The sequence below is a fragment of the Haliotis rufescens genome, unplaced genomic scaffold (assembly GCF_023055435.1).
Source record: "Haliotis rufescens isolate VD_foot unplaced genomic scaffold, xgHalRufe1.0.p SCAF_21, whole genome shotgun sequence".
Classification (NCBI taxonomy): Eukaryota; Metazoa; Mollusca; class Gastropoda; order Lepetellida; family Haliotidae; genus Haliotis; species Haliotis rufescens.
In genome coordinates this window covers 1,088,340-1,232,518 of record NW_025963902.1, presented here as the reverse complement: position 1 = coordinate 1,232,518, position 144,179 = coordinate 1,088,340, and the positions used below count along the sequence as shown (strand labels likewise).

Genomic DNA, 144,179 nt, shown 5'->3' with positions numbered 1-144,179 from the left:
TTTCCGCTGGTTTTGTTTCTGACAGAGAGAGAGTAGCAATAGTCAGAACAAACAGCTATAAATAAATTTCCCCTAGTATTTGCAAGCACAGTCTCAATTCTAACGTAGACACCAGGCGGTGGAATGATTTTTTATAATTTCCCTTACACTGATATTAATTGTCATATTTTGTAAGAAACGGATTCAAATGTTAAAATAATCTACTTTATGTTACTACCCCTACAATCACCATAATCCTTATGACTCAACAACAACAACAATAATAATGATCATAACCATAATCATAATAATCATAATCATCATCAAATTATTCCTTCTCGCAAGTACACCCGGCATACATAATACCATGCATCACACGAGCGTTATTCTATGACCCAGAAACACTTCACAATAATTACGAATCAACAAAAAATGTAAAAGAAGTTATACATTTGCTCAAATGAATTAAATATGAATTGTTATAATCAATAACATAATAAATCGCATGCCCTTACAGTTTGATTAGGTCCCGCCACTGGTCTAACGTGAACTTCATGTCCAGCTCCACCTGAACCACGCCGTTGGCCTCATCCATGAACTCGAACTGCGCACCTGCAAAGACATGGGAGGGAGTGATCGTGAGCTCAATACAGCACAGGGGCACGAGTGGCCCAGTCGCTCAAGGCGTCGCAATTCGCTGTACAGAGTTGCCTCCCTTTGGCATGCCAGAATACTATGATCGTGGGTTCGAATCCCGGTTCGCCCCGACTTATATGATGAACTCATGGAAGATTGAGCCTTGCCTCATAAGAATGCATTGGTGGTTGAGTAGGGCCGACACCTCTTTGAACAGTATTTCAGTTATGTTAAGGCGTGCCGAACGAGCAAGGATGTGGTGCTGACAAACCAGGATATACAATCTTGGATTCGAACACAGGGCCATACGTTTCTGGCACGCCTAGGGACCAGATTCTTCACAGCAAATTCCGATGGGCATAGATGAATGGACACCCTGAGCCCTGATACCTCCCGTGTTGGGTCGATCCAAACTAAAGCAGAGTAAACTAAATTCTGGAAGCCCCACGTGTGCTTAAATGTGTACCTGGAGTCATTTGTATATATTATCTACTTATTCAAATATACACTAAACTACGTTTATAACGAACTGACGGATATAGCGAACGTATTTTTTTTGTCCCGACCTTTTGCTGTACATATGCTGTATATGCTTATAACGAACGACGGTTATAACGAACTAAAATAAGTGGTCCCTTTGAGTTCGTTATAACCGTAGTTTACTGTATATACAGTGAAACCTCACCAAATCGGAAACCCTGCATTACGGACGAGTATTGCTTGATCCATGCATACAGCACCTGAGTGGTTTTGCAAAGTAGTCCTCATTAATTATTCAGAACTCGGGACCATGTTAAGAGGAAAACTATAGATAAGCGGGGTTCCACTGTGGTGAATCCCTATCTGAGATTTAGACACTATGATGTTGACAGGGTGAGAGTAGGGTAATCATTCGGGTCTACAAACTGGACAAACATTTTGGACTCTATAATACTACAACAGCGACCTTTCGGTACAGATCCTATCACCGTTTAATATAGAAGTTCTTATCCATAATGTATTGTGTCTAATTTGTCAGCTGTCAACTTCCAAGCATCTTCCCGAGGCAAGGGAAATAACTGACTGTAAAAGTCCAGTTTCCACCCTTGCCGGACCAGGCTGGAATTACATTTTGGCTAGACTAACGAGTCTATGCGTAGTCCAATCAAAATCGCGTAACGAACTAGACATCCGGTTCTTAAACAACATGGCTTTCGGTCGACTGAAAGATTTGCCAACTGGGGGTCGATAGATATTTGGAAATCTGTTCATGTTTTTAATCAAGGTGTTCACGTAGTTTGATGCACTTCGCGAGGTAAGACCCGCTTTATTACAATAAAGATCTTGATTATTGATCAGATCGTCTTCACTGGGCGCCGTCATTTTGTTTGAAGCAATTTAATAGATATGAGAAGCGGAATCTGATCAATTAATAAGAGGTACATAGAAGGGACATTGTGAAATTAGATTTCTTACTTGAATTAGCTGCGTTTTGAATAATCTGATCCATGGTCAAGGATGACACGCTGCTCAGAATCTGGAAAAGACAATGGTCAGAATGTAAACACAAATAAGTATTCAGGTTGTCATCTATCTGACAACGCTGGACAACGCTGAACACAGATTCGGGGGTGGGGGGCATCTATGCCACGTCCCCTCACGCTCCCATCCCACCATCACTCCACCCTCCCCTTTATGACAAAAGACCCGTGAAGATTCGGGATAGAATAGATTTCAACAACCCATGCTTGCCGTAAAAGGCGACTATGCTTGTCGTAACGGGATCGGGTGGTCAGACTCGCTGACTTGGTTGATGCATGTCATCGTATCCCAATTGTGTGGGTCGATGTTAATGGTGTCAATCACTGGATTGTCGGGTCCAGACTCGATTATTTACAGACCGCCATCATATAGCTGGAATATTGCTGAGTGCGGCGTTAAGCAACAAACAAACAAACAAACAAACTTTATGACAAAAAAAGATAGAACCATAATTGTATAGCAGCGTATATTGCTATTTACAAAATAATTAGTGTAAGTACTGTGATATACAGGGGAAATGTCATGTGTCGAGTGAAGTATCACGTTTTTTTCATCGAGTTACGGGGATACGAAAATATCTTCTTCCCCTCGCCAGTTGTTGTTACGAGTCATCCAAACAACAAGTACACTCTTCAAAAAAAAAACCTATTTTAGTATGACGCGGCCGCGGATAGAACCCCGGACCTTCCTGCAGTGAAATATCACTTTCCTGAAAATATATTGTACATATAAACAATTTCTACATTAGTGAAACTAATCTCACCTGTATAAATGAAATGACGGCGAGAAAAGAGGCAAACTTTGTAGACGCCATGTTGAATATCACCATCACAAATCTAGTCTGGTAAGAATCGTTGTCCCTGGTGTTATATATAATACTGCTACTCGTTTCCTGTCTTCTGTCCGGTTAACTGAAGTGCAATGTGTCATCTGAACATATCGTGCCCCCTGACCAACCCTTGGGTGACAATTCACTTCCTTATTGGTCACGTGTACGGACGTACTTCCAAATATGGAAATTATTAAACACTGTGTGAACACACGACACCATTAAACTTTCATGACGAAATGTCAGTTGTGAGAACAGCGACAAACGTGCCAGTGACTAGGCACAATTAGGTGATGATTTTGCTTCAAAGAGTAAATCTGTAACCTAAACGAGAGCAGTCGTGACCTGAACAACTTGGATGGTGTGGTTACTTCATCACGATAACGAACGAGGTGACCTTCGGGAAGATGACATGCATGATTTAAGTGAAATGAGACGAGGAAGAACGTGTGACTGAAGTCGTGCAAAAAAGGTGTTAATGAATAAAATCAAACTGTTTATATTTCGCGAAAAGACCCTAAGCCGCAGAGGTCAACATGCATAGGTCTGAGAATTGATGTCCCGACTTTCCTCGATAAAATCTTCACCATTCATATCTCCAAGGTTAGAAGACACTGTGAAAGGCGTCAGCAACGCCTCTTTCAGACCCCGGTTTTAGATATCTTCGAAGTGAGAAAGTGAGTGATAGTGATCATGAGTGAGTGAATGAGTGAGTGATCATGAGTGAGAGAGTGAGTATGGTTTCATGGGCGGAAACAGAAGGGGGGTGGGCCCCCCCCCCCCCCCCCCCCCCCCTTTTATTTCGAAAAAAATCTTTATTTCTGTATAAATTACCATCAAAGACAATAAATAGATCTTAATTGTGCATAAACACCCCCCCTCCCCAGCCACCCCCACCCCCCCCCCCCTCCCATCCCCTCGATTATTTACAGACCGCTGTCTAATAGCTGTAATATTGCTGAGTCCGGCGTTAAACAACAAACAAACATAAAGCTTGGGTATTTCCTGGGTTTTCTAGTCAATAAATACATTTGCAGTTTATTTAACACGTTAAAGGACCTTCTCACACAGTGTTACGTTAAAAAAGGTTTATAATATTATTTCAATGATGATAAAAAAAACATTCCCCTATTTGTCCAGTTCACCGATCATCAATTCCGACACAATCGCCTGTAGACAAAGGCGACGCCATATTGGTATGTGACCGCCTCCGTGGTCTAGTGGTAGAGCGTCCGCCCGGAGAGCTGAAGGTCCAGGGTTCGATCCCCGGCCGCGTCATACCAAAAGACGTTAAAAGATGGTACTAGTTGTTATCCTGTCTGGCGCTCGGCATTAAGGGGCTAAAACAAGGACTGGTCGGCTCGGAGTCAGTATACTATGTCTGAGTGGTGTATTCATGTTAAACTGCGGCATGGTATCTCAGTGAGCTAGCACTATAAATCGGCATCAGCCCCGACTAGTACAAGCAGCCACACAAACACACACACGTACATGCACGTCGCTATATAAGTGCAGTAATCTTGGACGCGACGTTAAACCCCATTTACACCATATTTGTATGTAAACGAGGCAACCCTTCAGGAAATGATATACACAAAGACATATCCCATGTTGCTAAATAAATGTAAAATGAATAAATATTGGATTTATTCTGATTAAATGTTCAGTAGTGACAACACCCCGATATTCGTTATAATACATCCGCGTGGATAATGCTGTGAAACATGACACAAACATGTTGAACAAACAATAACAAAATGCCATGAAAAGAGGGTTCCTCATAACAAGCGTTTATCAAAGGTAAGCATGTATGATCAGTGTTCACAAATAGGAGCTAAACCTGCCGTGTTTTGAAACTTGATGTTGTCCCTCGGTTCCAAATTAAAATAAAACACAGTTAGTTTATCTCTATGTCTACCATGACTGCAAGAGTGCTTTGAAAACGGTGCTCTCTTACGCACTTAGCGATATTACAGCAATATGACGGCGGTCTGTAAATAATCGAGTCTGGACCACACAATCTAGTGATTGATATCATGAGCATGCTAGAACGTCATAGCCTATCGTCGCCAAAGACATACGGTATAGCCTGTATAAGACACTCAGCTGTCTATGAATTTGACCCGGCGTGTATTAGAGGTCTGGCTTGTATTAGAGACCCAGCGTGTAATAGAGGAAATATCCATACGTTTTACAATTCCTATGGGTGATTGATTGGCTGCCATTTTTTATGAATCGGCATATAGGCTTTAGATGTATTCATACGCACGTTTTGTGTGTGAAAAGGCTTAATATACTTAATAGAAGTTTCCAAGCAAAAATGAAACCTGTATTTTACCAATCAAAATCAAGCAAGCTTCAATGTCTCGGTAGAATATACGGGGGCGTGTTCCTGCCATCCCTCCCATAAGAAACCTTTTGGCACAGACGCACACGTTTCTCGCCCTTAGCAACCATCCAGGTCAGAGACCGCCTCCGTGGTCCAGTGGTAGAGCGTCCGCCCGGAGAGCGGAAGGGTGGGGTTCGATCCCCGGCCGCGTCATACCAAAAGACGTTAAAAGATGGTACTTGTTGTTACCCTGTCTGGCGCTCGGCATTAAGGGTCTAAAACAAGGACTGGGCGGCTCGGAGTCAGTATACTGTGTCTGAATCGGGTACTCATGTTAAACTGCGGCATGGTATCTCAGTGAGCTAGCACTATAAATCGGCATCAGTCCGGACTAGTACAAGCAGCCACACACACACACGTGCATGCTCGTCGCTATAAAAGTGCAATAATCTTGGACGATTTTCTTGAAATTTATTTCGGGCGTGTAGACCAATATCTGATTGGTCCACCATGTTGGCCGACACACACGCGACACCATCATGGCATACTGTTCAGTGACTTGTGTATGCTTGCCCTTGGTATTGCCTTCCATTCCGCCTGAAGAGCTACCTCTGGGCCACGTTGGCGGGTGCTAGGTATCTGGTGTACACTCTATGCCCGAGAAAATCCCACATATGCTCTCTTGGGGACACGTCAAGGGACCAGTCCAAAGTCCATGTGTCCTTTCGTCGTGGAATAATCCACGAAGACCTGGGAACGATGTGGTTTGGAATTGTCATCCTGCTATTCAAAAATTTTAACGATACTTTCAGCGAATGGCCGCAACATTTTGTCACCACACCGCTGGCAGGTGAAATGTCCCTTCACAATAACTAAATCAGGTCTCCTTCAGTGTGTGATACCGTCCCATACCATGACACTACCGCCCCTATACCGATCATGCTCGCCGCTACGTCGCCAACAATGTTTTCTGCCATCCTTGAATCGGAGGCAAAACTTTGTATCGTCTGTAAAAAAGGTGTAAAATGATTGACGCATCGCCCGTACCTTGCGTTGCCTGGCCCATTCAATCTTTGCCCACCCGTGAAGATCAGGGTCAGAAAAGGTTTTCAGGAACCCATGCTTGCCGTAAAAAGCTACTACGCTTGTCGTAAGAGGCGACTAATGGGATCGGGTGGTCCGACTCGTTGACTTGGTTGATGCACGTCATCTTATCCCAATTGCGTGGATCGATGCTCATGATGTCAATCACTGGACTATCTTATCCAGACTCGATTATTTACAGACCGCCATCATATAGCTGGAGTGAGTGAGTATGGTTTTACGCCGCTTTTAGCAATATTCCAGCAATATCACGGCGGGGGACACCAGAAATGGGCTTCACACATTGTACCCATGTCGGGAATTGAACCCGGGTCTTCGGCATGACGAGCGAATGCTTTAACCACTAGACTACCCGACCGCCCCTCATATAGCTGGAATATTGCTGAGTGTGGCGTATTTATTGATAACAGGAACAGATATGAATCTGTTGCGAAGTAAGAGTGATGTAATGAGACGGCTTTGTCTTGGTGTCGTTTTTAGGCACGCCACGTCTCATTGCTTTATGGGCGGTCGGGTAGCTTAGTGGTTAAAGCGTTCGCTCGTCACGCTGAAGACCCGGGTTCGATTCCCGACATGGGTACAATGTGTGAAGCCCATTTCTGGTGCGCCCGCCGTGATATTGCTGGAATATTGCTAAAAGCGGCGTAAAACCATACTCACTCACTCATTGCTTTATTTGTTTCTCTGTTGTTTATTTTAATGTTAATATTGTACGAGTAAGTCCTGGTAGTATATATGTAATGCAAGTGCATGTGTACCTGATCTTATCCATAGTTGTCTTTTTGCCTAATGATATGCACTTTATTGAAACATGTTTTCATATATAATGTTTTAAATTCTGAACGTTTTAACTTTAAACGTGTATAAATTCAAAACATATTTCAACTTTTTAAAAGTTTAAACATGTTCAAACATGTTTTGACTTTTTTATATTCTGAACTAATTATGGATATGTTGCGTATAGGTGGTGTTTAGACTGTGAGGTGATAGTTCATTTCATGTATAGACCTAAATGCGTTTAGATACAACACATTTTTTACAGTGTGGAGCTTCACTTCACCTCGTTTTATACCGTATACATACATTCTGTACAGGGGCGTCGGGGAGCCTTGTGGTTAAAGTGTTCGCTCGTCACGCCGAAGGGACGGGTTCGATTCCCCACATGGGTACAATGTGTGAAGCCCATTTCTGGTGTCCCCTGCCGTGATATTGCTGGAATATTGCTAAAAGCGGCGTAAAACCATTCTCACTCACTCATATTCGGTACATGGAATTCATCCTCCACACGAGATACGTCAAGATCAAAGTAAACTGAGGAGAAAAAGAAACTATACCTCTCAGCTGATTTTATCATATGTTTGATTATAACTTTAAAATATCTTAAGTTAGAGATTTTATATCCAAAACAATGAACTGTGCTGACGTTTAGTCAGCACTCAAAGAATACTACTACATGGTTTATGTTTTAAGATTTTATTTAATTAAAAACTTTAAAAAAATTAAAACATGGATTCGCCTAATAAGCAACTGTTGATGGATATTTTAGAAATCAATAAAGTACTTTTTTCGGCTCAAATTTACAACATTTCAAACATGGAAGGGTTAAGTGGATTCAAATTCATTTCTTATCCCAGTCTTCATTGAAACAATTTATTTGAACAAAATATTACCAAGCCATAGATCACCTTACACAAGCTGTTGCAGGAATGGGTCGTGGTTAAACAGACATAATCAAATGCAACATCATTCATTTACGCAAAAGAACATCTCTGTATACTTCCCATTGCCCCTCAGTTAAGATACAGAGCCTGTCAGCGTAGGTGATATGACTAACTGATTGGCCAAGAGTACGTCAAGTGGTTAGTAATACCTCCTGCATCCGTCAATACTAACGTAGAAGGTCTAAGAGGTCAGAAAGGTTGTGAATCACTTCCGGCAGGAGGAACTGGCCTCATTGTCGTATAGACCCGGACAGAGGCAGGCACTTGGACAGTTCGCATGCATTTAGGTTGTTCATTCCTGTTCTGGCAATACTGTGTGATGTTTGACAGTGTTGCAGCTTGACAGGGTTCCATTCCCGACATGGGTACAATGTGTGAAGCCCATTTCTGGTGTCCCCCGCCGTGATACTGCTGGTATATTGCTAAAACCGTACTCATTCACTTCTACAACTTCTTCTACAACAACAACTACTTCTTCAACTACTACTACTAGTAGTACTACTTCTACCACATACTACTACTTAATACTACTATTATTCTTTCTACTACTACTACTTCTATTACTACGTCTGCTACATACTACCTTTACAACTACTACTACTACTACTACTACTGCTACTACTACTACTACTACGTCTGCTAATACTACCTCTACTACTACTTCTACTACTACAACTACTACTACTACTACTGCTACTACTACTTCTACTTCTACTACTACTACTACTGCTACTACTACTACTACAGCTGCTACATACTACCTCTACAACTACTACTACTACTACTACAACTACTACTACTACTGCTGCTACTACTACTACTACTACTACGTCTGCTACATACTACCTCTACTACTACTACTACTACTACTACTACTACTACTACGTCTGCTACATACTACCTCTACTACTACTACTACTACAACTACTACCACTACTACTACTACTACTGCTACTACTACTACTACTACGTCTGCTACATACTACCTCTACTACTACTACTACTACTACTTCTATTACTACGTCTGCTACATACTACCTCTACTACTACTACTACCACTACTACCACTACTACTACTACTACTGCTACTACTACTACTACTACGTCTGCTACATACTACCTCTACTACTACTACTACTACTTCTATTACTACGTCTGCTACATACTACCTCTACTACTACTACTACCACTACTACTACTACTACTACTGCTCGTGAGAGCAGCCGTCGTCGTGAGTGTTATGCTTCTTATCCAGCTGGGTAATGATGTCAACCTAAACCCAGGCCCCGGCCCAGAAGATACAGGTGCAAGTAGAGTGACGAGACAAACCCCCAAACCTCCAAACTCCGAACCCAGTAACAGTGAACTTCTGAAAGAAATTCGAGGTATGAGAAAGGATATGAGTGACAATTTCTTAACACTGTCTAACCGGATAAATTGCATTGAACAGGATTTCCAAGCGATGGCTAATGATAATTCTGCCCTAAAAGTACAAGTTTTATACTTGACACGTAAAATAAATAACATGGAGAGCCAAAGTAAAAGAAATAACATTATTTTTTATAATGTGGAAGAAACTACGAGAGAAACTTATGACCAAACTGAAGAAAAAATAAATGAAATTATTATAAACAAATTGAAACCTTCTGATGAAAATGTAGGAGTGCTTTCAGCAAGAAGACTGACGACTAAAACCCCGGGACCCAGACTAGTCCTCGTGACGTTCACACACCCAAAACACAAATCTCAGGTGATGGGTTCTTCCCGAAATCTGAAAGGTAGTAAGATACATATCTCCCATGACTTCACGGAGGAAGACCGCAAGGTCAGAAATAAACTGAAACCCTTTATGAATGAGGCTCGACAGAACAATAAATTCTCTATGCTGAGATACACCAAACTCCAAATTGACGACGACCTCTTCAAGCTGGACGATACAGACTCGTCTAAACTTCAACTCGTGAAACACATCAAACGTCGCCCTCCTCTGTCCAGCTCTGCTTACTGTGGAGATGAAGACTCACTTTCTGAACAATAGCAGACTGGCCAAGGCCCTTCCGACAATGTGTTCCTTCATGTGCTGGAATATAGAGGGTCTGAAATCAAAACTAAATGTGCCATCATTAAAGCAATACATTGCCAAATTTCATATCGTTGGCCTCGTGGAAACCTGGGCTGACGAGACAGATGTATTTGTGTTTAATGCCTATTCTCAATTCCGGAAATTGAGGCGTAAACATCGTAAGGCTATCAGGAATTCTGGAGGACTTCTGTATCTGGTGAGTGATGACATAAGTGAATTTTGCTCTGATTCCAAACTGATTCCGAAAATATCCTATGGCTTAAATTCCAACATGTTGTGAAACCTCATTCCTTGCACTCATATATTACTCTCCACCCAACTCTAGTGTTTACCCTCTTGAAAATATCTTTGACACCCTTGATAATGATACAAGCAATTTAAAAACTGATTCTCCAGATTGTCATATCTATATTATGGGAGACTTCAATGCCCGGACAGGTTGTGCTCATGATTATATTGAAAACGGTGACACTACCCACTTGCCCATAGATAAAGATGTACACTATGTGGAGGATAGTAATTTCATACCACGACACTCTCAAGATAACGTCTTAAATAAAAGAGGACAACACCTACTTGATTTCTGTAAAACTACAGGTCTCAGAATCTGTAATGGTCGTGTTGGTGGGGATGGTGGGGTGGGCAATCATACTTGCTTTGCTAACAATGGTCAAAGTGTTATTGACTATGTACTGACATTTGAAACCTCGTTCCCGATGATATCATCTTTTCAAATCGGAGATCAAGTTGATTCCACTCACCTACCAATTACATTTTCTCTCAAAGTAACAACTTCATCAAGTGTCAATTCCCGTGATCTTTTATCAACAAGGACCATATACAAATGGAAAGATGAAAATCAATCGACGTATGTTGACAACTGGAATAACCAATCGACAGAGATACATTCAGCATTCGACGATGCAGTAGCCTGTAACAAGGTAAACAGTGCAACTGATTTGTTTACAAACATGTTATCAAAATGTGCCAGCCATTGTGAAATTAATCCGTCCACATCAATCAACTGTCAATCAAACAAGAGACGTAACTGGTTTGATCCTGACTGTGAAAGTGCACGTGCTAATGCGCGGCGATGGCTTCGTGCATTTCATGTCTCCGGTAGCCAAGTGGACAGACTGCAATATACATCGGCTTGGCGAGAGTACAAAGACTTGTGCTCATACAAAGCTCGTTGCTACCAGAATAACTTTGCCAATAATTTGGTAAATTATTTGAATAATAATGACAATAAGAGATTTTGGCGTACTTTGCAAAACAAATCGTTTGTGATTTCAAAAGACATTACATCTTATGAATGGATGAGTTATTTTGAATTTGTATTTCATGGAAACCGTGAATGTAAAGATTTTATTGAATTTTATAAATCTGTTGATGATTTTGTGAACTCTATTTCAGCTGAAGTGATTGATAGAACTGTTAATATAGAAAGTGAGCTAGATGAAGTTATCAGTATAAACGAGTTGTTATCAGCACTAGGCAGTATGAAGCCAGGTAAAGCACCAGGTCTCTCAGGTATATCAGTCGAGTTCTTTCAGAACGCTCCACCGGTTTGTCTGAACATGCTGTTGGATTTATTTAATCTAGTTTTGTCAACTGGTATATTCCCCGATCAGTGGTCCTTTGGGTATTATTCTTCCAATCTTAAAGAAGGGTAGTTTACATGACCCCAAAAACTAGACGTAGCTGGTAAGATTTTTGCAAAAATTCTCTGTAACAGGTTGAATAACTGGGCGATTCAGGAAAATTGTATCGTTGGAGAACAATCTGGCTTCAGAAAGGGTTTTCAGACCACGGATAACATCTTTGTTGTTGAGACATTGATCAGTAAATATCTTTCCTACAAAAAAGGTCGACTATACTGTGCGTTCATCGATCTAAAAGGGGCATTTGATTCTGTGTATAGAAATGGTTTATTTTTCAAACTATGGAAGGGTGGTATCAAGGGACGAGTATTTAGAGTTCTTAAAAATATGTATATTATATACTATATAATATAAACATTTTTATTCTCATTTTTTATTAATGACATTGTCGAGGAGTTGGAGTGTGACGCTCATGGTGTTACCTTACATACTCTAGAACTGTTCATCTTGTTGTTCGCCGATGACATTATTTTAATGGACGTGTAAATGGAAACTTACTATTAATACTGATAAAAGTAAAGTTGTCATTTTTAGAAATGGCGGAAAACTTTGAAAACAGGAAAAATTTAAGATAGGTAATGATGATGTCACCACAGTATCGAATTATAAGTATCTCGGTGTCCAGTTATCCTCTTCTGGCTCGTGGAGTTTAATTCAGAAGACATTAGCCCAGCAAGCTTGGAAGGTGATGATTCAAATCCTCCAGTCTAGACTAGGTAAATTCTCATATCTGCCACCAGATGTCTGTTTCAAAATTTCGATGTAAAAGTTTTACCAATTTTGACATATGCATCGGAAGTTTGGGGATTCCATGCATCCCCTGACATTGAAAATGTGCACAGTAAATTCTGTAAATTGACTTTGGGTTTGAGTAGAAACACACCAAATAGCTTTGTAAAATCTGTCTTGATGAGAAACTCCGTCAAAGTGTCACATTATTTAAAAATTATAAAATTTTGGCTTCGAATATTGATACAAGATAATAATTTGATTTTGAAAAAAACGTATAGTTTTCAATATAAAAGGGCAGAGAATGGCAACGCTTACTGGGCACTCGAGGTTAAATCATTGCTGTTTTCTTACGGATTTGCAGAGGTATGGCTACAACAGGGTGTTAGTAGATCTGACTTATTCTTACATCAGTTTAGGCAAAGGGGCGTAGACATTGAAAATCAAGTGCTGCACAATAATTGTGAATCTTGTTCTAAGCTTGAATTGTTCTCTGCAGCAAGGGATAAATTTTCATATAATAACTGGATTCGATTAATTGATGTAACATTATTTCGAATTAATATCTTGAATTTTCTTGGATCCAATCATCGTCTTATGGTTGAAACAGGCAGATACCATAATATACCAAGACATGAACGTTTCTGTCTCTTCTGTGTTGTAAGTGCTATCGAAGATGAGTTCCACTTTTGTATGGTGTGTCCGTTCTATCTTGATCTGCGGTCTAATCTCATACCCAACTATTATTACATGTTTCCAAGTCGGGAGAAAATGTCCTTATTATTCAGCTCGACTAATCAAAGTATTTGTAACAATTTAGCAAAATATGTATTTCTTGCTGGTAAGAAACGCAATTCCATTTTCAAGGGAATACCTGTGTCATATAATTAACTCCAATAGTAACAGTTTGAATACTGCATTGTAAATCTTATAATTCAGCGCTCTGTCATATTTGTATGCCATCATACTCTGCACGTGTATAATGGGCCGGTGGCCTAATTACCTGAATAAAAGCATCACTACTACTACTACAACATACTTCATACTACTCTTACTTCTGCTTCTACTAATTTTTTCTTCTACAACGACTTCTACAACAACAACTACTACGCCGCGATCCGCTGTGCAGAGTTGCGTCCCTTGGGCACGCCAGAAACCTATGATTGTGGGTTCGACTCCCGGTTCGCCCCGATTCTGTTTCTAGATTTGTCAGCACCAAACCCGTGCCCGAAGTGATAAACGTCTGAGACCTGCACCACTTCGGGTTTCCTCCCACATTAAGCTGACACACCGCGATATAACTGGAATGCTGTTAAGAGTGGCGTTAAACCCAACTCACTCACTCTACTACAACTACTACTACTTCTACTTCTACAAAAACAACTACTACTGCTACTACTTCTACTACTTACTACTACTGCTACTGCTACTGCTACACCTACTTCTACAACTACTACTACTACTACTGCTACTACTGCTACTACTACTACTACTGCTTCTACTACTAGTACTACTACTGCTACTTCTACTACTAGTACTACTACTACTACTACGACAGTGAGTACTTCTACGACAACTACATTGCGTACTGCTACGTCTACTACATCAATAAGTACTACTTCTACTACATGCTACTATTACTTCTACAACCACTACTTCTACTACCACTACTACTACATACTACTTCTACAACTACTACTACTACTTCTTCTTCTACTACTACTACTTCAACTACTTACTACTTCTAGTACTACATACTACCGCTACTACTGCTACTACTGCTACTACTACTACTACTACTTCTACTACTACTACTACTACTACTACTACTACTACTACTACTACTACTACTACTACTACTACGACAGTGAGTACTTCTACGACTACTACATTGAGTACTGTTACGTCTTCTACATCAATAAGTACTACTTTATCTACTGCTATCACGTCCGTCGTATAGCTGGAATATACGAGTGTCGCGTTCGACAACAAACAACATAACATGCCAGCTGATTTGGTTGAACGCGTGTCATCGTCATCGTACCTTGACGGCTTGGAATCACTGGCTTGTCTGGTCCAGACTAAACAAAGACTGATGAACGGCTGAAACCTTTGATGCGAGGCATGAACGCGGGGCAACTCTTTGTTCGTCAGATTATATGTACAATAAAATAATTTTACGTAGTTAAAACCTTTTACAAATTAAAGCAATTTTAAAGATAGAAATTGCAAAGCAACCTATAGCGAAGCCACCAGCAGGATCGGTTGCAATACCAGTGCTTCGGGACTTTACCCTAAACAGACTGATATGGCTGAAATAATTTATGTCAGAAATGTTACCTTGTTTCATTACGACAACACGTGGGCCATCTGACTGCATTTCGTAACGTTATGACAAACAAACGTGCCAATTCACAGATCATAGTAGCTTCCATTTGATAAAGGACAAGTATAATTGCAGGGGTGCACCGATGGAAAGGCAACAAGGAACGGATGCATCAACACGGTGGCAACTCTGTCAGTCAAATTAGATTTACAATAAAATAGTTCCCCTATAAAATTTAATCAAAATATTCAAACGAATTATTTAGAAATTTGTCAAAGAAAACCTAAGCCAAAGCGACAGTACACTGAAAGGATGTCGTATAAATACCAGTATTAAATACTTACAGAGGCTGTTAATGGAAAATTAAGGGAATAAATATTAGAGGTTTTAAACAACATATTCTAAACAATATATTCTGGTTTATGAAACATGCATGATATTCCTACACATTTCTTTCAGTTAAAGGGCGGTCGGGTAGCCTAGCTGTTAAAGCGTTCGCTCGTCACGCCGAAGACCCGGTTCGTTTCCCCACATGGGTACAATGTGTGAAGCCCATTTCTGGTGTCCCCCGCCGTGATATTGCTGGAATATTGCTAAAAGCGGTGTAAAACAATACTCAAATACTCACTCACTCTTTAGTTAAATACCAACTATACGTAAGCTGTATTTTATATCAAGCATATATATGTATTTTGTATTCAGCCAGATGTCTTTACTTGACTACATAATCAAGACTCGACCAGGGCAACCTGTCGTTCATACTGTTAACAACGATCCTAGCCATCGGGGTACGACGGTACACAATCAACCTGTTCACCGAGTCTGACCACCCCACCCAGAACGGGAAGCAAAGGCTACTTGGGAATCCTCACTGAGCTTGAATATTAAACTGCTCTTACTTTGTTGTGTGTAACAATACACAATTTTTACATATTTTACAAAAAGTTTTAACCCGCAACCCTTGATGTAAAATGTTTACATAAAGAGTAATTTTTGTAAAGGTTTGTAATAGAGGTTCGAAAACAGGAATTAGCAAGCACTGCTGTAACGCCTGTATTGAACACTGAGACACGGGTACGGTAAGAGTTATCCTTCTTGTTTGAACTCGATCTCGTGTTCATAGGCCCATATGCAAACCTTCGAGAGGGGCACGACTTGTCCCGGATGGACGGAGTTGGTCACGAATAAGTCACGAATGTCATGGATTATACCGGAAACAGACGAGGTGGGGGAAGCAATCTGGCATAATTAGTGGGGGAAGCAATCTGGCATAATTAGTGGGGCAAGCAATCTGGCATAATTAGTAGGGGAAGCAATCTGGCATAATTACTGGGGGAAGCAATCTGGCATAATTAGTAGGGGAAGCAATCTGGCATAGTTAGTGGGGGAAGCTATCTGGCATAATTAGTAGGGGAAGCAATCTGGCATAATTAGTGAGGGAAGCAATCTGGCATAATTAGTGGGGGAAGCAATCTGGCATAATTAGTAGGGGAAGCAATCTGGTAAAATTAGTAGGAGAAGCAATCTGGCATAATTAGTAGGGGAAGCAATCTGGTAAAATTAGTAGGGGAAGCAATCTGGTAAAATTAGTAGCAGAAGCAATCTGGCATAATTAGTGGGGGAAGCTATCCGGCATAATTAGTAGGGGAAGCAATCTGGTAAAATTAGTAGGGGAAGCAATCTGGTAAAATTAGTAGGGGAAGCAATCTGGCATAATTAGTGGGGGAAGCAATCTGGCATAATTAGTAGGGGAAGCAATCTGGCATAATTAGTGGGGGAAGCAATCTGGCATAATTAGTAGGGGAAGCAATCTGGTAAAATTAGTAGGGGAAGCAATCTGGCATAATTAGTAAGGGAAGCAATCTGGCATAATTACTGGGGGGAGCAATCTGGTAAATTTGGGAGGGGAAGCAATTTGGTATAACTAATATCCGATGTCATATCAAGAAATTCAAATAATCCAGGTGCAAAAAAGTGTACACCCTTTACCGCGGTATAGTAAAGACACTTTCGTTATACACCACGTGGTTGCTATCTCTATAACATACCTTGTCTCTCAGATCTGTGACTTGCATAAACTGTTCCGCCTTGGTGTAAGCATGTCGGGCTGACAGATATAGCTGTAAGATATCCTCCCGTGCATCTAGGTTAAAGTTCCTCGCACAGCGTTGACCTGGACATGCTACCCACAAGACATTTTTTATATTATCCTATTATGTTTTACATTTATATACCACACTTATCCAGTGGATAATCTTCTCGAATGCGGTTTATTTGTTCCCGACCAGTGGATCCCTTTCAGACCCAGTTATCATTATCAACTCCCAGGGGAGTATACAACCCATGGGCACTAGAGGGTTTTTTACACCCACTCCAAATGTCGGGTACCCATTTCCTTCTGGGTAAAAAGAGGCACATTTCAGCTTTGTCACTTGCTCAGGGTGGCACAACACGTTTTGACACCTGTGTTCCGGGTATTTGGACGTATTCGTGGTTCCATCGGAGGAGTGGGGTCTTTTGGAATGCACGGGGTGAATGTACTGTACACTAGGTGTTGCACTTACAACATTAATGTACACGTATTTACTTTGTATGGGCTTCTGGGTTGATGTTGTGTTGATTTCATGTACTTAAGGAAGTACTTTCTTATGTTAGAGGTGTTGAATACTTTGATGTTTGTTATGCATGTAAAACATGTGAAGAAAAGGGAAAAGAAAAGTATGTTTATGTTGCGTTGCATGGGTTCGACTCGAACCAGTGTTGCGTGCATGTTGACATTCACGACGTCATTAATTAACAGTCAATTAGAGTTATGGTTCTTTGTGAGTAAGCGCGATAACCGTACTTGCGTGGTGGGCATAATGACGGTTTCTTTGCTGATAAAGGGGAAAATTTGTAAGTTACAGCTGATGTAAATCATTATTGATGATGACTCATTACAGTTAGCGTTCATTCATATATGTATGTAGCAGATAAATACGCCTTTTTCGGCGCTGTATGGACAGGAAGTTTATTTTATCATGCTTGGGTCTTCACTGCTTCAGACTTGAATAAACAAGAACCATTCAAGACCCCTTCGATTTGTTCCTTTACCTCGCCACTAGGGGTAGTGACAACACTGTAAAGACCTGTAAACATTGCTGATTCAGACCGCTTGTCTACTCAGCCAAGACTGTACCAGTCCACGCCAGCAGCCCTCGAAACAAACAGGGCTGTGTCTCACCAGTGACATTGATTGGGGCGCTTCCTTCGTTGCTATGTAGTCGCCAGGGCTTGTGTTATATGTGTGTAAATAAATTAGTGAGTGAGTTGGATTTAACGCCGCTTTTAACATTATTCCAGTTATACCACGGCGTGTCAGCATAATGTGGATGGAAAGGCCGAAGTGATGCAGGTCTCAGACGTTTACCACTTCGGTGAAACACACGAGCACGGGTATGGTGCCGACAAACCTAAAAACAAAATCGCGGCGAACCGGGATTCGAACCCACAATCATAGGTTTCTGGCGTGCCCAAGGGACGCAACTCTGCACAGCGAATCGCGGCGCCTTAGACGACTGGGCCACCCGTGCCCCCTAATAAACATAGAATTAACACTGTAGGATTTTAAGGGTTAACTGGACACGGACGTCAAGTCGAAAAGGTTGACAAGCAACGAGTATTGATTTCCTTACAGATGTGTAGTGTACCCCTAAACAAGCTTGGAATACTTATTGATAGTGTGAGAGATTGGGTTTGACGCCGCTTTGAATTCTGTTTCAGTTCACAGCACCTGAAACAGTCTTAGTATGTAGGAAAGCTCAATAACGCAGGTCGTAGACGCTTAACTATCAAACCTTTTGTAAACATATCTGGGACTCGAACTCTTGACTCGCGTCGCCGTTTTATCTGTATGGACCCCCAACGCCTGCGCAGTTAACTGGGTGACTGTCTAAACGCAACAGTCAGCGTGAACCAGTATGACCAACGATGGGTCAAAGTGACATAAAAGTACATGAACTTTCATATGTAGGTAATCTACACTGTGTAGGAACGTGATTAGGTAAGTAGCGAAGTCACGAGAGAAGGACATTTCAAGCGTCCATCATAACAAGTACTGATCAACATGGAAAGTCAGCAGTAAGTAAATATTCTCCTCAAATAAGCTTCATCCTTCGTCGCTATTGCAGTGTTTTTAATTAGTTGACACCATACGCGACGATGTCGTAAGAGGCGACCAACGGGATCGGGTGGTCAGGCTCGCTGACTTGGTTGATGCATGTCATCAATCCCAATTGCGTGGATCGATGCTAATGATATCAATCACTGGATTGTCTGGTCCAGACTCGATTATTTACAAGCCGCCGTCGTATAGCTGGAATATGCCAAGTGCGGCGCCAAACAACCAACCAACCAACCAACCAACCAACCTCTCGGCTTAATACGTCAGTTGCACGGAACGTACGGGATTGAGGTACGCTTGGATGAAACTAGGCAAAGCGAGATAAGTGTTACATTGACACTGGCTCACAGATTGAATCCTTCTTGCCAAGTACGTCCTCAAACAAATTACCATTTCAACTACTCTTTTAATACTGTAAAACGGACCCGTGAAGATCCGGGTTAGAATAGGTCTTCAGCAACCTATATGCTTGTGGTAAGAGGAGACTAACGGGATCGGGTGGTCAGGCTCGCTGACTTGGTTGATGCATGTCATCAATCCCATTTAACGGGATCGGGTGGTCAGGCTCGCTGACTTGGTTGATGCAGATCATCGTATCCAAGTTGCGTGGATCGATGCTCATATCACTGAATTGTGTGGTCCAGACACGATTATTCACAGACTGCCGCAATACAGCTATATAACAAAAATGTGTGTGTGTGTGTGTGTGTGTGTGTGTGTGTGTGTGTGTGTGTGTGTGTGTGTGTGTGTGCATGATGTCTGAATGTAGGGGAAAAGCCTCTGACCTGTTGCGCTGTCTGAATGTGTGTTTTAACTCTGACCTGCTGTGCAGTCTGAATGTGGGGTATAGCCTCTGCCCTGCTGCACTGTCTGAATGTGGGTTATAGCCTCTGACCTGTTGCGCTGTCTGAATGTGGGATATGGTCTCTGATCTGCTGCGCTGTCTGAATGTGGGGTATAGCCTCTGATCTGCTGCGCTGTCTGAATGTGAGGTATAGCCTCTGCCCTGCTGCACTGTCTGAATGTGGGTTATAGCCTCTGATCTGCTGCGCTATCTGAATCATGGTTTTAACTCTCTGAACTGCTGCGCTGTCTGAATGTGAGGTATAGCCTCTGATCTGCTGCGCTGTCTGAATGTGGGTTTTAACTCTCTGACCTGCTGCGCAGTCTGAATGTGGGAAATGGCCTCTGACCTGCTGCGCTGTCTGAATGTGGGTTATAGGCTCTGACCCGCTGCACTGTCTGAATGTGGGTTATAGCCTCTGATCTGCTGCGCTATCTGAATCATGGTTTTAACTCTCTGAACTGCTGCGCTGTCTGAATGTGAGGTATAGCCTCTGACCTGCTGCACTGTCTGAATGTGGGTTTTAACTCTCTGAACTGTTGCGCTGTCTGAATGTGGGTTTTAACTCTGAACTGCTGTGCTGTCTGAATGTGGGGTATAGCCTCTGACCTGCCGCGCTGTCTGAATGTGGGTTATAGCCTCTGATCTTCTGCGCTGTCTGAATGTTGGTTTTAACTCTCTGACCTGCTGCGCTGTCTGAATGTGGGTTATGATCTCTGACCTGCCCTAAATCCCTCACTCATTCATTCTTCACAGAACTCACGAGATTCTGGACTACCGGAATGAAAATGGTCATGGGTGGTCCTTCTACAAACATGACGGCGTCCTCCTGCATATTCACACTACCCCTGAAGCTCATATGGAAATAATCCGAAATGTTCAGAAGTTCGAGCTGAGGGACGATGACGTCATGATAGTGGCATATCCCAAATGTGGTAAGAACTCGAGATAGACGATTTACTCAATAAATGATTTTAAAATGAATAATATGATTTCTAGAGTGTGAGTGAATGTTTTTATACGCCGCAGTAAGCATGTGGCTCAGTATGGGGCTAAACACCCAAGCACCCAGCAACTCTCACATCTCACACACATGATGCTGTCTATTCCGATCTCTCCAGGTACCCACTGGTTGTGGGAAATCGTCACCATGCTCAGGGCCGGTAACTCTGAGTACAACAAGAAGGCGAAGGAGATCGCCATGTTGGAGGCGCCGAAGTTTCAGCGGGCTGATGAACTTCCCTCCCCGCGGGTTCTGAACTCGCATCTTTACTTCCGTCATCTGCCGGAGAAACTGGTGGAGAAGAGGATTAAAACCATCCTCATCATGCGAAATCCAAAAGATGTCAGCGTATCTCACTATCATCATGTCAGCGGACACAAAAAGGTGTTTATGTATGACGGGACGTATTCAGAATTTCTGGATCTGTTTCTTGAAGGAAAAGGTGAGTGAAATGTTCAATGGTCATATCAAGCCTCATGATTTTAACAAAGGCTGATAGTGTAATATGGTTATTACCATGCATGTATATGTTTATAATAATCCAACGGCAGAAATGTTTTTTTATATTTATTTAATTTCAAATCAACAATTAATATGATACGTTTACTAACGTTTCTTCAGCTATTCAACCAAATACAGTTCACGGTGGCCCAGTCGTTTAAGGTTCCGCAATTGGCATGGCATGCCAGAAACCTATTATCATGGATTCGAATCCCGGTTCCAATTACGTTTCTAGCTGTGTCAGCACTATGCCCTGGCTCGTGAGTTTGACAAAGATGGTAAACGTCTGGGACATGAATGTCTTCAGGCTTTCCTCCCACATTAAGGCAACACGCCGTGTAGTCTGCCTCCCAGTCCCTGAACCATTTTATATCCCTTTCGCCCATCACTTACTCTTATGCTTTAACTCAAAACAAAGCAAGTCTAGATTTGTCCCCAGGTTCATCTAGGTTCCCTTTCTGAGTTTTCATTTTTCTTCGCTGGAGACACTGTAGCATAGAGGCCTTTTTCTTTCCGTTGTATGGCCAGGTTATCAGGGGTTATACGGTAATATTGTCATGCATGACTGATTTAACGAATACATGTCAAATCACTTTGACTGTTTTTGTCTGAGCTGCTGACCTGCTGCGCCGTCTAAATGTGGGCTATGGTCTCTGACCTGCTGCGCTGTCTGAATACGGGTTATGGTCTCTGACCTGCTGCGCTGTCTGAATGTGGGCTATGGTCTCTGGCCTGCTGCGCTGTCTGAATGTGGGCTATGGTCTCTGGCCTGCTGCGCCGTCTGAATGTGGGTTATGGTCTCTGACCTGCTGCGCCGTCTGGATGTGGGTTATGGTCTCTGACCTGCTGCGCCGTCTGGATGTGGGTTATGGTCTCTGACCTGCTGCGCCGTCTGAATGTGGGTTATAGTCTCTGACCTGCTGCGCCGTCTGAATGTGGGCTATGGTCTCTGACCTGCTGCGCCGTCTGAATGTGGGCTATGGTCTCTGACCTGCTGCGCCGTCTGAATGTGGGCTATGGTCTCTGACCTGCTGCGCCGTCTAAATGTGGGTTATGGTCTCTGACCTGCTGCGCTGTCCGAATGTGGGTTATGGTCTCTGACCTGCTGCACTGTCTGAATGTGGGTTATGGTCTCTGACCTGCTGCGCTGTCTGAATGTGGGTTATGGTCTCTGACCTGCTGCGTTGTCTGAATGTGGGCTATGGTTTCTGACCTGCTGCGCTGTCTGAATGTGGGTTATGGTTTCTGACCTGCTGCGCCATCTGAATGTGGGTTATGGTCTCTGACCTGCTGCACTGTCTGAGTGTGGGTTATGGTCTCTGACCTGCTGCGCCGTCTGAATGTGGGTTATGGTCTCTGACCTGCTGCACTATCTGAGTGTGGGTTATGGTCTCTGACCTGCTGCGCTGTCTGAGTGTGGGTTATGGTTTCTGACCTGCTGCGCCGTCTGAATGTGGGTTATGGTCTCTGACCTGCTGCGCTGTCTGAATGTGGGTTATGGTCTCTGACCTGCTGCGCCGTCTGGATGTGGGTTATGGTCTCTGACCTGCTGCGCCGTCTGAATGTGGGTTATGGTCTCTGACCTGCTGCGCTGTCTGAATGTGGGCTATGGTCTCTGACCTGCTGCGCCGTCTGAATGTGGGCTTTGGTCTCTGACCTGCTGCACTGTCTGAGTGTGGGTTATGGTTTCTGACCTGCTGCGCCGTCTGAATGTGGGTTATGGTCTCTGGCCTACTGCGCTGTCTGAATGTGGGCTATGGTCTCTGACCTGCTGCGCCGTCTGAATGTGGGCTTTGGTCTCTGACCTGCTGCGCCGTCTGAATGTGGGTTATAGTCTCTGACCTGCTGCGCCGTCTGAATGTGGGCTTTGGTCTCTGACCTGCTGCGCCGTCTGAATGTGGGCTATGGTCTCTGACCTGCTGCGCCGTCTGAATGTGGGCTTTGGTCTCTGACCTGCTGCGCCGTCTGAATGTGGGTTATAGTCTCTGACCTGCTGCGCCGTCTGAATGTGGGTTATGGTCTCTGACCTGCTGCGCCGTCTGAATGTGGGCTTTGGTCTCTGACCTGCTGCGCCGTCTGAATGTGGGCTATAGGCTCTGACCTGCTGCGCCGTATGAATATGGGTTTAAAATCTCTGACCTGCTGCGCTGTCTGAATGTGGGTAACAGGATCTGACCTGCTGCGCTGTCTGAGTGTGGGTAACAGGATCTGACCTGCTGCGCTGAGTGTGAAGACTCTAATGAGACGCACTCTGTGAATGTGGGTTAATATTAAATGCTCCGATGTGCTGCTCCTTGAATGTGGATTAAGATTTACCTATATGTTGCTTAAAAAAATACATAAAGTTCTGCCCTGTTTCATCGCTACTTCAGTAGGCGCTGGCCTTCCTGTAGACATATGCTTACATATAAATATATGTTTATGGTGTTTCATTTAATTACTTCCAATGTTTCAGTTCCCGGTGGTGGTTATGCAGACTACGTGAAGGATTGGCAGCAAGTGAAACAGGACAACCCGGACTTGCCTTTCCTAACCTTGTTTTATGAAAACTTGAAAGAGGTTTGTATTTCTTTGATCTAAGACCTGTGTCGAAAGGAGGTCATGGTCTGCTAAGTATACAGTTAGAAGATTTGTCTGAACACTTGAAAATTCAAACTTCACTCTGCTCATTCCTGTGTACTGTGAAGTCGCTCCAAGGGGACGTCATGTCCTTGCCATCTGCTGTAATATAGTTATTGATATGGGGCATGTGATGTCGCCTGATGGTTTTCTTTTTAGGATCCTGTTAAAAACATCAAAACGGTTGCCGAGTTCATCGGAGAGTCAGTCACTGATGAACTCTGTGAGCAAATAGCGGAAGCGTGCAGCTTTAAGAAGCTGAAGGTTGCAGCCACGGAGGTGAAGGAGGAATTACCAAATAGCAATCGGTCCGAAGACTGGAAGGAAGGACACGAAGGAATGTACAGAAAAGGTGAGATGATTCTTAGGTTTGCCATTGTCTTCTTCATTTGAATCGTAAATCACATGACCACACGGGTTAGAGTAGGCCCCAAGTGTTATATTGCTTGTTGTGAAGACACACGACAGGTTAGAGTTGGCCCCAAGTATTATATTGCTTGTTGTGAGGACACACGCGGGTTAGAGTTGGCCCCAAGTATTATATTGCTTCTTGTGAGGACACACGCGCGTTATAGTTGGTCCCAAGTATTATATTGCTTGTTGTGATGACACACACGGGTTAGAGTAGGTCCCAAGTATTATATTGCTTGTCTTGTTGTGAGGACACACACGGGTTAGAGTAGGTCCCAAGTATTATATTGCTTGTTGTGAGGACACGACAGGTTAGAGTAGACGCGAAGTATTATATTGCTTGTTTTGATGACACACGCGGGTTAGAGTAGGTCCCAAGTATTATATTGCTTGTTTTGATGACACACGCGGGTAAGAGTAGGTCCCAAGTATTATATTGCTTGTTTTGATGACACACGCGGGTTAGAGTAAGTCCCAAGTATTATATTGCTTGTTGTGAGGACACGACAGGTTAGAGTTGGCCCAAAGTATCATATTGCTTGTTGTGTGACACACGCGGGTTAGAGTTGGTCCCAAGTATTATATTGCTTGTTGTGAGGACACGACAGGTTAGAGTTGGCCCAAAGTATCATATTGATTGTTGTGTGACACACGCGGGTTAGAGTTGGTCCCAAGTATTATATTGCTTGTTGTGAGGACACGACAGGTTAGAGTTGGCCCAAAGTATCATATTGCTTGTTGTGAGGACACACGCGGGTTAGAGTAGGCCCCAAGTATTATATTGCTTCTTGTGAGGACACACACAGGTTAGAGTAAGTCCCAAGTATTATATTGCTTCTTGTGAGGACACGACAGGTTAGAGTAGGTCCCAAGTATTATATTGATTGTTTTGAGGACACGACAGGTAAGAGTTGGCCCCAAGTATTATATTGCTTCTTGTGAGGACACGACAGGTTAGAGTAGGTCCCAAGTATTATATTGATTGTTTTGAGGACACGACAGGTTAGAGTTGGCCCCAAGTATTATATTGATTGGTGTGAGGACACGACAGGTTTAGAGTTGGCCCCAAGTATTATATTGCTTGTTGTGAGGACACACACGGGTAAGAGTAGGTCCCAAGTATTATATTGCTTGTTGTGAGGACACACACGGGTAAGAGTAGGTCCCAAGTATTATATTGCTTGTTGTGAGGACACACACGGGTAAGAGTAGGTCCCAAGTATTATATTGCTTGTTTTGATGACACACGCCGGTTAGAGTAGGTCCCAAGTATTATATTGATTGTTGTGAGGACACGACACGTTAGAGTAGGTCCCAAGTATTATATTGCTTCTTGTGAGGACACACGCGGGTAAGAGTAGGTCCCAAGTATTATATTGCTTGTTTTGATGACACACGCGGGTTAGAGTAGGTCCCAAGTATTATATTGATTGTTGTGAGGACACGACAGGTTAGAGTTGGTCCCAAGTATTATATTGCTTCTTGTGAGGACACACGCGGGTTAGAGTTGGTCCCAAGTATTATATTGCTTCTTGTGAGGACACGACAGGTTAGAGTAGGTCCCAAGTATTATATTGCTTGTTGTGAGGACACGACAGGTTAGAGTAGGTCCCAAGTATTATATTGATTGTTTTGAGGACACGACAGGTTAGAGTTGGCCCCAAGTATTATATTGATTGTTTTGAGGACACGACAGGTTAGAGTTGGCCCCAAGTATTATTTTGATTGTTGTGAGGACACGACAGGTTAGAGTTGGTCCCAAGTATTATATTGCTTGTTGTGAGGACACACACGGGTAAGAGTAGGTCCCAAGTATTATATTGCTTGTTTTGATGACACACGCCGGTTAGAGTAGGTCCCAAGTATTATATTGATTCTTGTGAGGACACGACACGTTAGAGTAGGTCCCAAGTATTATATTGCTTGTTGTGAGGACACACGCGGGTAAGAGTAGGTCCCAAGTATTATATTGCTTGTTTTGATGACACACGCGGGTTAGAGTAGGTCCCAAGTATTATATTGATTGTTGTGAGGACACGACAGGTTAGAGTTGGTCCCAAGTATTATATTGCTTGTTGAGAGGATACACACGGGTAAGAGTAGGTCCCAAGCATTATATTGCTTGTTTTGATGACACACGCGGGTTAGAGTAGGTCCCAAGTATTATATTGATTGTTGTGAGGACACACGCGGGTTAGAGTAGGCCCCAAGTATTATATTGCTTCTTGTGAGGACACACACGGGTGAGAGTTAGTCCCAAGTATTATATTGCTTGTTGTGAGGACACGACAGGTTAGAGTTGGCCCCAAGTATTATATTGATTGTTGTGAGGACACGACAGGTTAGAGTAGGTCCCAAGTATTATATTGATTGTTGTGAGGACACGACAGGTTAGAGTAGGTCTCAAGTATTATATTGATTGTTGTGAGGACACGACAGGTTACAGTTGGCCCCAAGTATTATATTGCTTCTTGTGAGGACACGACAGGTTAGAGTAGGTCCCAAGTATTATATTGATTGGTGTGAGGACACGACAGGTTAGAGTACGTCCCAAGTATTATATTGCTTGTTGTGAGGACACACATGGGTTAGAGTAGGTCCCAAGTATTATATTGCTTGTTGTGAGGACACGACAGGTTAGAGTTGGCCCCAAGTATTATACTGCTTCTTGTGAGGACAAACACGGGTTAGAGTAGGTCCCAAGTATTATATTGATTTTTGTGAGGACAAACACGGGTTAGAGTTGGTCCCAAGTATTATATTGCTTGTTGTGAGGACACGACATGTTAGAGTTGGTCCCAAGTATTATTTTGATTGTTGTGAGGACACGACAGGTTAGAGTTGGTCCCAAGTATTATATTACTTGTTGTGAGGACACACACGGGTAAGAGTAGGTCCCAAGTATTATATTGCTTGTTTTGATGACACACGCCGGTTAGAGTAGGTCCCAAGTATTATATTGATTCTTGTGAGGACACGACACGTTAGAGTAGATCCCAAGTATTATATTGCTTGTTGTGAGGACACACGCGGGTAAGAGTAGGTCCCAAGTATTATATTGCTTGTTTTGATGACACACGCGGGTTAGAGTAGGTCCCAAGTATTATATTGATTGTTGTGAGGACACGACAGGTTAGAGTTGGTCCCAAGTATTATATTGCTTCTTGTGAGGACACACGCGGGTTAGAGTTGGTCCCAAGTATTATATTGCTTGTTGTGAGGACACGACAGGTTAGAGTTGGTCCCAAGTATTATATTGCTTGTTGAGAGGACACACACGGGTAAGAGTAGGTCCCAAGTATTATATTGCTTGTTTTGATGACACACGCGGGTTAGAGTAGGTCCCAAGTATTATATTGATTGTTGTGAGGACACGACAGGTTAGAGTTGGTCCCAAGTATTATATTGCTTGTTGTGAGGACACACGCGGGTTAGAGTTGGTCCCAAGTATTATATTGCTTGTTGTGAGGACACGACAGGTAAGAGTTGGCCCAAAGTATCATATTGCTTGTGGTGAGGACACACGCGGGTTAGAGTAGGCCCCAAGTATTATATTGCTTCTTGTGAGGACACACACGGGTGAGAGTTAGTCCCAAGTATTATATTGCTTGTTGTGAGGACACGACAGGTTAGAGTTGGCCCCAAGTATTATATTGATTGTTGTGAGGACACGACAGGTTAGAGTAGGTCCCAAGTATTATATTGATTGTTGTGAGGACACGACAGGTTAGAGTAGGTCTCAAGTATTATATTGATTGTTGTGAGGACACGACAGGTTACAGTTGGCCCCAAGTATTATATTGCTTCTTGTGAGGACACGACAGGTTTGAGTAGGTCCCAAGTATTATATTGATTGGTGTGAGGACACGACAGGTTAGAGTACGTCCCAAGTATTATATTGCTTGTTGTGAGGACACACATGGGTTAGAGTAGGTCCCAAGTATTATATTGCTTGTTGTGAGGACACGACAGGTTAGAGTTGGCCCCAAGTATTATACTGCTTCTTGTGAGGACAAACACGGGTTAGAGTAGGTCCCAAGTATTATATTGATTTTTGTGAGGACACGACAGGTTAGAGTTGGCCCCAAGTATTATATTGCTTGTTGTGAGGACACGACAGGTTAGAGTTGGTCCCAAGTATTATATTGCTTGTTGTGAGGACACGACAGGTTTAGAGTTGGTCCCAAGTATTATATTGATTGGTGTGAGGACACGACAGGTTAGAGTTGGTCCCAAGTTTTATATTGCTTGTTGTGAGGACACACATGGGTTAGAGTAGGCCCCAAGTATTATATTGCTTGTTGTCATGACACGACAGGTTAGAGTTGGTCCAAAGTATTATATTGATTGTTGTGAGGGCACCACAGGTTAGAGTAAGTCCCAAATATTATACTGCTTGTTGTGAGGACACGACAGGTTAGAGAAGGTCCCAAGTATTATATTGCTTGGTGTAATGACACACGCGGTTTAGAGTTGGTCCCAAGTATTATATTGCTTCTTGTGAGGACACACGCGGGTTATAGTTGGTCCCAAGTATTATATTGCTTGTTGTGATGACACACACGGGTTAGAGTAGGTCCCAAGTATTATATTGATTGTTGTGAGGACACGACAGGTTAGAGTTGGTCCCAAGTATTATATTGATTGTTGTGAGGACACTACAGGTTAGAGTAGGTCCCAAGTATTATATTGATTGTTTTGAGGACACGACAGGTAAGAGTTGGTCCCAAGTATTATATTGATTGTTGTGAGGACACGACAGGTTAGAGTTGGCCCCAAGTATTATACTGCTTGTTGTGATGACACGACAGGTTAGAGTAGGTCCCAAGTATTATATTGATTGGTGTGATGACACACGCGGGTTAGAGTTGGTCCCAAGTATTATATTGCTTCTTGTGAGGACACACGCGGGTTATAGTTGGTCCCAAGTATTATATTGCTTGTTGTGATGACACACACGGGTTAGAGTAGGTCCCAAGTATTATATTGATTGTTGTGAGGACACGAGAGGTTAGAGTTGGCCCCAAGTATTATATTGCTTGTTTTGAGGACACGACAGGTTAGAGTAGGTCCCAAGTATTTTATTGATTGTTTTGAGGACCCGGCAGGTTAGAGTAGGTCCCAATTATTATATTACTTGTTGAGAGGACACACATGGGTCAGAATGGGTCCCAAGTATTATATATATCTTGTTGAGAGGACACACATGGGTCAGAGTAGGTCCTTAGTGTATAACTTATTTACGACCTGGTCATGTATTGCTTACTAAGGAAGTTAATCCTGTATTACTTACTAATGAACTTAATCCTCTATTACTTACTAATGAAGTTAATCCTGTATTACTTACTTAGGAAGTTAATCTTGTATTACTTTCTAAGGAAGTTAATCCTCCATTACTTACTTAGGAAGTTAATCCTGCATTACTTACTTAAGAAGTTAATCCTGTATTACTTACTGAGGAAGTTAATCCCGTATTTCTTACTAATGAACTTAATACTCTATTACTTACTGATGAACTTAATCCTGTATTATTTACTAAGGAAGTTAATCCCGTATTACTTACTAATGAACTTAATACTCTTTTACAAACTAATGAACTTTATCCTGTATTATTTACTTAGGAAGTTAATCCTGTATTACTTAATTAGGAAGTTTATCCTGTATTACATACTTAGGAAGTTAATCCTGTATTACATACTTAGGAAGTTAATCCTGTATTACTTACTTAGGAAGTTAACCCAGTATTACTTACTTAGGAAGTTTATCCTGTATTACTTACTTAGGAAGTTAATCCTGTATTACTTACTTAGGAAGTTAATCCTGTATTACTTACTGAGGAAGTTAATCCCGTATTTCTTACTAATGAACTTAATACTCTATTACTTACTAATAAACTTAATCCTGTATTATTTACTAAGGAAGTTCATCCCGTATTACTTACTAATGAACTTAATACTCTATTACTTACTAAAGGAACTTAATCCTGTATTATTTACTTAGGAAGTTAATCCTGTATTACTTACTTAGGAAGTTTATCCTGTATTACATACTTAGGAAGTTAATCCTGTATTACATACTTAGGAAGTTAATCCTGTATTACTTACTGAGGAAGTTTATCCTGTATTACATACTTAGGAAGTTAATCCTGTATTACTTACTGAGGAAGTTAATCCTGTATTACTTACTTAGGAAGTTAATCCTGTATTACTTACTGAGGAAGTTTATCCTGTATTACTTACTTAGGAAGTTAATCCTGTATTACTTACTTAGGAAGTTAATCCTGTATTACTTACTTAGGAAGTTAATCCTGTATTACTAGTGTAAAGGCTGGATATTTTGCCCAGGTTCCTTACACCAGTTACTTAAATATCTTGCCAATTTACTAATTTTAGAATAGGGTTTTGGGGTTCACGGCACTGTTCTCATGGGTCCCATAGCAACAGCTCTTAGCCAATAGCCTGGGGCTATTTGTTCACATGACAGGGGCCAGTGCCACCGTCGGACCCCTAAACTCTTTCTGCCTGCACTGCCTGGAAACCAACAACGCCAGATAGCCCTGTTCATTTTGTTTTAGGTAAGAGCCCCAGTTTCTCTTTCTGGCAACTTTAGGTCTATTGTATGCAATTATGGTATGGTCCAGTGCATAGTTATAACATTTACAGGACTAAGAATGTGTTGCATTTATTTTCATAAAGTCAAGCAAAATTCAAAACAAGTGTTTGGCCATTGTCCAAGTCATTCTTGCTGTGCCAAACTGGCAAACGTCGCTCATCTTTGACTGTCCAAAGTAGCACTCAATGGCAATAATGAATGACATTTATTTGTTGCATTATTTTCTCGTTTGAAAATAGCTTTAGTAAGATACCTTTTGTGTTTGGAAGTAATTTTGCTAATTAGATCGCCCAGTCAAAATTGAAAACTAGCTCATTGCTTAATTCAAAGTTACAGTTATTCCAAATTCTTTCGTCTGATAAATGCACTTGTTGCTGACAACAACAGATCTCTGTTGCAAGTTTATTTTAAATTAAAAAATGGCTATCACTGGTCATCGTTTCCCAAGCCATGTGATCAGTTAAAAAACCCTGGTGTCATCTGGAAGTAATTAGTGGCTGACCCCTCACTGACAACGCTTGACCTTTGCGCTGGGCAGCACACATTATCTTCGGCTATCCTCGGCACTCTCCGGCTCTCCTCCGGTTGCATCACAAAATGGCCGCACCGGATGTAAACAAGGCATGGCTCCGTCGTCTGCTTCATGTTTACCTTAACACAGTTTGGCCTACTATTCAGTAATGTCATCCTATCCTAATGTCTGTGAAGTAATAGTAACACGTACCAGTGAATATATATGGCATAAATTATCAGGCAATTCGAGATTAGTGTTCATTCCAAGCTTTGGCTATTTCCGGCAGATGGTAACTTTCTTGTTCTCTTGGCGTCTTGCGGTACGCAATCCTACATGATGACAACAGGCTTAACATTACCAACTTCTAAATATGAAAATACCCAGTTTATTAAATACCAAGCCTGTCCTATTAAATATGTAGTATTTCTACATTGTCGGATGGGTGTTGTAAAGTAATTTCACTGCGTTTTCCCACTTGATGTGATAGTGAAGTCACCTTGTATTCAATAATAATATAATGTATTATATTATATGGCCAACAATTTGCCTGCAATTTGAGTAATATATATTACGTAATATCCATTTATTACATTCCTTTTTAATACATTTGCATAAATTGGGCATTCATTCTGGGTAGCCTCACGTGGCTTACCTACGGGGTGTATTGACATACTGTTGGAGCTAGCCCCATATGGACTGGTACGATCATCCAACAGGCAGTCATATCCCACCCCTCTTAGCCACCTTTCTAGTACAGGCCAGGTGTCCTGTCGTGGTTATTAGTATTGCGTGTTTAAACCGGTTTTATATACATGCACATCATATGCCAAATGCGCTGGGATAAATATTCCCTCATTTTGGGTTTAAATGTATGTTTCCAAAATTTCCATTGGCCGCTGTTAAAGTGACTTTCACCTCACGTCAGGTGGGATCTTATATGTATCCTATATGGTAGAAAGGATGTGATGATTATATTGGGGGATTATTAGTTAATCTCATTTCTGTGAACAATCATTGTCGTTGTGTATTTATTTATGCACATATGCTTTTTTTGTATCAATAATGCGTTTGCATAGTCCTTAACAGTATCGTTTTCTCCTATAAGTATTATCATCACATCCCGAATATCAGTTGGATTGTTGTTGATTCTTTTAAATATATTTCATAAGCTCTTTCTGCCTGCACTGCCTGGACACCAACATCGCCAGATAGCCCTGCTCATTTTGTTTTAGGTGTTTTCCAGACTGTGCGGCCAGGACTTGCACCCTGTAACTTTCTGACACTTTATTACACTATTATTACTGTCTTTTTATGTTGTGTCATATTTGACTGGAGTATTTCGCGCAGTAAGCACACTCGCCCACCCCTTATCCGTAAGACGAAATTGTTACAAAACTGTGGTGATTTCACAGGTCTTACACTTATCCTGTATTACTTACTAAGGAAGTTAATCCTGTATTACTTACTAAGGAAGTTAATCCTGTTGTACTTACTAAGGAAGTTAATCCTGTATTACTTACTCAGGAAGTTAATCCTGTATTACTTACTTAGGAAGTTAATCCTGTATTACTTACTCAGGAAGTGAATCCTGTATTACTTACTAAGGAAGTTAATCCTGTATTACTTACTTATGAACTTAATCCTGTATAACTTACTTAGGAAGTTAATCCTGTATTACTTACTAAGGAAGTTAATCCTGTATTACTTACTTAGGATCTTAATCCTGCATTACTTACTCAGGAAGTTCATCCTGTATTACTTACTCAGGAAGTTAATCCTGTATTACTTACTCAGGAAGTTAATCCTGTATTACTTACTCAGGAAGTTAATCCTGTATTACTTACTAAGGAAGTTAGTCCTGTATTACTTACTCAGGAAGTTAATCCTGAATTACTTACTTAGGAAGTTAATCCTGTATTACTTACTAAGGAAGTTAATCCTGTATTACTTACTAATTAAGTTAATCCTGTATTACTTACTAATTAGGTTAATCCTGTATTACTTATTAAGGAAGTTAATCCTGTATGTCTTACTCAGGAAGTTAATCCTGAATTACTTACTTAGGAAGTAAATCCTGTATTACTTACTAAGGAAGTAAATCCTGTATCACTTACTAATTAAGTTAATCCTGTCTTACTTACTAAGGAAGTTAATCCTGTATTACTTACTTAGGAAGTTTATCCTGTATTACTTACTAAGGAAGTAAATCCTGTATTGCTTACTAATGAACTTAATCCTGTATTACTTACTAATGAACTTAATCCTGTATTACTTACTAATGAACTTAATCCTGTTTTACTTACTAATTAAGTTAATCCTGTATTACTTACTTAGGAAGTTAATCCTGTATTACTTACTAATGACGTTAATCCTGAGTTACTTATTCAGGAATTAAGTCCTGTATTACTTACTTAGGAAGTTAATCCTGTATTACTTACTAAGGAATTAAATCCTGTATTACTTACTTAGGAAGTTAATCCTGCATTACTTAATAAGGAAGTAAATCCTGTGTTACTTACTTAGGAAGTTAATCCTGTATTACTTACTAATGACGTTAATCCTGTATTACTTATTCAGGAAGTTAATCCTGTATTACTAACTAAGGAAGTTAATCCTGTATTACTTACTAAGGGAGTTAATCCTGTATTACTCACTTAGAAAGTAAATCCTGCATTACTTACTTAGGAAGTTAATCCTGTATTACATACTAAGGAAGTTAATCCTGTTGTACTTACTAAGGAAGTTAATCCTGTATTACTTACTAAGGAACTTAATCCTGTATTACTTACTAAGGAACTTAATCCTGTTGTACTTACTTAGGAAGTTTATCCTGTATTACTTACTTAAGTACTTGTGGATTCATGTGTTATTGTTTCAGGTGAAGTCGGGGATTGGAAGAACTGGATAACAGTTGCTAAAAACGAAAGATTCGATGACGTCATAGACCGAAAGTTTGAAGGAACAGGCATTGTGTTCACATATGAATAGCTGACGGATTATAAGTATATGTTGACGAGAATACTGAATGCCAAATATCATTAATATTCGTCATTCCAATATCTATGAATATTCACTAAGTATGTATTTTGCACGACCACCAGAGCTTACCAGATGAAACAGTACCAAGCTAGGCGTACCTGATGCTGACGTGGCAATCGGGCGTACCTTTGTACGGATGAAAGATTTCCGCTTGCGGATTCGGGAACCAATTTCCCACCAATAACGTTCTGTAAATGGTGCCGTCGGGTGCAGCATGCGGAGTTAGCTGTCGCCCTTTTGAAACTGTCCGGCATATCCTACCGTACAGTAACCCCTGACGCGGGGGCACTAAATAGATTCGACGTCATGACGTTCATTAATTGCTTCAGGCCAACGTCGGTGCGAGTACGACCACGCAACTGCCCCCCCCCCCCCCCCCCCCCCCAATGGAACTCTCAAAGGCAGTAATAGACGTGACAAAACGCCTCGTACTTCCGCTACAATGCAGTTTAATGGAGACGAGAGCGGCGCAAATACGCCTATTTTACCCTCCCCAAAATTCGACCTTTTGGGACGAGTTTCAGTGGACCGGGACGCACATTCAATTCAAATAGTTAACGATCAGTCCGGTCGAATCGGGAACCCAAATATATATTTAAAAAAAAGGAATTAAAAAAAAGACAAAACGATAGTCAAAATAGTCTAATTGCGACTAAAGTAATCGTTCAAGGGGAGTTACATGTAACTGGAGGGGGACCATCAAGATGTTACAATCCACTTATATTGTTCCGTTAATTGTTTTAGAAATTATTATAGTAGAAATGTTGTTATTACATACGAAGTGATATTCGTACTAGAAGTGTTTGTTACAGGTAACTTGCTTTTATTTGTATTGGAAGTGTCGTGTTACTTAGGAATTGATAATATTTGTAGTAAGAAGTGTTACTACATATGAATTGATTTTAGTTGAACTAGAAGAGTTTCGTTACAGGTGAATTGATATATTTGTATTAGAAGTGTTTATTTACTGTTATTATAGAAGTAGTATCTATAGTTGTAATTACATTAAGCATAACATATGTGTCGATGTGGTGATGTAACATCTCGTTATGAGAATGATATCAATGTTACAATAAAATTAATTACCTCCTTGGTGGGGCGGTCGGGTAGCCTAGTGGTTAAAGCGTTCGCTCGTCACGCCGAAGACCCGGGTTCGATTCCCGACATGGGTACAATGTGTGAAGCCCATTTCTGGTGACCCCCGCCGTGATATTGCTGGAATATTGCTAAAAGCGGCGTAAAACCATACTCACTCACTCACCTTCTTGATTAGTCGTTTCGGTTTAGGCATTGAACATGTTAACGTTGTTGTTAAACCGATGTGGAGATATTAATGTTCCACATATATTGAAATTGTATGTATAATGTATATTGAACAATGACTCTGTGAATCTGTCCACGGTCAACCAGCCTATGGTCACGATGGTTATCAACCAAAGCATTCCAGATTCAAAAAGTGAACCAACCTGGATCCCCACGACTTGAGAGTGTGAGGACACTCTTCGCCAGAACGGGGGTCGTATTATAGGCATGAAAGAGCAATACATATTTAGATAATAAAAGGGAAGTTAAATCAATAAGTCATAAAGTGAAGAAGGAATGTATACCAGATATTATAACAAGAATTGGCACCATCTTAGAGTGTGAGGACACTCTTCGCCAGAACGAGGGTCGTATTATAGGCATGAAAGAGCAATACATATTTAGATAATAAAAGGGAAGTTAAATCAATAAGTCATAAAGTTAAGAAGGAATGTATACCAGATATTATATCAAGAATTGGCACCATCTTAGAGTGTGGGGACACACTCTTCGCCAGAACGGGGGGTCGCATTATAGGCATAAAAGTACAGAAATTAACAACTAGTTAAAGTAATTAACAATTCATTAAGACACCTACGTGATTGTGTAAAAAGGTCAAGAAGAGGAGTTGAAACCAGTAAGATATGAACATAACACATTGATATATATATAGGAGACGGGCAACTCTGATAGTTGAAGACTACGGGGAACATACTTGGACACGAATAACCAGGGGTGAGGGTATAGTAGGTGGAGGGTTATACATTAATGAAAGACGATTAACCAGATGGGAAGTAGATAAAAAATGGAACGGAGATGTTAGGGACCTGAGACGTATATGGTATTGGGTGGGGGGGCGGTAGTTCCAATTCCAAAAGGGTGAGAAACATCATAACAAGTCCGAATATGGTGCTGGTTATTAGATAAGAGTGGGTTAGAATGATCTAGTGTAGGGGGAAAAGGTGGTTGACCAATGATAGATGGAAAGATGAGTAGAGCTGTGACGTAGGTACCGGTTTAAAAAGGGGCAAACGCCCCAAATCGAGAAAACGGCTAGGAGCTGCTGGGGAGACTACATCTGGACTGGTGCCGGTCGGCTTGTTGTCACGATCTTTCGAACCAGAAACCAAGCTTAGGCACCAGCATTTCGACTGAGACTGGAACTTTGCGGCCGAAGTCTCGTATTTAAGTGACAACTAGAGTGGGTTGACCGGCAACACAAAGTTGGAATAAAAGCTGTTAAACGAAGATCACTCTTTGTGCTTGTTGGAGGAACTACGGTAATAGGTCCAAGGTCCTCGAGTGCTGACATTGTACCTCTCGCCCATCCCAGACAGTCAGCACCAAGAACGAGGGGATTACCGTAGTTCAGAAGAAGAGGTACGCGACTTGCTATAACCTGGTAATTAACAACAATTACCGCCGGTCTTTAAGGCGCTAAAATTACCTTGGACACAAGTATGTACAACAAAACATGTTCGTGAATAATTTTGTATTTTTTAATCTCGCTTTATATATGTCCAAAAACTGTCTGTGCCATGCGACGATTTCATTGCTAATAAATTAATCTTTATGGTCTCTCCTGGTGTCATTATTTCCGTGTTATGTTTGACTTCCGCCGTTCCCTTGTAGATTCAATGTTTGTCCCGTACAATGTGGTGAGGTGAAATGGGGTTTAACGTCGCGTCCAACATTATTGCACTTATATAGCGACGTGCATGCACGTGTGTGTCTAGCTGCTTGTACTAGTCCGGACTGATGCCGAGATTATAGTGCTAGCACACTGAGATACCATGACGCAGTTTAACATTAATACCCACTCAGACACAGTGTACTCACTCCGAGCTTGTTTTAGCCGAGCGCCATACAGGGTAACAACAAGTACCATCTTTTAACGTCTTTTGGTATGACGCGGCCAGGAATTGAACCCCTTCCGCTCTCCGGGCAGATGCTCTACCATTAGACCACGTCTGACCCGTATAAACAATCGTCATGGAGGACTAAGGTGTTTCACCAACAATCCTAGTGGCCCAAGGCCAGTTCGCTTGCCCCTCCCCCCGGGGGGTTATTATGTGTGAATCCCATTTCGGTTGTCCTTCACCTTGGTGTTTCCGGTATACTTCTAAAACCAAACTCACTCACTCAGTCACTCATTTGAACAGTATTTCAGTCACCTTATAAACCTATTCATTGGGATCTCTATTGAGTAAGATACTTCTTTCTATAGGCATTCAAACCTATTGTGAGGTTTTACTTTCCAGTCGGGCTAAATCTCATAAACAGGGACGTTGTAATGTTTGGATTTTATATAATATCCCAGGGATTTTATAGGATATTCATGTCATATTTGCTATAAAATCTCAGGGATTTTATTAATGTAACTTCCGTTCAGATTGTAACATGTAATGACATGTAAAATCAAATGACAAATGTTTTGTTTATATTCCAGAGGATCGAACTTGCAACCTTCATATCTGTAGCCCAGTGAGTGTAGCACGAGGCTACAGATAAGCCTCCCTGGTTTTTAGAATGTCCTTTTCAAGATCCGTACGCCAGCAATAGATATTTTACGAGCGTTTCCTAAGGTTCATGGAAAGTATGTTCTAAAGATAAAAATGTTGATAAAATGTTGTTTTAAGTTTCTTTTTTCGGTTTATAAGTATGGAAAAACACTTTCCCTCGGTTTTGGTAGACAGAGCATGCCCTGGGGGTCGGGAAAAACTCTCCCCAGGGCATGCTCTGTCTACCAAAACCTCGTGAGCGTGTTTTCTCCAATACGTAATGTGTCAGACCCACGAGGACCATCTCCCCGAGGCAAGGGAGTTAACTGACTATAAAAGTCCAGTTTCCACCGTTGCCGACCTAAGCTGGAAGTTCAAGGCTCGAAAGTCGCGCCACCAGTGGCTATTACGAGTTATGTCCCTTCTATGTTCCTCCTACTGACCAGTCAGATTCCATCTCTCATATCACAGACGGGCGGCGCCCAGTCAAGACGATCTGCTCGATAATCAAGATCTATATTGTTATAAAACGGGTCTTATCCCGCGACGTTCATCAAATCGCGTGAGCACCTTGATTAAAAGCATGAAAGAATTTACAAAATTTCTGTCGATGCCCAGTTGGTGGAACACATGCTTTGCAAATCCTGCAGTCGACCGAAATCTGCACGTTGAAATTCCTGTTGTAAACGGACCGGATGTCTCGTTCGTTATGCGATTTTGATTGGACTATGCATAAACTCGTTAGTCTTGACATATATGTAACTCGATAATTGCAGCCAAGTTCGAGGGCGGAGACTGGACTTTATAGTCAGTTAACTCCCTTGCCTCGGGAAGATGTGGAAACTGGACTTTAAGATGACGAGGACAGGTATGGTGCTGACAAACCAATGGTTTTAACAAGCATGAAATACACATTTCCCCCGCCAATATGACATGTCCGGTTGTGTGCAATGGTATAAGCCCTCCGGAAACGAGCACTACCGCCACTTTAACTCTAAGTCAAAGTCGTTTCAATACATTTTTCAAAAATCACAAACTTTTAAAATGCACCAGTTCACCATTATACCTATCTATGTGCCAAGTTTGATTAAGATAACTCTCATGGTTATTTAGTTTGTTTGTTTGTTGTTTTTTGTTGTTTAACGCCACCCTCAGCAATATTCCAGCTATATGACGGCGGTCTGTAAATAATCGAGTCTGGACCAGACAATCCAGTGATTGACATCATAAGCATCGATCCACGCAATTGGGATACAAGGACATGTATCAACCAAGTCAGCGAGCCTGACCACCCGATCCCGTTAGTCGCCTCTTCCGACAAACACAGTCCCCTCTTACGGCAAGCATGGGTTGCTGAAGACCTATTTTACCCCAGATCTTCACGGATCGGTTATTTTGTTCTGCTCCGGAAACGGACAGCACCCATTCCTATATCCCCTTCCACCGTGGCGGGGGATAATAATGCGACACCTGGGATTTCAAAAGAAAATCAGACTTGATTCTGCTGAAAGTGGACGATGTTTTATTATTTTAAAAGTAGCATTTATGTGTATTGACTTCTATCATAGAAGGTTATGCTTTCATCATTACATGCACTGGCTAGGTTTTCTATACAGTGCACCTGATCAAATATGTGAATGGTTATAGCTGACATTCGCTGGACTATTTTTTTTCTAATCCATAAAATTAGAGGTCTGCCAAATATAATAAAGTCCGATGATGTTATATGATATGTTCTAGTTCACCATCGCTTTGTGGCGCCAATCGGCCGAAACAAAAAAAATTGTTGTGGTTTTACTGCGAGGAATACTGTGATAAATGACTGCAAAACTCCATTCTGTCGACATTATTTTTATCATCACATTTTACGCGTGCCAGTTACAGAGATTTCTTGAACAACAGAACACGAACAGGTTGCCATGGGAACTCCGACTTTGCACGAGCTGTTGGCAAGCTTTGTTGGTACTGCAACCGAACATCCTGGCTGGAAGAAGCCGGTCGTACAACCCAACACACACATCCTGAAAAAAACAACATGGTTTCATAATAATAGTACATTTGTATAGCGCTGTTTCCAAGCTGAACACCATACCGCGGGTTTTATTCTCAGCTCCCTGGTGAGTATACAACCCCTGCTGTCTATGAGGCGGTCGAAGGTTAACAGCTACATTCTAACTCATCCTACCGGGTACCCATTCACTGTTGGGTGAGGCATAGAACAGAGGCATATTATGAACAGGTCATTTACCCAAGGAGGCTCCACATGTATTATATGTGCTTCAGTGTGGGGCAGTACCGAAGGCCTTGAATCTCCCCGGAGCCAAGCTGCCAGACACGGTAACCCACCCAGTGACTCTCCGCAACCAACGTGGATTAACTACACCTCAATTGTAACATGTACGCTGTGCATAGGACCACGTGCCACCACTGGTTTGGGATATATTAATGTATTTTCGACCCGTGAAGATCCAGGGTAGAATAGATCTTCAGCAACCCATGCTTGCCATAAAAGGCGACTATGCTTGTCGTAAGGGGCGAGTAACGGGATCGGGTGGTCAGGCTCGCTGATTTGGTTGATGCATGTGATCGTATCCCAACTGCATGGATCGTTGCTCATGATGTCAATCACTTAATTGTCTGGTCCAGGCTCGATTATTTACAGACCGCCGTTATATAGCTGTAATATTGCTGAGAGCGGCGTTAAACAACAAATAAATAAATAAATAAATAGTGTATTTTCTTGGGACATAACGAATACAGTAAGTGGCAAATACTATTCGTGTGACGAATATGAGATAACGAATAGAATATACATTCATTGATTGGGTATTTTACGCAACCGGTTGAAGGAGAACAACATCCGGCCCCGACATCCAGCGATACGCCCATTTATTCCACGTCACCGTCAGGTGCGCCTATCTCGGTGTAGACAACATCTGAAGTTCAGAAGACAAGACTGGGACAGTATACTGTTCACAGATGAGTCCAGGTTTCATCTGGACAGCTCTGGTGATCGTGCAAGGGTCTACGCGCGTCCAGGAGAACGTTTTAGTGACGCTTGCGTTACTCCACGTCGTCAGTTTTGGGGGTGCAAGTGTAACTGTGTGGGCTGGAACACAACTCAACATTGTAAATGGCAATTTGAATGGCGTTCGCTACAGGGACGAAATCATTCGAGATCATGTTCTACCTTTTGTGCAAATGCAGGGACGTAACGTCACGTTGCAGCAGGATATTTACGCCCACATTGTGTACGTGTTGTAACAGAATTTGTGAGGCCGCATAACATTGCGGTACTGCCATGGCCGGATGTTTCTTCAGACCTTCACCCCTAAAAACGTCTTAGATGAGATGGATCGACGCCTACGACAGGACCAGAACCAGCCGGCAACGCTAGCTTAGTTTGGCCAATCATGTGTTGAGATTTGAAACAACAACACCGAGGTGTTTCAATGCGCAGCCGCTACCCTGCTTTATCAAGGCAAAATGGTGGTGACACCCGACATTGGCATTTGTAATTGAGTTCAGTTGTTACACAACCAATCTTTTAGGGCGTATCGCTCTGTCTCCTTTTACTAGATATGGGTTTTGTCAATGAATGTATTATGATAAAACATTGATGAGACGAATGACCAACTATTTTGTTGTTGTTTTTCAATAACATAACATTAGATCACTTTAATGGAGCACAGTATCTTTCCGTTAGAACATGTTACCTCGGGAGACATATAGAGCTTGCGAACATGATTCTTGGAGCGAGGTAAGCAGTAATGGTAAATGTCAAACTTACCTTACCAGGGGGACACACAGTGGTCTGAAGGCGACAACTTTCACTCACAGAAGCGCAAGCAAAACAATTCAGAGCAGCTGGAAATATAGACATAAATTATGCACATGAGAAGTATGTTTAAATGTGGACCAGGCAATCCAGTGATTGACATCTTGAGCATCAATTTACACACGGAATACGATGACATGCATCAATCAAATCAGCGAGTCTGACCACCCCGTCCCGTCAGTCGCCGCTTACGACAAGCATGGATTGCTGAAGATCAAACCCAACCGGATCTAGTGGTAGAACGTCCACCTGGAGAGTGGAAGGTCCAGGGTTCGATCCCCGGCCGCGTCATACCAAAAGACGTTAAAAGATGGTACCTGTTGTTACCCTGTCTGGCGCTCGGTATTAAGGGGCTAAAACAAGGACTGGTCGGCTCGGAGTCAGTATGGAGTCATGTTAAACTGCGGCATGGTATCTCAGTGTGCCAGCACTATGAAGTACAAGCAGCCACGCACACACAAACGTACATGCACGTCGCTATATAAGTGCAATAATCTTGGACGCGACGTTAAACCCAATCTCCCCTCACCTCTAATATACTATATGATAATTACCATTTAATATTGTATTATTTGAAGTTTACACGATAGACGGCTTTTCCATTGGAGTGAGTGAGTATGGTTTAACGCCGCTTTTAGCAATATTCCAGCAATATCACGGCAGGGGACACCAGAAATAGGCTTAACACATTGTACCCATGTCGGGAATCGAACCCGGGTCTTTGGCGTGACGAGCGAACGCTTTAACCACCAGGCTACCCGACCGCCCTTTTCGATTGGAAGAGAGACCGATCACATGACAGCGAAACTGACGTATGAACGACACAATTTGACGTTTATACGTTTCTTACGAGACTGTGTTCTTGTAATGACGTACATACTGACGAACTACTTCAACATTCCTGGGCCGCCTCCGTGGTCTAGTGGTAGAGCGTCCGCCTGGAGAGCGGAAGGTCCGGGGTTCGATCCCCGGCCGCGTCATACCAAAAGACGTTAAAAGATGGTACTTGTTGTTACCCTGTCTGGCGTTCGACATTAAGGGGCTAAAACAAGGACTGGTCGGCTCGGAGTCAGTATACTGTGTCTGAGTGGGGTATTCATGTTCAACTGCGGCATGGTATCTCAGTGAGCTAGCACTATAAATCGGCATCAGTACAAGCAGCCACACACACACACACACACACACGTGCATGCACGTCGCTATATAAGTGCAATAATCTTGGACGCGACGTTAAACCCAATTTCACCTCACCTCACCTCACCTCACCTCACCTCAACATTCCTGGGGAAAACCGTGGGAAGCCCCCAGCACGAATAAATACAGAAGCATTGTTTCTCATCATTTGGAGCCATTCATCTTGAACTCAGCGTTTTAGCATACATTGAGAAGCGTCAGAGAGTTTGGCTGCATGATCGTCCACGAATATCCTCGCCACGACCCATCCTTCTGAACAAAACGGAGAAGTGCACATCCAATATCGTAGTATCGACTCGATCCGCGTCTAGACTGACAGTGACAGTCTACAGCAATCTATGAATTTACCTTAGCATTTATTTGACACATCTTTATAGTCACCTTTCAATGATCGGCCAATTAATCAGTGATGATCAACACATGTAACCGCCACAACTTCACTAACAACTTCGGAAATCTCTCCCGTCATGTTGAATGGCTGTCAGTGTAAACATGAAGTCACTCGTATGAAGCGCTACATCCCTCGAGGTATACAATAGTGATATAAAAAATCATAAGAATTGACTTTGACTTATTCTTAAATATACTATCTATCATGCCATATCATATACCATTGAATTTGCCATCTCATATCCCATTTAATATATCATTTAATAAACCACATAATATACCATATCTATAATATTAAAGAGATCATCTAATATACCATTTGATATAATATCTAATCTACCATTTAATTTACCATCTCATAAAGTATTTAACGTACCATTTAATATGACATCTAATATACCGTTTAATATGCCATCTAATACACCATTTAATATATCATCTTATATACCATCTAATATACTAGATGATATACCATTTAAAGGAGACAATCTGAATCAATCTAAAATACTATCATTATGTAGACATGTGTTAGCGTTACAAAGCCTTTCAACACACTCTCCGCCAACACCCGGTATTAACTCACTCACTCACTCCACAGGATAAAACGTTTCCGTTAATTCATGACATCTTTCTGGTTTTCATGTAAAATCCCCGGTAAGTTAGCAAGCAATAGAAAAGTTAAATACTTACTTCCAGTATGTAAACTACATACAAACACAAACACAAGCGTGAGTCCATTGTTCATCACGGGTTTTTACAGGCAGCGACTTCAAAAAAGAACTGTGTCAATACGTGGTGTGCAGGACTGAATGACCTTGATCTGCGTGCGCAGATGTCAGCAGTGATGTTTTGGTGTCTGCTAACAACCTGGATCATTTAAACATGATCACGCCACAAGTGGAGGTGAGGTGAGGTGAAATGGGGTTTAACGTCGCGTCCAAGATTATAGCACTTATATAGCGACGTGCATGTACGTGTGTGTGTTCGTGTGGCTGCTTGTACTAGTCCGGACTGATGCCGATTTATAGTGCTAGCTCACTGAGATACCATGCCGCAGTTTAACATGAATACCCCACTCAGCCACAGTGTACTGACTCCGAGCCGACCAGTCCTTGTTTTAGCCCCTTAATGCTGAGCGCCAGACAGGGTGACAACAAGTTCCATCTTTTAACGTCTTTTGGTATGACGCGGCCGGGGATCGAGCCCCGGACTTTCCGCTCTCCAGGCGGACGCTCTTCCACTAGTCCCTATGGCGGGTATCCTATGACGTATATCCCTATGATGGTGATCACCGTCTGTCTAACTTCATGAGAAAGTCCAACTGAAATTCCTTCGGAAACTAATGGCAGTTACATTAGTTACGAGCCGTGAAGATCCGGGGTAGAAAAGGTCTTCAGCAACCCATGCTTGCCGTAAAAGGCAACTATGCTTGTCGTAAAAGGCAGTTACATTAGTTACGACCTGTGAAGATCCGGGGTAGAAAAGGTCTTCAGCAACCCATGCTTGCCGTAAAAGGCGACTGTGCTTGTCGTAAAAGGCAGTTACATTAGTTACGACCCGTGGACATCTCGGGTAGAATAGGTCTTCAGCAACCCATGCTTGTCGTAAAAGGCAGTTACATTAGTTACGACCCGTGAAGATCCGGGGTAGAATAGGTCTTCAGCAACCCATGCTTGCCGTAAAAGGGAACTATGCTTGTCGTAAAAGGCAGTTACATTAGTTACGACCCGTGAAGATCCGGGGTAGAATAGGTCTTCAGCAACCCATGCTTGTTGTAAAAGGCGACTAACGGGATCGGGTGCTCAGGCTCGCTGACTTGGTTGATCGATGACCAATTGCGTGGATCGATGCTCATAATATCAATCACTGGATTGTCTGGTCTAGACTCGATTATTTACAGACCGCCGTCATATAGCTGGAATATTGCTGAGTGCGGCGCTAAACAACAAACCAACCAACATTAGTTACAGTGGTCGATTTGGCAGAACGGCGCTTCCATATATGAGGTAGGTAAGCGTAACATAAAGTTAAAAAAACAACAACATCCAAGCACTGAATTAATTTTTTGTCCGAATAGAAAACCTTGACTAACTTGACCAACATACACTAGTCTGACCTTGCGTGGTGTATATACAACATACCACATCTGTCAGTGTCGAAAAAGCAGGTGACCCTCATTGGTCGCTTCAACTATGTCGGAAAGTATGACAAGTATATTTCAACACAGTCTTCCCAGGGTTACTGGCGATTAACCTAGTACATGTACCTCTGCCACAAACGAGCGTACTGTGATTATTCGTCACATCTTACATTCCATTTAAAACATTATATTTTTTATCGTCCTGAGGAGGCACGTGGTCACAAATCAGGAATCCAGAGTCCTTGGATGGGTGACCCCGTTTCGGCAGCTTGGCTCCTGATGTTTCTAGGGCTTCGGTCCTGTCCCACACTGAAGCACATGTAACACATGGTGTCTCCTTGGGAGAGTGACTTCGTTCGAAATGTGACTCTCTTCACCCGGTAGTACATGGGTACCCGGTAGGATGAGATGGCAATGTGGTTGTTAACCTTGTGTGGTATACTCGCCAGGGAGCTGATAAATGTACATAGCACACTGATCCATTGACTGGGTAATAATAGCGCTTTGAGCATGCCCCTGTGCAGTGTTTAAAACTCAGCAGAGTAAACTGAGAGCCAGCACATTTCAAAAACTGCAGGTCCAGCCGAAACACTGTAGGTCCAATTATTCTAGCTGAAGCAAGGCGACATACTCTTGCAACATAGATTACAAAACCCATCCAGTTACCCAGAAGTTTTACTGCTGTCACTCCGGGGTGATAAATGAGCCTACACTTATCAAGGAAATTATCAGCGTGTAAAACATCTTTCCTATAGCTACTACATGTCATACATCATTTGAAAGATCTAATCCGATAGTTTATAAATATGAATGTTATGTTTATCACGTTATTCAAATAATACATTAATAACATTAATAAGTTCGTTTCAAAATAAACATTCATGCTAACACATTCACAAACGTCCAGTAAGCGAAAATGTATGGCGATTTTCGGCAATTTTAAGATTTTATAATAGAGCTATCAATTAACTAATTTCGTTTTTATTTTTATTGTTGAAGTCATCGGAAAATGATGATAAAAAGAATTTTAAGTACGATCTATCGTCACATTTTCCCCAATAATAACGGCTTTCCGCTCAGTGACATGAGAAAATACCTGGGAATACCTCCGTTCTCGAAGCTTTGAATAAATAACGCGTGCGAAAATTCGTTCTATGTTTGGTATCGTCAAAACCATCTGAACATCAATAATATTACAGTTACTTCGCCAGGAGTTTATTCGTAGTAGTAACATGCGATTTTATTGGATATAAATTGGTTCCTAATGGCGCATTTGTCGTAATCTAATATGAGGATCGTGATTTGTCAAAATCAAGCACATGACATAAAGCAGCCAATCAAATTACTCCGTGGACGCTCGGCTACGACCTGTGAATATAATTTTGCATTTAACATCGTTTCCAAGCCTTAAATTCGAGATGTCATTTGACTTACATAACACGATCGCACGAAAAGGTGGCATTACTAACTTAGGTATTAGTTTGGCATGTTTTAGAAATATGTTTGTTGATTTTGTTTATTACTCTATTTAATTTATTTTACGATTTACTTGAAATGTCTTTAACATGTTCGATGCGGACGTATTGTCGAAGCATTGACATTTTGAATAACATTGCAGGAAATATTTAATAATTTTTAATCTTTTAACATATGACAAATTGAAATGAAATACGTAGTTTCTGGCTTTGTGAAAAATTACAGATTTAATGAATGAACGACATGACAGGTAGGTTCATGAACTATATATCATTTTGACGTGCCTACGGTGTGGTCGGTACACAGGCCTGCGATCTTGAAAGAGTTAACGCGTGGAGTACTTTGTAGCTGGACCTTGTGTCCCCAACTACCCATCTAAACCCATGTAGGTAGTATCCTCTCAATCTAAACCCATGTACGAAATATCCTCTAGCCCCATATCGGTAGTAAGCCTAACCCCATATAGGTAGTATCCTCTAGCCCCATATAGGGGCGGTCGGGTAGCCTAGTGGTTAAAGCGTTCGCTCGTCATGCCGAAATCCCGGGTTCGATTCCCGACATGGGTACAATGTGTGAAGCCCATTTCTGGTGTCCCCCGCCGTGATATTGGTGGAATATTGCTAAAAGCGGCGCAAAAACCTTACTCACTCACTCACTCACTCTAACCCCATATAGGTAGTATCCTCTAACCCCATATAGGTAGTATCCTCTAACCCCATATAGGTAGTATCCTCTAACCCCACATAGGTAGTACCCTCTAACCCCATATAGGTAGTATCCTCTCAACCCATATAGGTAGTATCATCTAACTCCATATAGGTAGTATCCTCTAACTCCATATAGGTAGTATCCTCTAACCCCACATAGGTAGTATCCTCTAACCCCATATAGGTAGTATCCTCTAACCCCACATAGGTAGTACCCTCTAACCCCATATAGGTAGTATCCTCTAACCCAACATAGGTAGTATCCTCTAACCCCATATAGTTAGTATCCTCTAACGCCACATAGGTAGTACCCTCTAACCCCATATAGGTAGTATCCTCTCAACCCATATAGGTAGTATCCTCTAACCCCATATAGGTAGTATCCTCTATCCCCATGTGGTAGTATCCTCTAACCCCATATAGGTAGTATCCTCTAACAATATATAGGTAGTATCCTCTAACCCCATATAGGTAGTATCCTCTCAACCCATATAGGTAGTATCATCTAACTCCATATAGGTAGTATCCTCTAACTCCATATAGGTAGTATCCTCTAACCCCACATAGGTAGTACCATCTTACTCCATATAGGTAGTATCCTCTAACCCCATATAGGTATTATCCTCTAACCCCATATAGGTAGTATCCTCTAACCCAACATAGGTAGTATCCTCTAACCCCATATAGTTAGTAACCTCTAACGCCACATAGGTAGTACCCTCTAACCCCATATAGGTAGTATCCTCTCAATCCATATAGGTAGTATCCTCTAACCCCATATAGGTAGTATCCTCTATCCCCATGTGGTAGTATCCTCTAACCCCATATAGGTAGTATCCTCTAACAATATATAGGTAGTATCCTCTAACCCCATATAGGTAGTATCCTCTAACTGTATATAGGTAGTATCCTCTAACCCCATATAGGTAGTACCCTCTCAACCCATATAGGTAGTATCCTCTAACTCCATATAGGTAGTATCCTCTCAACCCATATAGGTAGTATGCTCTAACCCCATATAGGTAGTGTCCATAAACTCCATATAGGTAGTATCCTCTAACCCCATATAGGTAGTACCCTCTAACCCCATATAGGTTGTATCCTCTCAACCCATATAGGTAGTATCCTCTAACCCCATATAGGTAGTATCCTCTATCCCCATGTAGTAGTATCCTCTAACCCCATATAGGTAGTATCCTCTAACCCCATATAGGTAGTATTCTCTAACCCCATATAGGTAGTATCCTCTAACCCCATATAGGTAGTATCCTCTAACCCCATATAGGTAGTATTCTCTAACCCCATATAGGTAGTTTCCTCTAACCCCATATAGGTAGTATCCTCTAACCCCATATAGGTAGTACCATCTGTAACAATCAAATATTTTAAAATATGTACAGCGTTTCGGGATATTATAACAAATAAGTTCAAGTTGAAGAGGTTGACAAGCAACGAGTATTGATTTCTTTACAAATGTGTAGTGTACCCCTAAACAAGCTTGGAATACTTATTGATAGTGTGAGAGAGTGGGTTTGACGCCGCTTTGAATTCTGTTTCAGTTCACAGCACACGAAACAGTCTTAGTATGTAGGAAAGCTCAATAACGCAGGTCGTAGACGCTTAACTATCAAACCTTTTGTAAACATATCTGGGACTCGAACTCTTGACTGGCGTCGCCGTTTTATCTGTATGGACCCCCAACGCCAGCGCAGTTAACTGGGTGACTGTCTTAACGCAACAGTCAGCGTGAACCAGTATGACCAACGATGGGTCAAAGTGACATAAAAGTACATGTACTTTCATATGTAGGTAATCTACACTGTGTAGGAACGTGATCAGGTAAGTAGCGAAGTCACGAGAGAAGGACATTTCAAGCGTCCATCATAACAAGTACTGATTAACATGGAAAGTCAGCAGTAAGTAAATATTCTCCTCAAATAAGCTTCATCCTTCTTCGCTATTGCAGTGTTTTTAATTAGTTGACACCATACGCGACGATGTCGTGAGAGGCGACTAACGGGATCGGGTGGTCAGGCTCGCTGACTTGGTTGGTGCATGTCATCAATCCCAATTGCGTGGATCGATGCTCATGATATCAATCACTGGATTGTCTGGTCCAGACTCGATTATTTACAAGCCGACGTCGTATAGCTGGAATATGGCTGAGTGCGGCGCTAAACAACAACCACCTAACCAACCAACCAACCGACCTCTCGGCTTAATACGTCAGTTGCACGGAACGTACGGGATTGAGGTACACTTGGATGAAACTAGGCAAAGCGAGATAAGTGTTACATCGACACTGGCTCACAGATTGAATCCTTCTTGCCAAGTACGTCCTCAAACAAATTACCATTTCAACTACTCTTTCAATACTGTAAGACGGACCCGTGAAGATCCGGGTTAGAATAGGTCTTCAGCAACCTATATGCTTGTGGTAAGAGGCGACTAACGGGATCGGGTGGTCAGGCTCGCTGACTTGGTTGATGCAGATCATCGTATCCAAGTTGCGTGGATCGATGCTCATGATATTAATCACTGAATTGTGTGGTCCAGACACGATTATTCACAGACTGCCGCCACACAGCTGTATAACAAAAATGTGTGTGTGTGTGTGTGTGTGTGTGTGTGTTTGTGTGTGTGTGTGTGTGTGTGTGTGTGTGTGTGTGTGTGTGTGTGTGTGTGTGTGTGTGCGTGATGTCTAAACGTGGGTTTTAACTCTGACCTGCTGCGCTGTCTGAATGTGGGGTATAGCCTCTGACCTGCTGCGCTGTTTGAATGTGGGTTTAAACTCTTGAGGAAGACAATCTGGCATAATTAGTAGAAGAAGCAATCTGGCATAATTAGTGGGGGAAGCAATCTGGCATAATTACTGGGGGAAGCAATCTGGCATAATTACTGGGGGAAGCAATCTGGCATAATTACTGGGGGAAGCAATCTGGCATAATTAGTGGGGGAAGCAATCTGGTAAAATTAGGAAGGTAAGCAATCTGGTATAATTAGTAGGGGAAGCAATCTGGCATAATTAGTGGCGGGGGGGAGCTATCTGGCATAATTAGTAGGGGAGGCAATCTGGCATAATTAGTAGGGGAAGCAATCTGGCATAATTACTGGGGGAACCAATCTGGTAAAATTAGTAGGGGAAGCAATCTGGCATAATTAGTAGGGGAAGCAATCTGGTAAAATTAGGAGGGGAAGCAATCAGGTAAAATTAGTTGGGGAAGCAATTTGGTATAACTAATATCCGATATCATATCAAGAAATTTAAATAACCGCAACTCAAGGTGCAAAAAAGTGTACACCCTTTGCCGCGGTATAGTAAGATTAAAGACACTTTCGTTATACACCACGTGATTGTTATCTCTATAATAACCTTGTCTCTCAGATCTGTGACTTGCATAAACTGTCCAGCCTTGGTGTGAGCGTGTCGGGCTGACAGATATAGCTGTAAGATATCCTCCCGTGCATCTAGGTTAAAGTTCCTCGCACAGCGTTGACCTGGACATGCTACCCACAAGACATTTTTTATATTATCCTATTATGTTTTACATTTATATACCACACTTATCCAGTGGATAATCTTCTCGAATGCGGTTTATTTGTTCCCGACCAGTGGATCCCTTTCAGACCCAGTTATCATTATCAACTCCCAGGGGAGTATACAACCCATGGGGGCTAGAGGGTTTTTACACCCACTCCAAATGTCGGGTACCCATTTCCTTCTGGGTAAAAAGAGGCACATTTCAGCTTTGTCACTTGCTCAGGGTGGCACAACACGTTTTGACACCTGTATTCCGGGTATTTGGACGTATTCGTGGTTCCATCGGAGGAGTGGGGTCTTTTGGAATGCACGGAGTGAATGTACTGTACACTAGGTGTTGCACTTACAACATTAATGTACACGTATTTACTTTGTATGGGCTTCTGGGTTGATGCTGTGTTGATTTCATGTACTTAAGGAAGTACTTTCTTATGTTAGAGGTGTTGAATACTTTGATGTATGTTATGCATGTAAAACATGTGAAGAAAAGAGAAAAGAAAAGTATGTTTATGTTGCGTTGCATGGGTGCGACTCGAACCAGTGTTGCGTGCATGTTGACATTCACGACGTCATTAATGAACAGTCAATTAGAGTTATGGTTCTTTGTGAGTAAGCGCGATAACCGTACTTGCGTGGTGGGCATAATGACGGTTTCTTTGCTGATAAAGGGGAAAATTTGTAAGTTACAGCTGATGTAAATCATTATTGATAATGACTCATTACAGTTAGCGTTCATTCATATATGTATGTAGCAGATAAATACGCCTTTTTCGGCGCTGTATGGACAGGAAGTTTATTTTATCATGCTTGGGTCTTCACTGCTTCAGACTTGAATAAACAAGAACCATTCAAGACCCCTTCGATTTGTTCCTTTACCTCGCCACTAGGGGTAGTGACAACACTGTAAAGACCTGTAAACATTGCTGATTCAGACCGCTTGTCTACTCAGCCAAGACTGTACCAGTCCACGCCAGCAGCCCTCGAAACAAACAGGGCTGTGTCTCACCAGTGACATTGATTGGGGCGCTTCCTTCGTTGCTGTGTAGTCGCCAGGGCTTGTGTTATATGTGTGTAAATAAATTAGTGAGTGAGTTGGATTTAACGCCACTTTTAACATTATTCCAGTTATACCACGGCGTGTCAGCATAATGTGGAAGGAAAGGCCGAAGTGATGCAGGTCTCAGACGTTTACCACTTCGGTGAAACACACGAGCACGGGTATGGTGCCGACAAACCTAAAAACAAAATCGCGGCGAACCGGGATTCGAACCCACAATCATAGGTTTCTGGCGTGCCCAAGGGACGCAACTCTGCACAGCGAATCGCGGCGCCTTAGACGACTGGGCCACCCGTGCCCCCTAATAAAAATAGAATTAACACTGTAGGATTTTAAGAGTTAACTGGACACGGACGTCAAGTTGAAGAGGTTGACAAGCAACGAGTATTGATTTCCTTACAGATGTGTAGTGTACCCCTAAACAAGCTTGGAATACTTATTGATAGTGTGAGAGAGTGGGTTTGACGCCGCTTTGAATTCTGTTTCAGTTCACAGCACCTGAAACAGTCTTAGTATGTAGGAAAGCTCAATAACGCAGGTCGTAGACGCTTAACTATCAAACCTTTTGTAAACATATCTGGGACTCGAACTCTTGACTCGCGTCGCTGTTTTATCTGTATGGACCCCCAACGCCTGCGCAGTTAACTGGGTGACTGTCTAAACGCAACAGTCAGCGTGAACCAGTATGACCAACGATGGGTCAAAGTGACATAAAAGTACATGAACTTTCATATGTAGGTAATCTACACTGTGTAGGAACGTGATTAGGTAAGTACCGAAGTCACGAGAGAAGGACATTTCAAGCGTCCATCATAACAAGTACTGATCAACATGGAAAGTCAGCAGTAAGTAAATATTCTCCTCAAATAAGCTTCATCCTTCGTCGCTGTTGCAGTGTTTTTAATTAGTTGACACCATACGCGACGATGTCGTAAGAGGCGACCAACGGGATCGGGTGGTCAGGCTCGCTGACTTGGTTGATGCATGTCATCAATCCCAATTGCGTGGATCGATGCTAATGATATCAATCACTGGATTGTCTGGTCCAGACTCGATTATTTACAAGCCGCCGTCGTATAGCTGGAATATGGCTGAGTGCGGCGCTAAACACGTACGGGATTGAGGTACGCTTGGATGAAACTAGGCAAAGCGAGATAAGTGTTACATTGACACTGGCTCACAGATTGAATCCTTCTTGCCAAGTACGTCCTCAAACAAATTACCATTTCAACTACTCTTTCAATACTGTAAGACGGACCCGTGAAGATCCGGGTTAGAATAGGTCTTCAGCAACCTATATGCTTGTGGTAAGAGGCGACTAACGGGATCGGGTGGTCAGGCACGCTGACTTGGTTGATGCAGATCATCGTATCCAAGTTGCGTGGATCGATGCTCATATCACTGAATTGTGTGGTCCAGACACGATTATTCACAGACTGCCGCCACACAGCTGTATAACAAAAATGTGTGTGTGTGTGTGTGTGTGTGTGTGTGTGTGTGTGTGTGTGTGTGTGTGTGTGTGTGTGTGTGTGTGTGTGTGTGTGTGTGTGTGTGTGTGCATGATGTCTAAACGTTGGTTTTAACTCTGACCTGCTGCGCTGTCTGAATCTGGGGTATAGCCTCTGACCTGCTGCACTGTCTGAATGTGGGTTTAAACTCTTTAGGGAGGCAATCTGGCATAATTAGTAGGGGAAGCAATCTGGCATAATTAGTGGGGGAAGCAATCTGGCATAATTAGTGGGGGAAGCAATCTGGCATAATTAGTGGGGGAAGCAATCTGGCATAATTACTGGGGGAAGCAATCTGGCATAATTAGTGGGGGAAGCAATCTGGTAAAATTAGGAGGGGGAAGCAATTTGGTATAATTAGTAGGGGAAGCAATCCGGCATATTAGTCGGTGAAGCAATCTGGCATAATTAGTGCGGGCGGGGGGGGATCTATCTGGCATAATTAGTAGGGGAAGCTATCTAGCATAATTAGTGGGGGAAACATTCTGGCATAATTAGTGGGGGAAGGAATCTGGCATAATTAGTTGGGGAAGCAATCTGGCATAATAAGTAGGGGAAGCAATCTGGCATAATTAGTGGGGGAAGCAATCTGGTAAAATTAGGAGGGGGAAACAATCTGGTATAATTAGTAGGGGAAGCAATCTGGCATAATTAGTAGGGGAAGCAATCTGGCATAATTAGTAGGGGAAGCAATCTGGCATAATTAGTGGGGGAAGCAATCTGGCATAATTAGTAGGGGAAGCAATCTGGCATAATTAGTGGGGGAAGCAATCTGATAAAATTAGTAGGGGAAGCAATCTGGTAAAATTAGGAGGGGAAGCAATCAGGTAAAATCAGGAGGGGAAGCAATTTGGTGTAACTAATATCCGATATCATATCAAGAAATTCAAATAATCGCAACTCAAGGTGCAAAAAAGTGTACACCCTTTGCCGCGGTATAGTAAGATTAAAGACACTTTCGTTATACACCACGTGGTTGTTATCTCTATAATAACCTTGTCTCTCAGATCTGTGACTTGCATAAACTGTCCAGCCTTGGTGTGAGCGTGTCGGGCTGACAGATATAGCTGTAAGATATCCTCCCGTGCATCTAGGTTAAAGTTCTTCGCACAGCGTTGACCTGGACATGCTACCCACAAGACATTTTTTATATTATCCTATTATGTTATACATTTATATACCACACTTATCCAGTGGATAATCTTCTCGAATGCGGTTTATTTGTTCCCCGACCAGTGGATCCCTTTCAGTCCCAGTTATCATTATCAACTCCCAGGGGAGTATACAACCCATGGGGGCTAGAGGGTTTTTACACCCACTTAAAATGTCGGGTACCCATTTCCTGCTGGGTAAACAGAGGCACATTTCAGCTCTGTCATTTGCTCAGGGTGGCACAACACGTTTTGACACCTGTGTTCCGGGTATTTGGTCGTATTCGTGGTTCCATCGGAGGAGTGGGGTCTTTTGGAATGCACAGGGTGACACACTAGGGGTAGTGACAACAGTGTAAAGACCTGTCTACTGTCTCCTTGTCTACTCAGCCAAGACTGTACCAGTCCACGCCAGCAGCCCTCGAAACAAACAGGGTTGTGTCTCACCAGTGACATTGATTGGGGCGCTTCCTTCATTGCTGTGTAGTCGCCAGGGCTTGTGTTATATGTGTGTTAATAAACATAGTGAGTGAGTTGGATTTAACGCCGCTTTGAACATTATTCCAGTTATACCACGGCGTGCCAGCTTAATGTGGAAGGAAAGGCCGAAGTGATGCAGGTCTCAGACGTTTACTACTTCGGTGAAACACACGAGCACGGGTATGGTGCTGACAAACCTAAACACAAAATCGCGGCGAACCGGGATTCGAACCCACAATCATAGGTTTCTGGCGTGCCGAAGGGACACAACTCTGCACAGCGAATCGCGGCGTCTTAGACGACTGGGCCACCCGTGCCCCCTAATAAACATAGAATTAACACTGTAGGATTTTAAGAGTAAACTGGACACAGACGTCAAGTTGAAGAGGTTGACAAGCAACGAGTATTGATTTCCTTACAGAAGTGTAGTGTACCCCTAAACAAGCTTGGAATACTTATTGATAGTGTGAGAGATTGGGTTTGACGCCGCTTTGAATTCTGTTTCAGTTCACAGCACCTGAAACAGTCTTATTATGTAGGAAAGCTCAATAACGCAGGTCGTAGACGCTTAACTATCAAACCTTTTGTAAACATATCTGGGACTCTAACTCTTGACTGGCGTCGCCGTTTTATCTGTATGGACCCCCAACGCCAGCGCAGTTAACTGGGTGACTGTCTTAACGCAACAGTCAGCGTGAACCAGTATGACCAACGATGGGTCAAAGTGACATAAAAGTACATGTACTTTCATATGTAGGTAATCTACACTGTGTAGGAACGTGATTAGGCAAGTAGCGAAGTCACGCGAGAAGGACATTTCAAGCGTCCATCATAACAAGTACTGATTAACATGGAAAGTCAGCAGTAAGTAAAATTTAATATTCTCCTCAAATAGGCTTCATCCTCCATCGCTATTGCAGTGTTTTTAATTAGTTGACACCATACGCGACGATATCGTGAGAGGCGACTAACGGGATCGGGTGGTCAGGCTCGCTGGCTTGGTTGATGCATGTCATCGTATCCCAATTGCGTGGATCGATGCTCATGATATCAATCACTGGATTGTCTGGTATAGACTCGATTATTTACAAGCCGCCGTCGTATAGCTGGAATATGGCTGAGTGCGGCGCTAAACAACAAACCAACCAACCAACCAACCAACCTCTCGGCTTAATACGTCATTTGCAAGGAACGTACGGGATTGAGGTACGCTTGGATGAAACTAGGCAAAGCAGGATAAGTGTTACATTGACACTGGCTCACAGATTGAATCCTTCTTGCCAAGTACGTCCTCAAACAAATTACCATTTCAACTACTCTTTCAATACTGTAAGACGGACCCGTGAAGATCCGGGTTAGAATAGGTCTTCAGCAACCTATATGCTTGTGGTAAGAGGCGACCAACGGGATCGGGTGGTCAGGCTCGCTGACTTGGTTGATGCAGATCATCGTATCCAAGTTGCGTGGATCGATGCTCATATCCCTGAATTGTGTGGTCCAGACAACAACTGTAAGACGCTTGGGAATGTGTGTGTGTGTGTGTGTGTGTGTGTGTGTGTGTGTGTGTGTGTGCATGATGTCTGAATGTGGGCTATAGCCTCTGACCTGCTGCGATGTCTGAATGTGGGTTTAAACTCTGACCTGCTGCGCTGTCTGAATGTGGGTTTAAACTCTGACCTGCTGCGCTGTCTGAATGTGGGTTTAAACTCTGACCTGCTGCGCTGCCTGAATGTGGGGTTAAACTCTTTGACCTGCTGCGCTGCCTGAATGTGGGGTTTTGCCTCTGATCTGCTGTAACAAGAGTTAACCCACAACCCTTGATGTAAAAATGTTTGCATTAAGAGTAATATTTATTTTAAGGTTTGTAATAGAGGTTCAGTACTTTGAAAACAGGAATAAGCAAGCACTGCTGTAACGCCTATATTACACTGTACAGTAAGAGTTATCCTTCTTGTTTGAACTCGATCTCGTGTTCATAGGCCCATATGCAAACCTTCGAGAGGGGCACGACGTGTCCCGGATAGACACGAGCTGGTCACGAATAAGTCACGAATGTCATGGGTTATACCGGAAACAGACGAGGTGGGGGAAGCAATCTGGCATAATTAGTAGGGGAAGCAATCTGGCATAATTAGTGGGGGAAGCAATCTAGCATAATTACTGGGGTAAGCAATCTGGCATATTTAGTAGGGGAAGCAATCTGGCATAATAAGTGGGGGAAGCAATCTGGTAAAATTAGGAGGGGGAAGCAATCTGGTGTAATTAGTAGGGGAAGCAATCTGGCATAATTACTGGGGGAAGCAATCTGTCATAATTACTGGGGGAAGCAATCTGGCATAATTACTGGGGGAAGCAATCTGGTAAAATTAGGAGGGGGAAGCAATCTGGTGTAATAAGTAGGGGAAGCTATCTGGCATAATTACTGGGGGAAGCAATCTGGCATAGTAAGTGGGGGAAGCAATCTGGCATAATTAGTGGGGGAAGCAATCTGGCATAATAAGTGGGGGAAGCAATCTGGCATAATTACTGGGGGAAGCAATCTGGCATAGTAAGTGGGGGAAGCAATCTGGTAAAATTAGGAGGGGGAAGCAATCTGGTATAATTAGTAAGGGAAGCAACCTGGCATAATAAACAACCATTTCAACTACTCTTTCAATACTGTAAGACGGACCCGTGAAGATCCGGGTTAGAATAGGTCTTCAGCAACCTATATGCTTGTGGTAAGAGGCGACTAACGGGATCGGGTGGTCAGGCTCGCTGACTTGGTTGATGCAGATCATCGTATCCAAGTTGCGTGGATCGATGCTCATATCACTGAATTGTGTGGTCCAGACACGATTATTCACAGACTGCCGCCACACAGCTGTATAACAAAAATGTGTGTGTGTTCGTGTGTGTGTGTGTGTGTGTGTGTGTGTGTGTGTGTGTGTGTGTGTGTGTGTGTGTGTGTGTGTGTGTGTGTGTGTGTGTGTGTGTGTGTGTGTGTGTGTGTGTGTGTGCATGATGTCTGAATGTAGGGGAAAAGCCTCTGTCCTGTTGCGCTGTCTGAATGTGGGTTTTTTACTCTGATCTGCTGCGCTGTCTGAATGTGGGGTATAGCCTCTGACCTGTTGCGCTGTCTGAATGTGGGATATGGTCTCTGATCTGCTGCGCTGTCTGAATGTGGGGTATAGCCTCTGACCTGCTGCACTGTCTGAATGTGGGTTATAGGCTCTGACCTGCTGCGCTGTCTGAATGTGGGGTATAGCCTCTGATCTGCTGCGCTGTCTGAATGTGGGTTTTAACTCTCTGACCTGCTGCGCTGTCTGAATGTGGGATATGGCCTCTGACCTGCTGCGCTGTCTGAATGTGGGTTATAGGCTCTGACCTGCTGCACTGTCTGAATGTGGGTTATAGCCTCTGATCTGATGCGCTATCTGAATCATGGTTTTAACTCTCTGAACTGCTGCGCTGTCTGAATGTGAGGTATAGCCACTGACCTGCTGCGCTGTCTGAATGTGGGTTTTAACTCTCTGAACTGCTGCGCTGTCTGAATGTGGGTTTTAACTCTCTGACCTGCTGCGCTGTCTAAATGTGGGGTATGGTCTCTGACCTGCTGCGCCATCTGAATTCTGGGTTATAGTCTCTGACCTGCTGCACTGTCTGAATGTGGGCTATGGTCTCTGACCTGCTGCGCCGTCTGAATGTGGGCTATGGTCTCTGACCTGCTGCGCCATCTGAATGTGGCTTATGGTCTCTGACCTGCTGCGCCGTCTGAATGTGGGTTATAGTCTCTGACCTGCTGCGCCGTCTGAATGTGGGCTATGGTCTCTGACCTGCTGCGCCGTCTGAATGTGGGTTATGGTCTCTGACCTGCTGCGCCGTCTGAATGTGGGCTATGGTCTCTGACCTGCTGCGCCGTCTGAATGTGGGCTATGGTCTCTGACCTGCTGCGCCGTCTGAATGTGGGCTATGGTCTCTGACCTGCTGCGCTGTCTGAATGTGGGATATGGTCTCTGATCTGCTGCGCTGTCTGAATGTGAGGTATAGCCTCTGACCTGCTGCGCTGTCTGAATGTGGGCTATGGTCTCTGACCTGCTGCGCCGTCTGAATGTGGGTTATGGTCTCTGACCTGCTGCGCCATCTGAATGTGGCTTATGGTCTCTGACCTGCTGCGCCGTCTGAATGTGGGTTATAGTCTCTGACCTGCTGCGCCGTCTGAATGTGGGCTATGGTCTCTGACCTGCTGCGCCGTCTGAATGTGGGTTATGGTCTCTGACCTGCTGCGCCGTCTGAATGTGGGCTATGGTCTCTGACCTGCTGCGCCGTCTAAATGTGGGCTATGGTCTCTGACCTGCTGCGCCGTCTGAATGTGGGCTATGGTCTCTGACCTGCTGCGCCGTCTAAATGTGGGCTATGGTCTCTGACCTGCTGCGCCGTCAAAATGTGGGCTATGGTCTCTGACCTGCTGCGCCATCTGAATGTGGGCTATGGTCTCTGACCTGCTGCGCCGTCTGAATGTGGGCTATGGTCTCTGACCTGCTGCGCCGTCTGAATGTGGGCTATGGTCTCTGACCTGCTGCGCCGTCTGAATGTGGGTTATGGTCTCTGACCTGCTGCGCCGTCTGAATGTGGGCTATGGTCTCTGACATGCTGCGCCGTCTAAATGTGGGCTATGGTCTCTGACCTGCTTCGCCGTCTGAATGTGGGCTATGGTCTCTGACCTGCTGCGCCGTCTAAATGTGGGCTATGGTCTCTGACCTGCTGCGCCATCTGAATGTGGGCTATGGTCTCTGACCTGCTCCGCCGTCTGAATGTGGGCTATGGTCTCTGACCTGCTGCGCCATCTGAATGTGGGCTTTGGTCTCTGACCTGCTGCGCCGTCTGAATGTGGGCTATGGTCTCTGACCTGCTGCGCCATCTGAATGTGGGCTATGGTCTCTGACCTGCTGCGCTGTCTGAATGTGGGCTATGGTCTCTGACCTGCTGCGCCATCTGAATGTGGGCTATGGTCTCTGACCTGCTGCGCCGTCTGAATGTGGGCTATGGTCTCTGACCTGCTGCGCCGTCTGAATGTGGGTTATGGTCTCTGACCTGCTGCGCCATCTGAATGTGGGCTATGGTCTCTGACCTGCTGCGCCGTCTGAATGTGGGCTATGGTCTCTGACCTGCTGCGCCGTCTGAATGTGGGCTATGGTCTCTGACCTGCTGCGCCGTCTGAATGTGGGCTATGGTCTCTGACCTGCTGCGCTGTCTGAATGTGGGCTATGGTCTCTGACCTGCTGCGCCATCTGAATGTGGGTTATAGTCTGTGACCTGCTGCGCCGTCTGAATGTGGGCTATGGTCTCGGACCTGCTGCGCTGTCTGAATGTGGGCTATGGTCTCTGACCTGCTGCGCCGTCTGAATGTGGGTTATGGTCTCTGACCTGCTGCGCCGTCTGAATGTGGGGTATAGCCTCTGACCTGCTGCGCCGTCTGAATGTGGGGTATAGTCTCTGACCTGCTGCGCCGTCTGAATGTGGGCTATGGTCTCTGACCTGCTGCGCCGTCTGAATGTGGGCTATGGTCCCTGACCTGCTGCGCTGTCTGAATGTGGGATATGGTCTCTGATCTGCTGCGCTGTCTGAATGTGGGGTATAGCCTCTGACCTGCTTCACTGTCTGAATGTGGGTTATAGGCTTTTACCTGCTGCGCTGTCTAAATGTGGGGTATAGCCTCTGATCTGCTGCGCTGTCTGAATGTGGGTTTTAACTCTCTGACCTGCTGCGCTGTCTGAATGTGGGATATGGCCTCTGACCTGCTGCGCTGTCTGAATGTGGGTTATGGGCTCTGACCTGCTGCACTGTCTGAATGTGGGTTATAGCCTCTGATCTGATGCGCTATCTGAATCATGGTTTTAACTCTCTGAACTGCTGCGCTGTCTGAATGTGAGGTATAGCCTCTGACCTGCTGCGCTGTCTGAATGTGGGTTTCAACTCTCTGAACTGCTGCGCTGTCTGAATGTGGGTTTTAACTCTGAACTGCTGTGCAGTCTGAATTTGGGGTATAGCCTCTGACCTGCCGCGCTGTCTGAATGTGGGTTATAGCCTCTGATCTTCTGCGCTGTCTGAATGTGGGTTATAGTCTCTGACCTACTGCGCTGTCTGAATGTGGGTTATGGTCTCTGACCTGCCCTAAATCCCTCACTCATTCATTCTTCACAGAACTCCCGAGATTCTGGACTACCGGAATGAAAATGGTCATGGGTGGTCCTTCTACAAACATGACGGCGTCCTCCTGCATATTCACACTACCCCTGAAGCTCATATGGAAATAATCCGAAATGTTCAGAAGTTCGAGCTGAGGGACGATGACGTCATGATAGTGGCATATCCCAAATGTGGTAAGAACTCGAGATAGAAGATTTACTCAATAAATGATTTTAAAATGAATAATATGATTTCTAGAGTGTGAGTGAATGTTGTTATACGCCGCAGTAAGCATGTGGCTCAGTATGGGGCTAAATACCCAAGCACCCAGCAACTCTCACATCTCACACACATGATGCTGTCTATTCCGATCCCTCCAGGTACCCACTGGTTGTGGGAAATCGTCACCATGCTCAGGGCCGGTAATTCTGAGTACAACAAGAAGGCGAAGGAGATCGCCATGTTGGGGATGCCGAAGTTTGAGCGGGCTGATGAACTTCCCTCTCCGCGGGTTCTGAACTCGCATCTTTACTTCCGTCATCTGCCGGAGAAACTGGTGGAGAAGAGGATTAAAACCATCCTCATCATGCGAAATCCAAAAGATGTCAGCGTATCTCACTATCATCATGTCAGCGGACTCCAAAAGGTGTTTATGTATGACGGGACGTATTCAGAATTTCTGGATCTGTTTCTTGAAGGAAAAGGTGAGTGAAATGTTCAATGGTCATATCAAGCCTCATGATTTTAACAAAGGCTGATAGTGTAATATGGTTATTACCATGCATGTATATGTTTATAATAATCCAACGGCAGAAATGTTTTTTATATTTATTTAATTTCAAATCAACAATTAATATGATACGTTTACTAACGTTTCTTCAGCTATTCAACCAAATACAGTTCACGGTGGCCCAGTCGTTTAAGGTTCCGCAATTGGCATGGCATGCAAGAAACCTATTATCATGGATTCGAATCCCGGTTCCAATTACGTTTCTAGCTGTGTCAGCACTATGCCCTGGCTCGTGAGTTTGACAAAGATGGTAAACGTCTGGGACATGAATGTCTTCAGGCTTTCCTCCCACGTTAAGGCAAACGCCGTGTAGTCTGTCTCCCAGTCCCTGAACCATTTTATATCCCTTTCGCCCATCACTTACTGTAATGCTTTAACTCAAAACAAAGCAAGCATTTTTCTTCGCTGGAGTCACTGAAGCATAGAGGCCTTTTTCTTTCCGTTGTATGGCCAGGTTATCAGGGGTTATACGGTAATATTGTCATGCATGACTGATTTAACGTATACATGTCAAATCACTTTGACTGTTTTCGTCTGAGCTGCTGACCTGCTGCGCCGTCTGAATGTGGGTTATGGTCTCTGACCTGCTGCGCCGTCTAAATGTGGGCTATGGTCTCTGACCTGCTGCGCCGTCTGAATGTGGGTTATGGTCTCTGACCTGCTGTGCCATCTTAATGTGGGCTATGGTCTCTGACCTGCTGCGCCGTCTGAATGTGGGTTATGGTCTCTGACCTGCTGCGCCGTCTGAATGTGGGTTATGGTCTCTGACCTGCTGCGCCGTCTGAATGTGGGTTATGGTCTCTGACCTGCTGCGCCGTCTGAATGTGGGTTATAGTCTCTGACCTGCTGCGCCGTCTGAATGTGGGTTATGGTCTCTGACCTGCTGCGCCGTCTGAATGTGGGTTATAGTCTCTGACCTGCTGCGCAGTCTAAATGTGGGTTATAGTCTCTGGCCTGCTGCGCCGTCTGAATGTGGGCTATTGTCTCTGACCTGCTGCGCTGTCTGAATGTGGGTTATGGTCTCTGACCTGCTGCGCCGTCTGAATGTGGGTTATAGTCTCTGGCCTGCTGCGCTGTCTGAATGTGGGTTATAGTCTCTGACCTGCTGCGCCGTCTGAATGTGGGTTATAGTCTCTGACCTGCTGCGCCGTCTGAATGTGGGCTATGGTCTCTGACCTGCTGCGCCGTCTGAATGTGGGTGATAGTCTCTGACCTGCTGCGCCGTCTGAATGTGGGTTATGGTCTCTGACCTGCTGCGCCGTCTGAATGTGGGTTATAGTCTCTGGCCTGCTGCGCTGTCTGAATGTGGGTTATAGTCTCTGACCTGCTGCGCCGTCTGAATGTGGGTTATAGTCTCTGACCTCCTGCGCCGTCTGAATGTGGGCTATGGTCTCTGACCTGCTGCGCCGTCTGAATGTGGGTTATGGTCTCTGACCTGCTGCGCCGTCTGAGTGTGGGTTATGATCTCTGACCTGCTGCGCCGTCTGAATGTGGGTTATGGTCTCTGACCTGCTGCGCCGTCTGAATGTGGGCTATTGTCTCTGACCTGCTGCGCTGTCTGAATGTAGGTTATGGTCTCTGACCTGCTGCGCCGTCTGAATGTGGGTTATGGTCTCTGACCTGCTGCGCCGTCTGAATGTGGGTTATGGTCTCTGACTTGCTGCGCCGTCTGAATGTGGGTTATAGTCTCTGACCTGCTGCGCCGTCTGAATGTGGGCTATGGTCTCTGACCTGCTGCGCTGTCTGAATGTGGGTTATGGTCTCTGACCTGCTGCGCCGTCTGAATGTGGGCTATGGTCTCTGACCTGCTGCGCCGTCTGAATGTGGGTTATAGTCTCTGACCTGCTGCGCCGTCTGAATGTGGGTTATAGTCTCTGACCTGCTGCGCCGTCTGAATGTGGGCTATGGTCTCTGACCTGCTGCACCGTCTGAATGTGGGTTATAGTCTCTGACCTGCTGCGCCGTCTGAATGTGGGTTATGGTCTCTGACCTGCTGCGCCGTCTGAATGTGGGTTATAGTCTCTGGCCTGCTGCGCTGTCTGAATGTGGGTTATAGTCTCTGACCTGCTGCGCCGTCTGAATGTGGGTTATAGTCTCTGACCTGCTGCGCCGTCTGAATGTTGGCTATGGTCTCTGACCTGCTGCGCCGTCTGAATGTGGGTTATAGTCTCTGACCTGCTGCGCCGTCTGAGTGTGGGTTATGATCTCTGACCTGCTGCGCCGTCTGAATGTGGGTTATGGTCTCTGACCTGCTGCGCCGTCTGAATGTGGGCTATTGTCTCTGACCTGCTGCGCTGTCTGAATGTAGGTTATGGTCTCTGACCTGCTGCGCCGTCTGAATGTGGGTTATGGTCTCTGACCTGCTGCGCCGTCTGAATGTGGGTTATGGTCTCTGACTTGCTGCGCCGTCTGAATGTGGGTTATAGTCTCTGACCTGCTGCGCCGTCTGAATGTGGGCTATGGTCTCTGACCTGCTGCGCTGTCTGAATGTAGGTTATGGTCTCTGACCTGCTGCGCCGTCTGAATGTGGGCTATGGTCTCTGACCTGCTGCGCCGTCTGAATGTGGGTTATAGTCTCTGACCTGCTGCGCTGTCTGAATGTGGGTTATAGTCTCTGACTTGCTGCGCCGTCTGAATGTGGGTTATGGTCTCTGACCTGCTGCGCCGTCTGAATGTGGGCTATGGTCTCTGACCTGCTGCGCCGTCTAAATGTGGGCTATGGTCTCTGACCTGCTGCGCCGTCTGAATGTGGGTTATGGTCTCTGACCTGCTGCGCCGTCTGAATGTGGGTTATAGTCTCTGGCCTGCTGCGCCGTCTGAATGTGGGCTATGGTCTCTGACCTGCTGCGCCGTCTGAATGTGGGCTATTGTCTCTGACCTGCTGCGCTGTCTGAATGTGGGTTATGGTCTCTGACCTGCTGCGCCGTCTGAATGTGGGTTATGGTCTCTGACTTGCTGCGCCGTCTGAATGTGGGTTATGGTCTCTGACTTGCTGCGCCGTCTGAATGTTGGTTATAGTCTCTGACCTGCTGCGCCGTCTGAATGTGGGTTATGGTCTCTGACTTGCTGCGCCGTCTGAATGTGGGTTATATTCTCTGACCTGCTGCGCCGTCTGAATGTGGGTTATGGTCTCTGACCTGCTGCGCCGTCTGAATGTGGGTTATGGTCTCTGACCTGCTGCGCTGTCTGAATGTGGGTAACAGGATCTGACCTGCTGCGCTTTCTAAGTGTGGGTAACAGGATCTGACCTGCTGCGCTGTCTAAGTGTGGGTAACAGGATCTGACCTGCTGCGCTGTCTAAGTGTGGATAACAGGATCTGACCTGCTGCGCTGAGTGTGAACACTCTAATGAGACGCACTCTGTGAATGTGGGTTAATATTAAATGCTCCGATGTGCTGCTCCCTGAATGTGGATTAAGATTTACCTATTTGTTGCTTAAATAAATACATAAAGTTCTGCCCTGTTTCATCGCTACTTCAGTAGGCGCTGGCCTTCCTGTAGACATATGCTTACATATAAATATATGTTTATGGTGTTTCATTTAATTACTTCCAATGTTTCAGTTCCCGGTGGTGGTTATGCAGACTACGTGAAGGATTGGCAGCAAGTGAAACAGGACAACCCGGACTTGCCTTTCCTAACCTTGTTTTATGAAAACTTGAAAGAGGTTTGTATTTCTTTGATCTAAGACCTGTGTCGAAAGGAGGTCATGGTCTGCTAAGTATACAGTTAGAAGATTTGTCTGAACACTTGAAAATTCAAACTTCACTCTGCTCATTCCTGTGTACTGTGAAGTCGCTCCAAGGGGACGTCATGTCCTCGCCATCTGCTGTAATATAGTTATTGATATGGGGCATGTGATGTCGCCTGATGGTTTTCTTTTTAGGATCCTGTTAAAAACATCAAAACGGTTGCCGAGTTCATAGGAGAGTCAGTCACTGATGAACTCTGTGAGCAAATAGCGGAAGCGTGCAGCTTTAAGAAGCTGAAGGTTGCAGCCACGGACGTGAAGGAGGAATTCCCAAATAGCAATCTGTCAGAAGTCTGGAAGGAAGGACACGAAGGAATGTACAGAAAAGGTGAGATGATTCTTAGGTTTGCCATTGTCTTCTTCATTTGAATCGTAAATCACATGACCACACGGGTTAGAGTAGGCCCCAAGTGTTATATTGCTTGTTGTGAAGACACACGCGGGTGAGAGTTGGTCCCAAGTATCATATTGATTGTTGTGTGACACACGCGGGTTAGAGTTGGTCCCAAGTATTATATTGCTTGTTGTGAGGACACGACAGGTTAGAGTTGGATCAAAGTATTATATTGCTTGTTGTGAGGACACACGCGGGTTAGAGTTGGCCCCAAGTATTAAATTGCTTGTTGTGAGGACACACACGGGTTAGAGTAGGTCCCAAGTATTATATTGCTTGTTTTGATGACACACGCGGGTTAGAGTAGGTCCCAAGTATTATATTGATTGTTGTGAGGACACGACAGGTTAGAGTAGGTCCCAAGTATTAAATTGCTTCATCTGAGGACAAACACGGGTTAGAGTAGGTCCCAAGTATTATATTGATTGTTGTCAGGATTCGACGGGTTAGAGTGGGCCCCAAGTATTATATTGCTTGTTGTGAGGACACACGCGGGTTAGAGTTGGTCCCAAGTATTATATTGCTTGTTGTGAGGACACACGACAGGTTAGAGTAGGTCCCAAGTATTATATTGATTGTTGTGAGGACACACATGGGTTAGAGTAGGTCCCAAGTATTTTATTGATTGTTTTGAGGACACGACAGGTTAGAGTAGACGCGAAGTATTATATTGCTTGTTGAGAGGACACACATGGGTCAGAGTAGGTCCCAAGTATTATATTACTTGTTGTGATAACACACATGGGTCAGAGTCGGTCCCAATTGTTATATTACTTGTTGAGAGGACACACATGGGTCAGAATAGGTCCCAAGTATTATATTGCTTGTTGAGAGGACACACATGGGTCAGAGTAGGTCCTTGGTGTATAACTTACTTACGACCTGGTCATGTATTGCTTACTTAGGAAGTTAATCCTGTATTGCTTACTAATGAAGTTAATCCTCTATTACTTACTAATGAAGTTAATCCTGTATTATTTACTAAGGAAGTTAATCCCGTATTACTTGCTAATGAACTTAATACTCTATTACTTACTAATGAACTTAATCCTGTATTTTTTACTTAGGAAGTTAATCCTGTATTACTTACTTAGGAAGTTAATCCTGTATTACATACTTAGGAAGTTAATCCTGTATTACTTACTTAGGAAGTTAATCCTGTATAACTTACTGAGGAAGTTCATCCTGTATTACTTACTTAGGAAGTTAATCCTGTATTACTTACTGAGGAAGTTAATCCTGTATAACTTACTTAGGAAGTTAATCCTGTATAACTTACTGAGGAAGTTTATCCTGTATTACTTACTTAGGAAGTTAATCCTGTATTACTTACTGAGGAAGTTAATCCTGTATTACTTACTTAGGAAGTTAATCCTGTATTACTTACTTAGGAAGTTAATCCTGTATTACTTACTGAGGAAGTTAATCCTGTATTACTTACTTAGGAAGTTAATCCTGTATTACTTACTTAGGAGGTTAATCCTGTATTACTTACTCATGAAGTTAATCCTGTATTACTTACTTAGGAAGTTTATCCTGTATTACTTACTTAGGAAGTTTATCCTGTATTACTAGTGTAAAGGTTGGATATTTTGCCCAGGTTCCTTACACCAGTTACTTAAATTTCTTGCCAATTTACTAATTTTAGAATAGGGTTTTGGGGTTCACGGCACTGTTCTCATGGGTCCCATAGCAACAGCTCTTAGCCAATAGCCTGGGGCTATTTGGTTCACATGACAAGGGCCAGTGCCACCGTGGGACCCCTAAACTCTTTCTGCCTGCACTGCCTGGAAACCAACAACGCCAGATAGCCCTGTTCATTTTGTTTTAGGTAAGAGACCCAGTTTCTCTTTCTGGCAACTTTAGGTCTATTGTATGCAATTATGGTATGGTCCAGTGCATAGTTATAACATTTACAGGACTAAGATTGTGCTGCATTTAATTTCATAAAGTCAAGCAAAATTCAAAACAAGTGTTTGGCCATTGTCCAAGTCATTCTTGCTGTGCCAAACTGGCAAACGTCGCTCATCTTTGACTGTCCAAAGTAGCACTCAATGGCAATAATGAATGACATTTATTTGTTGCATTATTTTCTCGTTTGAAAATAGCTTTAGTAACATACCTTTTGTGTTTGGAAGTAATTTTGCTAATTAGATCGCCCAGTCAAAATTGAAAACTAGCTCATTGCTTAATTCAAAGTTACAGTTATTCCAAATTCTTTCGTCTGATAAATGCACTTGTTGCTGACAGCAACAGAACTCTGTTGCAAGTTTATTTTAAATTAAAAAGTGGCTATCACTGGTCATTGTTTCCCAAGCCATGTGCTCAGTTAAAAAACCCTGGTGCCATCTGGAAGTAATTAGTGGCTGACCCCTCACTGACAACTCTTGACCTGTGCGCTGGGCAGCACACATTATCTTCGGCTATCCTCGGCACTCTCCGGCTCTCCTCCGGTTCCATCACAAAATGTAAACAAGGCATGGCTCCGTCGTCTGCTTCATGTTTACCTTCACACAGTTTGGCCTACTATACAGTAATGTCATCCTATCCTAATGTCTGTGAAGTAATAGTAACACGTACCAGTGAATATATATGGCATAAATTATCAGGCAATTCGAGATTAGTGTTCATTCCAAGCTTTGGCTATTTCCGGCAGATGGTAACTTTCTTGTTCTCTTGGCGTCTTGCGGTACGCAATCCTACATGATGACAACAGGCTTAACATTACCAACTTCTAAATATGAAAATACCCAGTTTATTAAATACCAAGCCTGTCCTATTAAATATGTAGTATTTCTACATTGTCGGATGGGTGTTATAAAGTAATTTCACTGCGTTTTCCCACTTGATGTGATAGTGAAGTCACCTTGTATTCAATAATAATATAATGTATTATATTATATGGCCAACAATTTGCCTGCAATTTGAGTAATATATATTACGTAATATCCATTTATTACATTCCTTTTTAATACATTTGCTTAAATTGGGCATTCATTCTGTGTAGCCTCACGTGGCTTACCTACGGGGTGTATTGACCTACTGTTCCAGCTAGCCCCATATGGACTGGTACGATCATCCGACAGGCAGTCATATCCCACCCCTCTTAGCCACCTTTCTAGTACAGGCCAGGTGTCCTGTCGTGGTTATTAGTATTGCGTGTTTAAACCGGTTTTATATACATGCACATCATATTCCAAATGCGCTGGGATAAATATTCCCTCATTTTGGGTTTAAATGTATGTTTCCAAAATCTCCATTGGCCGCTGTTAAAGTGACTTTCACCTCACGTCAGGTGGGATCTTATATGTATCCTATATGGTAGAAAGGATGTGATGATTATATTGGGGGATTATTAGTTAATCTCATTTCTGTGAACAATCATTGTCGTTGTGTATTTATTTATGCACATATGCTTTTTTGTATCAATAATGCGTTTGCATAGTCCTTAACAGTATCGTTTTCTCCTATAAGTATTATCATCACATCCCGAATATCAGTTGGATTGTTGTTGATTCTTTTAAATATATTTCATAAGCTCTTTCTGCCTGCACTGCCTGGACACCAACATCGCCAGATAGCCCTGCTCATTTTGTTTTAGGTGTTTTCCAGACTGTGCGGCCAGGACTTGCACCCTGTAACTTTCTGACACTTTATTACACTATTATTACTGTCTTTTTATGTTGTGTCATATTTGACTGGAGTATTTCGCGCAGTAAGCACACTCGCCCACCCCTTATCCGTAAGACGAAATTGTTACAAAACTGTGGTGATTTCACAGGTCTTACACTTATCCTGTATTACTTACTAAGGAAGTTAATCCTGTATTACTTACTAAGGAAGTTAATCCTGTTGTACTTACTAAGGAAGTTAATCCTGTATTACTTACTCAGGAAGTTAATCCTGTATTACTTACTTAGGAAGTTAATCCTGTATTACTTACTAAGGAAGTGAATCCTGTATTACTTACTAAGGAAGTTAATCCTGTATTACTTACTTATGAACTTAATCCTGTATAACTTACTTAGGAAGTTAATCCTGTATTACTTACTAAGGAAGTTAATCCTGTATTACTTACTTAGGATCTTAATCCTGCATTACTTACTCAGGAAGTTCATCCTGCATTACTTACTCAGGAAGTTAATCCTGTATTACTTACTCAGGAAGTTAATCCTGTATTACTTACTCAGGAAGTTAATCCTGTATTACTTACTAAGGAAGTTAATCCTGTATTACTTACTCAGGAAGTTAATCCTGAATTACTTACTTAGGAAGTTAATCCTGTATTACTTACTAAGGAAGTTAATCCTGTATTACTTACTAATTAAGTTAATCCTGTATTACTTACTAATTAAGTTAATCCTGTATTACTTACTAATTAGGTTAATCCTGTATTACTTACTAAGGAAGTTAATCCTGTATTTCTTACTCAGGAAGTTAATCCTGAATTACTTACTTAGGAAGTAAATCCTGCATTACTTACTAAGGAAGTAAATCCTGTATCACTTACTAATTAAGTTAATCCTGTATTACTTACTAAGGAAGTTAATCCTGTATTACTTACTTAGGAAGTTTATCCTGTATTACTTACTCAGGAAGTAAATCCTGTATTGCTTACTAATGAACTTAATCCTGTATTACTTACTAATGAACTTAATCCTGTATTACTTACTAATGAACTTAATCCTGTTTTACTTACTAATTAAGTTAATCCTGTATTACTTACTAATTAAGTTAATCCTGTATCACTTACTGATGAACTTAATCCTGTTTTACTTACTAATTAAGTTAATCCTGTATTACTTACTAATTAAGTTAATCCTGTATTACTTACTAATGAACTTAATCCTGTTTTACTTACTAATTAAGTTAATCCTGTATTACTTACTAAGGAAGTTAATCCTGTATTTCTTACTCAGGAAGTTAATCCTGAATTACTTACTTAGGAAGTAAATCCTGTATTACTTACTAAGGAAGTAAATCCTGTATCACTTACTAATTAAGTTAATCCTGTATTACTTACTAAGGAAGTTAATCCTGTATTACTTACTTAGGAAGTTTATCCTGTATTACTTACTAAGGAAGTAAATCCTGTATTACTCACTTAGAAAGTAAATCCTGCATTACTTACTTAGGAAGTTAATCCTGTATTACATACTAAGGAAGTTAATCCTGTTTTGCTTACTAATTAAGTTAATCCTGTATTACTTACTGAGGAAGTTAATCCTGTATTACTTACTAATGACGTTAATCCTGTGTTACTTATTCAGGAATTAAGTCCTGTATTACTTACTTAGGAAGTTAATCCTGTATTACTTACTAAGGAATTAAATCCTGTATTACTTACTTAGGAAGTTAATCCTGCATTACTTAATAAGGAAGTAAATCCTGTGTTACTTACTTAGGAAGTTAATCCTGTATTACTTACTAATGACGTTAATCCTGTATTACTTATTCAGGAAGTTAATCCTGTATTACTTACTAAAAGTTAATCCTGTATTACTTACTAAGGGAGTTAATCCTGTATTACTCACTTAGAAAGTAAATCCTGCATTACTTACTTAGGAAGTTAATCCTGTATTACATACTAAGGAAGTTAATCCTGTTGTACTTACTAAGGAAGTTAATCCTGTATTACTTACTAAGGAACTTAATCCTGTATTACTTACTAAGGAACTTAATCCTGTTGTACTTACTTAGGAAGTTTATCCTGTATTACTTACTTAGGAATTAAATCCTGTATTACTTACTAAGGAAGTTAATCCTGATGTACTTACTCAGGAAGTTTATCCTGTATTTCTTACTAATTAAGTTAATCCTGTATTACTTACTTAGGAAGTTTATCCTGTATTACTTACTTTGGAAGTTTATCCTGTATTACTAACTGAGGAAGTTTATCCTGTATTACTTACTTAGGAAGTTAATCCTGTATTACTTACTAATGACGTTAATCCTGTATTACTTATTCAGGAATTAAAACCTGTATTACTTACTTAGGAAGTTAATTCTGTATTACTTACTCAGGAATTAAATCCTGTATTACTTACTAAGGAAGTTAATCCTGTATTACTTACTCAGGAAGTTAATCCTGTATTACTTACTTAGGACGTTAATCCTGTATTACTTTCTAAGGAAGTAAATCCTGTGTTACTTACTAATTAAGTTAATCCTGTATTACTTACTAAGGAAGTTAATCCTGTATTACTTACTTAGGAAGTTTATCCTGTATAACTTACTAAGGAAGTAAATCCTGTATTGCTTACTAATGAACTTAATCCTGTATTACTTACTAATGAACTTAATCCTGTATTACTTACTAATGAACTTAATCCTGTATTACTTACTAATTACGTTAATCCTGTATTACTTATTTAGGAAGTTAATCCTGTATTACTTACTAATGACGTTAATCCTGTATTACTTATTTAGGAATTAAATCCTGTATTACCTACTTAGGAAGTTAATCCTGTATTACTTACTAAGGAATTAAATCCTGTATTACTTACTTAGGAAGTTAATCCTGCATTACTTAATAAGGAAGTAAATCCTGTATTACTTACTTAGGAAGTTAATCCTGTATTACTTACTAAGGAAGTTAATCCTGTATTACTTATTCAGGAATTAAATCCTGTATTACTTACTCAGGAAGTTAATCCTGTATTACTTACAAAGGAATTAAATCCTGTATTACTTACTCAGGAAGTTAATCCTGTATTACTTACTCAGGAAGTTAATCCTGTATGACTTACTTAGGAAGTTAATCCTGTATTACTTACTAAGGAAGTAAATCCTGTATTACTTAATCGGGGAGTTCATCCTGTACTACTTACTTAGGAAGTTAATCCTGTATTACTTACTAATGACGTTAATCCTGTATTACTTATTCAGGAATTAAATCCTGTATTACTTACTTAGGAAGTTAATCCTGTATTACTTACTCAGGAATTAAATCCTGTATTACTTACTCAGGAAGTTAATCCTGTATTACTTACTCAGGAAGTTAATCCTGTATTACTTACTTAGGAAGTTCATCCTGTATTACTTACTAAGGAAGTAAATCCTGAATTACTTACTCAGGAAGTTAATCCTGCATTACTTAATAATTAAGTTAATCCTGTATTACTTACTAAGGAAGTAAATCCTGTATTACTTACTCAGGAAGTAAATCCTGTATTACTTACTAATTAAGTTAATCCTGTATTACTTACTAAGGAAGTTAATCCTGTATTACCTACTTAGGAAGTTTATCCTGTATTACTTACTAAGGAAGTAAATCCTGTATTACTTACTAATGAACTTAATCCTTTATTACTTACTAATGAACTTAATCCAGCATTACTTACTAATGAACTTAATCCTGTATTACTTACTAATTAAGTTAATCCTTTATTACTTACTTAGGAAGTAAATCCTGTATTACTTACTTAAGTACTTGTGGATTCATGTGTTATTGTTTCAGGTGAAGTCGGGGATTGGAAGAACTGGATAACAGTTGCTAAAAACGAAAGATTCGATGACGTCATAGACCGAAAGTTTGAAGGAACAGGCATTGTGTTCACATATGAATAGCTGACGGATTATAAGTATATGTTGACGAGAATACTGAATGCCAAATATCATTAATATTCGTCATTCCAATATCTATGAATATTCACTAAGTATGTATTTTGCACGACCACCAGAGCTTACCAGATGAAACAGTACCAAGCTAGGCGTACCTGATGCTGACGTGGCAATCGGGCCTACCTTTGTACGGATGAAAGATTTCCGCTTGCGGATTCGGGAACCAATTTCCCACCAATTACGTTCTGTAAATGGTGCCGTCGGGTGCAGCATGCGGAGTTAGCTGTCGCCCTTTTGAAACTGTCCGGCATATCCTACCGTACAGTAACCCCTGACGCGGGGGCACTAAATAGATTCGACGTCATGACGTTCATTAATTGCTTCAGGCCAACGTCGGTGCGAGTACGACCACGCAACTGCCCCCCACCCCCCCAATGGAACTCTCAAAGGCAGTAATAGACGTGACAAAACGCCTCGTACTTCCGCTACAATGCAGTTTAATGGAGACGAGAGCGGCGCAAATACGCCTATTTTACCCTCCCCAAAATTCGACCTTTTGGGACGAGTTTCAGTGGACCGGGACGCACATTCAATTCAAATAGTTAACGATCAGTCCGGTCGAATCGGGAACCCAAATATATATTTTAAAAAAAGAAATTAAAAAAAAGACAAAACGATAGTCAAAATAGTCTAATTGCGACTAAAGTAATCGTTCAAGGGGAGTTACATGTAACTGGAGGGGGACCATCAAGATGTTACAATCCACTTATATTGTTCCGTTAATTGTTTTAGAAATTATTATAGTAGAAATGTTGTTATTACATACGAAGTGATATTCGTACTAGAAGTGTTTGTTACAGGTAACTTGCTTTTATTTGTATTGGAAGTGTCGTGTTACTTAGGAATTGATAATATTTGTAGTAAGAAGTGTTACTACATATGAATTGATTTTAGTTGAACTAGAAGAGTTTCGTTACAGGTGAATTGATATATTTGTATTAGAAGTGTTTATTTACTGTTATTATAGAAGTAGTATCTATAGTTGTAATTACATTAAGCATAACATATGTGTCGATGTGGTGATGTAACATCTCGTTATGAGAATGATATCAATGTTACAATAAAATTAATTACCTCCTTGATGGGGCGGTCGGGTAGCCTAGTGGTTAAAGCGTTCGCTCGTCACGCCGAAGACCCGGGTTCGATTCCCGACATGGGTACAATGTGTGAAGCCCATTTCTGGTGACCCCCGCCGTGATATTGCTGGAATATTGCTAAAAGCGGCGTAAAACCATACTCACTCACTCACCTTCTTGATTAGTCGTTTCGGTTTAGGCATTGAACATGTTAACGTTGTTGTTAAACCGATGTGGAGATATTAATGTTCCACATATATTGAAATTGTATGTATAATGTATATTGAACAATGACTCTGTGAATCTGTCCACGGTCAACCAGCCTATGGTCACGATGGTTATCAACCAAAGCATTCCAGATTCAAAAAGTGAACCAACCTGGATCCCCACGACTTGAGAGTGTGAGGACACTCTTCGCCAGAACGGGGGTCGTATTATAGGCATGAAAGAGCAATACATATTTAGATAATAAAAGGGAAGTTAAATCAATAAGTCATAAAGTGAAGAAGGAATGTATACCAGATATTATAACAAGAATTGGCACCATCTTAGAGTGTGAGGACACTCTTCGCCAGAACGGGGGTCGTATTATAGGCATGAAAGAGCAATACATATTTAGATAATAAAAGGGAAGTTAAATCAATAAGTCATAAAGTTAAGAAGGAATGTATACCAGATATTATATCAAGAATTGGCACCATCTTAGAGTGTGGGGACACACTCTTCGCCAGAGTGAGTGAGTGAGTGAGTATGGTTTTACGCCGCTTTTAGCAATATTCCAGCAATATCACGGCGGGGGACACCAGAAATGGGCTTCACACATTGTACCCACCTCTTCGCCAGAACGGGGGGGGGGCGCATTATAGGCATAAAAGTACAGAAATTAACAACTAGTTAAAGTAATTAACAATTCATTAAGACACCTACGTGATTGTGTAAAAAGGTCAAGAAGAGGAGTTGAAACCAGTAAGATATGAACATAACACATTGATATATATATAGGAGACGGGCAACTCTGATAGTTGAAGACTACGGGGAACATACTTGGACACGAATAACCAGGGGTGAGGGTATAGTAGGTGGAGGGTTATACATTAATGAAAGACGATTAACCAGATGGGAAGTAGATAATAAATGGAACGGAGATGTTAGGGACCTGAGAGATATATGGTATTCGGGGGGGGGGGGGGGGAATAGTTCGAATTCCAAAAGGGTGAGAAACATCATAACAAGTCCGAATATGGTGCTGGTTATTAGATAAGAGTGGGTTAGAATGATCTAGTGTAGGGGGAAAAGGTGGTTGACCAATGATAGATGGAAAAATGAGTAGAGCTGTGACGTAGGTACCGGTTTAAAAAGGGGCAAACGCCCCAAATCGAGAAAACGGCTAGGAGCTGCTGGGGAGACTACATCTGGACTGGTGCCGGTCGGCTTGTTGTCACGATCTTTCGAACCAGAAACCAAGCTTAGGCACCAGCATTTCGACTGAGACTGGAACTTTGCGGCCGAAGTCTCGTATTTAAGTGACAACTAGAGTGGGTTGACCGGCAACACAAAGTTGGAATAAAAGCTGTTAAACGAAGATCACTCTTTGTGCTTGTTGGAGGAACTACGGTAATAGGTCCAAGGTCCTCGAGTGCTGACATTGTACCTCTCGCCCATCCCAGACAGTCAGCACCAAGAACGAGGGGATTACCGTAGTTTAGAAGAAGAGGTACGCGACTTGCTATAACCTGGTAATTAACAACAATTACCGCCGGTCTTTAAGGCGCTAAAATTACCTTGGACACAAGTATGTACAACAAAACATGTTCGTGAATCATTTTGTATTTTTTAATCTCGCTTTATATATGTCCAAAAACTGTCTGTGCCATGCGACGATTTCATTGCTAATAAATTAATCTTTATGGTCTCTCCTGGTGTCATTATTTCCGTGTTATGTTTGACTTCCGCCGTTCCCTTGTAGATTCAATGTTTGGCCCGTACAATGTGGTGAGGTGAAATGGGGTTTAACGTCGCGTCCAACATTATTGCACTTATATAGCGACGTGCATGCACGTGTGTGTCTAGCTGCTTGTACTAGTCCGGACTGATGCCGAGATTATAGTGCTAGCACACTGAGATACCATGACGCAGTTTAACATTAATACCCACTCAGACACAGTGTACTCACTCCGAGCTTGTTTTAGCCGAGCGCCATACAGGGTAACAACAAGTACCATCTTTTAACGTCTTTTGGTATGACGCGGCCAGGAATTGAACCCCTTCCGCTCTCCGGGCAGATGCTCTACCATTAGACCACGTCTGACCCGTATAAACAATCGTCACGGAGGACTAAGGTGTTTCACCAACAATCCTAGTGGCCCAAGGCCAGTTCGCTTGCCCCTCCCCCCGGGGGGTTATTATGTGTGAATCCCATTTCGGTTGTCCTTCACCTTGGTGTTTCCGGTATACTTCTAAAACCAAACTCACTCACTCATTTGAACAGTATTTCAGTCACCTTATAAACCTATTCATTGGGATCTCTATTGAGTAAGATACTTCTTTCTATAGGCATTCAAACCTATTGTGAGGTTTTACTTTCCAGTCGGGCTAAATCTCATAAACAGGGACGTTGTAATGTTTGGATTTTATATAATATCCCAGGGATTTTATAGGATATTCAAGTCATATTTGCTATAAAATCTCAGGGATTTTATTAATGTAACTTCCGTTCAGATTGTAACATGTAATGACATGTAAAATCAAATGACAAATGTTTTGGTTATATTCCAGAGGATCGAACTTGCAACCTTCATATCTGTAGCCCAGTGAGTGTAGCACGAGGCTACAGATAAGCCTCCCTGGTTTTTAGAATGTCCTTTTCAAGATCCGTACGCCAGCAACAGATATTTTACGAGCGTTTCCTAAGGTTCATGGAAAGTATGTTCTAAAGATAAAAATGTTGATAAAATGTTGTTTTAAGTTTCTTTTTTCGGTTTATAAGTATGGAAAAACACTTTCCCTCGGTTTTGGTAGACAGAGCATGCCCTGGGGGTCGGGAAAAACTCTCCCCAGGGCATGCTCTGTCTACCAAAACCTCGTGAGCGTGTTTTCTCCAATACGTAATGTGTCAGACCCACGAGGACCATCTCCCCGAGGCAAGGGAGTTAACTGACTATAAAAGTCCAGTTTCCACCGTTGCCGACCTAAGCTGGAAGTTCAAGGCTCGAAAGTCGCGCCACCAGTGATGTCCCTTCTATGTTCCTCCTACTGACCAGTCAGATTCCATCTCTCATATCACAGACGGGCGGCGCCCAGTCAAGACGATCTGCTCGATAATCAAGATCTATATTGTTACAAAACGGGTCTTATCCCGCGACGTTCATCAAATCGCGTGAGCACCTTGATTAAAAGCATGAAAGAATTTACAAAATTTCTGTCGACGCCCAGTTGGTGGAACACATGCTTTGCAAATCCTGCAGTCGACCGAAATCTGCACGTTGAAATTCCTGTTGTAAACGGACCGGATGTCTCGTTCGTTATGCGATTTTGATTGGACTATGCATAAACTCGTTAGTCTTGACATATATGTAACTCGATAATTGCAGCCAAGTTCGAGGGCGGAGACTGGACTTTATAGTCAGTTAACTCCCTTGCCTCGGGAAGATGTGGAAACTGGACTTTAAGATGACGAGGACAGGTATGGTGCTGACAAACCAATGGTTTTAACAAGCATGAAATACACATTTCCCCCGCCAATATGACATGTCCGGTTGTGTGCAATGGTATAAGCCCTCCGGAAACGAGCACTACCGCCACTTTAACTCTAAGTCAAAGTCGTTTCAATACATTTTTCAAAAATCACAAACTTTTAAAATGCACCAGTTCACCATTATACCTATCTATGTGCCAAGTTTGATTAAGATAACTCTCATGGTTATTTAGTTTGTTTGTTTGTTGTTTTTTGTTGTTTAACGCCACCCTCAGCAATATTCCAGCTATATGACGGCGGTCTGTAAATAATCGAGTCTGGACCAGACAATCCAGTGATTGACATCATAAGCATCGATCCACGCAATTGGGATACAAGGACATGTATCAACCAAGTCAGCGAGCCTGACCACCCGATCCCGTTAGTCGCCTCTTCCGACAAACACAGTCCCCTCTTACGGCAAGCATGGGTTGCTGAAGACCTATTTTACCCCAGATCTTCACGGATCGGTTATTTTGTTCTGCTCCGGAAACGGACAGCACCCATTCCTATATCCCCTTCCACCGTGGCGGGGGATAATAATGCGACACCTGGGATTTCAAAAGAAAATCAGACTTGATTCTGCTGAAAGTGGACGATGTTTAATTATTTTAAAAGTAGCATTTATGTGTATTGACTTCTATCATAGAAGGTTATGCTTTCATCATTACATGCATTGGCTAGATTTTCTATACAGTGCACCTGATCAAATATGTGAATGGTTATAGCTCACATTCGCTGGACTATTTTTATTCTAATCCATAAAATAAGCGGTCTGCCAAAAATTATAAAGTCCGATGATGTTATATAATATGTTCTAGTTCACCATCGCTTTGTGGCGCCAATCGGCCGAAACAAAAAAGATTGTTGTGGTTTTACTGCGAGGAATACTGTGATAAATGACTGCAAAACTCCATTCTGTCGACATTATTTTTATCATCACATTTTACGCGTGCCAGTTACAGAGATTTCTTGAACAACAGAACACGAAAAGGTTGCCATGGGAACTCCGACTCTGCACGAGCTGTTGGCAAGCCTTGCTGGTACTGCAACCGAACATCCTGGCTGGAAGAAGCCGGTCGTACAGCCCAACACACACATCCTGAAAAAAACAACATGGTTTCATAATAATAGTACATTTGTATAGCGATGTTTCCAAGCTGAACACCATACCGCGGGTTTTATTCTCAGCTCCCTGGTGAGTATATGAGGCGGTCGAAGGTTAACAGCTACATTCCAACTCATCCTACTGGGTATCCATTCACTGTTGGGTGAGGCATAGAACAGAGGCATATTATGAACAGGTCATTTACCCAAGGAGGCTCCACATGTATTATATGTGCTTCAGTGTGGGGCAGTACCGAAGGCCTTGAATCTCACCGGAGCCAAGCAGCCAGACACGGTCACCCACCCAGTGACACTCCGCAACCAACGTGGATTAACTACACCTCAATTGTAACATGTGCGCTGTGCATAGGACCACGTGCCACCACTGGTTTGGGATATATTAATGTATTTTCGACCCGTGAAGATCCAGGGTAGAATAGATCTTCAGCAACCCATGCTTGCCATAAAAGGCGACTATGCTTGTCGTAAGGGGCGAGTAACGGGATCGGGTGGTCAGGCATCCAGCGATACGCCCATTTATTCCACGTCACCGTCAGGCGCGCCTATCTTGGTGTAGACAACATCTGAAGTTCAGAAGACAAGACTGGGACAGTATACTGTTCACAGATGAGTCCAGGTTTCATCTGGACAGCTCTGGTGATCGTGCAAGGGTTTACGCGCGTCCAGGAGAACGTTTTAGTGACGCTTGCGTTACTCCACGTCGTCAGTTTGGGGGTGCAAGTGTAATTGTGTGGGCTGGAACACAACTCAACATTGTAAATGGCAATTTGAATGGCGTTCGCTACAGGGACGAAATCATTCGAGATCATGTTCTACCTTTTGTGCAAATGCAGGGACGTAACGTCACGTTGCAGCAGGATATTTACGCCCACATTGTGTACGTGTTGTAACAGAATTTGTGAGGCCGCATAACATTGCGGTACTGCCATGGCCGGATGTTTCCTCAGACCTTCACCCCTAAAAACGTCTTAGATGAGATGGATCGACGCCTACGACAGGACCAGAACCAGCCGGCAACGCCAGCTTAGTTTGGCCAATCATGTGTTGAGATTTGAAACAACAACACCGAGGTGTTTCAATGCGCAGCCGCTACCGTGCTTTATCAAGGCAAATGGTGGTGACACCCGACATTGGCATTTGTAATTGAGTTCAGTTGTTACACAACCAATCTTTTAGGGCGTATCGCTCTGTCTCCTTTTACCAGGTATGGGTTTTGTCAATGAATGTATTATGATAAAACATTGATGAGACGAATGACCAACTATTTTGTTGTTGTTTTTCAATAACATAACATTAGATCACTTTAATGGAGCACAGTATCTTTCCGTTAGAACATGTTACCTCGGGAGACATACAGAGCTTGCGAACATGATTCTTGGAGCGAGGTAAGCAGTAATGGTAAATGTCAAACTTACCTTACCAGGGGGACACACAGTGGTCTGAAGGCGACAACTTTCACTCACAGAAGCGCAAGCAAGACAATTCAGAGCAGCTGGAAATATAGACATAAATTATGCACATGAGAAGTATGTTTAAATGTGGACCAGGCAATCCAGTGATTGACATCTTGAGCATCAATTTACACATGGAATACGATGACATGCATCAATCAAATCAGCGAGTCTGACCACCCCGTCCCGTCAGTCGCCGCTTACGACAAGCATGGATTGCTGAAGATCAAACCCAACCGGATCTAGTGGTAGAACGTCCACCTGGATAGTGGAAGGTCCAGGGTTCGATCCCCGTCCGCGTCATACCAAAAGACGTTAAAAGATGGTACCTGTTGTTACCCTGTCTGGCGCTCGGCATTAAGGGGCTAAAACAAGGACTGGTCGGCTCGGAGTCATTATGGAGTCATGTTAAACTGCGGCATGGTATCTCAGTGTGCCAGCACTATGAAGTACAAGCAGCCACGCACACACAAACGTACATGCACGTCGCTATATAAGTGCAATAATCTTGGACGCGACGTTAAACCCAATCTCCCCTCACCTCTAATATACTATATGATAATTACCATTTAATATTGTATTATTTGAAGTTTACACGATAGACGGCTTTTCCATTGGAGTGAGTGAGTATGGTTTAACGCCGCTTTTAGCAATATTCCAGCAATATCACGGCAGGGGACACCAGAAATAGGCTTAACACATTGTACCCATGTCGGGAATCGAACCCGGGTCTTTGGCGTGACGAGCGAACGCTTTAACCACTAGGCTACCCGACCGCCCTTTTCCATTGGAAGAGAGACCGATCACATGACAGCGAAACTGACGTATGAACGACACAATTTGACGTTTATACGTTTCTTACGGGACTGTGTTCTTGTCATGACGTACATACTGAGGAACTACTTTAACATTCCTGGTCCGCCTCCGTGGTCTAGTGGTAGAGCGTCCGCCTGGAGAGCGGAAGGTCCGGGGTTCGATCCCCGGCCGCGTCATACCAAAAGACGTTAAAAGATGGTACTTGTTGTTACCCTGTCTGGCGTTCGACATTAAGGGGCTAAAACAAGGACTGGTCGGCTCGGAGTCAGTATACTGTGTCTGAGTGGGGTATTCATGTTCAACTGCGGCATGGTATCTCAGTGAGCTAGCACTATAAATCGGCATCAGTCCGGACTAGTACAAGCAGTCACACACACACACGTGCATGCACGTCGCTATATAAGTGCAATAATCTTGGACGCGACGTTGAACCCCATTTCACCTCACCTCACCTCACCTCACCTCACCTCACCTCACCTCACCTCACCTCACCTCACCTCACCTCAACATTCCTGGGGAAAACCGTGGGAACCCCAGCACGAATAAATACAGAAGCATTGTTTCTCATCATTTGGAGCCATTCATCTGGAACTCAGCGTGTTAGCATACATTGAGAAGCGTCAGAGAGTTTGGCTGCATGATCGTTCACGAATATCCTCGCCACGACCCATCCTTCTGAACAAAACGGAGAAGTGCACATCCAATATCGTAGTATCGACTCGATCCGCGTCTAGACTGACAGTGACAGTCTACAGCAATCTATGAATTTACCTTAGCATTTATTTGACACATCTTTATAGTCACCTTTCAATGATCGGCCAATTAATCAGTGATGATCAACACATGTAACCGCCACAACTTCACTAACAACTTCGGAAATCTCTCCCGTCATGTTGAATGGCTGTCAGTGTAAACATGAAGTCACTCGTATGAAGCGCTACATCCCTCGAGGTATACAATAGTGATATAAAAAATCATAAGAATTGACTTTGACTTATTCTTAAATATACTATCTATCATGCCATATCATATACCATTGAATTTGCCATCTCATATCCCATTTAATATATCATTTAATAAACCACATAATATACCATATCTATAATATTAAAGAGATCATCTAATATACCATTTGATATAATATCTAATCTACCATTTAATTTACCATCTCATAAAGTATTTAACGTACCATTTAATATGACATCTAATATACCGTTTAATATGCCATCTAATACACCATTTAATATATCATCTTATATACCATCTAATATACTAGATGATATACCATTTAAAGGAGACAATCTGAATCAATCTAAAATACTATCATTATGTAGACATGTGTTAGCGTTACAAAGCCTTTCAACACACTCTCCGCCAACACCCGGTATTAACTCACTCACTCACTCCACAGGATAAAACGTTTCCGTTAATTCATGACATCTTTCTGGTTTTCATGTAAAATCCCCGGTAAGTTAGCAAGCAATAGAAAAGTTAAATACTTACTTCCAGTATGTAAACTACATACAAACACAAACACAAGCGTGAGTCCATTGTTCATCACTGGGTTTTTACAGGCAGCGACTTCAAAAAAGAACTGTGTCAATACGTGGTGTGCAGGACTGAATGACCTTGATCTGCGTGCGCAGATGTCAGCAGTGATGTTTTGGTGTCTGCTAACAACCTGGATCATTTAAACATGATCACGCCACAAGTGGAGGTGAGGTGAGGTGAAATGGGGTTTAACGTCGCGTCCAAGATTATAGCACTTATATAGCGACGTGCATGTACGTGTGTGTGTTCGTGTGGCTGCTTGTACTAGTCCGGACTGATGCCGATTTATAGTGCTAGCTCACTGAGATACCATGCCGCAGTTTAACATGAATACCCCACTCAGCCACAGTGTACTGACTCCGAGCCGACCAGTCCTTGTTTTAGCCCCTTAATGCTGAGCGCCAGACAGGGTGACAACAAGTTCCATCTTTTAACGTCTTTTGGTATGACGCGGCCGGGGATCGAGCCCCGGACTTTCCGCTCTCCAGGCGGACGCTCTTCCACTAGTCCCTATGGCGGGTATCCTATGACGTATATCCCTATGATGGTGATCACCGTCTGTCTAACTTCAGGAGAAAGTCCAACTGAAATTCCTTCGGAAACTAATGGCAGTTACATTAGTTACGAGCCGTGAAGATCCGGGGTAGAAAAGGTCTTCAGCAACCCATGCTTGCCGTAAAAGGCAACTATGCTTGTCGTAAAAGGCAGTTACATTAGTTACGACCTGTGAAGATCCGGGGTAGAAAAGGTCTTCAGCAACCCATGCTTGCCGTAAAAGGCGACTGTGCTTGTCGTAAAAGGCAGTTACATTAGTTACGACCCGTGGACATCTCGGGTAGAATAGGTCTTCAGCAACCCATGCTTGTCGTAAAAGGCAGTTACATTAGTTACGACCCGTGAAGATCCGGGGTAGAATAGGTCTTCAGCAACCCATGCTTGCCGTAAAAGGGAACTATGCTTGTCGTAAAAGGCAGTTACATTAGTTACGACCCGTGAAGATCCGGGGTAGAATAGGTCTTCAGCAACCCATGCTTGTTGTAAAAGGCGACTAACGGGATCGGGTGCTCAGGCTCGCTGACTTGGTTGATCGATGACCAATTGCGTGGATCGATGCTCATAATATCAATCACTGGATTGTCTGGTCTAGACTCGATTATTTACAGACCGCCGTCATATAGCTGGAATATTGCTGAGTGCGGCGCTAAACAACAAACCAACCAACATTAGTTACAGTGGTCGATTTGGCAGAACGGCGCTTCCATATATGAGGTAGGTAAGCGTAACATAAAGTTAAAAAAACAACATCCAAGCACTGAATTAATTTTTTGTCCGAATAGAAAACCTTGACTAACTTGACCAACATACACTAGTCTGACCTTGCGTGGTGTATATACAACATATCACATCTGTCAGTGTCGAAAAAGCAGGTGACCCTCATTGGTCGCTTCAACTATGTCGGAAAGTATGACAAGTATATTTCAACACAGTCTTCCCAGGGTTACTGGCGATTAACCTAGTACCTGTACCTCTGCCACAAACGAGCGTACTGTGATTATTCGTCACATCTTACATTCCATTTAAAACATTATATTTTTTATCGTCCTGAGGAGGCACGTGGTCACAAATCAGGAATCCAGAGTCCTTGGATGGGTGACCCCGTTTCGGCAGCTTGGCTCCTGATGTTTCTAGGGCTTCGGTCCTGTCCCACACTGAACCACATGTAACACATGGTGTCTCCTTGGGAGAGTGACTTCGTTCGAAATGTGACTCTCTTCACCCGGTAGTACATGGGTACCCGGTAGGATGAGATGGCAATGTGGTTGTTAACCTTGTGTGGTATACTCGCCAGGGAGCTGATAAATGTACATAGCACACTGATCCATTGACTGGGTAATAATAGCGCTTTGAGCATGCCCCTGTGCAGTGTTTAAAACTCAGCAGAGTAAACTGAGAGCCAGCACATTTCAAAAACTGCAGGTCCAGCCGAAACACTGTAGGTCCAATTATTCTAGCTGAAGCAAGGCGACATACTCTTGCAACATAGATTACAAAACCCATCCAGTTACCCAGAAGTTTTACTGCTGTCACTCCGGGGTGATAAATGAGCCTACACTTATCAAGGAAATTATCAGCGTGTAAAACATCTTTCCTATAGCTACTACATGTCATACATCATTTGAAAGATCTAATCCGATAGTTTATAAATATGAATGTTATGTTTATCACGTTATTCAAATAATACATTAATAACATTAATAAGTTCGTTTCAAAATAAACATTCATGCTAACACATTCACAAACGTCCAGTAAGCGAAAATGTATGGCGATTTTCGGCAATTTTAAGATTTTATAATAGAGCTATCAATTAACTAATTTCGTTTCTATTTTTATTGTTGAAGTCATCGGAAAATGATGATAAAAAGAATTTTAAGTACGATCTATCGTCACATTTTCCCCAATAATAACGGCTTTCCGCTCAGTGACATGAGAAAATACCTGGGAATACCTCCGTTCTCGAAGCTTTGAATAAATAACGCGTGCGAAAATTCGTTCTATGTTTAGTATCGTCAAAACCATCTGAACATCAATAATATTACAGTTACTTCGCCAGGAGTTTATTCGTAGTAGTAACATGCGATTTTATTGGATATAAATTGGTTCCTAATGGCGCATTTGTCGTAATCTAATATGAGGATCGTGATTTGTCAAAATCAAGCACATGACATAAAGCAGCCAATCAAATTACTCCGTGGACGCTCGGCTACGACCTGTGAATATAATTTTGCATTTAACATCGTTTCCAAGCCTTAAATTCGAGATGTCATTTGACTTACATAACACGATCGCACGAAAAGGTGGCATTACTAACTTAGGTATTAGTTTGGCATGTTTTAGAAATATGTTTGTTGATTTTGTTTATTAATCTATTTAATTTATTTTACGATTTACTTGAAATGTCTTTAACATGTTCGATGCGGACGTATTGTCGAAGCATTGACATTTTGAATAACATTGCAGGAAATATTTAATAATTTTTAATCTATTAATAACATATGACAAATTGAAATGAAATACGTAGTTTCTGGCTTTGTGAAAAATTACAGATTTAATGAATGAACGACATGACAGGTAGGTTCATGAACTATATATCATTTTGACGTGCCTACGGTGTGGTCGGTACACAGGCCTGCGATCTTGAAAGAGTTAACGCGTGGAGTACTTTGTAGCTGGACCTTGTGTCCCCAACTACCCATCTAAACCCACGTAGGTAGTATCCTCTCAATCTAAACCCATGTACGAAATATCCTCTAGCCCCATATCGGTAGTAAGCCTAACCCCATATAGGTAGTATCCTCTAGCCCCATATAGGGGCGGTCGGGTAGCCTAGTGGTTAAAGCGTTCGCTCGTCATGCCGAAATCCCGGGTTCGATTCCCGACATGGGTACAATGTGTGAAGCCCATTTCTGGTGTCCCCCGCCGTGATATTGGTGGAATATTGCTAAAAGCGGCGCAAAAACCTTACTCACTCACTCACTCACTCTAACCCCATATAGGTAGTATCCTCTAACCCCATATAGGTAGTATCCTCTAACCCCATATAGGTAGTATCCTCTAACCCCACATAGGTAGTACCCTCTAACCCCATATAGGTAGTATCCTCTCAACCCATATAGGTAGTATCATCTAACTCCATATAGGTAGTATCCTCTAACTCCATATAGGTAGTATCCTCTAACCCCACATAGGTAGTATCCTCTAACCCCATATAGGTAGTATCCTCTAACCCCACATAGGTAGTACCCTCTAACCCCATATAGGTAGTATCCTCTTACCCAACATAGGTAGTATCCTCTAACCCCATATAGTTAGTATCCTCTAACGCCACATAGGTAGTACCCTCTAACCCCATATAGGTAGTATCCTCTCAACCCATATAGGTAGTATCCTCTAACCCCATATAGGTAGTATCCTCTATCCCCATGTGGTAGTATCCTCTAACCCCATATAGGTAGTATCCTCTAACAATATATAGGTAGTATCCTCTAACCCCATATAGGTAGTATCCTCTCAACCCATATAGGTAGTATCATCTAACTCCATATAGGTAGTATCCTCTAACTCCATATAGGTAGTATCCTCTAACCCCACATAGGTAGTACCATCTTACTCCATATAGGTAGTATCCTCTAACCCCATATAGGTATTATCCTCTAACCCCATATAGGTAGTATCCTCTAACCCAACATAGGTAGTATCCTCTAACCCCATATAGTTAGTATCCTCTAACGCCACATAGGTAGTACCCTCTAACCCCATATAGGTAGTATCCTCTCAATCCATATAGGTAGTATCCTCTAACCCCATATAGGTAGTATCCTCTATCCCCATGTGGTAGTATCCTCTAACCCCATATAGGTAGTATCCTCTAACAATATATAGGTAGTATCCTCTAACCCCATATAGGTAGTATCCTCTAACTCTATATAGGTAGTATCCTCTAACCCCATATAGGTAGTACCCTCTCAACCCATATAGGTAGTATCCTCTAACTCCATATAGGTAGTATCCTCTCAACCCATATAGGTAGTATGCTCTAACCCCATATAGGTAGTGTCCATAAACTCCATATAGGTAGTATCCTCTAACCCCATATAGGTAGTACCCTCTAACCCCATATAGGTTGTATCCTCTCAACCCATATAGGTAGTATCCTCTAACCCCATATAGGTAGTATCCTCTATCCCTATGTAGTAGTATCCTCTAACCCCATATAGGTAGTATCCTCTAACCCCATATAAGTAGTATTCTCTAACCCCATATAGGTAGTATCCTCTAACCCCATATAGGTAGTATCCTCTAACCCCATATAGGTAGTATTCTCTAACCCCATATAGGTAGTTTCCTCTAACCCCATATAGGTAGTATCCTCTAACCCCATTTAGGTAGTACCATCTGTAACAATCAAATATTTTAAAATATGTACAGCGTTTCGGGATATTATAACAAATAAGTTCAAGTTGAAGAGGTTGACAAGCAACGAGTATTGATTTCCTTACAAATGTGTAGTGTACCCCTAAACAAGCTTGGAATACTTATTGATAGTGTGAGAGAGTGGGTTTGACGCCGCTTTGAATTCTGTTTCAGTTCACAGCACACGAAACAGTCTTAGTATGTAGGAAAGCTCAATAACGCAGGTCGTAGACGCTTAACTATCAAACCTTTTGTAAACATATCTGGGACTCGAACTCTTGACTGGCGTCGCCGTTTTATCTGTATGGACCCCCAACGCCAGCGCAGTTAACTGGGTGACTGTCTTAACGCAACAGTCAGCGTGAACCAGTATGACCAACGATGGGTCAAAGTGACATAAAAGTTCATGTACTTTCATATGTAGGTAATCTACACTGTGTAGGAACGTGATCAGGTAAGTAGCGAAGTCACGAGAGAAGGACATTTCAAGCGTCCATCATAACAAGTACTGATTAACATGGAAAGTCAGCAGTAAGTAAATATTCTCCTCAAATAAGCTTCATCCTTCTTCGCTATTGCAGTGTTTTTAATTAGTTGACACCATACGCGACGATGTCGTGAGAGGCGACTAACGGGATCGGGTGGTCAGGCTCGCTGACTTGGTTGGTGCATGTCATCAATCCCAATTGCGTGGATCGATGCTCATGATATCAATCACTGGATTGTCTGGTCCAGACTCGATTATTTACAAGCGGACGTCGTATAGCTGGAATATGGCTGAGTGCGGCGCTAAACAACAACCACCTAACCAACCAACCAACCGACCTCTCGGCTTAATACGTCAGTTGCACGGAACGTACGGGATTGAGGTACACTTGGATGAAACTAGGCAAAGCGAGATAAGTGTTACATCGACACTGGCTCACAGATTGAATCCTTCTTGCCAAGTACGTCCTCAAACAAATTACCATTTCAACTACTCTTTCAATACTGTAAGACGGACCCGTGAAGATCCGGGTTAGAATAGGTCTTCAGCAACCTATATGCTTGTGGTAAGAGGCGACTAACGGGATCGGGTGGTCAGGCTCGCTGACTTGGTTGATGCAGATCATCGTATCCAAGTTGCGTGGATCGATGCTCATGATATTAATCACTGAATTGTGTGGTCCAGACACGATTATTCACAGACTGCCGCCACACAGCTGTATAACAAAAATGTGTGTGTGTGTGTGTGTGTGTGTGTGTGTGTGTGTGTGTGTGTGTGTGTGTGTGTGTGTGTGTGTGTGCATGATGTCTAAACGTGGGTTTTAACTCTGACCTGCTGCGCTGTCTGAATGTGGGGTATAGCCTCTGACCTGCTGCGCTGTTTGAATGTGGGTTTAAACTCTTGAGGGAGACAATCTGGCATAATTAGTAGAAGAAGCAATCTGGCATAATTAGTGGGGGAAGCAATCTGGCATAATTACTGGGGGAAGCAATCTGGCATAATTACTGGGGGAAGCAATCTGGCATAATTACTGGGGGAAGCAATCTGGCATAATTAGTGGGGGAAGCAATCTGGTAAAATTAGGAAGGTAAGCAAACTGGTATAATTCGTAGGGGAAGCAATCTGGCATAGTTAGTGGCGGGGGGGAGCTATCTGGCATAATTAGTAGGGGAGGCAATCTGGCACAATTAGTAGGGGAAGCAATCTGGCATAATTACTGGGGGAACCAATCTGGTAAAATTAGTAGGGGAAGCAATCTGGCATAATTAGTAGGGGAAGCAATCTGGTAAAATTAGGAGGGGAAGCAATCAGGTAAAATTAGTTGGGGAAGCAATTTGGTATAACTAATATCCGATATCATATCAAGAAATTTAAATAACCGCAACTCAAGGTGCAAAAAAGTGTACACCCTTTGCCGCGGTATAGTAAGATTAAAGACACTTTCGTTATACACCACGTGATTGTTATCTCTATAATAACCTTGTCTCTCAGATCTGTGACTTGCATAAACTGTTCAGCCTTGGTGTGAGCGTGTCGGGCTGACAGATATAGCTGTAAGATATCCTCCCGTGCATCTAGGTTAAAGTTCCTCGCACAGCGTTGACCTGGACATGCTACCCACAAGACATTTTTTATATTATCCTATTATGTTATACATTTATATACCACACTTATCCAGTGGATAATCTTCTCGAATGCGGTTTATTTGTTCCCCGACCAGTGGATCCCTTTCAGTCCCAGTTATCATTATCAACTCCCAGGGGAGTATACAACCCATGGGCGCTAGAGGGTTTTTTACACCCACTTAAAATGTCGGGTACCCATGTCCTGCTGGGTAAACAGAGGCACATTTCAGCTCTGTCATTTGCTCAGGGTGGCACAACACGTTTTGACACCTGTGTTCCGGGTATTTGGACGTATTCGTGGTTCCATCGGAGGAGTGGGGTCTTTTGGAATGCACGGGGTGAATGTACTTTACACTAGGTGTTGCACTTACAACATTAATGTACACGTATTTAGTTTGTATGGGCTTCTGGGGTGATGTTGTGTTGATTTTCATGTACTTAAGGAAGTACTTTCTTATGTTAGAGATGTTGAATATTTTGATGTTTGTTATGCATGTAAAACATGTGAAAAAAAGGGAAAAGAAAAGTATCTTTATGTTGCGTTGCATGGGTTCGACTCGAACCAGTGTTGCGTGCATGTTGACATTCACGACGTCATTAATTAACAGTCAATTAGAGTTATGGTTCTTTGTGAGCAAGCGTGGCAACCGTACTTGCGTGGTGGGCATAATGCCGGTTTTCTTTGCGTTTGAAGGGGAAAATTTGTAAGTTACAGCTGATGTAAATCATTATTGATGATGACTCATTACAGTTAGCGTTCATTCATACATGTATGTAGCAGATAAATACGCCTTTTTCGGCGCTGTATGGACAGGAAGTTTATTTTATCATGCTTGGGTCTTCACTGCTTCAGACTTGAATAAACAAGAACCATTCAAGACCCCTTCGATTTGTTCCTTTACCTCGCCACTAGGGTAGTGACAACACTGTAAAGACCTGTAAACATTGCTGATTCAGACCGCTTGTCTACTCAGCCAAGACTGTACCAGTCCACGCCAGCAGCCCTTGAAACAAACAGGGCGAAACCGCATTATCGGTGGTTCGAGAAGGGAGCTAACTCCGTTTGCCTAATCGAAAGTTCGAGGTGGATCCACATTCGAAACTAAACGCACTTGTTGTTGAGAATATGTACAACGTAAACAAACCCGCATTACGAACTGCTATTTTGTCTATTTAAAATGAGTATTATGACTTATTATTGGATTAGAATGTACAAATGCGATGACAAATTGACAATACAGCAGAACTCACTTCTACGGACATCGCCAAACTAGGTCGTGGGGTCATTAATATTCATGAGTTATTCCTTTTATGGAACAAGTTCTCGGAAAAGTTTGAGGCTTGTATCATAACTGTCATGTCCGAGATCAATTCAAGTGTAGACATATTTCCAGCCGCAAACTTATGATTAGATTGATGTGTTATACTGGAAAATGTAGAATGAGTTGTATTGCCTCTGTAAATTTAATTTGAAGTAGATCTAAGTTTCTTGCTTTGTAACTATTTTTGCAAAACTAGTGTGGTCAGCTATGATGACGTTATTCAAACTTCAAAGACTTTTTGTGCATTTATAAAGATATTTCCCATCAATATTACAAAATGAGAATAATATATAATGTCACATACCCATGCAAATGTGAACCCACTAGTCTAAATGACTCAGTCAACCCAATGAAGCCCAGCGATTTACAAATGTGGGCCCACCTGTTTCGATCACTATAAGACGGGAACAATGCGGGCCCACATTTTAGAAAATGGTTATAAGTAAGCCAGGCTAATGAAGCTTAACGATAAATAAATGTGGTCCCTCCTGTTGCAATCATTATGACGGAAGAACGTCTTCCTACTAGGTGATATACAAATGTGGGCCCACTTGTTTCGATCACCATATATGACGGGAACAATGTGGGCCCACATTTGAGAAAATGATTATCAATATTTAAGTAGAATTTCGCGATTAATAAATGTGGTCCCTCCTGCTGCAATCAATATGACGGAAGAACGTCTGCCCACATTTAGGAATTGATTATCAACCGAACTAATTAAACAACCTAACGAAGCTAGGCGATATACAAATGTGGGCCCACTTGTTTCGATCACCATATAGATCTATGACTGGAAAAATGTAGGCCCACATTTTAGAAAATGGTTTTCAGCACTAAACCAATCTAAGAAGATGTACGGATGGAAACATAGATATATAATGCATTCAAACATTGAATTAAGAATACGATTTACCTGAGGGATAAGCTGGGCATTTAATACCAACAACGTACAGCGTGACTGACGCCATTTCTCACAAATACGAAAACAACAGAGATAGCTCCCGTTTGAAATTAGAGTGACCTCCCTTTCCCAATATGAACCACTGATAATGCGATTTCGCCCTCAACAGTGACATTGGTTGGGACGCTTCCTTCATTGTTGTGTAGTCGCCCGGGCTTGTGTTATATGTGTTAATAAACATAGTGAGTGAGTTGGATTTAACGCCGCTTTTAACATTATTCCAGTTATATCACGGCGTGTCAGATTAATGTGGAAGGAAAGCCCGGAGTGATGCAGGTCTCAGACGTTTACCACTTCGGTGAAACCCACGGTATGGTGCTGACAAACCTAGAAACATAATCGGGGCGAACCGGGATTCGAACCCACAACCCCTTAGACGACTGGGCCACCCGTGCCCCCTAATAAACATAGAATTAACACTGTAGGATTTTAAGAGTAAACTGGACACAGACGTCAAGTTGAAGAGGTTGACAAGCAACGAGTATTGATTTCCTTACAGAAGTGTAGTGTACCCCTAAACAAGCTTGGAATACTTATTGATAGTGTGAGAGATTGGGTTTGACGCCGCTTTGAATTCTGTTTCAGTTCACAGCACCTGAAACAGTCTTAGTATGTAGGAAAGCTCAATAACGCAGGTCGTAGACGCTTAACTATCAAACCTTTTGTAAACATATCTGGGACTCGAACTCTTGACTCGCGTCGCCGTTTTATCTGTATGGACCCCCAACGCCAGCGCAGTTAACTGGGTGACTGTCTTAACGCAACAGTCAGCGTGAACCAGTATGACCAACGATGGGTCAAAGTGACATAAAAGTACATGTACTTTCATATGTAGGTAATCTACACTGTGTAGGAACGTGATAAGGCAAGTAGCGAAGTCACGCGAGAAGGACATTTCAAGCGTCCATCATAACAAGTACTGATTAACATGGAAAGTCAGCAGTAAGTAAAATTTAATATTCTCCTCAAATAGGCTTCATCCTCCATCGCTATTGCAGTGTTTTTAATTAGTTGACACCATACGCGACGATATCGTGAGAGGCGACTAAAGGGATCGGGTGGTCAGGCTCGCTGGCTTGGTTGATGCATGTCATCGTATCCCAATTGCGTGGATCGATGCTCATGATATCAATCACTGGATTGTCTGGTATAGACTCGATTATTGACAAGCCGCCGTCGTATAGCTGGAATATGGCTGAGTGCGGCGCTAAACAACAAACCAACCAACCAACCAACCAACCTCTCGGCTTAATACGTCATTTGCAAGGAACGTACGGGATTGAGGTACGCTTGGATGAAACTAGGCAAAGCAGGATAAGTGTTACATTGACACTGGCTCACAGATTGAATCCTTCTTGCCAAGTACGTCCTCAAACAAATTACCATTTCAACTACTCTTTCAATACTGTAAGACGGACCCGTGAAGATCCGGGTTAGAATAGGTCTTCAACAACCTATATGCTTGTGGTAAGAGGCGACCAACGGGATCGGGTGGTCAGGCTCGCTGACTTGGTTGATGCAGATCATCGTATCCAAGTTGCGTGGATCGATGCTCATATCCCTGAATTGTGTGGTCCAGACAACAACTGTAAGACGCTTGGGAATGTGTGTGTGTGTGTGTGTGTGTGTGTGTGTGTGTGTGTGTGTGTGTGTGTGTGCATGATGTCTGAATGAGGGCTATAGCCTCTGATCTGCTGCGATGTCTGAATGTGGGTTTAAACTCTGACCTGCTGCGCTGTCTGAATGTGGGTTTAAACTCTGACCTGCTGCGCTGTCTGAATGTGGGTTTAAACTCTGACCTGCTGCGCTGCCTGAATGTGGGGTTAAACTCTTTGACCTGCTGCGCTGCCTGAATGTGGGGTTTTGCCTCTGATCTGCTGTAACAAGAGTTAACCCACAACCCTTGATGTAAAAATGTTTGCATTAAGAGTAATATTTATTTTAAGGTTTGTAATAGAGGTTCAGTACTTTGAAAACAGGAATAAGCAAGCACTGCTGTAACGCCTGTATTACACTGTACAGTAAGAGTTATCCTTCTTGTTTGAACTCGATCTCGTGTTCATAGGCCCATATGCAAACCTTCGAGAGGGGCACGACGTGTCCCGGATAGACACGAGTTGGTCACGAATAAGTCACGAATGTCATGGGTTATACCGGAAACAGACGAGGTGGGGGAAGCAATCTGGCATAATTAGTAGGGGAAGCAATCTGGCATAATTAGTGGGGGAAGCAATCTAGCATAATTACTGGGGTAAGCAATCTGGCATATTTAGTAGGGGAAGCAATCTGGCATAATTAGTAGGGGAAGCAATCTGGCATAATAAGTGGGGGAAGCAATCTGGTAAAATTAGGAGGGGGAAGCAATCTGGTGTAATTAGTAGGGGAAGGAATCTGGCATAATTACTGGGGGAAGCAATCTGGTAAAATTAGGAGGGGGAAGCAATCTGGTGTAATTAGTAGGGGAAGCTATCTGGCATAATTAGTGAGGGAAGCAATCTGGCATAATTAGTAGGGGAAGCAATCTGGTAAAATTAGGAGGGGGAAGCAATCTGGTGTAATTAGTAGGGGAAGGAATCTGGCATAATTACTGGGGGAAGCAATCTGGTAAAATTAGGAGGGGGAAGCAATCTGGTGTAATTAGTAGGGGAAGCTATCTGGCATAATTAGTGAGGGAAGCAATCTGGCATAATTAGTAGGGGAAGCAATCTGGCATAATTAGTGGGGGAAGCAATCTGGCATAATTACTGGGGGAAGCAATCTGGCATAATTACTGGGGGAAGCAATCTGGCATAGTAAGTGGGGCAAGCAATCTGGTAAAATTAGGAGGGGGAAGCAATCTGGTATAATTAGTAAGGGAAGCAACCTGGCATAATAAACAAATTACCATTTCAACAACTCTTTCAATACTGTAAGACGGACCCGTGAAGATCCGGGTTAGAATAGGTCTTCAGCAACCTATATGCTTGTGGTAAGAGGCGACTAACGGGATCGGGTGGTCAGGCTCGCTGACTTGGTTGATGCAGATCATCGTATCCAAGTTACGTGGATCGATGCTCATATCACTGAATTGTGTGGTCCAGACACGATTATTCACAGATGCCGCCATACAGCTGTATAACAAAAGTGTGTGTGTGTGTGTGTGTGTGTGTGTGTGTGTGTGTGTGTGTGTGTGCATGATGTCTGAATGTAGGGGAAAAGCCTCTGACCTGTTGCGCTGTCTGAATGTGGGTTTTAACTCTGACCTGCTGCGCTGTCTGAATGTGGGTTATAGCCTCTGATCTGCTGCGCTGTCTGAATGTGGGGTATAGCCTCTGACCTGTTGCGCTGTCTGAATGTGGGATATGGTCTCTGATCTGCTGCGCTGTCTGAATGTGGGGTATAGCCTCTGACCTGTTGCGCTGTCTGAATGTGGGATATGGTCTCTGACCTGCTGCGCTGTCTGAATGTGGGTTATGGTCTCTGACCTGCTGCGCTGTCTGAATGTGGGTTATAGGCTCTGACCTGCTGCACTGTCTGAATGTGGGTTATAGCCTCTGATCTGATGCGCTATCTGAATCATGGTTTTAACTCTCTGAACTGGTGCGCTGTCTGAATGTGAGGTATAGCCTCTGACCTGCTGCGCTGTCTGAACGTGGGTTTTAACTCTCTGAACTGCTGCGCTGTCTGAATGTGGGTTTTAACTCTGAACTGCTGTGCAGTCTGAATTTGGGGTATAGCCTCTGACCTGCCGAGCTGTCTGAATGTGGGTTATAGCCTCTGACCTGTTGCGCTGTCTGAATGTGGGTTTTAACTCTCTGACCTGCTGCGCTGTCTGAATGTGGGCTATGGTCTCTGACCTGCTGCGCCGTCTGAATGTGGGCTATGGTCTCTGACCTGCTGCGCTGTCTAAATGTGGGCTATGGTCTCTGACCTGCTGCGCTGTCTAAATGTGGGCTATGGTCTCTGACCTGCTGCGCCGTCTGAATGTGGGCTATGGTCTCTGACCTGTTGCGCTGTCTGAATGTGGGATATGGTCTCTGATCTGCTGCGCTGTCTGAATGTGGGGTATAGCCTCTGATCTGCTGCGCTGTCTGAATGTGGGTTTTAACTCTCTGACCTGCTGCGCTGTCTGAATGTGGGATATGGCCTCTGACCTGCTTCGCTGTCTGAATGTGGGTTATGGGCTCTGACCTGCTGCACTGTCTGAATGTGGGTTATAGCCTCTGATCTGATGCGCTATCTGAATCATGGTTTTAACTCTCTGAACTGCTGCGCTGTCTGAATGTGAGGTATAGCCTCTGACCTGCCGCGCTGTCTGAATGTGGGTTTCAACTCTCTGAACTGCTGCTCTGTCTGAATGTGGGTTTTAACTCTGAACTGCTGTGCAGTCTGAATTTGGGGTATAGCCTCTGACCTGCCGCGCTGTCTGAATGTGGGTTATAGCCTCTGATCTTCTGCGCTGTCTGAATGTGGGTTTTAACTCTCTGACCTGCTGCGCTGTCTGAATGTGGGTTATGGTCTCTGACCTGCCCTAAATCCCTCACTCATTCATTCTTCACAGAACTCCCGAGATTCTGGACTACCGGAATGAAAATGGTCATGGGTGGTCCTTCTACAAACATGACGGCGTCCTCCTGCATATTCACACTACCCCTGAAGCTCATATGGAAATAATCCGAAATGTTCAGAAGTTCGAGCTGAGGGACGATGACGTCATGATAGTGGCATATCCCAAATGTGGTAAGAACTCGAGATAGACGATTTACTCAATAAATGATTCTAAAATGAATAATATGATTTCTAGAGTGTGAGTGAATGTTGTTATACGCCGCAGTAAGCATGTGGCTCAGTATGGGGCTAAATACCCAAGCACCCAGCAACTCTCACATCTCACACACATGGTGCTGTCTATTCCGATCCCTCCAGGTACCCACTGGTTGTGGGAAATCGTCACCATGCTCAGGGCCGGTAATTCTGAGTACAACAAGAAGGCGAAGGAGATCGCCATGTTGGGGATGCCGAAGTTTGAGCGGGCTGATGAACTTCCCTCTCCGCGGGTTCTGAACTCGCATCTTTACTTCCGTCATCTGCCGGAGAAACTGGTGGAGAAGAGGATTAAAACCATCCTCATCATGCGAAATCCAAAAGATGTCAGCGTATCTCACTATCATCATGTCAGCGGACTCCAAAAGGTGTTTATGTATGACGGGACGTATTCAGAATTTCTGGATCTGTTTCTTGAAGGAAAAGGTGAGTGAAATGTTCAATGGTCATATCAAGCCTCATGATTTTAACAAAGGCTGATAGTGTAATATGGTTATTACCATGCATGTATATGTTTATAATAATCCAACGGCAGAAATGTTTTTTTATATTTATTTAATTTCAAATCAACAATTAATATGATACGTTTACTAACGTTTCTTCAGCTATTCAACCAAATACAGTTCACGGTGGCCCAGTCGTTTAAGGTTCCGCAATTGGCATGGCATGCAAGAAACCTATTATCATGGATTCGAATCCCGGTTCCAATTACGTTTCTAGCTGTGTCAGCACTATGCCCTGGCTCGTGAGTTTGACAAAGATGGTAAACGTCTGGGACATGAATGTCTTCAGGCTTTCCTCCCACGTTAAGGCAAACGCCGTGTAGTCTGTCTCCCAGTCCCTGAACCATTTTATATCCCTTTCGCCCATCACTTACTGTAATGCTTTAACTCAAAACAAAGCAAGCATTTTTCTTCGCTGGAGTCACTGAAGCATAGAGGCCTTTTTCTTTCCGTTGTATGGCCAGGTTATCAGGGGTTATACGGTAACATGACTGATTTAACGTATACATGTCAAATCACTTTGACTGTTTTCGTCTGAGCTGCTGACCTGCTGCGCCGTCTGAATGTGGGTTATGGTCTCTGACCTGCTGCGCCGTCTAAATGTGGGCTATGGTCTCTGACCTGCTGCGCCGTCTGAATGTGGGTTATGGTCTCTGACCTGCTGCGCCATCTTAATGTGGGCTATGGTCTCTGACCTGCTGCGCTGTCTGAATGTGGGTTATGGTCTCTGACCTGCTGCGCCGTCTGAATGTGGGTTATGGTCTCTGACCTGCTGCGCCGTCTGAATGTGGGTTATGGTCTCTGACCTGCTGCGCCGTCTGAATGTGGGTTATAGTCTCTGACCTGCTGCGCCGTCTGAATGTGGGTTATGGTCTCTGACCTGCTGCGCCGTCTGAATGTGGGTTATAGGCTCTGACCTGCTGCGCTGTCTGAATGTGGGGTATAGCCTCTGATCTGCTGCGCTGTCTGAATGTGGGTTTTAACTCTCTGACCTGCTGCGCTGTCTGAATGTGGGATATGGCCTCTGACCTGCTGCGCTGTCTGAATGTGGGTTATAGTCTCTGGCCTGCTGCGCTGTCTGAATGTGGGTTATAGTCTCTGACCTGCTGCGCCGTCTGAATGTGGGTTATAGTCTCTGACCTGCTGCGCCGTCTGAATGTGGGCTATGGTCTCTGACCTGCTGCGCCGTCTGAATGTGGGTTATAGTCTCTGACCTGCTGCGCCGTCTGAATGTGGGTTATGGTCTCTGACCTGCTGCACCGTCTGAATGTGGGTTATGGTCTCTGACCTGCTGCGCCGTCTGAATGTGGGTTATAGTCTCTGACCTGCTGCGCCGTCTGAATGTGGGCTATTGTCTCTGACCTGCTGCGCTGTCTGAATGTGGGTTATGGTCTCTGACCTGCTGCGCCGTCTGAATGTGGGTTATAGTCTCTGGCCTGCTGCGCTGTCTGAATGTGGGTTATAGTCTCTGACCTGCTGCGCCGACTGAATGTGGGTTATAGTCTCTGACCTGCTGCGCCGTCTGAATGTGGGTTATGGTCTCTGACCTGCTGCGCCGTCTGAATGTGGGTTATAGTCTCTGACCTGCTGCGCCGTCTGAGTGTGGGTTATGATCTCTGACCTGCTGCGCCGTCTGAATGTGGGTTATGGTCTCTGACCTGCTGCGCCGTCTGAATGTGGGCTATTGTCTCTGACCTGCTGCGCTGTCTGAATGTAGGTTATGGTCTCTGACCTGCTGCGCCGTCTGAATGTGGGTTATGGTCTCTGACCTGCTGCGCCGTCTGAATGTGGGTTATGGTCTCTGACTTGCTGCGCTGTCTGAATGTGGGTTATAGTCTCTGACCTGCTGCGCCGTCTGAATGTGGGCTATGGTCTCTGACCTGCTGCGCTGTCTGAATGTAGGTTATGGTCTCTGAGCTGCTGCGCCGTCTGAATGTGGGCTATGGTCTCTGACCTGCTGCGCCGTCTGAATGTGGGTTATAGTCTCTGACCTGCTGCGCTGTCTGAATGTGGGTTATAGTCTCTGACCTGCTGCGCCGTCTGAATGTGGGTTATGGTCTCTGACCTGCTGCGCCGTCTGAATGTGGGCTATGGTCTCTGACCTGCTGCGCCGTCTGAATGTGGGCTATGGTCTCTGACCTGCTGCGCCGTCTAAATGTGGGTTATGGTCTCTGACCTGCTGCGCCGTCTGAATGTGGGCTATGGTCTCTGACCTGCTGCGCCGTCTGAATGTGGGCTATTGTCTCTGACCTGCTGCGCTGTCTGAATGTGGGTTATGGTCTCTGACCTGCTGCGCCGTCTGAATGTGGGTTATGGTCTCTGACCTGCTGCGCCGTCTGAATGTGGGTTATGGTCTCTGACCTGCTGCGCTGTCTGAATGTGGGTAACAGGATCTGACCTGCTGCGCTGTCTAAGCGTGGGTAACAGGATCTGACCTGCTGCGCTGTCTAAGTGTGGGTAACAGGATCTGACCTGCTGCGCTGTCTAAGTGTGGATAACAGGATCTGACCTGCTGCGCTGAGTGTGAACACTCTAATGAGACGCACTCTGTGAATGTGGGTTAATATTAAATGCTCCGATGTGCTGCTCCCTGAATGTGGATTAAGATTTACCTATTTGTTGCTTAAATAAATACATAAAGTTCTGCCCTGTTTCATCGCTACTTCAGTAGGCGCTGGCCTTCCTGTAGACATATGCTTACATATAAATATATGTTTATGGTGTTTCATTTAATTACTTCCAATGTTTCAGTTCCCGGTGGTGGTTATGCAGACTACGTGAAGGATTGGCAGCAAGTGAAACAGGACAACCCGGACTTGCCTTTCCTAACCTTGTTTTATGAAAACTTGAAAGAGGTTTGTATTTCTTTGATCTAAGACCTGTGTCGAAAGGAGGTCATGGTCTGCTAAGTATACAGTTAGAAGATTTGTCTGAACACTTGAAAATTCAAACTTCACTCTGCTCATTCCTGTGTACTGTGAAGTCGCTCCAAGGGGACGTCATGTCCTCGCCATCTGCTGTAATATAGTTATTGATATGGGGCATGTGATGTCGCCTGATGGTTTTCTTTTTAGGATCCTGTTAAAAACATCAAAACGGTTGCCGAGTTCATAGGAGAGTCAGTCACTGATGAACTCTGTCAGCAAATAGCGGAAGCGTGCAGCTTTAAGAAGCTGAAGGTTGCAGCCACGGAGGTGAAGGAGGAATTACCAAATAGCAATCGGTCAGAAGTCTGGAAGGAAGGACACGAAGGAGTGTACAGAAAAGGTGAGATGATTCTTAGGTTTGCCATTGTCTTCTTCATTTGAATCGTAAATCACATGACCACACGGGTTAGAGTAGGCCCCAAGTGTTATATTGCTTGTTGTGAAGACACACGCGGGTGAGAGTTGGTCCCAAGTATCATATTGATTGTTGTGTGACACACGCGGGTTAGAGTTGGTCCCAAGTATTATATTGCTTGTTGTGAGGACACGACAGGTTAGAGTTGGATCAAAGTATTATATTGCTTGTTGTGAGGACACACGCGGGTTAGAGTTGGCCCCAAGTATTAAATTGCTTGTTGTGAGGACACACACGGGTTAGAGTAGGTCCCAAGTATTAGATTGCTTGTTTTGATGACACACGCGGGTTAGAGTAGGTCCCAAGTATTATATTGATTGTTGTGAGGACACGACAGGTTAGAGTAGGTCCCAAGTATTATATTGCTTCATCTGAGGACAAACACGGGTTAGAGTAGGTCCCAAGTATTATATTGATTGTTGTCAGGATTCGACGGGTTAGAGTGGGCCCCAAGTATTATATTGCTTGTTGTGAGGACACACGCGGGTTAGAGTTGGTCCCAAGTATTATATTGCTTGTTGTGAGGACACACGACAGGTTAGAGTTGGCCCAAAGTATCACATTGCTTGTTGTGAGGACACACACGGGATAGAGTTGGCCCAAAGTATCATATTGCTTGTTGTGAGGACACACACGGGTTAGAGTAGGCCCCAAGTATCATATTGCTTCTTATGAGGACACGACAGGTTAGAGTAGGTCCCAAGTATTATATTGATTGTTGTGAGGACACACACGGGTTAGAGTTGGCCCCAAGTATTATATTACTTGTTGTGAGGACACGACAGGTTAGAGTAGGTCCCAAGTATTATATTGATTGTTGTGAGGACACACATAGGTTAGAGTAGGTCCCAAGTATTTTATTGATTGTTTTGAGGACACGACAGGTTAGAGTAGACGCGAAGTATTATATTGCTTGTTGAGAGGACACACATGGGTCAGAGTAGGTCCCAAGTATTATATTACTTGTTGTGATAACACACATGGGTCAGAGTCGGTCCCAATTGTTATATTACTTGTTGAGAGGACACACATGGGTCAGAATAGGTCCCAAGTATTATATTGCTTGTTGAGAGGACACACATGGGTCAGAGTAGGTCCTTGGTGTATAACTTACTTACGACCTGGTCATGTATTGCTTACTTAGGAAGTTAATCCTGTATTGCTTACTAATGAAGTTAATCCTCTATTACTTACTAATGAAGTTAATCCTGTATTATTTACTAAGGAAGTTAATCCCGTATTACTTGCTAATGAACTTAATACTCTATTACTTACTAATGAACTTAATCCTGTATTTTTTACTTAGGAAGTTAATCCTGTATTACTTACTTAGGAAGTTAATCCTGTATTACATACTTAGGAAGTTAATCCTGTATTACTTACTTAGGAAGTTAATCCTGTATAACTTACTGAGGAAGTTCATCCTGTATTACTTACTTAGGAAGTTAATCCTGTATTACTTACTGAGGAAGTTAATCCTGTATAACTTACTTAGGAAGTTAATCCTGTATAACTTACTGAGGAAGTTTATCCTGTATTACTTACATAGGAAGTTAATCCTGTATTACTTACTGAGGAAGTTAATCCTGTATTACTTACTTAGGAAGTTAATCCTGTATTACTTACTTAGGAAGTTAATCCTGTATTACTTACTGAGGAAGTTTATCCTGTATTACTTACTTAGGAAGTTAATCCTGTATTACTTACTTAGGAGGTTAATCCTGTATTACTTACTCATGAACTTAATCCTGTATTACTTACTTAGGAAGTTTATCCTGTATTACTTACTTAGGAAGTTTATCCTGTATTACTAGTGTAAAGGTTGGATATTTTGCCCAGGTTCCTTACACCAGTTACTTAAATTTCTTGCCAATTTACTAATTTTAGAATAGGGTTTTGGGGTTCACGGCACTGTTCTCATGGGTCCCATAGCAACAGCTCTTAGCCAATAGCCTGGGGCTATTTGGTTCACATGACAAGGGCCAGTGCCACCGTGGGACCCCTAAACTCTTTCTGCCTGCACTGCCTGGACACCAAAAACGCCAGATAGCCCTGTTCATTTTGTTTTAGGTAAGAGCCCCAGTTTCTCTTTCTGGTAACTTTAGGTCTATTGTATGCAATTATGGTATGGTCCAGTGCATAGTTATAACATTTACAGGACTAAGAATGTGCTGCATTTAATTTCATAAAGTCAAGCAAAATTCAAAACAAGTGTTTGGCCATTGTCCAAGTCATTCTTGCTGTGCCAAACTGGCAAACGTCGCTCATCTTTGACTGTCCAAAGTAGCACTCAATGGCAATAATGAATGACATTTATTTGTTGCATTATTTTCTCGTTTGAAAATAGCTTTAGTAACATACCTTTTGTGTTTGGAAGTAATTTTGCTAATTAGATCGCCCAGTCAAAATTGAAAACTAGCTCATTGCTTAATTCAAAGTTACAGTTATTCCAAATTCTTTCGTCTGATAAATGCACTTGTTGCTGACAGCAACAGAACTCTGTTGCAAGTTTATTTTAAATTAAAAAGTGGCTATCACTGGTCATTGTTTCCCAAGCCATGTGCTCAGTTAAAAAACCCTGGTGCCATCTGGAAGTAATTAGTGGCTGACCCCTCACTGACAACTCTTGACCTGTGCGCTGGGCAGCACACATTATCTTCGGCTATCCTCGGCACTCTCCGGCTCTCCTCCGGTTCCATCACAAAATGTAAACAAGGCATGGCTCCGTCGTCTGCTTCATGTTTACCTTCACACAGTTTGGCCTACTATACAGTAATGTCATCCTATCCTAATGTCTGTGAAGTAATAGTAACACGTACCAGTGAATATATATGGCATAAATTATCAGGCAATTCGAGATTAGTGTTCATTCCAAGCTTTGGCTATTTCCGGCAGATGGTAACTTTCTTGTTCTCTTGGCGTCTTGCGGTACGCAATCCTACATGATGACAACAGGCTTAACATTACCAACTTCTAAATATGAAAATACCCAGTTTATTAAATACCAAGCCTGTCCTATTAAATATGTAGTATTTCTACATTGTCGGATGGGTGTTGTAAAGTAATTTCACTGCGTTTTCCCACTTGATGTGATAGTGAAGTCACCTTGTATTCAATAATAATATAATGTATTATATTATATGGCCTGCAATTTGCCTGCAATTTGAGTAATATATATTACGTAATACCCATTTATTATATTCCTTTTTAATACATTTGCTTAAATTGGGCATTCATTCTGGGTAGCCTCACGTGGCTTACCTACGGGGTGTATTGACATACTGTTCCAGCTAGCCCCATATGGACTGGTACGATCATCCGACAGGCAGTCATATCCCACCCCTCTTAGCCACCTTTCTAGTACAGGCCAGGTGTCCTGTCGTGGTTATTAGTATTGCGTGTTTAAACCGGTTTTATATACATGCACATCATATTCCAAATGCGCTGGGATAAATATTCCCTCATTTTGGGTTTAAATGTATGTTTCCAAAATCTCTATTGGCAGCTGTTAAAGTGACTTTCACCTCACGTCAGGTGGGATCTTATATGTATCCTATATGGTAGAAAGGATGTGATGATTATATTGGGGGATTATTAGTTAATCTCATTTCTGTGAACAATCATTGTCGTTGTGTATTTATTTATGCACATATGCTTTTTTGTATCAATAATGCGTTTGCATAGTCCTTAACAGTATCGTTTTCTCCTATAAGTATTATCATCACATCCCGAATATCAGTTGGATTATTGTTGATTCTTTTAAATATATTTTATAAGCTATTTTCTGCCTGCACTGCCTGGACACCAACATCACCAGATAGCCCTGTTCATTTTGTTTTAGGTGTTTTCCAGACTGTGCGACCAGGACTTGCACCCTGTAACTTTCTGACACTTTATTATACTATTATTACTGTCTTTTTATGTTGTGTCATCTTTGACTGGAGTATTTCGCGCAGTAAGCACACTTGCCCACCCCTTATCCGTAAGACGAAATTGTTACCTAACCGTGGTGATTTCACAGGTCTTACACTTACTCAGGAAGTTAATCCTGTATTACTTACTAAGGAAGTTAATCCTGTATAACTTACTTATGAACTTAATCCTGTATTACTTACTAAGGAAGTTAATCCTGTATTACTTACTTAGGATGTTAATCCTGCATTACTTACTTAGGAAGTTTATCCTGCATTACTTACTAAGGAAGTAAATCCTGTATTACATACTAAGGAAGTTAATCCTGTATTACATACTAAGGAAGTTAATCCTGTATTACTTACTCAGGAAGTTAATCCTGTATTACTTACTCAGGAAGTTAATCCTGTATTACTTACTCAGGAATTAAATCCTGTATTACTTACTCAGGAAGTTAATCCTGTATTACTTACGTATGAACTTAATCCTGTATTACTTACTAAGGAAGTTAATCCTGTATTACTTACTTAGGATGTTAATCCTGCATTACTTACTTAGGAAGTTTATCCTGCATTACTTACTAAGGAAGTAAATCCTGTATTACATACTAAGGAAGTTAATCCTGTATTACATACTAAGGAAGTTAATCCTGTATTACTTACTCAGGAAGTTAATCCTGTATTACTTACTCAGGAAGTTAATCCTGTATTACTTACTCAGGAATTAAATCCTGTATTACTTACTCAGGAAGTTAATCCTGTATTACTTACTCAGGAAGTTAATCCTGTATTACTTACTAAGGAAGTTAATCCTGTATTACTTACTTAGGATGTTAATCCTGCATTACTTACTTAGGAAGTTAATCCTGCATTACTTACTCAGGAATTAAATCCTGTATTACTTACTTAGGAAGTTAATCCTGCATTACTTACTAAGGAAGTCAATCCTGTATTACTTACTTAGGAAGTTAATCCTGTATTACTTACTAATGACGTTAATCCTGTATTACTTATTCAGGAATTAAATCCTGTATTACTTACTTAGGAAGTTAATCCTGTATTACTTACTAAGGAATTAAATCCTGTATTACTTACTCAGGAAGTTAATCCTGTATTACTTATCAGGAAGTTAATCCTGTATTACTTACTTAGGAAGTTAATCCTGTATTACTTACTAAGGAAGTAAATCCTGTATTACTTACTTGGGAAGTTAATCCTGTATTACTTACTTAGGAAGTTTATCCTGTATTACTTACTAAGGAAGTTTATCCTGTATTACTGACTCAGGAAGTTAATCCTGTATTACTTACTCAGGAATTAAATCCTGTATTACTTACTCAGGAAGTTAATCCTGTATTACTTACTCAGGAAGTTAATCCTGTATTACTTACTAAGGAAGTTAATCCTGTATTACTTACTTAGGATGTTAATCCTGCATTACTTACTTAGGAAGTTAATCCTGCATTACTTACTCAGGAATTAAATCCTGTATTACTTACTTAGGAAGTTAATCCTGCATTACTTACTAAGGAAGTCAATCCTGTATTACTTACTTAGGAAGTTAATCCTGTATTACTTACTAATGACGTTAATCCTGTATTACTTATTCAGGAATTAAATCCTGTATTACTTACTTAGGAAGTTAATCCTGTATTACTTACTAAGGAATTAAATCCTGTATTACTTACTCAGGAAGTTAATCCTGTATTACTTACTCAGAAAGTTAATCCTGTATTACTTACTTAGGAAGTTAATCCTGTATTACTTACTAAGGAAGTAAATCCTGTATTACTTACTTTGGAAGTTAATCCTGTATTACTTACTTAGGAAGTTTATCCTGTATTACTTACTAAGGAAGTTAATCCTGTATTACTTACTTAGGAAGTTAATCCTGTATTACTTACTTAGGAAGTTAATCCTGTATTACTTATTCAGGAATTAAATCCTGTATTACTTACTTAGGAAGTTAATCCTGTATTACTTACTAAGGAAGTTTATCCTGTATTACTTACTTAGGAAGTTAATCCTGTATTACTTACTAATGACCTTAATCCTGTATTACTTATTCAGGAATTAAATCCTGTATTACTTACTTAGGAAGTTAATCCTGTATTACTTACCCAGGAATTAAATCCTGTATTACTTACTCAGGAAGTTAATCCTGTATTACTTACTCAGGAAGTTAATCCTGTATTACTTATTCAGGAATTAAATCCTGTATTACTTACTTAGGAAGTTAATCCTGTATTACTTACTTAGGAAGTTTATCCTGTATTACTTACTAAGAAAGTTTATCCTGTATTACTTACTTAGGAATTAAATCCCGTATTACTTACTCAGGAAGTTAATCCTGTATTACTTACTCAGGAAGTTAATCCTGTATTACTTACTTAGGAAGTTCATCCTGTATTACTTACTAAGGAAGTTAATCCTGTATTACTTACTAATGAAGTTAATCCTGTATTACCTACTTAGGAAGTTTATCCTGTATTACTTACTAATGAAGTAAATCCTGTATTACTTACTAATGATCTTAATCCTGTATTACTTATTAATGAACTTAATCCTGCATTACTTACTAATGATCTTAATCCTGTATTACTTATTAATGAACTTAATCCTGTATTACTTACTAATTAAGTTAATCCTTTATTACTTACTTAGGAATTAAATCCTGTATTACTTACTGAAGTACTTATGGATTCATGTTGTTATTGTTTCAGGTGAAGTCGGGGATTGGAAGAACTGGATAACAGTTGCTAAAAACGAAAGATTCGATGACGTCATAGACCGAAAGTTTGAAGGAACAGGCATTGTGTTCACATATGAATAGCTGACGGATTATAAGTATATGTTGACGAGAATACTGAATGCCAAATATCATTAATATTCGTCATTCCAATATCTATGAATATTCACTAAGTATGTATTTTGCACGACCACCAGAGCTTACAAGATGAAACAGTACCAAGCTAGGCGTACCTGATGCTGACGTGGCAATCGGGCGTACCTTTGTACGGATGAAAGATTTCCGCTTGCGGATTCGGGAACCAATTTCACACCAATAACGTTCTGTAAATGGTGCCGTCGGGTGCAGCATGCGGAGTTAGCTGTCGCCCTTTTGAAACTGTCCGGCATATCCTACCGTACAGTAACCCCTGACGCGGGGGCACTAAATAGATTCGACGTCAGGACGTTCATTAATTGCTTCAGGCCAACGTCGGTGCGAGTACGACCACGGCAACTGCCCCCCACCCACCCAATGGAACTCTCAAAGGCAGTAATAGACGTGACAAAACGCCTTGTACTTCCGCTACAATGCAGTTTAATGGAGACGAGAGCGGCGCAAATACGCCTATTTTACCCTCCCCAAAATTCGACCTTTTGGGACGAGTTTCAGTGGACCGGGACTCAAATTAAATTCAAATACTTATCGATCATTCCGGTCGAATCGGGAACCCAAATATATATTTAAAAAAAGAAATTAAAAAAAAGACAAAACGATAGTCAAAATAGTCTAATTGCGACTAAAGTAATCGTTCAAGGGGAGTTACATGTAACTGGAGGGTGACCATCAAGATGTTACAATCCACTTATATTGTTCCGTTAATTGTTTTAGAAATTATTATAGTAGAAATGTTGTTATTACATACGAAGTGATATTCGTACTAGAAGTGTTTGCTACAGGTAACTTGCTTTTATTTGTATTGGAAGTGTCGTGTTACTTAGGAATTGATAATATTTGTAGTAAGAAGTGTTACTACATATGAATTGATTTTAGTCGAACTAGAAGAGTTTCGTTACAGGTGAATTGATATATTTGTATTAGAAGTGTTTATTTACTGTTATTATAGAAGTAGTATCTATAGTTTTAATTAAATTAAGCATAACTTATGTGGCGATGTACCTTCCCGTTATGAGAATGATATCAATGTTACAATAAAATGAATTACCTCCTTGATGGGGCGGTCGGGTAGCCTAGTGGTTAAAGCGTTCGTTCGTCACGCCGAAGACCCGGGTTCGATTCCCGACATGGGTAAAATGTGTGAAGCCCATTTCTGGTGTCCTCCGCCGTGATATTGCTGGAATATTGCTAAAAGCGGCGTAAAACTATACTCACTCACTCACCTCCTTGATGAGTCGTTTCGGTTTAGGCCTTGAACATGTTAACGTTGTTGTTAAACCGATGTGGAGATATTAATGTTCCACATATATTGAAATTGTATGTATAATGTACATTGAACAATGACTCTGTGAATCTGTCCACGGTCAACCAGCCTATGGTCACGATGGTTATCACCCAAAGCATTCCAGATTCAAAAAGTGAACCAACCTGGTTCCCCACGACTTGAGAGTGTGAGGACACTCTTCGCCAGAACGGGGGTCGTATTATAGGCATGAAAGAGCAATACATATTTAGATAATAAAAGGGAAGTTAAATCAATAATTCATAAAGTTAAGAAGGAATGTATACCAGATATTATAACAAGAATTGGCACCATCTTAGAGTGTGAAAAGTACAGAAATTAACAACTAGTTAAAGTAATTAACAATTCATTAAGACACCTACGTGATTGTGTAAAAAGGTCAAGAAGAGGAGTTGAAACCAGTAAGATATGAACATAACACATTGATATATATATAGGAGACGGGCAACTCTGATAGTTGAAGACTACGGGGAACATACTTGGCCACGAATAACCAGGGGTGAGGGTAGTAGGTCGAGGGTTATACATTAATGAAAGACGATTAACCAGATGGGAAGTAGATAAAAAATGGAACGGAGATGTTAGGGACCTGAGACATATATGGTATTCGGGAGGGGGGGGGGGGGGGGGGGGGGGGGTGGTGTTCGAATTCTAAAAGGGTGAGAAACATCATAACAAGTCCGAATATGGTGCTGGTTATTAGATAAGAGTGGGTTAGAATGATCTAGTGTAGGGGGGGATAGGTGGCTGACCAATGATAGATGGAAAAATGAGTAGAGCTGTGACGTAGGTACCGGTTTAAAAAGGGGCAAACGCCCCAAATCGAGAAAACGGCTAGGAGCTGCTGGGGAGACTACATCTGGACTGGTGCTCCGTTCTCGGCTTGTTGTCATGATCTTTAGAACCAGAAACCAAGCTTAGGCACCAGCATTTCGACTGAGACTGAAACTTTGCGGCCGAAGTCTCGTATTTAAGTGACAAATAGAGTGGGTTGACCGGCAACACAAAGTGGGAATAAAAGCTGTTAAACGAAGATCACTCTTTGTGCTTGTTGGAGGAACTACGGTAAAAAGTCCAAGTTCCTCGAGTGCTGACATTGTACCTCTCGCCCATCCCAGACAGTCAGCACCAAGAACGAGGGGATTACCGTAGTTCAGAAGAAGAGGTACGCGACTTGATATACCCTGGTAATTAACAACAATTACCGCCGGTCTTTAAGGCGCTAAAATTACCTTGGACACAAGTATGTACAACAAAACATGTTCGTGAATCATTTTATATTTTTTAATCTCGCTTTATATATGTCCAAAAACTGTCTGTGCCATGCGACGATTTCATTGCTAATAAATTAATCTTTATGGTCTCTCCTGGTGTCATTATTTCCGTGTTATGTTTGACTTCCGCCGTTCCCTTGTAGATTCAATGTTTGTCCGTACAATGTGGTGAGGTGAAAAGGGGTTTAACGTCGCGTCCAACATTATTGCACTTATATAGCGACGTGCATGCACGTGTGTGTCTAGCTGCTTGTACTAGTCCGGACTGATGCCGAGATTATAGTGCTAGCACACTGAGATACCATGACGCAGTTTAACATTAATACCCACTCAGACACAGTGTACTCACTCCGAGCTTGTTTTAGCCGAGCGCCATACAGGGTAACTACAAGTACCATCTTTTAACGTCTTTTGGTATGACGCGGCCAGGAATTGAACCCCTTCCGCTCTCCGGGCAGACGCTCTACCATTAGACCACGTCTGACCCGTATAAACAATCGTCACGGAGGACTTAGGTGTTTCACCAACAATCCTAGTGGCCCAAGGCCAGTTCGCTTGTCCCTCCCCCCGGGGGGTTATTATGTGTGAATCCCATTTCGGTTGTCCTTCACCTTGGTGTTTCCGGTGTACTTCTAAAACCAAACTCACTCACTCAGTCACTCATTTGAACAGTATTTCAGTCACCTTATAAACCTATTCATTGGGATCTCTTTTGAGTAAGAGACTTCTTTCTATAGGCATTAAAACCTATTGTGAGGTTTTACTTTCCAGTCGGGCTAAATCTCATAAACAGGGACGTTGTAATGTTTGGATTTTATATAATATCCCAGGGATTTTATAGGATATTCAAGTCATATTTGTTATAAAATCTCAGGGATTTTATTAATGTAACTTCCGTTCAGATTGTAACATGTAATGACATGTAAAATCAAATGACAAATGTTTTGTTTATATTCCAGAGGATCGAACTCGCAACCTTCATATCTGTACCCCAGTGAGTGTAGCACGAGGCTACAGATAAGCCTCCCTGGTTTTTAGAATGTCCTTTTCAAGATCCGTACGCCAGCAACAGATATTTTACGAGCGTTTCCTAAGGTTCATGGAAAGTATGTTCTAAAGATAAAAATGTTGATAAAATGTTCTTTTAAGTTTCTTTTTTCGGTTTATAAGTATGGAAAAACACTTTCCCTCGGTTTTGGTAGACAGAGCATGCCCTGGGGGTCGGGAAAAACCGCGGAGGCTTCGCCCCCTTGGTTTTGCCCTCTTCCCAGGGCTTGCTCTGTCTACCAAAACCTCGTGAGCGTGTTTTCTCCAATATGTAATGTGTCAGACCCACGAGGACCATCTCCCCGAGGCAAGGGAGTTAACTGACTATAAAAGTCCAGTTTCCACCGTTGCCGACCAAAGCTGGAAGTTCAAGGCTCGATAGTCGCGCCACCAGTGGCTATTACGAGTTATGTCCCTTCTATGTTCCATCGCTCATATCACAGACGGGCGGCGCCCAGTCAAGACGATCTGCTCGATAATCAAGATCTATATTGTTATAAAACGGGTCTTACCCCGCGACGTTCATCAAATCGCGTGAGCACCTTGATTAAAAGCATGAAAGAATTTACAAAATTTCTGTCGACGCCCAGTTGGTGGAACACATGCTTTGCAAATCCTGCAGTCGACCGAAATCTGCACGTTGAAATTCCTGTTGTAAACGGACCGGATGTCTCGTTACGCGATTCTGATTGGACTATGCATAAACTCGTTAGTCTTGACATATATGTAACTCGATAATTGCAGCCAAGTTCGAGGGCGGAGACTGGACTTTATAGTCAGTTAACTCCCTTGCCTCGGGAAGATGTGGAAACTGGACTTTAAGATGACGAGGACAGGTATGGTGCTGACAAACCGAATGGTTTTAACAAGCATGAAATACACATATCCCCCGCCAATATGACATGTCCGGTTGTGTGCAATGGTATAAGCCCTCCGGAAACGAGCACTACCGCCACTTTAACTCTAAGTCAAAGTCGTTTCCATACATTTTTCAAAAATCACAAACTTTTAAAATGCACCAGTTCACCATTATACCTATATATGTGCCAAGTTTGATTAAGATAACTCTCATGGTTGTTTAGTTTGTTTGTTTGTTGTTTTTTGTTGTTTAACGCCGCCCTCAGCAACATTCCAGTTATATGACGGCGGTCTGTAAATAAATGAGTCTGGACCAGACAATCTAGTGATTGACATCATAAGCATCGATCCACGCAATTGGGATACAAGGACATGTATCAACCAAGTCAGCGAGCCTGACCACCCGATCACGTTAGTCGCCTCTTCCGACAAGCATAGTCACCTCTTACGGCAAGCATGGGTTGCTGAAGACCTATTTTACCCCAGATCTTCACGGATCGGTTATTTTGTTCTTCTCCGGAAACGGACAGCACCCATTCCTATATCCCCTTCCACCGTGGACGGGGATAATAATGCGACACCTGGGATTTCAAAAGAAAATCAGAGTTGATTCTGCTGAAAGTGGACGATGTTTTATTATTCTAAAAGTAGCATTTATGTGTATTGACTTCTGTCATAAAAGGTTATGCTTTCATCATTACATGCACTGGCTAGATTTTCTATACAGTGCACCTGATCAAATATGTGAATGGTTATAGCTGACATTCGCTGGACTATTTTTTTTCTAATCCATAAAATTAGAGGTCTGCCAAATATAATAAAGTCCGATGATGTTATATAATATGTTCTAGTTCACCATCGCTTTGTGGCGCCAATCGGCCGAAACAAAAAAAATTGTTGTGGTTTTACTGCGAGGAATACTGTGATAAATGACTGCAAAACTCCATTCTGTCGACATAATTTTTATCATCACAGTTTACGCGTGCCAGTTACAGAGATTTCTTGAACAACAGAACACGAACAGGTTGCCATGGGAACTCCGACTCTGCACGAGCTGTTGGCAAGCCTTGCTGGTACTGCAACCGAACATCCTGGCTGGAAGAAGCCGGTCGTACAGCCCAACACACACATCCTGAAAAAAACAACATGGTTTCATAATAATAGTACATTTGTATAGCGCTGTTTCCAGGCTGAACACCATACCGCGGGTTTTATTCTCAGCTCCCTGGTGAGTATACAACCCCTGCTGTCTATGAGGCGGTCGAAGGTTAACAGCTACATTCTAACTCATCCTACCGGGTACCCATTCATTGTTAGATGAGGCATAAAACAGAGGCATATTGTGAACAGGTCATTTACCCAAGGAGGCTCCACATGTATTATATGTGCTTCAGTGTGGGGCAGTACCGAAGGCCTTGAATATCCCCGGAGCCAAGCTGCCAGACACGGTCACCCATCCAGTGACTCTCCGCAACCAACGTGGATTAACTACACCTCAATTGTAACATGTGCGCTGTGCATAGGACCACGTGCACCACTGGTTTTGGATATATTAGTGTATTTTCGATCCGTGAAGATCCGGGGTAGAATAGATCTTCAGCAACCCATGCTTGCCATAACAGGTGACTATGCTGAGAGGCGACTAACGGGATCGGGTGGTCAGGCTCCTGACTTGGTTGATGCATGTCATCGAATCCCAATTGAGTGGATCGATGCTCGTGATGTCAATCACTGAATTGTCTGGTCCAGACTCGATAATTCACAGACCGCCGTTATATAGCTGGAATTGTGCGGCGTTAAACAACACAGAAATAAAAAGTGTATTTTCTGGGGATATAACGAATACAGAAAGTGGCAAATACTATTCCTGTGACGAATATGAGATAACGAATAGAATATACAATCATTGATTGGGTATTTTCTTTGGTAGAATTCAATAGATCGTTCACGATCTCCATCTCACTTCAATTTGTATTTAAAAATAGTGTTCGTTCTCTGATAGTCCGGTATCAGTGCATGCACGGCGCACAATTTGGATGTAAGCGTGTTTGTTGGGAGCATGAAACTCACACATGTTTTTTAATGTGTACAGCACACAATGATTGTTTAGCTATAAGATGCTCAAAAAACACTTTTGCTTAATCGTAAATATCGCTTATGCAATGCCACGGCTTGCTTAAAAGCTACAGTGGGTATGCTGTACACAAGAATGGCGCAAAGCAAGGTTGCCACACAATATCATCTCTTTAGCAGGGCAACACTCATGACTTGTCACGGGTCGTCCACGTGTTACGTCACGTCAACAAGACCACCGTATTCGGTTGGTGCATCTACGTAATCGCTACCAAACTACCGGATTAACAACTCGGACAATTCCTGGGTTGAGACCAATTAGTGGCAGATGCGTACGCAACCGGTTGAGAGAGCACAACATCCGGCCCGACGTCCAGCGATACGCCCATTTATTCCACGTCACCGTCATCTTGGTGTAGACAACATCTGAGGTACAGAAGACATGACGGGGACAGTATACTGTTCAAAGACGAGTCCAGGTTTCATCTGAACAGCTCTGGTGGTCGTGCAAGGGTATACAGGCGTCCAGGAGAACGTTTTAGTGAGGCTTGCGTTACTCCATATCGTGAGTAATTGCGTGGGGTGGAACACAACTCAACGTTGTAAATTTCAATTTGAATGGCGTACGCTACAGGGACGAAATCTTTCGAGATCATGTTCTACCTTTTGTGCAAATGCAGGGACGTAACATCACTTTGCAGCAGGATATTTACGCCCACATTGTGCACGTGTTAGAACAGAATTTGTGAGGCCGCATAACATTTCGGTACTGCCATGGCAGGATGTTTCTTCCCTTTACCCCTAAAAACATGTCTTGGATGAGATATATCAACCCCGACGACAGGACCAGAACCAGCCGGCATCGCTAGCTCACTTCGGCCCATCTTGTGTTGACATTGAGGTGTTTCAATGCGCAGCCGCTACCCTCCCTTTACCAAGGCAAATGGTGGTCACACCCGACATTGGCATTTGTAGTTGAGTTCAGTTATTACAAAACCAATCTTTTAGGGCGTATGGCTCAGTATTCTTTTACCAGGTATGGGTTTTGTCAATGAATTTATTATGATAAAACATTGATGAGACGAATGACCAACTATTTTGTTGTTGTTTTTCAATAACATAACATTAGATCACTTTAAATGAAGCACAGCATCTTTCCGTTGGTACATATTACCTCGGGAGACATATAAAGCTCGCGAACATGATTCTTGGAGCGAGGTGAGCTGTAACGGTAAATGTGAAACTTACCTTACCAGGGGGACACACAGTGGTCTGGAGGCGACAACTTTCACCCACAGACGCGCAAGCAAGACAATTCAGAGCAGCTGGAAATATAGACATAAATTATGCACATGAGAAGTATGTTTAAATGTGGACCAGACAATCCAGTGATTGACATCATGAGCTTCAATTTACACACGGAATACGATGACATGCATCAATCAAATCAGCGAGTCTGACCACCCCGTCCCGTCAGTCGCCGCTTACGACACGCATAGATTGCTGAAGACCAAGCAAACCGGATCTAGAGCGTCCACCTGGAGAGCGGAAGGTCCGGGAGTCGATCCCCGTCCGCGTCATACCAAAAGACGTTAAAAGATGGTACTTGTTGTTACCCTTTCTGGCTAAAACAAGGACTTGTCGGCTCGGAGTCGGTATACTGTGTCTGAGTGGGGTAATCATGTTAAACTGAGGCATGGTATCTCAGTGAGCTAGCACTATAAATCGGCATCAGTCCAGACTAGTTCAAGCAGTCACACACACACACAAACGTACAAAACTGCAATAATCTTGGACACGACGTTAAAACCAATTTCCCCTCACCTCTAATATACTATATGATAATTACCATTTAATATTTATTTTATTTGAAGTTTACACGATAAACGGCTTTTCCATTGGAGTGAGTGAGTATGGTTATACGCCGCTTTTAGCAATATCTCAGCCATATCAAGGCGGGGGAGATCAGAAAAAGGCTTCACACATTGTAGCCATGTCGGGAATCGAGCCCGGGTCTTTGGCGTGACGAGCGAACGCTTTAACCACTAGGCTACCCGACCGTCACTTTTCCATTGGAAGAGAGGCCGGTCACACGACAGCGAAACTGACGTATGGACGACAAAATTTGACGTTCATACGTTTCTTACGAGACTGTGTTCTTGTAATGACGTACATACTGACGAACTACTTCCACATTCCTTGGGAAAACCGTGGGAAGTCCCCAACACGTATAAATACAGAAGCATGGTTCCTCATCATTTGGAGCCATTCATCTTAAACTCGGCGTTTTAACATACATTGAGAAGCGTCAGAGAGTTTGGCTGCATGATCGTCCACGAATATCCTCGCTACGAACCATCCTTCTGAACAAAACGGAGAAGTGCACATCCAATATCGTAGTATCGACTCGATCCGCGTCTAGACTGACAGTGACAGTGTACAGCATTATATCAATTTATTTTAGTATCTATTTGACACATCTATATAATCACCTTTCAATGATCGGCCAATTAATCAGTGATGATCAACACATGTAACCGCAACAACTTCACGAACAACTTCGGAAATCTCTCCCGTCACGTATATCGTGTCGGCCATTTTGACGTCTTGTACTTGATGTAAATGTATTACGACGCGCTTACTGGGGCAGTTATGAACAGAGCTTTCTCACCCAATGATGATATTATTTGAAAAAAAATTCTTGTAAATAAACAACAGCTGTCCCTGTAGAGCAAGTTGAACATATGCTCATGTCACCTCTCTTTTTCTGGGGGAACTCGTTTATTCCGCGAACAGCTGGTTGTTGAATGGCTGTCAGTGTAAACATGACGTCACTCGTATGAAGCGCTACATCCCTCGAGGTATGAAATAGTGATATAAAAAATCATAAGAATTGACTTTGACTTTCACAAAGTGAAAGTCAATTCTTAGATATAATATCTATCATGTCAGATCATATACAATTGAATTTGCCATCTCGTATACCATCTAATATATCATTTAATAAACCAAATAATATACCATATCTATACTATTTAAGAGATCATCTAAATGTACCATTTAATATAATATCTAATATACCATTTAATATATTATATAATATACCATTTAATATACTACCATTTACTATACCATTTAATTAACCATCTCATATAGCATTTAACGTACCATTTAATATAACATATAATACACCATTTAATATATCATCTAATATACCATCTAATATACTATATGATATACCATTTAAGGGAGACAATCTGAACAAAATCTGTTTAAAATATTATCATTATGTAGACATGTGTTTGCGTTACAAAGTTTTTCAACACACTCTCCGCCAACACCCGGTATTAACTCACTCACTCACTCCACAGGATAAAACGTTTCCGTTTATTCATGACATCTTTCTGGTTTTCATGTAAAATCCCCGGTAAGTTAGCAAGCAATAGAAAAGTTAAATACTTACTTCCAGTATGTAAACTACATACAAACATAAACACAAGAGTGAGTCCATTGTTCATCACGGGTTTTTACAGGCAGCGACTTCAAAAAAGAACTGTGTCAATACGTGGTGTGCAGGACTGAATGACCTTGATCTGCGTGCGCAGATGTCAGCAGTGATGTTTTGGTGTCTGCTAACAACCTGGATCATTTAAACATGATCACGCCACAAGTGGAGGTGAGGTGAGGTGAAATGGGGTTTAACGTCGCGTCCAAGATTATAGCACTTATATAGCGACGTGCATGTACGTGTGTGTGTTCGTGTGGCTGCTTGTACTAGTCCGGACTGATGCCGATTTATAATGCTAGCTCACTGAGATACCATGCCGCAGTTTAACATGAATACCCCACTCAGACACAGTGTACTGACTCCGAGCCGACCAGTCCTTGTTTTAGCCCCTTAATGCCGAGCGCCAGACAGGGTGACAACAAGTTCCATCTTTTAACGTCTTTTGGTATGACGCGGCCGGGGATCGAGCCCCGGACTTTCCGCTCTCCAGGCGGACGCTCTTCCACTAGTCCCTATGGCGGGTATCCTATGACGTATATCCCTATGATGGTGATCACCGTCTGTCTAACTTCATGAGAAAGTCCAACTGAAATTCCTTCGGAAACTAATGGCAGTTACATTAGTTTCGACCCGTGAAGATCCGGGGTAGAAAAGGTCTTCAGCAACCCATGCTTGCCGTTAAAGGCAACTATGCTTGTCGTAAAAGGCAGTTACATTAGTTACGACCCGTGAAGATCCGGGGTAGAAAAGGTCTTCAGCAACCCATGCTTGCCGTAAAAGGCGACTATACTTGTCGTAAAAGGCAGTTATATTAGTTACGACCCGTGAAGATCCGGGGTAGAAAAGGTCTTCAGCAACCCATGCTTGCCGTAAAAACGACTATACTTGTCGTAAAAGGCAGTTACATTAGTTAGGACCCGTGAAGATCCGGGGTAGAATAGGTCTTCAGCAACCCATGCTTGCCGTAAAAGGTGACTATACTTGTCGTAAAAGGCAGTTACAATAGTTAGGACCCGTGAAGATCCGGGGTAGAATAGGTCTTCAGCAACCCATGCTTGCCGTAAAAGGCGACTATGCTTGTCGTAAAAGGCAGTTACATTAGTTACGACCCATGAAGATCCGGGATAGAATAGGTCTTCAGCAACCCATGCTTGCCGTAAAAGGCGACTATACTTGTCGTAAAAGGCAGTTACATTAGTTACGACCCGTGAAGATCCGGGGTAGAAAAGGTCTTCAGCAACCCATGCTTGCCGTAAAAACGACTATACTTGTCGTAAAAGGCAGTTACATTAGTTACGACCCGTGAAGATCCGGGATAGAAAAGGTCTTCAGCAACCCATGCTTGCGTAAAAGGCGACTATGCTTGTCGTAAAAGACAGTTACATTCGTTACGACCCGTGAAGATCCGGTGTAGAATAGGTCTTCAGCAACCCATACTTGCCGTAAAAGGCAACTATGCTTGTCGTAAAAGGCAGTTACATTAGTTACGACCCGTGAAGATCCGGGGTAGAATAGGTCTTCAGCAACCCATGCTTGTGGTAAAAGGCGACTTTCGGGATCGGGTGGTCAGGCTCGCTGACTTGGTTGATCGATGACCAATTGCGTGGATCGATGCTCATAATATCAATCACTGGATTGTCTGGTCTAGACTCGATTATTTACAGACCGCCGTCATATAGCTGGAATATTGCTGAGTGCGGCGCTAAACAACAAACCAACCAACATTAGTTACAGTGGTCGATTTGGCAGAACGGCGCTTCCATATATGAGGTAGGTAAGCGTAACATAAAGTTAAAAAAACAACAACATCCAAGCACTGAATTAATTTTTTTCCGAATAGAAAACCTTGACTAACTTGACAAACATACACTTGTATGACCTTGCGTGGTGTATATACAACATATCACATATGTCAGTATCGAAAAAGCAGGTGACCCTCATTGGTCGCTTCAACTATGTCGGAAAGTATGACAAGTATACTTCAACACAGACTTCCCAGGGTTTCTGGCGATTAACCTAGTACATGTACCTCTGCCACAAACGAGCGTACTGTGATTATTCGTCACATCTTACAGTCCATTTAAAACATTATATTTTTTATCGTCCTGAGGAGGCACGTGGTCACAAATCAGGAATCCAGAGTCCTTGGATGGGTGACCCCGTTTCGGCAGCTTGGCTCCTGATGTTTCTAGGGCTTCGGTCCTGTCACACACTGAAGCACATGTAACACATGGTGTCCCCTTTGGAGAGTGACTTCGTTCGAAATGTGACTCTCTTCACCCGGCAGTACATGGGTACCCGGTAGGATGAGATGGTAATGTGGTTGTTAACCTTGTGTGGTATACTCGCCAGGGAGCTGATAAATGTACATAGCACACTGATCCATTGACTGGGTAATAACAGCATGCACCTGTGCAGTGTTTAAAACTCAGCAGAGTAAACCGAGAGCCTTAAGGACCAGCACATTTCAAAAACTGTAGGTCCAGCCGAAAAACTTATTTCGTTTTTATTTTCATTGTTAAAGTCATCGGGAAATGATGATAAAAAGAATTTTAAGTACGATCTATCGTCACATTTTCCCCGATAATAGCGGCTTTCCGCTCAGTGACATGAGAAAATGTCTGGGAATACCTCCGTTCTCGAAGCTTTGAATAAATAACACGTGCAAAGATTCGTTCAATGTTTGTTATCGTCAAAACCATCTGAACATCAATAATATTACAGTTACCTCGCCAGGAGTTTATTCGTAGTAGTAACATGCGATTGTATTGGATATAAATTGGTTTCTAATGGCGCATTTGTCGTTATCTAATATGAGGATCGTGATTTGTCAAAATCAAGCACATGACATAAAGCAGCCAATCAAATTACTCCGTGGACGCTCGGCTGCGACCTGTGAATACAATTTTGCATTAAACATCGTTTCCAAGCCTAAAATTCGAGATGTCATTTGACTTACATAACACGATCGCACGAAGAGGTGGCATTACTAACTTAGGTATTAGTTTGGCATGTTTTAGAAATATGTTTGTTGATTTTGTTTATTACTCTATTTAATTTATTTTACGATTTACTTGAAATGTCTTTAACATGTTCGATGCGGACGTATTGTCGAAGCATTGACATTTTGAATAACATTGCAGGAAATATTTAATAATTTTTAATCTATTAATAACATATGACAAATTGAAATGAAATACGTAGTTTCTTGCTTTGTGAAAAATACAGATTTAATGAATGAACGACATGACAGGTAGGTTCATGAACTATATATCATTTTGACGTGCCTACGGTGTGGTCGGTACACAGGCCTGCGCTCTTGAAAGAGTTAACGCGTGGAGTACTTTGTAGCTGGACCTTGTGTCCCCAACTACCCATCTAAACCCATGTAGGTAGTATCCTCTCAATCTAAATATCCTCTAACCCCATATCGGTAGTAAGCCTAACCCCATATAGGTAGTATCCTCTAGCCCCATATAGGGGCGGTCGGGTAGCCTAGTGGTTAAAGCGTTCGCTCGTCATGCCGAAATCCCGGGTTCGATTCCCGACATGGGTACAATGTGTGAAGCCCATTTCTAGTGTCCCCCGCCGTGATATTGGTGGAATATTGCTTAAAGCGGCGTAAAACCATACTCACCCACTCACTCACTCTAACCCCATAGAGGTAGTATCCTCTAACCCCATATAGGTAGTATCCTCTAACCGCACATAGGTAGTATCCTCTAACCCCATATAGGTAGTATCCTCTAACCCCATATAGGTAGTACCCTCTAACCCCATATAGGTAGTATCCTCTAACCCCATATAGGTAGTATCCTCTAACCCCACATAGGTAGTATCCTCTAACTCCATATAGGTAGTATCCTCTAACCCCACATAGGTAGTACCCTCTTACTCCATATAGGCAGTATCCTCTAACCCAACATAGGTAGTATCCTCTAACCCTATATAGGTAGTATCCTCTAACGCCACATAGGTAGTACCCTCTAACCCCTTATAGGTAGTATCCTCTCAACCTATATAGGTAGTATCCTCTAACTCCATATAGGTAGTATCCTCTAACCCCATATAGGTAGTATGCCTAACCCCATAAAGGTAGTGTCCATTAACTCCATATAGGTAGTATCCTCTAACCCCATATAGGTAGTACCCTCTAACCCTATATAGGTAGTATCCTCTCAACCCATATAGGTAGTATCCTCTAACCCCATATAGATAGTATCCTCTCAACCCATATAGGTAGTATCCTCTAACCCCATATAGGTAGTATCCTCTAACAATATATAGGTAGTATCCTCTAACAACATATAGGTAGTATCCTCTTACCCCATATAGGTAGTATCCTCTAACCCCATATAGGTAGTATCCTCTAACCCCCTATAGGTAGTATCCTCTCAACCCATATAGGTAGTATCCTCTAACCCAAAATAGGTAGTATCCTCTAACCCTATATAGGTAGTATCCTCTCAACCCATATTGGTAGTATCCTCTAACCCCCTATAGGTAGTATCCTCTAACTCCATATAGGTAGTACCCTCTAACCCCATATAGGTAGTATCCTCTAACCCCATATAGGTAGTATCCTCTAACCCCACATAGGTAGTATCCTCTAACTCCATATAGGTAGTACCCTCTAAATCCATATAGGTAGTACCCTCTAAATCCATATAGGTAGTATCCTCTAACCCAAAATAGGTAGTATCCTCTAACCCCATATAGGTAGTATCCTCTCAACCCATATTGGTAGTATCCTCTAACCCCCTATAGGTAGTATCCTCTAACTCCATATAGGTAGTATCCTCTAACCCCATATAGGTAGTATCCTCTAACCCCATATAGGTAGTATCCTCTAACCCCACATAGGTAGTATCCTCTAACTCCATATAGGTAGTATCCTCTAACCCCACATAGGTAGTACCCTCTTACTCCATATAGGTAGTATCCACTAACCTAACATAGGTAGTATCCTCTAACCCCATATAGGTAGTATCCTCTAACGCCACATAGGTAGTACACTCTAACCCCTTATAGGTAGTATCCTCTCAACCTACATAGGTAGTATCCTCTAACTCCATATAGGTAGTATCCTCTAACCCCATATAGGTAGTATGCCTAACCCCATAAAGGTAGTGTCCATTAACTCCATATAGGTAGTATCCTCTAACCCCATATAGGTAGTACCCTCTAACCCTATATAGGCAGTATCCTCTCAACCCATATAGGTAGTATCCTCTAACCCCATATAGGTAGTATCCTCTAACAATATATAGGTAGTATCCTCTAACAACATATAGGTAGTATCCTCTAACCCCATATAGGTAGTATCCTCTAACCCCATATAGGTAGTATCCTCTAACCCCCTATAGGTAGTATCCTCTCAACCCATATAGGTAGTATCCTCTAACCCCATATAGGTAGTACCCTCTAAATCCATATAGGTAGTACCCTCTAAATCCATATAGGTAGTATCCTCTAACCCAAAATAGGTAGTATCCTCTAACCCTATATAGGTAGTATCCTCTCAACCCATATTGGTAGTATCCTCTAACCCCCTATAGGTAGTATCCTCTAACTCCATATAGGTAGTATCCTCTAAATACATATAGTTAGTATCCTCTAACCCCATATAGGTAGTATCCTCTAACTCTATATAGGTAGTATCCTCTAACCCCATATAGGTAGTACCCTCTCAACCCATATAGGTAGTATCCTCTAACTCCATATAGGTAGTATCCTCTCAACCCATATAGGTAGTATGCCTAACCCCATATAGGTAGTGTCCATTAACTCCATATAGGTAGTATCCTCTTACCCCATATAGGTAGTACCCTCTAACCCTATATAGGTAGTATCCTCTCAACCCATATAGGTAGTATCCTCTAACCCCATATAGGTAGTATCCTCTATCCCCATGTGGTAGTATCCTCTAACCCCATATAGGTAGTATCCTCTAACCCCATATAGGTAGTATTCTCTAACCCCATATAGGTAATATCCTCTAACCCCATATAGGTAGTATCCTCTAACCCCATATAGGTAGTATTCTCTAACCCCATATAGATAGTATCCTCTCAACCCATATAGGTAGTATCCTCTAACCCCATATAGATAGTATCCTCTAACCCCATATAGGTAGTATCCTCTAACCCCATATAGGTAGTATCCTCTAACCCCATATAGGTAGTATTCTCTTACCCCATATAGGTAGTATCCTCTAACCCCATATAGGTAGTATCCTCTAACCCCTTATAGGTAGTATCCTCTAACCCCCTATAGGTAGTATCCTCTAACCCCATATAGGTAGTATCCTCTAACCCCATATAGGTAGTACCATCTGTAACAATCAAATATTTTAAAATATGTACAGCGTTTCGGGATATTTTAACCCGTGTTCGGTTCTCAACTGAAAAATCCATTGAGTTTGATAACAATGAACAATCAACAATCAATCAACGTATTATCGGCTAACCCTTTGAACAAAGTATGTTGTTTTTACATCGGCACTTCACGCCATGATATGAGTGTATTCCGTCTGCTTTAGTAAACCTACACATGTAAACACTTACTTTTGACATATCCGCCGTGGAAGATAAAAGCGATTAATCAATCAACGTATTTTTTGTTGATAAACTGACCATACATCCTTCCCGGGCTGCCACGTGCATATTACATTACATAACACACATTTCACCTCACTTCAAACCTTGATTTGAATAATTACCCCAGACACGGGAAATGCCACATGGGGACCTTTATCAGGTAATCTGAGTGGTGCTACCACTAATCATACCTGTAACAAATAAATTAACTGAGCATGTGAATGACGACAAATACACAAGAGTAGGGTTATACCAGAAAACATGGACGACAACAAGGGAGTACTAATCGTATTATCTACGAAATCCGAAAATGCTTTCACTGCAGGGATGCTTTTTTCAATTATTAAACTATAACCATCTGTGGTATTTCAAAATAACGACATCCGATGAGCTTTCATCGTTCTTTTCGTCTATTTGTTTAGGCTGAAGAAATTAATTAGCATGCGCCCTAAGTCGAAATTTTCATAGATCAGAGTTCAAAAATACGTAAAACAAATAGTGCCTCAAAGATTATGTAGCGGTCCTTGCAGACGGTAGCCCAGTCTCTTGTCACGCTCAGTTGCGTTAGCGAGCAAATCGACTCACGTCAACTAGTGAGCCCAAACGGACATTGTTAGGCAGCCGAGAAGAAGCCAGAGATTAGTGCCCCTTTAACACTTCTACAAGTATTTTCACTCACGTATACAGCAGACTGAGGCATGCTTAAACACTTCTACAAGGATACCCACTCACGTATACAGTAGACTAAGGCATGCTTAAATACGTCTACGTGGATACTCACTCACGTATACAGTAGACTAAGCCATGCTTAAACACTTCTACAAGGTTACTCACTCACGTATACAGTAGAGTAAGGCATGCTTAAACACTTCTACAAGGATACTCACTCACGTATACAGTAGACTAAGGCATGCTTAAACACTTCTACAAGGATTCTCACTCACGTATACAGTAGACTAAGGCATGCTTAAACACTTCTACATGGATACTCACTCACGTATACAGTAGAGTAAGGCATGCTTAAACACTTCTACAAGGATACTCACTCACGTATACAGTAGAGTAAGGCATGCTTAAACACTTATACATGGATACTCACTCACGTATACAGTAGACTAAGGCATGCTTAAATACTTCTACGTGGATACTCACTCACGTATACAGTAGACTAAGCCATGCTTAAACACTTCTACAAGGTTACTCACTCACGTATACAGTAGAGTAAGGCATGCTTAAACACTTCTACAAGGATACTCACTCACGTATACAGTAGACTAAGGCATGCTTAAACACTTCTACAAGGATTCTCACTCATGTATACAGTAGACTTAGGCATGCTTAAACAATTCTACATGGATACTCACTCACGTATACAGTAGAGTAAGGCATGCTTAAACACTTCTACAAGGATACTCACTCACGTATACAGTAGAGTAAGGCATGCTTAAACACTTCTACATGGATACTCACTCACGTATACAGTAGACTAAGGCATGCTTAAATACTTCTACGTGGATACTCACTCACGTATGCAGTAGACTAAGCCATGCTTAAACACTTCTACAAGGTTACTCACTCACGTATACAGTAGACTAAGGCATGCTTAAACACTTCTACAAGGATACTCACTCACGTATACAGTAGACTAAGGCATGCTTAAACACTTCTACAAGGATTCTCACTCACGTATACAGTAGAGTAAGGCATGCTTAAACACTTCTACAAGGATACCCACTCACGTATACAGTAGACTAAGGCATGCTTAAACACTTCTACAAGGATACCCACTCACGTATACAGTAGACTAAGGCATGCTTAAACACTTCTCCTTGGATACCCACTCACGTATACAGTAGACTAAGGCATGCTCAAACACTTCTACATGGATACTCACTCACGTATACAGTAGACTAAGGCATGCTTAAACACTTCTACAGGGATACTCACTCACGTATACAGTAGAGTAAGGCATGCTTAAACACTTCTACAAGGATACTCTTTCACGTAAACAGTAGACTAAGGCATGCTTAAACACTTCTACAAGGATTCTCACTCACGTATACAGTAGAGTAAGGCATGCTTAAACACTTCTCCTTGGATACCCACTCACGTATACAGTAGACTAAGGCATGCTTAAACACTTCTACATGGATACTCACTCACGTATACAGTAGACTAAGGCATGCTTAAACACTTCTACAAGGATACTCACTCACGTATACAGTAGACTAAGGCATGCTTAAACACTTCTACAAGGATACTCACTCACGTATACAGTAGAGTAAGGCATGCTTAAACACTTCTACATGGATACTCATTCACGTATACAGTAGACTAAGCCATGCTTAAACACTTCTACAAGGATTCTCACTCACGTATACAGTAGACTAAGGCATGCTTAAACACTTCTACAAGGATACTCACGTATACAGCAGACTAAGGCATGCTTAAACACTTCTACAAGGATACTCACTCACGTATACAGTAGACTAAGGCATGCTTAAACACTTCTCCTTGGATACCCACTCACGTATACAGTAGACTAAGGCATGCTTAAACACTTCTACATGGATACTCACTCACGTATACAGTAGACTAAGGCATGCTTAAACACTTCTACAAGTATGCTCACTCACGTATACAGTAGAGTAAGGCATGCTTTAACACTTCTACAAGGATACTCACTCACGTATACAGTAGACTAAGGCATGCTTAAACACTTCTACAAGGATTCTCACACACGTATACAGTAGACTAAGGCATGCTTTAACACTTCTACATGGATACTCACTCACGTATACAGTAGAGTAAGGCATGCTTAAACACTTCTACAAGGATACTCACTCACGTATACAGTAGAGTAAGGCATGCTTAAACACTTCTACAAGGATACTCACTCACGTATACAGTAGACTAAGGCATGCTTAAATACGTCTACGTGGATACTCACTCACGTATACAGTAGACTAAGCCATGCTTAAACACTTCTACAAGATTCTCACTCACGTATACAGTAGAGTAAGGCATGCTTAAACACTTCTACAAGGATACTCACTCACGTATACAGTAGACTAAGGCATGCTTAAACACTTCTACAAGGATTCTCACTCACGTATACAGTAGACTAAGGCATGCTTAAACACTTCTACATGGATACTCACTCACGTATACAGTAGAGTAAGGCATGCTTAAACACTTCTACAAGGATACTCACTCACGTATACAGTAGAGTAAGGCATGCTTAAACACTTATACATGGATACTCACTCACGTATACAGTAGACTAAGGCATGCTTAAATACTTCTACGTGGATACTCACTCACGTATACAGTAGACTAAGCCATGCTTAAACACTTCTACAAGGTTACTCACTCACGTATACAGTAGAGTAAGGCATGCTTAAACACTTCTACAAGGATACTCACTCACGTATACAGTAGACTAAGGCATGCTTAAACACTTCTACAAGGATTCTCACTCATGTATACAGTAGACTTAGGCATGCTTAAACAATTCTACATGGATACTCACTCACGTATACAGTACTGTAAGGCATGCTTAAACACTTCTACAAGGATACTCACTCACGTATACAGTAGAGTAAGGCATGCTTAAACACTTCTACATGGATACTCACTCACGTATACAGTAGACTAAGGCATGCTTAAATACTTCTACGTGGATACTCACTCACGTATGCAGTAGACTAAGGCATGCTTAAACACTTCTACAAGGTTACTCACTCACGTATACAGTAGACTAAGGCATGCTTAAACACTTCTACAAGGATACTCACTCACGTATACAGTAGACTAAGGCATGCTTAAACACTTCTACAAGGATTCTCACTCACGTATACAGTAGAGTAAGGCATGCTTAAACACTTCTACAAGGATACCCACTCACGTATACAGTAGAGTAAGGCATGCTTAAACACTTCTACAAGGATACCCACTCACGTATACAGTAGACTAAGGCATGCTTAAACACTTCTCCTTGGATACCCACTCACGTATACAGTAGACTAAGGCATGCTTAAACACTTCTACATGGATACTCACTCACGTATACAGTAGACTAAGGCATGCTTAAACACTTCTACAGGGATACTCACTCACGTATACAGTAGAGTAAGGCATGCTTAAACACTTCTACAAGGATACTCTTTCACGTAAACAGTAGACTAAGGCATGCTTAAACACTTCTCCTTGGATACCCACTCACGTATACAGTAGACTAAGGCATGCTTAAACACTTCTACATGGATACTCACTCACGTATACAGTAGACTAAGGCATGCTTAAATACTTCTACGTGGATACTCACTCACGTATACAGTAGACTAAGCCATGCTTAAACACTTCTACAAGGTTACTCACTCACGTATACAGTAGAGTAAGGCATGCTTAAACACTTCTACAAGGATACCCACTCACGTATACAGTAGACTAAGGCATGCTTAAACACTTCTCCTTGGATACCCACTCACGTATACAGTAGACTAAGGCATGCTTAAACACTTCTACATGGATACTCACTCACGTATACAGTAGACTAAGGCATGCTTAAACACTTCTACAGGGATACTCACTCACGTATACAGTAGAGTAAGGCATGCTTAAACACTTCTACAAGGATTCTCACTCACGTATACAGTAGAGTAAGGCATGCTTAAACACTTCTCCTTGGATACCCACTCACGTATACAGTAGACTAAGGCATGCTTAAACACTTCTACATGGATACTCACTCACGTATACAGTAGACTAAGGCATGCTTAAACACTTCTACAAGGATACTCACTCACGTATACAGTAGACTAAGGCATGCTTAAACACTTCTACAAGGATACTCACTCACGTATACAGTAGAGTAAGGCATGCTTAAACACTTATACATGGATACTCACTCACGTATACAGTAGACTAAGCCATGCTTAAACACTTCTACAAGGATTCTCACTCACGTATACAGTAGACTAAGGCATGCTTAAACACTTCTACGCGGATACTCACGTATACAGCAGACTAAGGCATGCTTAAACACTTCTACAAGGATACTCACTCACGTATACAGTAGACTAAGGCATGCTTAAACACTTCTCCTTGGATACCCACTCACGTATACAGTAGACTAAGGCATGCTTAAACACTTCTACATGGATACTCACTCACGTATACAGTAGACTAAGGCATGCTTAAACACTTCTACAAGGATACTCACTCACGTATACAGTAGACTAAGGCATGCTTAAACACTTCTACAAGGATACTCACTCACGTAAACAGTAGACTAAGGCATGCTTAAACACTTCTACAAGGATTCTCACTCACGTATACAGTAGACTAAGGCATGCTTAAACACTTCTACATGGATACTCACTCACGTATACAGTAGACTAAGGCATGCTTAAACACTTCTACAAGGATACCCACTCACGTATACAGTAGACTAAGGCATGCTTAAACACTTCTACGCGGATACTCACGTATACAGCAGACTAAGGCATGCTTAAACACTTCTACAAGGATACTCACTCACGTATACAGTAGACTAAGGCATGCTTAAACACTTCTCCTTGGATACCCACTCACGTATACAGTAGACTAAGGCATGCTTAAACACTTCTACATGGATACTCACTCACGTATACAGTAGACTAAGGCATGCTTAAACACTTCTACAAGGATACTCACTCACGTATACAGTAGAGTAAGGCATGCTTAAACACTTCTACAAGGATACTCACTCACGTAAACAGTAGACTAAGGCATGCTTAAACACTTCTACAAGGATTCTCACTCACGTATACAGTAGAGTAAGGCATGCTTAAACACTTCTACATGGATACTCACTCACGTATACAGTAGACTAAGGCATGCTTAAACACTTCTACAAGGATACCCACTCACGTATACAGTAGACTAAGGCATGCTTAAACACTTCTACAAGGATACTCACTCACGTATACAGTAGACTAAGGCATGCTTAAACACTTCTACAAGGATACCCACTCACGTATACAGTAGACTAAGGCATGCTTAAACACTTCTACATGGATACTCACTCACGTATACAGTAGACTAAGGCATGCTTAAACACTTCTACAAGGATACTCACTCACGTATACAGTAGACTAAGGCATGCTTAAACACTTCTACAGGGATTCTCACTCACGTATACAGTAGAGTAAGGCATGCTTAAACACTTCTACATGGATACTCACTCACGTATACAGTAGACTAAGGCATGCTTAAACACTTCTACAAGGATACTCACTCACGTATACAGTAGACTAAGGCATGCTTAAACACTTCTACAAGGATACCCACTCACGTATACAGTAGAGTAAGGCATGCTTAAACACTTCTACATGGATACTCACTCACGTATACAGTAGACTAAGGCATGCTTAAACACTTCTACAAGGATACTCACGTATACAGCAGACTAAGGCATGCTTAAACACTTCTACGCGGATACTCACGTATACAGCAGACTAAGGCATGCTTAAACACTTCTACAGGGATACCCACTCACGTATACAGCAGACTAAGGCATGCTTAAACACTTCTACACGGATACTCACGTATACAGCAGACTAAGGCATGCTTAAACACTTCTACGCGGATACTCACGTATACAGTAGACTAAGGCATGCTTAAACACTTCTACAAGGATACTCACGTATACAGTAGACTAAGGCATGCTTAAACACACTTCTAGGCGGAAACAGTTGCATACGGACAGTTTTCATCAATCACTCCTGAAATACTGCACAAAAGTTACCTTTCCTTCCCCGTATGAAACAAATTTAATATCATACACATTGCAATTATTACTTTGCTGTCCTTTCGCTTTGAATGCTGTCGTTTAAAATATTTCAGATGAAAAACACTTGTAATCCATTAAATGTCTTAATCCTTCGTTTCAGGAACAAAGAAATATTCTTGAAGCATTATACACTTTAGACCAATGACACAAAGCGTGTCTCGGATACTGGTCTGTCATTTGTTGAGTGAATGTACTGAAGCGCCTTAAAATATATTCGCGTGTTTGTGCGCATTACATTCGGTCTGTTGTTTGTATCGTTTGTACCCTGTGTTGCCAACCGTGTGTATGAAGCCTAGTTTAGATAATACACTTGTTCCGTATACAGTTGTCAGGGAGAGGTTGCGACAACCTGGAATACGTAAACATTATTTATAGCCGTATTCGTGAGATGAAAGCTGTGTTTTGAACTCATTCATGTGTGGAAAATGTAATCTAGAAATGTATTGTGCACTAATGAACCTTTTGAGATTGAAATGCTCTTTATGCAGCGTTTGTGTTTGTGGAAACCAGTGGTACAGGGTTGGGGTGAAATGAGTGTTGTAAATTGCGAGCGTGTACACGTGATTGAGAATGAGAGTAGGCTGAAATGAATTAATTAGAGAGGCGCTGTTTTTCTCAACATCATGAGTGGGCACGCTATTAACCCTCTTTTTGACAATTATGAATCAGTTGTTCTGTGGGTGAGGCGTTACTCTAGCATAGGGGCGTAGTCGTCCGTTAAGCACAATGGCAACACCACATGCCTACATTCCGATATATCACGTTACACTTTAATGGAATGTTATTATTATTATTATTATTATTATTATTATTATTATTATTATTATTATTATTATTCATGTAACTAATTAACACAGTGGACACATGATACCCTCCCCTTTTGTTGTTAGCAACCGGTTGATGAATTGCAAAACAGACATCGTCAAGCGTGGTCGCGGTTCGGTAAGTGTGACACAATAGTGTGTAGTTTGCACTGATGGTCATTGAAACTCACTGTCCGGATAAATGAAGCATTTTATGCAGTATTTATTTCATTTCATATGAATATTGTTTGATAGGCGAGGTTTTCGGTTATGTGGGGTCCAGATAAGTGGTGTTCCATTGTATTGCATTGTACCCCCACCTGATGGAAAGAGTGGGCAAGGTGTGCTGGAGAGATCTCAGGTTAACGTCATTCTGCTAATGAACCTAGAAGGTGCTTTCGTATGTAACCCTTTCAGAACGAGGACGCTGTACTCTGTTTGGTTTAATGATGATAGCAATCACCATTTTGACTATCGTTAATATAATCACAATTTCCAATCGGAAAAGTACACCTTGACCGGAAATAGATAATGAAGTATTAATTGTCAACTATACTTTTCAACCAACCGTCTTTCTGCTGTCTATCACCGTCTTCGTAGTACTCGCACGCAGTTTGTCGTATCCTGTGTCACCGGGTCGTCAAACCAGTCTAGTCACGGTCTGGTGACTGCACCGCTTCTCTCGCTTTAATTTAATTTTCCGGTAGACAACTACACAAGAAGTAAATAATAAATAGGATAGTCCATGTGTCTCGTGAAGTATTATGTTTCTCTCATCTCGTGACGGGGGAAATATCCTCCCTCCCTCCTCTCTCTCTCTCTCTCTCTCTCTCTCTCTCTCTCTCTCTCTCTCTCTCTCTCTCTATATATATATATATATATATATATATATATATACACACACACACACACACAAACACACACACACACACACACACACACACACACACACACTGATACACAGGCAGTGAATCTATAAAGGTAAAATTAGTTTTAAGGCTTTATTTATCATTTAAAATGAATAACATGTGTTTGATGCAATACGATTTGTCAAACAATCTGTAACGTAAAAATATAAATAATATTAATCACATATATATGTTACAACCTATGTGTAAAATCAGTCCCAGTAAAACGGGATTCACGAAGGCAGTTTACAAAATGCCTAAATAGTTCAATCATTTTACAAATTGACTGCAAAATCTGTAACTTTACTTGAGAGATTCACTGCAAAGTATTATAAAATTCAAAAGGATTTAAAAACATTCTTTTTCTTTTAATCCTATCATTTTCAGTGTGCTGACATTCAACATAAATATGTTTGGAATTTGTTATCATAATAAGATAATTGGACTGATTTTTCACTTAATTTGTAAAATTACTGAAATATTTACTCGTTTTATAAATTGCCTGAGTAAAAAGATGACTTACACATTGACTGGAACATGTATGTGTGTATGTGTCGAACACATCACAAATAAAAGTATTTGTTCTCATTTCGTGGGTCTTTTATACGAGTCATATACGACCGTGGACTTAACATATCAGTGCTAGAAGCGCGCCACTGAAAATATTTGAAACAGCTCAGTGAAACGATATCAAGACAAACTGATTTGTTGATCGTGTAGGTAACAGCCGGCTTTCCCCTTTCCCTTGTTTGGCAGAGAGTGCTAATAAGGCACATATGTCAATACTTGGAACCTCCCGAGCCCACCTTATTGTATCGGCTGGTTCCATTTCAATGTACGTAACGTGATATTTGGCAATATGCTTTGATCATGGCTGCTACCTTTTACACGAATATTCTCTTCACGGCACAGCAGTTGTTTACAAGCATTTTTGGTATTGGGGAATACTGATTCAACCTTGTGAGGGACGTACCATTTGATATTCTTGGGATGGGGGTCGGGGTTTTAAAGTAAAATAATAATATAAAAAATGTACGTTTGATACTTTTGGAAAACAAATTGTATTTTTGCAATGTTTTTTTTTTTTTAAACTAAAAATATATCTAGGTTCCTAGTTTTAATCAATAAAACATCTTGTTTTGCACCAGTAGCTGAAAACATATCTAGTCCTCAAACATAATCCCAGAATATCACATGTTAAGTTCCTAAGTCACAGTAAAGCCCCTATACAAAAGTCTCTTATACGCAATTGGTAGATTGATCAATCGTCAGCACTTGTATGTTTCCGTAATCTTTTCGGGAAGTCACACGCTGGGTGACGAGTTCTCTTGTTCCGAAGTGGACACGAGTTTTCATGAATGTGCGGAAATGGACGAATAACGTCCACTGGTAGACTCCGACGCGTTGATACTTCAGTATTGAGTTACACGCTCCAGTTGCACTTCCTCACTGTTTCGAAACAGCGACAATCCCCCATATTTTTATAACTTTCGAGTCGTTCCACTTTGGGCACCTCACTTCATGTTTACCGGAAGTGGTGAATCTCATGACGAACTCTCCCGACCAAATCCGAGTGTCAGATAAAGATGTGTCGAGGTTCCCCGGCTGATGACCCTGCCTTCATACCAGACCGAGTCTAATGGCATATCCCTGCACCATTCTGGAGGCATACCCTGCAAGCTGAGGAAGAATAACATGTCAATGTGCGAAAACCGAAGGACCAACACCATATTTGACAAGCAAGCAAGCGTAAAATTCCTGTCTAGCGTGCAAAGGATCACGAGCTTGCATTAGAAAGGTTGAAGTAGTATTTTGTGAATGAGTGAGAAGATTCAAACATAACTATGGGGGACATGTTACATTACTCTCTAGAACATGTAGTCCAGTGGTTAATGCGTTCGCTAATCACGCAGAAGACCCGGGTTCGATTCCCCACATGGTGCATTTCTGGTGTCCCCCGCCCTGAATATTGCTCAAAGTGGCGTAAAACCATACTAGCGTTGCTAATGGGTGAGTGGGTTGACGCCGCTGGGAAATGTATTTCAGTTATATGACAACGTGTCAGCTGACTCGGGTGAGACCACGTGACATAACAAACAAACGGACGAATCCAAAATTCGAAACCGTGACGTCATGACGTTGTGACGACTGGCTTTCAATACAAAGGTATTAAATCTAATCGCAAAGCTAAACAATGAGGGAATATCTTTGAAACTTAAGAATCTGACTGTAGAGGTTAACAGATTTTATGTAGTCTCCAAATAAGAAGCACCACGTATGATTTATACGAGTTAAGCCGGTACCACAAGGTTCTAAGACTGTGGAGGACACCACACAATACAGCAACCGACTGTCGTGCAACTTGTAATTGTATGTACTTGTTCTCGAGGGTGGCGCTCTAACAAAACTCAAGGCCTACATGGTCAGTAGATGATGGCTGATAATCAACAATCTAGATCTGAGTTTTACGTCAATTACCTTTAATCCATGCAGAATGCATCCGTCCATTTATATCACCTACCGCCTTTGTAGAACACCTACCGTCCTTGTAGAACATGTACCGTCCGTGTAGAACATGTACCGTCCTTGTAGAACTTGTACCGTCCTTGTAGAACACCTACCGTACTTGTAGAACACCTACCGTCCGTGTAGAACATCTACCGTCCTGCAACCTCTTTACCTCTTTACCGGGCAGGATAGTGACTTCGTTATTTACTCACCTTCTGGTCGCTGTGACTAATTAAGTGAATAAAATTCAGTTGACGTTTTTCACAGTGTACCGTTATGTGAGTGAGTGAGCGAGTGAGTAAGTATGGTTTTACGCCGCTTTAGAACACCTACCTTCAATGTAGACCACCTACCATCGATGTCGAACACTTATCATTGTGTAGAACACCTACTACCCATATAGAACAAATATGGTCTTCGTAGAACACCAACGGTCGATATAGAATGCCTACCGTCCATGTAGAACTCCTGCTTTCCATACAGAACACGTATCGGCTTTGTGGAACACCAACGGTCTATATAGAACGCCTACCGTCCTTGCAGAACACTTACTTTCCATACAGAACACATAGTCTATGTAGAACACCAACGGTCTATATAGAACACCTATCGTCCATGTAGAACACCAACTTTCCATATAGACACACACATCGTCTTTGTAGAACAGGCCATATAGTATCCATAGATAACACCTCTTGCCCAGATAGAACACCTACTATCCATATAGAAGACACAATAGAACACCAACGATCAATATAGAACACCCACCGTCCGTGTAGTACATCTACTATACATATAGAACACATATCGACTATGTGGAACACCAACGCTCTACACAGAACACCAACCGTCCATATAGAACACCTACTATCCATGTTGAACACATATAGTCTAAGTAGAACACCTACTATTGATATAGAAGACACAATGGAACACCAACGATCAATATAGAACACCTACCGTCCATGTTTGGCACGTGTCATCCTGTATGAATCCTTGTATGTCGGTGTAGGTCTGATGAGGGCGGGTCCCGTCATGGAGAGCTTCACACAACTTACAAAAATAATTCCCAACGTGATTACCGCCGCCCAGGCGATATTCTCGGGTCCAGTCAAAGTAACTGTTATACGCAGTGTCGTTTTTGTCCAGATACTTGAGGTATTCTGCCAGCTCCTGAATGGTGTTGAAATCACTGATGTCAATGTAGGAGTGTGGTGGCGCCACCTTACGGTAATCCCCGCCGCCAGCCACAATTGGGATCTGCTGGTGGTTCAGCGGAGTTGCAAACTTTTCAGTGATGTAGTCGCGGCAATACGAGTTTTCTAAAGCCATATAAAATTTATAATGCTTAATGTCATCCATGTTTGTCAATTCATAATCACCACATTTCCCATACGTATCTACTTGGATGTGTTTTTGTAATTCTCTCACCACCATCTGTCGTCTCGCTTGGTCGCCGCAGTTACTGGCAACCCAGAAGACCCCCGCTGTCTTCGTGGCTGCAATGTCCTTGACATTGCTTGTTTTCTGGGGCAGCTTCTCTATGCTGAAATAAGGCAGCCGTATGTCACTGTCTGTCCTGTACGATGACGTCCAGTTGAACACTCCTCCGTACGACCGGAAGTCCTTCGCGATGTTAGGGGGTGGTTCGAGATTATGTAAAACCCACACTTGGTCGTTTCTGCGATATTCAGGCATGGGATATCCTAAGAAATAATTCAGTAAATCCATCGCATGAAACACGACAGCGTGACTGTCAGCTATGGCCAACTTATCGCTGGTCAACACACAGTCAGACACAGGGCAGGGCGAAAATGCCGACTCGAAATTTGTTACCCAGGATGCATCACCAAACCATGGCGTCCAGAGCAAGATTTGTAATGTTCTGTTCAAGTTGGTTCTTTTATTGGGGAATGTCTGCACAAAGGTCCCGTGTTTCCGTGTAGCGTTCTTACGAATTTTTGGTAACCACATCTCCGATGTCGGCATGAGTAGATGTGACAGCGACGACAGCAAGACGACGTTGGCGATGAGGATGATAGCAAAGCAGTAGATACACGACTTCAGCTTCGACCGATGTCTTCCAGCGGTCATTTTGAACATGGCTGCAAGAAACAACAGTGTGTTCATATAATGGATAGTACTATCAATGCGACAAACCACACCGATAAATGTAATTAACTATCCCGATCCCGGAAACATACAAATGAGGCCACTTGACAGAAACATTTAGCTAGAAATTCATAGGTAATATTATCAGTCCCCGAGACAGTTTCTATTAAGGGGTTAAGAGAAGGGTACAAATGTAACGTTTCCCGTCAAATATCAATGATTGTGAGTACACGTATGTCACCAATGGGTATTCATATCATCTCGTGGCGTTCTGTGTTCTTATGATTGAGAAATATTATTGATATGGAGTGCCTGTATGGGGGACAAGTGCACAATGCGTTTATCTCGCAAATGAGACTGTTTGAAGCGGGCACGGTCGGATTCATTATAGTGCAGAGATGCGTCTCATGTGCGTACTAGGATCCTATGATTGTCGGTTCGAATCCAAGATTCGCCCCGATGATGATCCTTGGTTTGTCACCTCCACACCTTTTCTTGTGATGTTTTCAAACACGATACACGTCTAGGACCACCACCCCCACATACCCGGGGCGTTTTAAGACGACACGCTGGGGAAGAAACTATTAACTACAGTTCAAAAGCAGCTTTAAACCAAAAACACTCGTGAATAAGAAAAGTTATTTATCTGAGAAACTTTCTACAATCGAGAAGTATAATAGTCATTTGCCTTCATGTACACCACGTTAGGACCCGGGTTAGATAGATCTCCGGCAACATAATTAAACCGGGTGGTCAAGCTGGCTGACTTGACTGATGGCATAATATAATATAACCATAATAATATGATTTGCCTGCTCTGGACACGACTATTAACATGAATCTGACTGATTGCGGTATTAAACGAAATGGGATCCTACTTTTGGTGTTAAACAACAAACAAACCTACCTATCTAGCTGGGGAGTATCAGAAAACAGCACAGGGGTCAGTATCCAACTCTACCCACATCCCTTCTCGAACCAATGTTCCCGTAGTTAAAAACGGACTGTTTTAATAATACCACGAACAATGCTTGACTGATTGACTGCTTAAATCTATAGGAACACTGACTTACTGATATGAAGGGGCTAATGAGGCATGTTATAATCGTCTTATGTCACTTTGCCGGGCGCCTTGTGTAATTGTAAGCGATTAATAGAGCGGATACACCGATTTGCCGTCTGTAGTCTGTATTAATGGGCAATGCTTCACTCCCACAGCAGCATTCCAAATTCACGTGGAGGCAGACGACATGTTATACATCCTGGATATGCGTATAGCGCGACGAGTACGAAAGGAGGTCGCGTCCATTGGAAATGTTGCAAGGCAGGTTGTGCTTCAACAATCAAGACGGTCGTCGACGTCCTCAGCACCTACAGAAACATCCTTTCCCGCCTCAGGGACGACGTCGGACTGCAAGCAGACGAGTTCCTGGCCCAGTTGAAAGTCCGCAGTTATTCAGAATCATTCAAGGCAATTTCCCTTAATATATGTAACATCAACGGTAGTTCTGTCGATAAATTAAAACGTTTAATACATCAGCAATGTATAGAATTATTGCAGATAAATCAAATGTTTTTGAATCTTATATTTTATTTGCAGAGCTCCGAGCTGAGGTCAGAGATACCCATTCCAGTCACTACCCCTCTCGACGAGATTCCCACTCTACCCCTATCTTCCCGAAGAGAGAGAGCTAACTGACTATAAAAGTCCAGTTTCAACCCTTCCCCAACTAGGCTGGTATTATAGAGTTACATTTTGGCTGGACTAAGGAGTCTATGCATAGTCCAATCAGAATCGCGCAACGAAATCGAAATCCGGTTCGTAATCTGTCGTACAGATTTCGGTCGATTGCAAGATTTGCAAAGCATGTGCACCGCCAACTCGTTGTCAACAGGTATTTCATGTTTTTAATCAAGGTGCTCACGTGATTTGATACATTTCGCGATATAAGACCCATTTTATCACAACACAGATTTTGATTATCGATCAGATCATCCTGACAGAGCACCGCCATTTTGTTTGAAGCAAATGCAAGAGATACGACAAGTGGAATCTGATTGGTCCATATAGGAGAGGCGTAAAAGGGACATACAGTCAAGTCTCGTTAATCCGACATCGTTGGTTGCACATGATTGTGTCGGATTAACGAGTATGTCGGATTAACGAAATTAAGTGATTTGTGATCGAAAATCGGACATCTTCACGATAGATAATAACCGTGTGTTTCCTCGTGTAAATGCAAGTGCTACTGTCTTAACAACTTGCTTCATCTACTTAAAATAGTATGTCAGTGTTTTCTGTTTCTCACATTTTGAAGGCACATTTCTCAAAGTCCCCTGTTCGCTTGACGTCTAGGGCTGGTGGTTCTTCAGCATTAATAAAGCTTGAAATTCTTTATGATCCCGGCATCTAGTGTTAATTGTTAAAGTTAATCTCTGCAGCCGGTGCGTGTCAAAACACGGGGTTGTGTACTCGCGGGCAGATGACCACGGAGTACGCTGACCACTGTGTCGGATTAACGAGACTGATTAATGAGTGATTTCGGTAATTCGTTGCAAATTAGGTGTGTCGGAGTCGGAGTGCGAGAATGTCGGATTAACGGGACTAAATAGCGCTGAATCAATCGGTTCCCATCATTTGTGGTCGGATAAAGCCGAGTGTCGGATTAACGAGTGTCGGATTAACGAGACTTGACTGTAACTCGTAATAGACACTGGTGGCGCTACGATCAAGCCAAGGAATTCCAGGCTTGTTGGGCAACTGGACTTAAGTCAGTCAGTTAACTCCCTTGCCTCGAGAAGATGACACTACCCCGTCTGCGCCAGAGCGTCGAACTTCCAGACAGGTCTCTAAGACCACCGCTAGGTGGAGCCTACAAAACAGCGACTGTGTGACACATTTCATCAGGCGCTATTTATGAGAAGATTTATTGTATTATTAAAAACATGTCACGACCTCACGAACTAGATAATAGACTATCAAATAATACATGTACATTTTTAGTGTTATCATGGTTAGAAGTTAAACATGGCAATGGGTAGTAATTACAGATAATAAGTAACACGACCATTTTTATAGGAATTTGCACTTATTCGTTGGCGATCTGATTAAAAAGAAGGAATTGCATTCCGTTTTAGTTCCGCGTTACCACTTTTTATACGCTGCTATATTTAGCGACGATGGCGGACATCGATCAGTAGCACTGGCATGAGCGCACTTTGCAAAGGGAGTTAAAGTAAAAAACACTAGAAGTGCGGGTGATTTTGTTCTAAATAACTGTTTGTCGATTAAAAAACGTAGTTGCATGCGACACTTATTATTCTCAATGATTTTATCCCAGTTCTGGTCTATTTAAAATACATCTTTCAATATTTATAAGAAGAAAGGAAAGCAAAATGGAATATGTCATCATCCATTAACTTCATTTTCAATCATTCCCTTGGAAATGTATTAGTTTAACATGGTTGGTACACATTTTACTATTAGTGAAACATTATTCAATAAAATGCTTTGATTTTAGCATTTATTTAAGATTACTCTGTTGTAGTCAAGTAAAGTATCTTTAATTTGAAATTTGTCTTGTTATTCTTCAAATGTTAAACATCTGTTGATGCTACATAAATCTTTTAAACTATGAATACCCTTATTAAAATGAAATAATTTCTAAACTGGTGACGGATAAAATTTCCTCAAAACTTTGTTTGTTAACTTTATGTGTTCTGTAGTAATTACCCCAAATATTCAATATATCCCTCCAAAAGGGATTTTTCAGAGTAATAAGCTAATCAACATTTGCACCAAAATGGAAGATCTGTTTATTATATGCTGGAATATGTCTGATCATTGCTTATAAATACATTGCAGATGTGATGGAAAATACACACCAAAATAACAGCTCGAAATAAGGACGATACATGTTAAAATACATTAACATTTCATAAATGTAAATAGCTTAAGCGCAGTTTGTTATCTGGAAAATTTTATAATTAAAACATGGGTAGATTTATTTATGTTAATGTCGTATTATAAATGCGTAGTCTGCTCGTCATATGATGGACGCTTATTAACAGATGTCACCATGTGGCATGGTCTCGAATAACAACGAGAGCAGGGTCTACAAATGGAACGTGCTCTGGATACTTCAGCTTTACAATATCTGCTCAGGTCTCAGCCAATTCCCACCACAGGAGGATATACAGTAAAGTACGTTTATAACGAACACGCTTATAACAAACTGACGGATATAAGGAACTGATTTTTTTGTCCCGACTATTTGCAATAGTTGTGCTGTATATATGCTTATAACGAACTACGGTTATAACAAACTAAAGTTAGAGGTCCCTTTGAGTTTGTTATAACCGTAGTTTACTGTAGTAGTAATTAAGTTCATGACACCATGCATGGGTATGAGGTGTGGTGAAATGGGGTTTAAATCACGTCCAAGATTATTGCACTTATCTCGCGACGTGCATGCATGTGTATTTGTGTGTGGCTGCTTGTACTAGTCCGGACTGATGCCGATTTATAGTGCTAGCTCACTGAGATACCATGCCGCAGTTTCACATGAATACCCCACCCAGACACAGTATACTTCTTTTAGCCCCTTAATGCTGAGCGCCAGACAGGGTAACAACAAGTACCATCGTTTAACGTCTTTTGGTATGACGCAGTCGGGGATCTAACCCCCAACCATCCGCTCTCCGGGCGGACCCTCTACCATTAGACCACGGAGGCGGTCTGCATGTATTTGACCTGTAATAATATGTGTTACAAAATACGGTTTGGGGGCCTTGATAAAATACACACCACCGCTAGTATATTCTAATCAATTCAACTGCATAATTGAATTCGATTTCTTGTACATATTACATTACATCACGACATATAATTTTGACAACCCATGAAGATCCGGGTTAGAATATATCTTTAGCAACCCATCCTTGTCGTTAGAGGCGACCAACGGGATCGGGTGGTCAGGCTAGCTGACTTCGTTCGCATGTCATCGTATCCCAGTTGTGTAGGTCGATGCTCATGATGTCTATCACTGGATTGTCAGGTCCAGACTCGATTATTTACAGACCGCCGTCATATAGCTGTAATATTGCTGAGTGCGGCGTTAAACAA

The 144,179-nt window shown here is 42.2% G+C and overlaps 7 protein-coding genes across 15 annotated transcripts in view; 3 read left to right on the top strand and 4 right to left on the bottom strand.

The window, feature by feature from the left end:
* LOC124128121 (zinc metalloproteinase nas-13-like) overlaps positions 1-3,055 on the bottom strand; it is a 13,042-nt gene extending 9,987 nt beyond the window's left edge. Inside the window, exons 1-4 of the mRNA XM_046491509.2 lie at positions 2,900-3,055; positions 2,071-2,131; positions 495-591; positions 1-18 (exon numbers count right to left, since the gene is read on the bottom strand). The exon at positions 1-18 is cut by the window's left edge and continues 89 nt beyond it. Coding sequence (XP_046347465.2) covers positions 1-18; positions 495-591; positions 2,071-2,131; positions 2,900-2,965 — 242 coding nt within the window. The 5' untranslated portion in view covers positions 2,966-3,055. The remainder of the gene's footprint in view (positions 19-494; positions 592-2,070; positions 2,132-2,899) is intronic.
* A 15,812-nt stretch (positions 3,056-18,867) lies between these two features.
* LOC125371606 (sulfotransferase 1C2-like) lies at positions 18,868-36,067 on the top strand. Its single transcript, XM_048401077.1, has 7 exons — positions 18,868-19,040; positions 20,684-20,862; positions 21,049-21,372; positions 23,887-23,990; positions 24,210-24,402; positions 34,466-34,836; positions 35,004-36,067. Exons 1-6 carry the CDS (start codon positions 19,027-19,029, stop codon positions 34,573-34,575), a joined length of 924 nt encoding a protein of 307 aa, XP_048257034.1. The 5' UTR covers positions 18,868-19,026; the 3' UTR covers positions 34,576-34,836; positions 35,004-36,067.
* A 4,200-nt stretch (positions 36,068-40,267) lies between these two features.
* Positions 40,268-44,768, bottom strand: LOC124141731 (CD59 glycoprotein-like). Its single transcript, XM_046509817.2, has 3 exons — positions 44,542-44,768; positions 42,220-42,296; positions 40,268-40,450 (listed from the first exon to the last, which is right to left on the bottom strand). Exons 1-3 carry the CDS (start codon positions 44,594-44,596, stop codon positions 40,295-40,297), a joined length of 288 nt encoding a protein of 95 aa, XP_046365773.2. The 5' UTR covers positions 44,597-44,768; the 3' UTR covers positions 40,268-40,294.
* A 5,215-nt stretch (positions 44,769-49,983) lies between these two features.
* Positions 49,984-77,626, top strand: LOC124141652 (sulfotransferase 1C2-like). 3 transcript variants are annotated; one of them, XM_048401076.1, is made up of 6 exons: positions 49,984-50,090; positions 62,095-62,273; positions 62,460-62,783; positions 66,434-66,537; positions 66,757-66,949; positions 74,475-77,626. In XM_048401076.1, exons 1-6 carry the CDS (start codon positions 50,077-50,079, stop codon positions 74,582-74,584), a joined length of 924 nt encoding a protein of 307 aa, XP_048257033.1. In that variant the 5' UTR covers positions 49,984-50,076; the 3' UTR covers positions 74,585-77,626. The 3 variants fall into 3 exon arrangements, with proteins under 3 accessions (XP_048257033.1, XP_048257032.1, XP_048257031.1); XM_048401075.1 differs by lacking the exon at positions 49,984-50,090 and adding an exon at positions 53,511-53,617; XM_048401074.1 differs by lacking the exon at positions 49,984-50,090 and adding an exon at positions 56,622-56,775.
* A 2,740-nt stretch (positions 77,627-80,366) lies between these two features.
* On the bottom strand, positions 80,367-119,312 carry LOC125371619 (CD59 glycoprotein-like). 2 transcript variants are annotated; one of them, XM_048401073.1, is made up of 3 exons: positions 119,245-119,312; positions 81,991-82,067; positions 80,367-80,549 (listed from the first exon to the last, which is right to left on the bottom strand). In XM_048401073.1, exons 1-3 carry the CDS (start codon positions 119,297-119,299, stop codon positions 80,394-80,396), a joined length of 288 nt encoding a protein of 95 aa, XP_048257030.1. In that variant the 5' UTR covers positions 119,300-119,312; the 3' UTR covers positions 80,367-80,393. The 2 variants fall into 2 exon arrangements, with proteins under 2 accessions (XP_048257030.1, XP_048257029.1); XM_048401072.1 differs by lacking the exon at positions 119,245-119,312 and adding an exon at positions 84,346-84,573.
* On the top strand, positions 89,782-110,629 carry LOC125382898 (sulfotransferase 1C2-like). Of its 2 annotated transcripts, none has more exons than XM_048401071.1 (6): positions 89,782-89,895; positions 98,303-98,481; positions 98,668-98,991; positions 101,820-101,923; positions 102,143-102,335; positions 109,045-110,629. In XM_048401071.1, the coding sequence occupies exons 1-6, from the start codon at positions 89,882-89,884 to the stop codon at positions 109,152-109,154; spliced, it is 924 nt and encodes a 307-aa protein (XP_048257028.1). In that variant the 5' UTR covers positions 89,782-89,881; the 3' UTR covers positions 109,155-110,629. The 2 variants fall into 2 exon arrangements, with proteins under 2 accessions (XP_048257028.1, XP_048257027.1); XM_048401070.1 differs by lacking the exon at positions 89,782-89,895 and adding an exon at positions 94,551-94,704.
* Positions 119,313-135,433: 16,121 nt separating the features above from the next.
* LOC124141653 (alpha-(1,3)-fucosyltransferase C-like) overlaps positions 135,434-144,179 on the bottom strand; it is a 20,819-nt gene continuing 12,073 nt past the window's right edge. For 2 of the 5 annotated variants that reach the window (XM_046509688.2, XM_046509687.2), the window contains exons 2-3: positions 137,903-139,047; positions 135,434-136,107 (exon numbers count right to left, since the gene is read on the bottom strand). In XM_046509688.2, the coding sequence (XP_046365644.2) occupies positions 135,979-136,107; positions 137,903-139,045 (1,272 nt within the window). In that variant the 5' untranslated portion in view covers positions 139,046-139,047 and the 3' untranslated portion in view covers positions 135,434-135,978. Of the gene's footprint in view, positions 136,115-137,902; positions 139,052-139,961; positions 140,079-144,179 lie in introns of those variants that run through there. The other 3 variants (XM_046509689.2, XM_048401068.1, XM_048401069.1) reach the window with 3 other exon arrangements.

Coding starts and splice junctions, on each gene's coding strand:
- LOC125371606 (XM_048401077.1), top strand. Junction 20,863..21,048: donor AGTGGCATATCCCAAATGTG/GTAAGAACTCGA, acceptor CGATCTCTCCAG/GTACCCACTGGTTGTGGGAA. Junction 24,403..34,465: donor CGAAGGAATGTACAGAAAAG/GTGAGATGATTC, acceptor TTATTGTTTCAG/GTGAAGTCGGGGATTGGAAG.
- LOC124141731 (XM_046509817.2), bottom strand. CDS start 44,596: ATGAACAATGGACTCACGCTTGTGTTTGTGTTTGTATGTAGTTTACAT. Junction 42,297..44,541: donor ATGTAGTTTACATACTGGAA/GTAAGTATTTAA, acceptor CTATATTTCCAG/CTGCTCTGAATTGTTTTGCT. Junction 40,451..42,219: donor CTGTGTGTCCCCCTGGTAAG/GTAAGTTTGACA, acceptor TGTTTTTTTCAG/GATGTGTGTGTTGGGTTGTA.
- LOC124141652 (XM_048401076.1), top strand. Junction 62,784..66,433: donor TCTGTTTCTTGAAGGAAAAG/GTGAGTGAAATG, acceptor CCAATGTTTCAG/TTCCCGGTGGTGGTTATGCA. Junction 66,950..74,474: donor CGAAGGAATGTACAGAAAAG/GTGAGATGATTC, acceptor TTATTGTTTCAG/GTGAAGTCGGGGATTGGAAG.
- LOC125371619 (XM_048401072.1), bottom strand. CDS start 84,532: ATGATCCAGGTTGTTAGCAGACACCAAAACATCACTGCTGACATCTGC. Junction 82,068..84,345: donor ATGTAGTTTACATACTGGAA/GTAAGTATTTAA, acceptor CTATATTTCCAG/CTGCTCTGAATTGTCTTGCT. Junction 80,550..81,990: donor CTGTGTGTCCCCCTGGTAAG/GTAAGTTTGACA, acceptor TGTTTTTTTCAG/GATGTGTGTGTTGGGCTGTA.
- LOC125382898 (XM_048401071.1), top strand. Junction 98,482..98,667: donor AGTGGCATATCCCAAATGTG/GTAAGAACTCGA, acceptor CGATCCCTCCAG/GTACCCACTGGTTGTGGGAA. Junction 98,992..101,819: donor TCTGTTTCTTGAAGGAAAAG/GTGAGTGAAATG, acceptor CCAATGTTTCAG/TTCCCGGTGGTGGTTATGCA.